The sequence below is a fragment of the Gymnogyps californianus genome, chromosome Z, assembly GCF_018139145.2.
Source record: "Gymnogyps californianus isolate 813 chromosome Z, ASM1813914v2, whole genome shotgun sequence".
Taxonomy (NCBI): domain Eukaryota; kingdom Metazoa; phylum Chordata; class Aves; order Accipitriformes; family Cathartidae; genus Gymnogyps; species Gymnogyps californianus.
In genome coordinates, this window is record NC_059500.1 from 29,555,126 (window position 1) to 29,699,304 (window position 144,179).

Genomic DNA, 144,179 nt, shown 5'->3' on the forward strand with positions numbered 1-144,179 from the left:
TGGGGACTTTCAAGGCCCTAGGACAAGTTTGGGGTTGGTTGGTGGCTCCGGGGAAGGACCCATGAATGTTTTGTGGCTCAGAAGAAAGGTTTGTGGTGTCTTTCTGGGAAATTAGGGTCTATGGGTCTTTGGAGGAGGAATTTCAGGGGCTCAAAAACAGGATTTGGGATTTTGGGGGGCTGTGAAGCAGGTTTGGGGACTTTGGGGGTACTTGGGTAGGGTTTGCAGGTATTCATGATGCCTGCATGACATTCTCTGAGGACTGTTTGGAGGTATTTGAGGGCCTTGAAACAGGTTTTGGGAGTGTACTGTGACAAGATTGGCGAATACTGGAGATGCTTAGGTAGGATGTGGGGGTAAATGGGGGCACCCTGGAGCAGGGTTTAGGGTCTTTTGGGCTGCTGGCATAGGCATGGGGGTGTTTGGGGGCATTTAGGCAGGGTGTAGGGCAGCGAGGGGGAAGCCAAGAGCTGTTCAGGAAGGGTTGGGGGATTGGGGGGGCTGCTGAAGCAGGGTTGGGGTGTTTTGGGGCCCTGGGGCAACTTTGGGGTCTTTGGGGTTACTCAGGCAGGGATTCGGGACCCTGAAGCTGAGTCTTTTGGGGCCTCAAGCAGAGCTTTGGGTGTTTGGGTCCCTCGGGCTGGTTTGGGTTTTTCCGGGGGCGATCGGGCCGGTATGGGTGCATTCAGAGACCGCTAAGTACTCTGAGGCAGGTGTGGGAGTCTTTTTAAACTGAGAGTAAGGGTAGGGAAGGGCCGCCTCAGTGCTGCTGGGACATGTTCTGGGGGTGGCTCTGCCGCTCCCCCGGCTCCCGGTGGCGACGGTGGCCGCAGGCAGAAGACACCCCGACGCCCGCGACGCCTCACCCAGCGCCTCGCCCTCACCGCCCGGCTTCCCGCGCCTCAACCCAGCCCCGCCCGCTGACCCCGCGGCCGAGCCGCTCCCGCCGCCGCCGCCGCGCCTGCGCCGGCCGTAGGGGCACGCGGGAGCGACAGGTCGCAGCTCGCGAGGCTGCGCAGGCACCGCCTTCAGGCATGCGTACTTCCGCCGGCCGCGAGGGCGTCTGCGCCCCGGCGGTGAGACGCCGGAGCTGCGGTGCGGGGTAGCCGTGTCCGTGCCCGGCAGGCTGGTGGCCGCAGAGGGGCACTCGTGGTGCGCGGGCACCGCGGAGCAGCCCCGGGCTGCACTCGCTCCCCAGCAACGCCGATCCTCAGAAATGCTGTGCTGCCTGCCAGCGAGCAGCGGCGGCGGCGAGGGCGGCGGCCGCGGCCGCTCGCTGTTCGTGTTACCAAGGCGCGGGGAAGCAGTAAACACGCCCAGTCGCAGCGCGCACGCGTGAGGGGCTGGCGGCTGTGCTGCGGGATAGCCGCGGGGGAGGGCGGCGAGTGGCCAGGCTGCCCGCCCGGGTGCACATTCGCGCGCTGCACATTCGCAGCGCTGTGCCTGCAGCAGCGAGGGCTGAGGGCAGGAGGGGCAGTGCGCATGCGCAGGGAGCTGCTCGCAATACTGCGGACTGCAGTGGGGGCAGTGCGCATGCGCCTGGATTTGCCCGCCGTGCTGAGGGCAAGATGGAGGCAGGCGAATGGCTCTGCCCGCAGTCCCGCGGACTGAGGGCGAGCGGGGTACAGCGCATGCGTATAACTCCGCGTGCATGCTGAGGGCAGGGGAGCGGTGCGCGTGCGTGAGGCGGCAGCAGCGACCGCGGGGCGGGAGCAGCGGGGCGGACGGTGGCACCAGCCCGGGGGAGGGGAAGGCCGGAGGGGCCGGGGAGGGGCACGGAGAGAGGGAGGAACACTGTGCTGGGCAGGACTGGCCGACGGGGAGCAGGCCTGAGTGAGAGGGCGAGAGCAGCGGAGAGGGGGGAGAGGGATCAGGGGAGGGACAGAGGAGTGGGACATACGGGAAATGAGGACACTGGGACCGAGGGTGAAAGGGAGGGACCAGGAGAGGAAGAGGGATGGTGAGACAAAAAGTGGGATAGAGAGAATGAAATAGGGAGAAGGAATGGAGGAGGGGTGGGGAGAGCGACAGGGAGATGAGGATACAGATAGATGGGTGGGGATGGAAAAATAGGGATGAGGAGCTGAACAAAAGCATAAAGAAAGTCTGAGGGCGTGGCAGAGGGATAGAGAGAAAAATTGGATGCGACCAGAACAGAGGGGCAGAGTGAGAAAACCAGGGAGTGGGACAGAGACACAGAAGAAGAGGGATGGAGAGCAGGAAAGAGGGACGGAGGGAAACAGGGAGATGGATACTGAGATGGGGAAAGAAGTGTAGAGATGAGGAATGGGACAGATAAGAGGAGATCCCCAGTCCTAGAGTCACTCTGGAGCTACATGCTCCAGGGCCATGTCCTGGATTTCACCACCTGTTTCCCCTCCAAACCAGGGAAAGGAATCCCTTCCCTCCTCACCACCCCACACAGGCATGAGGGGAAGCTGCATCTCCAGCTGCCCTTGGCAGGTGAGGCCAGGAGGGAGGGATGGAGCTTGAGGCCAGCACAGCCGCGGGAGAAAGTGATGCTGCATCTCAGACAGCATGTCCCTCTCCCGCAGGTCAACGGAGAGCAGGCATGCTTTTTGGGCCCTGCTACATGGCTGGGACAGCCAGGGCTGACTCCAGGACAGCGCCCCCGCTTCTGCACTGCACAAGAGCACAGACCTCTGTCCCCAGTGAGCCCCTGCCAGCTGGGGCAGGGGCTGGCAGTGTCCCCTCACCAGCTGCGCTTCCGCCATCCCCGGCAGTGCAGACCGCAGCACCTCAGCCTCCTGCTCTGTCTGCTGCTTGCCGCAGTCCACAGGGCTTGGTTGGATGAGTACCTCTGTCACGAGGGGGGCTCCCCACTGCCACATGCACTCCCCGGGCCCAGGCAGCACAGCTGCCCTGGCTACCCATGTTGGGCAAGGGGTCCCCAGTCAGCACTCACTGGGCGTTTTCCAGCTCCTCCAACCTCCTCTCACAGTTGGGCTAGTCATGATGGAGTGCCTGGGAGAGAGAAGGGTCCGAGTCCACGTGGCTGCTGCAGCCTTCCTCCGAAGCCTCCATGCCAGTGTGCACCTCCCCATGCCCTTGGCACAGCCCTTCTCTGTTCCTGTTGCCCCCACAGCTGCTTGTCCAGCTGGGGTGAGCACTATTTCTCCTGCAACGCAATGGGTACACAGTGTAGGGTGGCTAGGCACCTGGGGACACCCGACCCTCTCCGGCCCTGACACTGCGCCCACTCACTACCTACCCCCCTGCTCCAGGGCTCAGGGACACCTGGTGGTGACTCACAAGGCACAGGGAAGTGACAGACCCTGGGACTGATGCCTTCCCTGGCCACGGTGCTGGCTGAGGGTGCTGGGGTGCATGGCCCCAGCACTGACATCCCATCCCTGGCACTGCCAGGATGCATCCGCTTCACCCCTGTACTTTGTCCAGCTGTTTCAGCCTAGTGGCTCTCTCCCCCTTCACTGCCTGCAAGCGCTCCTGCAGGAGAGGGAGGCAACTGGAGCACCAAGCAGGGCATGGGGGAAGAGGGGCAGAGGGATTGGCACTCCCATGAGACCTCTGCCTGAGAGGAGGTCCGGGCATTTGCCCTCATGCATCCCTTCGGGCATTGCCCTCACACTTGGGTCCCCTTTCCCAGCCAGCTCTGCAGGCACTGGGGGACAGGGAGAAGGACACCTGGGCACAAGGGGGGTCCTTACCTCCAGCTGTAGCTATGGCAGTAGCTCCTCCAGCCTCCAGAGCTCATGGTCCCTGCTCTGGTACCACTGGGCCAGGTTGTGGTTCTGGGAAGAGGAGCCGGAGACAGGGGTGAGCTCCGGTTGCTGCCCTGGCCGTTGCACAGGTGCTGAGGAGGGGACCTCAACCTCCCAGCTGAACTCTAGTGTGGTGTCCTGCACCTCTTGCTTCTCTTCCTCCTCTGTGGGGAAAGGACAGAGCAGCAGCTGAAGTGTCAGAGCCTCAGCCCCTGGGGACGAGGGGCCACTGCACACCTGTCTCACATTGCCGGAGCTCCTTGCTCTTTGCTTTTATCATGCAGCTCTGCTCCATGTGCCGCTGGAGCATGCAGAAGTCGGGCAGCAGCTCAACCGCCACCTCAGCCACCCACTGGGACCTCTGCTGCCTGCGGGAATAGGGAGCCATGAGATCCCCAGTTCATGCACACCCTCCTGCCACCATCTGCCTCCCTTCACACCAGCACTGGGGTCCCCCATTGCACACTTCCCCAGCCTCCCCTGTCCCAGCACCCAGCAGCATTGGGATCACCCCAGCTGGCTCCCTGCTCCACCAGCCAGGCATTCACATCCTGCAGTGCTGCCTTGTCCTCCTCCAGCATCCCCAGCCTCGCCAGCAAGGCCCCTTGGCCTGCGTGTGTGTGCCCTGCTGTGTCAGAGGGATCTCAGCACAGCCCTGCCATCCACCTTCCTTGGAGAGGAGCTGAACCCAATGAGTAGTCTGTGCAGCTTGACATGCATGGGGAAACACTGGCAGCGTTACTGATGACCAATGCACTGTAGAGCACATCCACGCCAGCACTTTACACCTTTGCCAGACTTCCCAAACCCACTCATAACACACCCAAGCCACCCTGGGGAAAAACAGCTTTATGAAAATCAAAGGCCCTCGTGAAGATTCAAGACAGTCCCATGTCTTTTCCAGGGAATCAAAGCAGAGGGTCTTGTGCCTTTGCTCTTCCCTGGAGCCTGCAGTAGCTGACAAAAGTCAGCAGCTGCACTTTGCAGTGCTGCCTTCAGTACAAGTGCTTTCTTCATCCTCCTTTCTCCTTGCTCAGCTGTTAAGTGTGACTGTGGCCAACCATCCTTTATCTGTGTTGACTCCCAGCCTCAGGTGCTGGGGTCCAGCCTGGCAGTCAAGCCAATGCTGGAAGGGCTGACTGGGGAAACTCAGTAGCAAGCTTTGGGAGAGGTGGTGGAAGAAGCAGAGCTGGCTCACCTGCAGGCACACCCGTCTGTAGAGTAGGGATGCCCAGTGTCAAGTTTGCTGAGGTGTAGTGCTGTGACAAGCAGGATAAGTGACCCCAAGAGGAGGAGGAACAAGTCACATATAACTTCACGAGGTCAGAGCACAGCCGGAACCTGTAGGTAGAGCTTTGATATGGACCTTCTCTACAAGCCCCAGTCTGCAGTGGTCTGTCCCAGTTTTTCAGAGGGAAATGGCGGCGAAAGAAAACGTTTGCCTCACAGCTCTTTGGCGGAAACTCTTGGTTTCTATGTTCATTTCATCTGCTTCTATAGGAGAGGGAGGCTGAGCAATGAACCTAGCCAGAGCTGAGGGGCAGGTATGCATCCTTCCTGTAGGATCTCGGCCAGAAAAGCCTGGTTTTATCATCTCTTGGAAAGCCTTTTGCAGTGGCAGCACAGTTCAGATGAACAGGAGAGAGGAGGAGCAACACAGACTTGCACGATGAGCTCGCTCTTGCTGTTTCCTTCCTTGTCAGCAGCCTGTGAGCAGGGAACCACACCTCCAGGCCCCTGCACTAGTGACCAAGCCCATGTGAGCGATGAGCCCAACAAGGAGCCAGGCTCCAGCTCAGGAGTGCAGTAAGTTAGCACCAGTGCCTTCTCATGATTTTCAAAGCAGAAAACTTGTTTGTGGTTTAATCTCAGTCCCCACCTGCCTGGCCTGCCAGGATCCCTGTGCTGAAGCTGGCCATCACTGCTTACAGCCCGACTCCGTGGCACCAGGACTGGCCCCCAGCTTCCCTCTCCCCAAGCGTGTGATACAAAAAGCATGCATAGGTACCTGTCCACCATTGCCTCCCAGGACCAGAGTCAGAAAGGATGATTTTTCAGTATCATTTTCTAGGCTCCAGGGTGTATATTTGGTAGTAAGACATGCTCATTTCTGCCACCTGGCATGGTTAAATGGCTGTGGGACAAAGCAACCCAGACATTTCGAAGGATTCACTTGTAGCCTAATTTTGGAGCATGATTAAGGGCTGAGGAGCGCAGAAGGCAGCTGGACTGCAAAGCCCCAGGATCCCGTCTGACTGCATTTGCAGGCTTAAAGTGGGAAAATGTAGCACCAGGTCTCCCGCCTGCAGGGAGCTGTAACATAGGTGGATTTGCCATCCTCGTGGGACTAACCACCCCTTCAGCCCACCCCCTTGTGAGTCAGTTTCAAAATGGGGCTTCCTGGCTCTGGGAGAGGAAAAGTGGTTTCCAGCCCTGTCGTGAGGGGTGCACAACCCCATGCTGGAGGCATGGTGCAAAGACATATGGGACGAAAGGCTCAAAGCATGGGAACAGAGGTTTAGCAATGGCTCCTGTTCACAAGATAAGGAAAGCTATTAAAAGTAAGGGGGACCCTTCATGCAGCTAAGACTGTGCGTAGATGGGGCAGTATGAAGGACTCTTCCAGGTGAAGTGTAGAGACCGTTGGCCACAACAACAGGAGGAACACCTTGCAATAGCAGAGTGCAGGGGGTAGGAAGGACAGTTGCTGCATAGCTACAGCCATAGCAAATACCTATTTGGGGGTAGGGGGTGGCAAACAGGAGGGGAAGGTGATTTAATTTCAGATAAAAACCCTCATGCTTGCAAGCACCAAATGCCTGGCTGTGGTGCACAAGAAGTCTGTCCTGCCACCGGGCATGTATCAGGGCTCTGGCTCCAGCTACAAAATGCCCCCGTGCCCCAGCCCAGGCTCGGCAGCAGAGTCCCAGGCCCAAGGCTGGTTGGTGCTCTCAGAGCTGCTGTGAGGATTGCCGCCTCCTGGTAAGCCCATCCAACAGGTCTGAAACGAAAACTCCTGCAGAGTCCCAGGCTCTCAGGGGCCAGGAGGCCCCTGTGTGTCTCACCAAAGCCAGAGGAGCCCTGGCCTTACAGAGCCAAAGGCAAGGCAAGGCATGGTGCTGTTGGGGCTGTCCTGAGCTGCCTCCCTGTTGGCTGAGGGGGCACCTGCAGCTCAGCATCCTGGTTCTGGGGATTTCCTCCAGGGCCACCATCTGCCTCGCAGCCTTCTGCTACCAGGGACCTGTCGTGGTTTAGGCCCAGCTGGCAGCAAAGCACCATGCAGCTGCTTGCTCACTCCTCCCCCGCGGTGGGATGGGGAGGAGAAAATATAATGAAAGGCTCATGAGTTGAGAGAAGGACAGGGAGGGATCACTCACCGGTTATGGTCACGGGCAAAAAACAGACTCAACTCGGGGAAGAAGTGATCAATTTAATTGATTACCAATCAAATCAGAGTACGATAATGAGAAATAGAACCATATCTGAAAAACACACCTTCCCCCCACCCCTCCCTTCTTCCCGGGCTCAACTTTGCTCCTGATTCCTCTACCTCCTCCCCGCTGCAGCGGGGCAGCGGGGCAGGAATGGGGGTTGTGGTCAGTTCATCACATGCTGTTTCTGCCACTCGTTCCTCCTCAGGGGGAGGACTCCTCACACTCTTCCCCTGCTCCAGCATGGGGGTCCCTCCCACAGGGGTCAACCCTCCATGAATGAATTTCTCCAACGCGAGTCCTTTCCACACACTGCAGTCCTCCGCAAACTGCTCCAGCGTGGGCTTTCCCACAGAGTCACAGCCTTCTCTGGGCTCAGCCACCTGCTCCAGCATGGAGTCCTCCACGGGCTGCAGGGGAATCTCTGCTCCACCGTTAACCTCCCTGGGCTGCAGGGGCACAGCCTGCCATCTCACCACGGGCTGCAGGGGAATCTCTGCTCCGGCGCACCTCCTCCCTCTCCTTCTTCACTGACCTCGGTGTCTGCATGGTTGCTTCTCTCACACCCACTCCTCTCTTCACCGCAGCTCCAATTTAGCAGTCTTTTCCCCTTCTTAAATATGCTATCACAGAGGAGTTACCACCGTCGCTGATGGGCTCGACTTTGGCCAGAGGTGGGTCCAACTTGGATCCGGGGAAGCTTCTAGCACCTTCTGACAGGAGCCACCCCGGTAGCCGTTCACCTGCTACACAAACCCCCGCCACACAAACCCAACACAGACCTCACTGGGGCTCTGCAGCACCTGCATGCCCCAGCCCTGCCTGCAGAGAAAAGCCCAATTGCTGTGGGGCAGGGGACAGGAAGAAATGCCCCCTCTGTGGGCAGAGGCTCAGGGCTGGCTCTGTCTGTCCCCAACAGCCCTTTGCACCCTCCCTGCCCTCGCTGAGCTGCCTGTCTCTGCTGCCCACCTCTCCTGGCAGTCCCCAGGGCTCATCACCTGTGTGCCTGCCCCGAGCCCAAGAGCCTGTATTTGCAGCTCCTCTTAACACAGGGCACCTTTCCCATCCCCCATGAGCAAGCAATACCTCAAGACTCTCATCTTCAGGACCAGAGGCAGATGTGCCGGGAGCACAGAGTGAAGTTGTCATGTGTTGTGGCCCTAAACCTGGAAGGGAAATAATATTCCAGGGCTGTATTTTTCTCTCTCACTGTGGCTTGGGGGTACCTAACCCTGGGTCAGGATGGTGATGAGGCTGTTCTCTTCCTGCTGCAGGGAGCAATTGCAGCTGCCTTTTCCTTTTCTGCTCTGCCTTGAGCGCTGATCCCCTCTGGGAGTGCTCTGGGACCTGAATTAAGGTAGGGCTGCCCAACTGCCCTCCCCGGTTGCAGCCCAAGACCTCTTAGGAGGCTAGAAGTACAAGACGATTGACAGCTAATTGCATGTAATTGAGAAACCAGTAGGCCACTTTGATTCTGGCTGGTTTTAAGCCATATGAGTTAAGCACTGTTCCCCTGCAACAGCGGAGGAATCAGAATTAACGAGCAGCTCTGGGGAGGGACAGCAGTTCAAGTAGCATCGTTTCATGGTGCAGTGTTAGAGGCTGTGGTTAACCCAGGGAGAATGTGTGCTCTGGCCTTTAACCGTGTTTGCAGCCACTTTGGCTTGTCTTAGGGGACACCTTACCCTGTCACTACATAGTGCTACTCTAGGTAAAGGAAGCCCTTGAAGATTTGGGTTTGTGGCCAGGTATGGGCCTGTTTTTGACATCCCCAAGCTGTAAACACTCAAGGACCAGGTCTGACATCTTCATGCACAAGTAAGCCTTCACTTTTCACACTGGTTGTCCTTGAAAGGTGCATTGCCCTAGGCTGCTTGTTAAACTCTTGGCTTTCTGTGCAGGGCTGTGGAGTTACTGAAAAAGGAACAGATGAGGAAGGCCAGATCAAAACGGGTGAAATCAGTTAGCTGGGACTAGCTGAAAGCATAGCTTTTTGACAACTCATTGCTCTGGCAAAATAATTTAACTGTTCAAATAAGTCGTGGATGCATGCCACCAACAGGAAACATCCCCCAGCCTCCATGGGAGGGAATGTACTGCAGATTTACACCATCCACAGCATTCAGCAACTTAAAGGTCAATGATAAGATTGGGAGGAAAGAGATTTGGCCTTGTCTAAAGCTGTAGTAGAAGTCAAATACACTTTGGGAGTCTTGGCTGGATGAATGGAGCAGGGAGTAGCAAAAATCCTTTTTCTTCCACCTCCATTAGCAGTGTTGGGATTGCTCAGCATGTCACATTGCAAAGGAATCCCTTCCCTCCAGATATTGATGTGGGTAAAAATGCGCTGTGATCCATTCAACCATTGGTCTGAATATGTAATTTTGGTGTTGCTTTCTTCATGTAAAGGTTCAAAAAACGTCTTGCTAATCTGCAGTCCTATGGTAATGAATTTGGTCTTCATCTCTCTCTGCATCTGACCCCCCCAAACATGGTGTTTTCTTCCGCTTCTGAGGGGTGGCTGCAAGCAGCAGCACAAGGGCTTTGTCCAGAGTGCATGGTTACTCTTGCTGTGGTACTGTTGCGAAACAGCCAACATGGCTTCACCATGGGCAAATTGTGCCTGACTAATCTAGTGACCTTCTACAACGCAGTGACTGCATCAGTGGACAAGGGAAGAGCTGCAGATGTCATCTACCTGGACTTCTGTAGAACACTTGACATGGTCCCCCACAACATTCTTGCTTCTAAATTGGAGAGAGATGGATTTGATGGATGGACTGTTCAATGGATAAGGAATTGGCTGGATGGCCGCATCCAAAGGGTTGCAGTCAATGGCTCAATGACCAAATGGAGATCAGTAGCAAGTGGGGTCCCTCAGGGGTCTGCACTGGGACTGGTACTGTTCAATATCTTTATTAATGGCATAGAGAGTGGGATTGAGTGCACTCTTAGCAAGCTTGTGGATGACACTAAGCTGAGTGGTGCAGTTGATATGTTTGAGGGAAGGGATGCCATCCAGAGGCACCATGACAGGCTTGAGGAGTGGGCCAATGTGAACCCTGTGAAGTTCATCAAGGCCAAGTGCAAGGTTCTGCACCTAGGAGCAATCTCCACTGTCAATACAGACTGGGGAATGAATGGATTGAGAGCAGCCCTGTGGAGAAGGCCTTGGGGATATTGGTAGATGAAAAATTAGACATGAGCCGGCAATGTGTGCTTGCAGCCCAGAAAGCCAATTGTAATCTGGGCTGCCTAAAAAGAAGCATAGCCAGCAGATCAAGGGAGGTGATTCTCCCTATCTACGCTGCTCTCGTGAGACCCCACCCAGAGTACTGTGTCCAGCTCTGTGTTCCCCAGTACAAGAAAGACATGGACCTGTTAGAGCAGGTCCAGAGGAGGGCCACAAAAATTATCAGAGGGCTGGAACACCTCACCTATGAAGAAAGGCTGAGAGAATTGGGGTTGTTCAGCCTGGAGAAGAAAAGGCTCTGGGGAGACCTTATTGTGGCCTTTCAATGTATAAAGGGGGCTTAGAAGAAAGATGGAGAGAGACTTGTTACTAGGGCCGGTAGCGACAGGACAAGGGGCAATGGTTTTAAACTAAAAGGGGTAGATTTAGACTAGCTATATGGAAGAAATTTTTTATGATGAGGGTGGAGAGACGCTGGAACAGGTTGCCCAGAGCAGTTGTGGATACCCCATCATTGGGAGTGTCCAAGGTCAGGTTGGATGGGGCTTTGAGCAATCTGATCTAGTGAAAGATATCCCTGCCTACAGGAAGCAGGTAGGACTGGATGATCTTTGAAGGTCCCTTCCAACCCAACCATTCTATGATTCTATGGTGGGGAAAAGTGCTCAGGGACCAGCTGCCAGTGAGATGAGTGACCGTGAGTCAAGGGCTTCCTCTTCTGCCTCCTGTCGTAGGAATCAAGCCCTTTACCCTCACCACTGAGTTCAGCTAGCAGCATCCCCTTCACCCAAATGCCACTTTGTCTTTCAAAAACTGCATACGGTGTCCCTCTGCAGGACTTGCTCAGGACTTCAGAGGACAAGCAGTGTGCTCCACCATGCTTTCTACTTGAAAGCCAGTTCTGCCATTTCAAAGGCATCATCAGGCATGGCTGGTTGATGTGAAAGAAGAGCCTGTGCACATTGTTGGGCCTGATCCATATCAAAGTAGGTCTGTGTGCTGAGAAGAGACTACTCAGGGCTCGGGGTTTCAGTACTGTCATCTCCTGTAGGAAAACCTTTCTCTCATTCTGCAACATCCCCAGCACAGGGGCTTGGAGGGAACAGATGTAGGGGAAGAAAAATGTGCTGTTTCCACTGCCACATAAACACACAGCAGCACTCTCACCACAGGAAGATCTGTAAGCAATACTGTAGCATCAGTCAAAAGACAAAAACAGACCACAGTCCATCATGATGGCAGATACTTTCCTAACCCTCTGACTGAAAACTGCCTCATCTTCACCTGAAACTTAAAGCCAAAGATATGCTTAGTAGCCTGTTCACTCACAGAGAGACCAAAGAAATCATGTAGAAAGACTTCAGGCTTGTATAAATCAAATACACATGGAGTTTTCTGTCTTACAGTTGTGTTTGTCCTGGGCCTTAGAACCAAGACCGCTCAGTGTGAGTAATGACCTTTTCGGGAGGTAAGAACTTGAAGATAAAATAATTGCAACTGCCCCGACTGTCCTCCCAAGTTGTTCAAATAATCCCTTCAAATCAGCATGGCAACATCACTAACGCATGCTGAGATTGTCTGCGGTTATGGATAAATGCACCTTGATTTGTCTTCTGCTTGTGAACCCTCTGAAAGTAACTGTATCAGAGCTCAGCCTTGAGGGAAGACAAAAGTCTTAGGTGAGTGAGTAAGCAACCTAACAGCGTTGCATTCCCAGCAAGGCTTGTAGATTGTCATCTAATTTGATTTGCAGTAGATCTTTCCTGACCCAAGATCTAACCCTAGGGTTAGTAGATCTAACCCTAACCCTAACCCTAACCCTAACCCTAAAACCTAACCCTAACCCCTAACCCTAACCCTACAGTAGATCTTCTTTTTTCATGGGATCTTTCTTCCCATGGAAACCTTTGGTCTGGTGCAAATAAAGTGTCTGCTTGTGGTATTGTCAGTTGGGGAAACTGAAACGGAAAGTTTACTTTCAGGTCACCATTTATCCCCGCTGAGCTGAACTTCACAGCTTTAGGAAGTCTCCCCTATGTGCCCCCAGTTTTAGGAAAGCACCTCAAGGTCTCCTCTGAGCACAGAAGCAAGTCAGACGCACATACGGTCAGAGCAAAACAGACCTATTTTCCTGTATTGCTGTGCCAATCTGGCTCAGGGCTGCTCAGCAGCTTCTGTGATTAGCCTCACCCACATGATTTGCTTCTCCTTATATCACCTTTTTCCCCTCCTTGCCATATTCTTCGTTTTAACATCCTCATCCCCTTCCAAATATAGTCCACCATGGTGACTCATTCCCTGGTGGTTCCAGGTTTGCTGACTTCATACCTTTACTTGATACTTGTGATGTGGTTGTCTTCATAACGCCCATCATTGGTCAGCAGCTTCTTTAAACTAGTACTCTCTTCTTTGATGTTTCTCATTTCTACCATTTTTCATGTTTCTGTCCTGTTTGTGTTGGTCAGGGCTGGCTATCTGCCTGCACAGATACATTGGTAAGTCACATACACAGACCTTCCAGCACCTTATACTTCCACTTTTCCCCCCGGACCTTGCTCTTGAGCAGAACAATGTCCCTCATGTTGCACCATGGCTGAGTCATCTTGCGCAGAGGTCTGTGGATGTGGCTATGGCTCCTGCAGGGCTGTACACAGCCTATTTATAGTGTGTTACACTCGGGGAAGGACAAGAAAGAGGAGTTAAAAGACACAAAACTCTGTAGTGTTCAGGCTATAGTAGTTCAGTGCCAATCCTACCTAAGAAGAAAGGTGGAAACATTTCAGAGAACTGTCAGTCCAGAAATGTAAGGGGCAATGGTTTTAAACTAAAAAAAGGTAGGTTTAGATTAGATATAAGGAAGAATTTTTTTAGGATAAGGGTGGAGAGACACTGGAACAGGTTGCCCAGAGAAGTTGTGGGTGCCCCATCCCTGGAAGTGTTCAAGATCAGGTTGGATGGGGCCTTGAGCAACCTGATCTAGTGAAAGGTGTCCCTGCCCATGGCAGAGGGGTTGGAACTAGGTGATTTTTAAGGGTCCCTTCCAACCCAAACCATTCTATGATTCTGTGATTCTATGAACTGGAGAGCCTACTTGGTTTTAATTAGCCTTATGACCAAGCAAGGCTGCCCATCTGGTGCAGTTGCCTGCAGGCAGAGTGGATGTCCTCCTCTGTCCTGACTCTTGCACTTCATCAGCATTTTGAGTTTGGCTGGTGCTGGATATACGTAGACATGGTGACTAAAACTAAACAGGGGCTGTCAAAGCAAGTGTCTCAGCTTCAAATGAGGCAATTAAACGATAGGAATCAGTCAAGGTACAATTTCCTAGTTCTGACTTTTGGAAATGTTTGTATGGAGAACAAACAGCCTTTCAGCTGCTACATCAGCCCTTCATTTGGCCTATTTATTTGTCTTCCACCTTGCATCTTACAGATTATCCAGACTGTTACAACTGCTTATAACTGAGAGGTAGGCCACATTACAGTGTCTTGCAGAGTAAAAGCCCAAGGGCAAGGGAAATGACAGGATGTCTCTGAGCTAGACTGAGTGGAGAAAGCAAGTTTCTGATCATAAGGTGGTTTACAACCAACGATAATCCTCATTGTGTTTACATCAAAAATATGCAAAGGAAGTAGAACCCAAACCTACGGTGGGTAAAAAACGTGGGGCTGAGCCACAAGGAAGCGATTAATGCCTCCCAGTTTTACTGGTGCGACTTTTTGGATTTGCTTTATGATGGAACTTGAGAGGATCAACAGTGGTCTTAGAGTCAATGGGTATTGCCTTCAACTTTTTGTTTGTGTTTTTTATGGCAACTTTCTGCGTGGTTTACCAAACTGGTGATATTGTAATTGACTTCCTGGATAAAACTAAATAAAACTGTTGATTAATATATTGCATTTGTTTTTAGAAATACACATTACACATGTCCTTGTGCCCAGGTCTTCCTTTTCTAGGGAAGTTTAGGAGTAAGGAAGCATGTGGTTCCCTGGAAACACATCTCTCTTGTCACTCCTTCACCAGGAGTGGGGAAGGCTCTGCACAGGGTCGGCACTGACAGCTGCTCCTGAGGTGTAGCTGTGGAGGGTCTCAGCACAGCCAGTTTCTAAGCTTGTGCCAGTGCCGCTGTTTATTGCTGTACAAAGCTGTGCCCAGAGCAAATACAACTTACAGTATACTGATAGCTACACTTCTTCGGTGCCGAATGCCAAGTGTGATCCCTTTACAGAACTGGTCCTAAATCACTATCCCTGCACCCTGCTCAGCACTGAATGTCAAGAGAGTGTTGGAGAGCACAGCCGCAGGCAGCAGAGAGCTCTGCCTGCCAGAAGAGACTATGTATCAAACACATATATAAATGCTACATGTTTCTTTTCCGGGTTAAGTAAAGGTGGCCCATCCACCTGTGTCAAGACCATTTACTGTCTCCTCACTACTGGCTCAACCTGCTCTAGAGAGCAGAGAACAGCCCCTGTACATGCAGAGTTGTTGGTACACCCTTGCAGTCCTGGCTCTGAGCATCAGCATATAGTGAAAAGCTGTGGTTTCCTCTTTCTCTAAAAGGGTTTTGCTACACAGTCTTATTCAAAACAGTAGGTATGTGGGGAAGGAGGAGGTGGTTTTCCCAGGCTGGAGGCATTCTGAGGCCTGGGGTCTCACATGGAGCAATAGCAATGAACAGAACAGAACAGAACAGAACAGAACAGAATAGTAGTTCAGTTGGAAGGGACCTACAACGACCATCTAGTCCAACTGCTTCACCACTTCAGGGCTGACCAAAAGTGAAAGCATGTTATTAAGGGTGTTGTCCAAATGCCTCTTAAACACTGACAGGATTGGGATATCGACCACCTCTCTAGGAAGCCTGTTCTGGCGTTTGACCACCCACTCGGTGAAGAAGTGTTTCTTAATGTCAAGTCTGAACCTCCCCTGGCGCAGCTTTGAGCCATTCCCAGGCATCCTGTCACTGGATATCAGGGAGAAGAGATCAGCACCTCCCTCTCCACTTCCCCGCCTCGGGAAGCTGTAGAGAGCAATGAGGTCGCCCCTCAGCCTCCTTTGCTCCAAACTAGACAAACCTCATGTCCTTAGCCGCTCCTCACAGGACATGTCTTCCAGCTCTTTCACCAGCTCTGTTGCTTTCCTCTGGACATATTCAAGTGCCTTTAACATCCTTCTTAAACTGTGGGGCCCAGAACCACACATTGTATTCAAGGTGAGGCCACAGCAACGCTAAATACAGTGGGATAATCACCTTTTTGGACCGGCTGGTTATGCTGTGTTTGATGCACCCCAGGATGCGTTTTGCCCTCTTGGCTGCCAGGGCACGCTGCTGACTCATATTGAGCCTGCTGTCAACCAGCACCCCCAGATGCCTTTCTGCAGGGCTGCTTTCTAGCCACTCCTCTCCCAATTTATACTTGTGTCTGGTGTTCCTCTGTCCCAGGTGCAGAATGCGGCATTTGGACTTGTTCCATTTCATCCCTTTAATCATTGTTCAATGGTCCAGTCTATCTAGATCCCTCTGCAAGTCCTGTTATCCCTCGAGAGAGTCAACAGCACCTCCCAGTTTAGTATTGTCAGCAAACTTGCTAATAGTGCATTCAACTCCTGCCTCCAGATCATTAACAAAAATATTGAACAGGACTGGCCCTAGAACTGAGCCCTGAGGAACACCGCTGGTGACTGGTCGCCAGCCAGATGCAGCCCCATTCACTACAGCCCTTTGAGCCCTGTCGTTCAGCCAGTTCTTCACCCAGCACACCACATATCTGCTCATCTCACAGCTGGACAACTTGTCCAGAAGGATGCTGTGACAGGCAGTATCAAAAGCCTTACTAAAGTCCAGAGAAGCTACATCCACTGCCTTCCCTTCATCTCCTATGCGGGTGATGTTGTAGAAGGAGATCAAGTTAATTAAACAGGACTTTCCCTTTGTGAACCCATGTTGGCTGTGACTGATGATTGCATTGTCCTTTAAATGCCTTTCAACAGCACCCAGTATGATCTGCTCCATAATTTTTCCAGGTACTGAGGTTAGACTCAGAGATTTGTAGTTTCCTGGGTCTTCCCTCATGCCCTTCTTGCAAATTGGAATAACACTGACTCGCTTCCAGTCAGCAGGGACCTTGCCAGACTCCCAAGACCTTTGGTAGATGATTGAGAGGGGTCCTGCTGTAACATCTGCTAGCTCCTTCAGTACTCTGGGATGAATCCCATCTGGCCGCATGGACTTACGAACATTCAGCTGATACAACTGGTCCCTTACAATTTCAGTGGCCACAAATTGAAAGTCCCTGTTCCCACAGTCACGGTCCTCCAACTCAGAGGACTGTGCAGCCAAAGGTCTATCAGTATTATTACTCTCAGCGTTCACCCCATCACCCTGCAGACTCCAACCGGGGGATGATGGGCCCCATCCAGGCCCGCACCGGAGCTGGAGCCCAAGCACTACGTCCACCCTGGCCCAAGAGGCGGCAGGAACTGAACAGAAAAACCCGTCTGGAGAAGTGACTGCATCCTGTGGTGTCTCCACGGGGGGTGAGGGGTGCAACCACCTTCAGCAAATGGACACCCAGAGCTTGAGGCTGGAGGCATTGGTTTGATGGTTCAACAAGTAGGAGAGAATCCCCGAAAGCAAGCCAAGTGCTGCCTTTGATCTCCCATGGGAGGAAGCAGGGGAGCCCAGAGGGCTGGCCAGCAATGCTGGGGTGTGGGGAGAGTCTGTGGGACTTTGTCCTGCAGCCTCCCAGGGAGGCAACAGGTGTTATCGAATGAACCCTCGTGCTGCATGTGCCTGGAGACGTCAGCCATGGCCAGAGCTATCTGACGGGGGCCTGGGAAGACATGGCCGAGGCCTCGGTGACTGGCGTAAAACACCAATGCCAAGCACAAGACAAGCGATGGGGGGATGGAAGGGGCAGTGGCTTTGCAGTAGCGCCGGACACATGTGCGAGTGGCGCGGGTGAGGACGGCCTGTTGTGACTTCCCCAAGCGATGGACGGTGACGTCACCGAGCGATGGGTTCTGATGTTCTGTTTCTGTAACCAGCGGATAGACTGTGACATCTCCAAGTGATGGACTGTGATGTCCCTGAGCAATGGATTGTGACCACGTGTCCCGCCCTGCTTGTATCCGGGCGCCGAGTCTCACGCAGCTGGCTCGTGCCCGCGCTCCAGCTGAGCAAGCACGTGAGGTTTGGAGTGTCATGCAAGGCTGTTGTTGGTGCTGGTGTTGTGCCCAAGGAGTTGTTGAGTGCAGCTCTCAGTGCCCAACCCTAGAGCCATCAGAAGATTTTCCCCGGCACTGCCTCGTTCAGGCAGCCAGGGCACCCAGGAGGCATACTCGCAGCAGCAGAGGTGAGCTGGGAGGGGAAACGTCACCCTGGGGAGCTGGGAGAATTTCCTTCTTGAGGGACCTGAGTATTTCTTCCACCCCTCCCTGGACCAGCGAATAACTGTGGCCTCTCTTCCTTTTCTAGCGTGACACCGGCTGCTGCAGTGCCAGTGAGAGGGAGCAGCTCTACATCCCCAGCTCCCTCCAGCCCACCGCAGCACGTGGAGAACATGGCCACGGAGCTGGAGAACCGCTGTCCAATATGCTTGGACAGCTGGGAGGAGGCCAGCTACGTGATGCCATGTCTCCACAAATTCTGTTACCCCTGCATCCTGCGGTGGGCTGAGAGCAAGCCCGAGTGCCCCCTCTGCAAAAGGAGGGTGAGCTCCATCGTGCACTCGGTGCGAGAGGATGACAACTTTGAGGAGCAGGTCATCCCACCACCTGCGGCACCGTCAGTCATCCACCGGACAGGAGGAGCTCCTGAACACCCAGCTGCCCACAGCCTCCGCCACCCTGCAACACCCCGGCCTGCAGCTGTGGGGCCACTGCCCATGGCTCCAGTGGGCGGCTTCCATGCCTGCTTCTGGGCATCCCTCTTCCGCATCTACCCCGCTGTCCTCCATCCTCTGCTGCCCTGGCTGCATCAGGAGCTGGGGCAGCTCTTCGAGGATGCTCGGGAAGCAGCAGCAGCGGAGAGCCTCATCACATCCAGCCTGCGATACTTTGGCCTAGATGCGGAAGCTCTGATCCAGCTGCTGCGGGCCTCCCTGGGCAGGCGCACACGGAGGTTTGTCCGCCAGCTTATTGACACCGTCGTGCGCCAGTGCAGCGGGGAGGCCCGACGTCGGATGGGCCTGGGGGACGGTCATGCTGCTGGGGGGCGGGAGGACAGCCCCGCAGCTGCCCCCGGACCCGCTGCTTCCCAAGGGGGGTCTCCTGCCCCCAGCCCAGCCCTTTGTGGAGACCCCAGCAGCCCCCCCTCCACCCCCGTTCCCACCCGTGGGGAGCAAGAAGAGGCCCAGGAGGACCCGGCGGAGGCTGTGCCTGGGCCCTCCACTGGCAGCCGGGGCAGCGAACGCTCACCTGGGGGGCCCCAGCGAGCCCTGAAGAGGAGGGCCAGTGGCTCCGAGGACCCTTCCCAGCCCCCCAGAAAGCCAGCCCGTCATCATTGACACTGGGAGGGTGCCTCAGGGGCCAGCTAAACCAGGGCCGGGCCGCCAACTGGGCCACACACCAGCCCCTTGTGGTCCTGGCCCCCCAGATCTGTTTAGCATTTAATAAAAGAAAATGAAAGCATGAAACCGGCAGAAAAAGTCTCAGTATTACTAACAATGCTGGTGGCATTGGTATCCCCACCTATGCTGCTTTTCCCCCTTTTCCTGCTGCTACGGCCACCATTCCCTCACATGCCCTATGGCCGCTGGGTCAGCCTGGTGGGAGAGGGGGTGCAGCATTGCAGCCCCTGGCCAGGAGGGGTGGGATGTTGATGCTGATGGGTCCTTCTACATGTGCCAGGTACTATTTTGTTTTTCCCCCCAAAAGCAAGTGCTGCCCAGCTCCAGGTCTGCATCTCTGCAACGGGTCCCAGGGCAGATATTTCGCACTGGGGGGTCTCCACGGCCAGCCCATGCCCCACCACTCATCACCTCAGGCCTAGCCTCCTCCTCACCGCACCCTCTGCCCCCACGTCCCAGGGCTCTGCTCTCCCACCAGCCTGCACTGCCCAGTGCAGGCCTCGCTGCGGTGGCACCCAAATCCACCCTGCACAGAGTCACAACTTGGTACTGCTCTCTGCATCAAGCTAGGGTTGGAGCCCCAAGAAGTTCGGCAAGGGGAAGAGCAAAGTCCTGCACTTGTTTTCAGTGAAAGAGAAGTGGATGTGTGTGCAGAACAGGCAAAAGAGTGAAAAAAGGCCCAAATGATGAATGTCATGAAATGTATTCAAGCCTTTGCCTTGCCTTGCCTTTGCCTGGCTGGTGAATAAAATGGAGTGGGGAGGTAGAGGAGCTGTCCCAGGGGAGCCAGGGTTTGTGCAAAATGCCGCGGTGGGGAGCCAGCAGCAGTGGGCAGCTGGGGAAGAGGGCACTCAGGGCAGTTCTCTGCCTCTGGTGGAAGTGATTGCAGGAAGGAATGCATCAAAAAGAACAGGAAACTGGCTAGTTTCACCTTCCCCAGCCTCTGCACTATTGAATCTTCCCAGCCACCTCTACTGGGAGAAGGGGAAGGTGCATGACAGAGGGACCATGCCACAGGTGTTTGCTGCAAGTTGCATTGGCAGCTGACAGAGAGCAGAGAGGGACACAAACTCATTTTGCTGGGAAACAGCTCTAGAGGCACTCGAGTGCAAGCACTGGAAGTGCTGCAGACGTGCTGTCTCGAGTTAGGTACAATCTGTGGGGATGTGGAAAGCATCTCCCAGGCAGCACGCTCCCCCTCCTTGCAGTACACACACAGCTGTGTGCGGGGATCGCTAGCATTTGCTTCTGACCAAGAAAAGGCTCAGAGTGCCTGGGAATGACAGTCCCAAGCAAAGTAACCAGCTCCTTTGTTTTTGGATTTACTGACCCAGCACTGAGCTGATTTGGCTCCTGGGGACTGGTGAAGCACACGAGCAAATGCACTTCTCCCTCCTGGTCGGAAGCTGGTTTGATGCCTTATTACTGTAATTGACAAATCCATCAGTCATTGCAGGCTGTCTCCAAGACTTCATCCTCTTTCACCCTCTGCTCAGGAAGAATAGCCAGCCTATTTTGACAATGCTTACAGAAAAGTGCTTGGGATTTGTTTATTCTGGACTATGTCTCTGGGCATCCTTGTTCCTGTCTGTCTTTAAAGGTAAGCTCATCTGTGGTTGTCCAGTTTTTTCGGGTTTTTTTGTTTTTCTTTTATTTTTTCTAAACACTAGTCACATCGTATCCCAACTCTGTTTTCAGAAGGACTTGTATCTGCTTGTAGTTTAAACTTTGTTAGAGTCCAGTGCTGGTCCCACTGAGTTTTGTAGTCAGTTTGAATAAGTTTGTGGATCTTACAGTGCTGGGCACCTTCTTTTAAGAAAGAAAAAGGTGTGGGGGTTTTTTGTAATGAAAAGTGAGTAATTTTCACTTTCAGAAATGAATTGAAATGATTATGTTTCAAAAGGAATATGTTCTTTCTCTCCTTTAAAAATTTAACCTCTGCGTGGTTTTTTGGCAATGGCAAATTATAACTCCAGGCTGGACAGGATGGCTGTGAGAACCCTGTAGATGTGAGGGTGAAATGGTGTTGTTCTGCAAAGAAAAATGTCCAGAAGAAGATTCTTAAATATTTACTTTCTATGCATCATTTGGGAAGATTTATAACTGCATAAATACATAAATTTACTATTTCTGGTTTGTTTTTCTCTTCTAACTTTTAGTATGTTTAGTAAGAATCCTTCCAGGCAGTGATGGGTATAAGCTGGAAACATCTAATAAAAATAATGGGCTTCTGTAGTCCAAGTTGTCACCTGTGACCAAGCTATCTTCTGAAGTTTCAGCATGTTACAAACAAAAGTAGGAACTGTGTGATTCTTCCAAAACATGGAGGATTGCAAGGCTAACAATAATTTTTAAATGAGGAGGGAGGCTGAAATAGCCACAGTCCTGAAAGTTGTTCAGGATTCTGCATAAAATGTGCTTTTATTGCTCCCTAACAGCTGAAACATACGTGCCTGCAGCAACTATAAATTCTAAAACTGAGTATTCCAGGTGTGAGGGACCATGTCATGTTACTCATGGTTTATGCATAGAGAAAGGAGGATTGTCTTTTTAAAACAGAGAAAGTGGTCCACATATTTCAGAAGCGCAGGAGCACAGGAAACTTACGTATATGTGATGTTGCACTGGACTATTCATGCCACGCAGATAATTCCTCATTAGTTTATCTGAATCATGCATTTCATTATTACAGCTCCACATTTCAGCTGCCTAATGTAGCAATGGTATTGCAGAAAAATGTTTCCCCACCTTGCTAAATTAAGAACCTTGCTATCTTTGTAAGACATTCCTGTGCTACTTCAGGAGCTAAACTAACAGGCAGGTGATGGCAGCTAGTTATGATATAACTCACTTTGTGTGCAGTCCCATTCTGACCAGTTGTGTATCATGTAAATACTGCCTTTTAAATACTGAGTGATCACTAATTCTTCAGGAGGGATGCTTAGTTTCTCTGAGCAGCACATGAAGACACAAACTGCTTTTATAAATAATTCAGGGAATTTTTTGTTAGGTGCTTTAACCAGCAGTTTACAAGTATACACTTTTACAGACAACTGCTAAAGCAGAATAAAATGAACCTCTGATTAAGGTGGTCTGTATTTGACCTCTGCTTTGTGGATGGGTTTTTTTTTCTTTTTAAAGAAAAGGAAAAAAAAAAGAAAGAAAAGCTCTGGGAATTCTGCAGTTGCGGTAGAAGAGAAAAAAGTCAAGATGATCTTAGCATGTTATCAGTAGCAGAGTCTTTTAACAGTAAGCTCCAAATGAACTCCCCCAGAATTCCTCAGTGCACCCGCATGGAAGTCACAGCAAGTCCATCATAACTAACATCACTCGCACATAGTGCTGAGTTGTTTCAACAGAATTCATAACAATTTCTCAACTACTGAAAACTCCTGCAGGGCTGTTTGACAGGAATGTAGTGACAAGGACTAGGTAAAAAACAAAACAAAACAAAACATGAAGAACTCAGTCATTTTTTCCACACCTTTCCACAAGTTTTTGCTTCAACTTAACTCTGCTTGCACTACTGCTGGGAGCCCTGATACATATGTCATTCATGTTAGGTCATTGCAGCCCTCCTTCCTGAAGAGCCTGGAGCTAGTGATACTTTCTTGGGACATGGGCCCTAGGGAAAATCAGGAAACTGGTTCTCAGCCTCCCTGGATCCCAGATGAAATCTCTCAGAGCCAGATGTCTCTTCCAGGCCAGGTGCAATCCTTGAAGGAGCACCCAGAGGATGGAAGGACCCTGTGAGTCCCAGCAGCTACATAACAATCTCAGGTGAAGGGACTTGAAAACTCTGCTCTGGGGAGACATTGGAAGGGAGGGATCAGACCCACTCCTGCTCCTTTCTCTGAGCATGGCGCAGTCTGGGAGCCAGGGTGCAGATGACCCTGCAAGGGAGTTCTCCTGAGAAACATGTCGCAGTGACCACATGGGCACCTAGCCTCTCCTCTGAGGAGTATTACCTTCAGCTCAGTGCACTGGCACCTGCTGGGTTTGAACATCCAGGGAAGTTAAACATGCACTTTGCTAGTCTCCAGTCAACCCATGTGTTCTAATTACTGTACTTTTATGTCCCTTTTTTTAAGCGAGGCCACTAAAGTGCCACACATGCCACACAGAGCAGAGTCAGACCTCTTAGTTTCTTTGCTCTGTGCAACCTGACATCAGGGTCATACTCTGGCCATGTGGCTTTGAAAAGCCCAAGAAAGGCAAAGGCAAGCTGAGGACAGAGCCCCTCCTCTGCAGTCAAGTGGGAATGTAAGCGGTCAGCATTATGGGACAAATCCTATGGCAGGGGATGCTGCAAGTGAGCTAACCAGCTAAAGGATGTAAATTATGAAGTAACTCAGCCTGACTTGGTGTACCCAGCTGGTGCAAAGCAGCTTTTCTTTGGCTCACTCACAATCCCGCGCTACACTCATTTCATGCTTTCTCACAGCTTTGCTGATTTAGATGAGCTCTAATGATCACATCAGAATATAACTGGTGATCTCGAGGAGCAAACCCTCACAAAGATACTGTTCTTGATTCACTTTCACGCAAGCAGGTGCTGTTTCTGCAGCAGCAGTAGCATTGGCAAGACAGTCTCAAAAGGCCAGATTCTGCTGCCAAGCTACAACTTCTCTAACGTGAGCTAGTTAGACTGAGGTGACATGAGTTTAGAGATCCGTGTAGCAGGAAAAATCAAGGCTGGTACTTAAATACCTATATATGGAGTCTAAATTTCAGGCCTCAGCTGGGTAGGACTGATGGAACTTCAATGAGCTGTATTAATCAAACCGGTTTACTCCAAAGAGACACTATTGAATAGATGTGAGAAATCCCGTGCCTTAATAGTGTACAGTGTGATGTCGTTGGTAATTTAGGTGGTTGGTGAAGGAGCTCCACCTTTAGATCTCATATATGTTACCAGACTAGAACCAGGTGTTAAAGTCAGATCATTTAGAATCTTTCATACTCTTAATCTGAGGTCTGAAAGTCTTGTTCAGCTCAGTTTCCCACATTCTCTATGTTGATGCTCTGAGTTGTATCACCCCACTGAGTGATACAGTTTCAAAGATAACAATGCAGCTGATGTGAGTTTAAAATAGAAAAGATATGAGGAAGACCTTTGCTTGTACAAGTAGTTCTTTTCTTCCATATTGGCTAAAAAGATGCCACACATGCATCTTGCAGAGATGGGAGATTACTGCCAGATCCTTGCCATTACTATTGTATCTGGGAGCACAGACACCAGAGTCTGGTCACTCTGGATGCTGAGAGCGTGCTAAGGCATCACATATGCATGGAGTCAGACAGGATTGAATGTACTTGTCATAGCACATGTCTGTTTATAAGTATTACTCTGCTCTGTTTTCAAGAACACTGGTGCAGAAACATATGTCAACACATTTAAGATAGGCAGGCAGAGTCCTATGCAAATCTCTGAGATTATTTCCTATGAGTTACTGTCTGCTGCAGTAACTTGCTGTACATGCTTGCCTCTTGAGATTGACTTCCAGTTCAATGAACTTCATGTTCAGTCACTAATCTTCTATGTGCATTCACTGGCACAGCTCTAAGGCTGCTCTGTATTATTGTAGGCACAGCTGCAAATATGGAGCTGGCCCAAGCTTGTGAGAAGTTGCCAGGCTCCAGGAAAGTTGGAGGTATTTCCATGCACATTTGCTGATAGTGATCTGGGCTAAATCTTCTTGTGTTAACTCTCCTCAAATCTCACTAGAAAAAGTGGGAAGATCCAGAAAAAGCACCTGGGGCCTGACATCACCAGCATCTATTGTTATATGCACCTATTGGTATAGGACTCTGCATGTAGGGAGGGATCCAGAAGCAGATACAGTGCACGAGAAAGTAGCATCCATCTGGTCTTTGGGATGATGCCAGATGGTGCCTTGGGAGCCTTCAGCCTTGCTCCAGTGCAGGGGGCCTTCTGATAGTCTCAGAGCAGAAGTTCCCATTCCAGGCACAGGATTCAAGTCCTGAACACAGCTCCAGACCTTTTTTCTCCCTCTGGTTTACTCTCCTACAACATGTGGAGGAGAACATGAGTTAGTGATGGCGGTAACATATTGGATGATTTTGTCAGCAACTGTAAACTGTTCCAAGTAGTGAAAGAGGTATTTTATGTCTCTGTGAGAACAGTGAACTGCAGCATCCCTTCTCACACCTGCATGATGAAGTAACTCTTTCCAGAGTCTAAGAATGGGTTACATCAGTAGCAAAATGGGAAATATTTCTATCTGAACATGATGGCTATGATTTTCAAGGGAACACAGGTACCCAAATACCATTCAATTTCACTGTACATCCTGAACAAAGGGTTAGTGCAGAATTTCATTTGTATGTCACAAACAAAGAGGGAGATGTAAAGTCTCTCCAGCTCTAGGGTGTGATTAAAGTAGATCAAAACCCTTTGCGTCACTCCTGACATGGTTGTTTGAGGATGCCTACTGCCTAGAAATCCTGCATAATCTAGTTAAGGAAGAGAGCAAATCTGCCTGAGACAGGTAGGGCTAGCACTGACAATCAGTAGCATCCATGGCAATGAAAAAGGTAGACAGGAGTTTATTGCTGTTTTGGGACACACTCCTGAGCAAATATGGCTTGAAGAAAGAGTTTTGCTTATCAAGTACTTTCTGCATTGAGCAAAGCAGCTGATAACAAGGCTCTTACCCAATGATGTGTTTGGAAATAACAGTCTTTCCACCTGGGGCTTGCAATTAAGTCAGTAAATTGCAATAGAAAGAGAACTTGTAGTCAGCATGAGTACTTATGCATGTCAACAGAGAGGTGCTGGTGACTCTGTCCTGCCTTGCTGTCAATTGGCTTTGCTCAGTTAGAGAAGCTGTGGACATCTGCAATCCTTATCACTTTCCAGAAATGGATGTCTTCAGTACTTATTGCATTCCAGAATGTTGCAGAGAAAGCCACAGTCCTCATTTCTGTCCTTAATGCAACATAGATTTGGACAGAAAAAGGACTTAGAGGGAAGGGGCGGGCTTGAGGAGATCTCATTTTGCATTGAGGACTCAAACAGTCTAAAGCCAGTTTGCAGATTGGCCTGACAAGACTGTACGCTGTGTTCCCTGAAGCTCAGCTGTGGCTATATGGAAAAGAATCTCTGGTCACTTAGATCTCTGCCATGCCAAGAGAGAAAATTAAGTTGTAAAATGGAAAAGATATGTCTGTGGCAGCTGAAGTGAGAGAGGATCTGATCTATACAGATTCATAGACTGGTAGAATAATTTGGCTGGAAGGGACCTCCAGAGGTTGCCCAGTCCCACCCTTCTTCTCAGAGCAGGGAGAGCTCTATTAGGTTGCTTCTTGGGCAGTCAAGCTGGGAAGATCTCCAAGGACAGTGGTCTCCCCTATGGTGAGTACCCTTCAGAGAAAAAAATGCTCCCCTCATACCCTGGCGATGCCCCATGATGCAACTTGTATCTGATTAGTGCTGCCCCTGTGCACCTCCCAGAAGAGCCTGGCTCCTTCAACATAGAGCCCTTCCCCATGACAGCTGAAGGCAGCCAAAAGAGCTCCCCCTTGCTTTCCCATCCCCAAGCTGATCAAAGGTGTGTCTGTCCACCTCTCATCGGACATGCTGTGCTCCAGCAGCCCGTTGTCTCAGTGGCCTCCACTCAACTTACTCCACAGGGTCAGTGTATGTCTTATCCTGCCCTGGGGAGGCTTTGTTAGGCACAGACCTAACTGTGTGTCATGCAGTGGGTCTCACTGATGTTGAATATAGGCTAGCTGTAGAGGAGGATGCTACTTAATGTTTTCACACCTCTGAGTCAGTAGGTTTGGGAAAAAAACAAAAGTAGGAAGTCATATAATGATGCAGAAAATACATTCTGTAATTCTTAGCCATCTTGTGCTCTTTGTGAAGAACTTCCTCATCTTGAGCCTGCAAAGTGGCAGAGCAGGTCATGAGAAATAATGGAGTACATTCCCTTGAATATTGTGTCATTTTATAAAAGTCATCAGCAAACTGAAATCTAGCATAAGCAGCTGTAACAATAAGAAGAGGGGATAAAAAATGAAATAAATAGTTGTTAGATGGTTTGCAGTTTTTCAAGTGGAAAATGGGCAGCAACTTTGAATTGGACCCATTCTTGTTCAGCCTTCACACACAATTCATAAAAGGCAACTGGACAGCTTCAACAGCTCTAAGCAAAAGACGTGCCTTTCTAATATAGTCAAACAGCTATCCTGCAGCATACTCTCTGCAGCAGTGTTTCATTCAAGATCTAAGCCTTCTAATGTAGTCTCCAAAGATATTAGGATCCCCAGTTTCCATTTACTTCATAATTCAAATTTGTTGGAGTGGTATCTCAGCCTAAGCACTTCAGCACTCCCGCCATTGTCAGATCTACTTCTGCATTGCCTGACAATGACAACAAGAGGGCAGGACGATAGAGAAAGGATAGATCAAATGGGCACAGGTCTGTGGGTAAGGAGAGAAGACATCCTTCTCCAGAGGAGGCCTCTTCCCAAGTGGGCAAATCATTTCCCCTTTGGGTCAAAATGCTCTAACAGACTCAGGAAGTCTGAATGCTGGGGAATACAAGAGGGCAGGCAGACAGCACAGTGTCACTTTCTGCTTTTCAGGCTAGTTCTCGTCTCTCTCAGAGACCAAGCATCTTGCATCTGCAGGCATTGCTACTATACCACAAGATGACAGTCATACTCCACCTGGACATGTGGGGCACTAATTTTGTTTTAATTTTATTTTGTTTGCACTGACATAATTCAGGAGCATTAGACTGAAGTTACCAAGGCTTTAAATCAACAGAGTAAAGTTAAGACAAAATCAGGCTCCCCAGATCATCATTGTCTGGAAGTACCTCATTTTCATTGTAGTTCATTTCTGGTCTTAGTCAGGATCAGTGCCTCAGCCAATGCAGGTTTGGCTGGGAGGCTGCAGCAAGAAAGGCCACATATTTCATATCCCTGCTGATCCCAACAAAACCAGGACTCGAGGCCTGGAACTGAGAAAAAGACAAGAGCATCTAGCATTCTGAAAACAGACAGATGGTCCTGGTTTTGGATGGGATGTTCCATTCTTAGAACTTGGAGCTTGCTCCAGTAAAAGGAAAGCTGTCAGCAACTGTCCTGGTTTCAGCTGGGACAGAGTTAACTCTCTTCTTAGTAGCTGGTACAGTGCTGTGTTTTGGATTTAGTGTGAGAATAATGTTGATAACACACTGATGTTTTAGTTGTTGCTAAGTAGTGCTTACCCTGAGTTGAGGATTTTCAGTTTCCCGTGCTCTGCCAGCAAGAAGGTGTGCAAGAAGCTGGAAGGGAGCATAGCCAGGACAGCTGACCCAAACTACCCAAATGGCTATTCCATACCATAGAACATCATGCCCAGTATATAACTGGGGGGGTGTCGGCTGGGAGGGGCAGATAGCAGCTCTGGCATCACTCAGTGGGTGGTGAGCAATTGCATTGTGCATCACTGGTTTTTTTTTCCTTTTTTTTCCTCTTCTTTTTTTTTTATATTCCTTTTCATTACAATTATTATTATTATTATATTTCATTATTATTATTATTGTTAGTATTACATTTTACTGTAGTTATTAAACCGTTCTTATCTCAACCCATGAGTTTTACCTTCTTTCCCGATTCTCCTCCCCATCCCACTGGGAGTGGGGGAGGGGAGCGAGGGAGCAGCTACATGGTGCTTAGCTGCTGGCTGGGGTTAAACAATGACACAGATCAAGGCTAACCAATGCTCAACTGTTACTAAGACTTTGTGACATTCGAAGTCTGGGAAAAAAAAAACAGCTGTAAACTTCATGATACAGACCATGCTCAGCTACTTTATATGCACATAAGCAAATCTGGGCTGAATCAGCCAAAACAAAGCACTTTTTACAATTTCCAGTGTCCTAGGTCAGATCTCCACAGACGTTTGACTGGTCACAAGTCTAATTTGCTCAGAGCCAGTTATTTGCCTCATCAAGACAGTATTATAAGCAGCTTTTGTCTTCAGTGTGAAATAAATTCAGAGTCCCTGCTGAGAATTTTCATGCCTCTATTTACAGCTCCCTTTGTCTTTGAAGACCTGGACCACCAAAGCCTCAGACTTCTTTCCCTTGGAAAAAATCTCTTGGTAGCAGCCACTTCTGCTGCCAAAATGTCCAAACTATCACCAGCCAGCTAGCAGCACAGCATGTTTCACATAGACAGGCAGTAAGTTTAGCCTGGCCTAGCGAAAGGTCAGCAGTGCTTCTTAAAACAGGACTGAGTCTCATCTATAGATGTTTTATGTAAATTTTGCTTCCCAAGTGGGAAACTATTTCAGATTTGGGAAAATATATCTTCACATTTCCCAGTTTAGGTACTAAGCACTGAAAAAAAGGACAAATAAGCAGCCATTCGAGATGCAGTCAAAATTTCCATCAGATTAGCTGATATCCCTTTCACAGGGCTCTAACACCATGTTTCACTTCATCCAGCATTTCAGTTTCTGATATTGGGAAGACAAGCTTGCAACTTTCTCTGCATTCCCAGATCCATGTTCACTGTGGACATCTGTGCCTTGCCTGTGCCTTGCAGCCAGTGCAGCTCTCATTTTGCTCACAGGCAACAGTGGAGGCTCGAGTGATGCCGGAAGAAGGCAGGAGGAGCCATCACCAGCCTTGCCTATTGCATCCTCGGTACCTTTGCTGCTTAGCATTGCTATGCAAGTACAGCTGGCAGGGTGGCAAGGCAAAAGTTCATTGTTCAGGAAACTAGCCATCTCTGGGATCATAACCATTGCCACTGACCAGCACTGCAGAAGGAGAAGGGGAAAGAATCACTGCAACATCTTTGGGCACACAGAGTGGTTAATTTCCACAATATTACTGTCTGTAACATTTCCGCTTCAACCTCTCCTCTGCGTTGCCCAGAGAAGATAAATAATATCACCACTGCTTCGGTAACAACACACTGAGGCAATGGTTTTGAGGCAAGATCACTCCCTCACCTCTGAACTATGAAAAAAGGAACAAGCTTTCTCTGCCTAGTAAAGGCATGTCTGTGACTAAGGAATAGCGCTTGTGAGAACTAAGTTGTTTTTTTTTTTTAATCTTTGCTATCTTCAAGTCCTGGGGACAAAATCACTTATCTTTCTCTTTCTGGGAGGTTAACTTACCTTCCTCCTCTTCCAGGGTCCGGCTGACCCTGGTGTGGGCTTCTTTCTACTTATATTGTGACATTTTCAGGGTGTAAAGTGGAGCCCGAAGAACTGTGTTGCACAGTAAACTGAAGATTTCATTGCAGCCTCTATCACTGCTATTATCTGCACTGTGTTTAGGAAAAACACCCTCTTCCTACCTATCGTCTTCTCAGTCCTCACCAGACTTACCTGTCTGTTTCCACTGAAACCGTTATTACACCTGTCTGTTCACGTGTGGCTTTCCCAGGTCTGAGCTCTCCACATGTGCCTGGCATTGTGTTGAGTGGGCTTTTGATGGGGAGGTGCAGATTCCCTGTGACCCTTTTCAGGGCCGTCTGTGAAGGCTGTGCAGATTGCTATGGCTACCTCATTGACAGCACTTGGTTAGTGAAGTTCATAGTGCTTTCCCAAGAAGGGCTTTCCCTTGGTTTACTGGTTTGGGTGCCAAAACATGTAGAGGTGAAGGGATGTGACAAGCTGCTCTGCAAGCCAGTGGGAGTGGGGAGTCCAGAAGCCCACACCACTACACTGATGACCGCATCACTAGTATCACTTTTGTCATATGATTTAGTTTCTTTCCGTTGGCTTCCATTACTGCTCCTCTGCACAAATCCCAGGATGACTGTCAAAAGTCACCTTCAGACAGCCACAGCTCTCTGTAACATGCCTAGCAAGGGGAGTCCCCCTCTTCACCACTGCTCCAACTCCCTCCTCCTGTGCTCCCTCCACATCTAGTATTATAGTAATTACGGTTATATCGCATGGAGCTGATGTAAACTAGCATTACACTAAAAATACAGTTTTTTCCCTTTCTGCCTGTAGCCAGTTATGTTTCTGACCTGAAGCAATGAGGCAGTTTAGATAACTATCATACATTTGAGAGGTGTCCCACTGTTAATATCTTAATGTGTGTCTCTTCACCTTACACATATATCTCAGCCTTTAAAACATCTGCACCAAGCCAGCGGGACCAAAAATATAATCCCATCCTTTCATTATGTAATGGCCTATATTCTCTTTTTAGCATGTTGTCATGTGCCTAAAGTCTTTGAGATGAAACCTTTCCAAGCACACCCTTTAATACCCATCTCTGCTGGGAGCTCTTTATCTGCTATGGAAGAACAGAAATGACCAATATCAGGAAGATTAGGTCCTTTTTGCCTAGGAAAACATGGCATTTCTTACATTCCTCTGGGTATCTAATGAGTTTTGTGTGTAAGATGCAGAAACAATCTGCATAGCGAGAGCCAAAGATTAGTCTCAAAGATTACCCAGAAGAGAAGTAGATTAAAAAGAGATTTTAAATGAGAGAGGTATTCAAATAAACAACACGCAAACACACACACACAGACACAGACACACACAGGGTTGAGGCAGCTGATGTGATTCCATTGTTTCTTATGTGAGTACTCTTCCCTGAAGGTGTGATGGCAAACATTTAAATCAAAGCACATTGAAAGAAATAACGCATTTGCAGCAACAGATAAAAGCAACAATGCTGCACATAAGAACAAAAGCAGATGGGACACACCTGTGTCTCTGGCAATGAAGTGACATATAGCAATGACATGCTTTACATTCTCAGAAATCTTCAAAATATACAAAATAAGGTGGGTATAGCTACCAAAGTATTAGAATATGCCACATTTTAGTAAGTGTTGTTGTCATTCCAATTCTTTATGCTGATGAAGTTGCCTGTGAAACAACCTGCTTTTTTTCTAATACTACTCCTGTTACTTCCCCCATAATTAATAATTGCATATAGTGTGTGTGTGTATGTGTGTGTGTCTTCCTGTGATCATTCTATTTGCATTCCCAAAGAAATATCTAAAAATCCCTGTAAGAGCACAGTGATAAACTAAAAAGAAAATAAATAATAGAAGAGGAGGTATGGCAGAAGAATCTGCAGGTTGTTAGGAAAATACTTGGAAGTTCTAGGAATTAGCTCTGATACCCATAGCTTTTCCTAATGGCTTTTTGCTCTGTAAATGTTCCAATTATAACAGGATTGTATACAATCATTACACAACAAAATATAGCAATACCTCTCAGTATAATGACACTGTTTTTCAAAAAAGGCCAGAACTCCACTCAATTTCTTTTAGGAAACAGTAATACCAACCAACCAACCAACCAACCAACCAACCAACCAACCAAACGAAACAGAGGGAATGTGGCAAAGTAACAATACAGAGAGAAAAAAATTACATACATGTGGTGAAGTACCTGCAGAAGGTACAAGGGGAGTCAATAAATAGCACAACCACAATATCGCCGCAGTTTAGGACTTTTTATGAAGTAGCAGGGGACAAAACATTTAAAAGCAACAATGTGATGGACCAGGAATATGCTGCTGATTTTAACTTACTGTGCTCTGCAAAGAGGTTGTATATGCAAATGATTCTAGGAACTGTTTTTGAGAAGGGAAGAAAAAAAAGGCATGTTTTGTAATTCAGAGACATGTTAGCATGCATATGTGTGAATATAAAGTGATATAAGAAGAATACAATATTTGGTCTGAAAACCATTGGTCCTTTAGGTACCAGTAACTCCCATGATCTTGTATGAATAAAGTAATAACTTGTGTGTAAGGCTTAGGCCTCTGCCAAAAGAAATGAGCAACAGCTAGAAAACATTCAGCTAGCAGCTGGCCCAAAATAAAGTTCAAAGTTTATGAAAATAAAACCAAGGAACACTATGAACCAGAGGTGGAATTGTCAATAAATACAGGTACCGTGGCTGAAAACCTTGTGGAAATCCATGTCCTTCCACCTACCCTCTTGTTAATATTTCATTATTTATTCTTTACTGTGCACAGCAAGCCAGAATGTGGCCCACACCAGGGATGGTCAGTCAAGGAGCTGACCACTTTTGAAGCAAACCTGGAGAACTGACAAGGGCAGGACTCTTGCCTTGTAGTTCAGGGAGCTCTGTGTGCAAAGCAGAGCAGGAGGATCAACCAATCAAGACCAGCACAGCTCCTAGGAAAGGAGGGAGCATCTGGCCATCCTGGCATATGGATAGTCTGGCCAGAGCTAGCTGCAATTTTGACAGCCATTTCTACCAGACAACGCTGCACAGCCTCCAGCCCCAACAAACACTTCCCTGGATCTGAACCCAAACCTACAGAAGAAACAAGGAGTATTATGGTGGCACAGTGGGAGGACAGGATGACACTCAAGCATGGAAGTGGTGGAAGAGATTTGTTGTCAGCCCGCAGCTGTATGCCTATAGCTGTATGTCTCCTCAACAGGCCAAGTAAAATTGTAAAGGAAGAAACCAGTGCAACCAGTGAAACCATATGCAGCACACAAGGAAGGAGGAAGGGCCTTGCTAGTTTTAGTCAGATCTCTTTCTCTTCTTCTTCCTCTTCCTTGTTATTTTTACTTTTATTTTTATTTTTATCTTTATATTATTTATTTATTTATTTATTTTTCTCTTTCTTTTTCTCTTTCATTTTTTTTACTACCCAGAGGTTTGGTGTATTTATTTTATTTTTAGCTTTGCAGCCAGAGCAGATATCTGAGTTACACCAAGATCAGCATGTCTTAGGTCACCCTAAAACACGCAGGCCAATTGAGGCAGCTCTCCTTGCCATCACTGGCAATAGGACATGAGGAGTTCAGTCTGAACTTGAGCTTGGGCATGCACAGCTGCTGACTTGGAGCTGACATCAGCCAGTACCAGCTTGATCTAATTTAACTGCGGTGTCTCAGAGAATTCAAACCCCTTTATAGATACCATGAAGGCTCACAGTCAGATGAGACACCATCTGTGCAAGCCTCATTAGAGGTGCCTCTCTCCCTCTAGCTATGAATCCACAGTTTGTCCAAATACATGGATGCTTTAGGCTTGCTCTGAGGAGGTCTCTGCAAATTTTTTTTTGATATACGATTATCCCATGTTTCACTCCTAGTCTCTTGGCCTAACCTGTCTGGGACCTTGCAACATGGCATTTAATAACGAGGATGAAATCTCACAAGCAGACCATGCATGTGGAAGAAAAGACAGAGCTCAGGCTGTAAGGTAACAGCAAGATGTCTTGCTTTATTTCCTGCTGAAATAATTCAAGGCAAGCATGTTGTAGGGGAACAAAGGAGGCGAAGGTACATTTCAGATACATTGCAGAAATAAGCCCATAGGGAAGCTGCCATCTTCTGTTTTCTTGCTACAGGTTCTTCCTTCACATCATAGGACCCCCTGATCCAGCACAGAAGATACCACACAGTACCACCTTACCTAGGGAGTTCCCTGGTCTCACAGCAGTGCATTTGGAGGACCCCACATTTTCTTGTATCTCCTGTTAGAGGAGGTGGTAGCATTCTGCAATAGAGAAATAGCTCCTAGGCTGGTTACCTTGCTGTGCAATTCTCAGCAATTCCAACCTAGAAAGAAAGATGAAATTCAACTATAGCATGTATTCCCAAGAGATTGGTAGCAGTTTATAGGTCATGGTGATCAATCAGTGGGCTTCTTGCAGACTTCTTTGCGCATGCAGAAGCATGGGAGGAGATTCAGAGAGGTATTTAAGAGCTGAATGTAGTACATGAATACCTCTGTTGTCCATAGAGCTCTTCACAAAACCACCAGGGGATTGGTTGCCTTGTGCCTCCCAATTGCCTGCAAACTCCAGGAGCAGTTTAGGGAACCATTTCAGATTATTCAGAGGGTAAAGCTTGAGGGACAATCTAGTCCTTGGTCTAGTAACTACATGTCTCCTTTGTACTGAGGAGCCCAGAACTGGACCCAGCACTCCAGGTGTGTCTCACCAGTGCTGAGTAGAGAGGAAGGATCATTTCTCTTGATCTACTGGTGAGGCTCTGCCTGGTGCAGCTCAGGATGCTCGTAGCCTTTGCTGCAAGGGTGCATTGCCAGTTTATGGTCAACTTGGTATCTATAAGGACCCTCAGGGCTTTTCTGCCAGCCTGCTCTCCAACCAGTGGGCCCCCAGCCTATCCTGGTGCCTGGGGTTACTCCTCCTCAGGTGCAGGACTTTGCACTTCCTTTGATTGAACTTCATGAGGTTCCTGTCAGCCATTTCTCCCATTTTTCGAAGTCCCTCTGAATGGCAGCAAAACTATGTGCTGTATCAGCCACTCCTCCCAGTTTTGTACCATCTGAAAACTTGCTGATGGTGCACTCTGTCCCATCATTCATAATGATGTTAAACAGTATTGGTCCCAGTATCCACCCCTGGCGTACTCCACCACTGGCTGGCCTTCAGTTGAACTTTGTGCTGCTGACTACAATCCTCAGCCTGACAGTTCAGCCACTTTTCAATCCACATCACTGTTCACTTATCTAGCCTGTAAAGTGTAGACAAATGTCTATGAGGATATTCTCAGAGACGGTGTCAAAAGTCTTGCTAAACTTGAGATAAACATCATACACTGCTCTTCCCTCAAATTTTAATGAGATTGTATGTTTTCCTACTGCTTCAAAGATAATTCAGAAACAAAGGGAACACTGTCTGAGGCAGTGGGACATAAGAGGCTCAAAGAGCCTTTATCTAGAAAGCATCATGCCCTTTGCCAGTACTTTCCTGTAACATACATAGGCAAGTAAGTCTGGTATTGCTTTTGGGAGTCTGACCTGGCAACCTTAAATATTGACGTCCAGCTTTCAGCCTAGTTTAAAAGATGAAACAGTGCCACTGCTTTTGGTTAGATTTCTGTGACTGAGGGGTAGGCAGTGGTAAAGCTTGTTCTACCACTACTCCTGAGAGATCCAGACTTCCCCATCACCAGCAAACACTCCATTTAGCACACAGAGATGTAGTGTCTCAACCCATTAGCACAAGCATTAGAGGGGAAAAAAGCAGAAATCTCTCTGGAGTATGAAACATTAAGTATTTGAAGATTACAATTTAAAGAAAAAATCTACGAAGATACAAGTCTGGCTTGTCACCCACCTCAGTTCTTTCTCCAAAGCAGCTGTAGCAGAGAGATGGCAGTATGATTAGACTAGCCAGGTCTTTGTGGTACCAACAGCTGCCATGGCTATTTGCCAGGACACCCCAAAGGCTCCACTGCTTCTGAATCTGTGTAATTTTGTAAGCAAAACCATGCAGCACACAAACATGTGGTCACCAAAGCCAACTCAGCAGGCTAAGAATAGTTCAGCTAAGGCTATGTTAACAATTTCATATACAAGAGGTTGCATAGTAATAGGATCACATTACAGAGGGGAGAGTTGAAGAAAGGATGGAAAACCGGGTGCAAAATTGCAGTACTGGGCTACTTCACCTCATGAAGTTTAACAGAGAAAAGGGCCTGGCTTCGGCATGGTTGGAGCACACAGTACAAAGACAGCTTTCTGAAGCACACAACAAAGGGTTACGCTCAGATCTGTCCAAGTCAGACCTCCCTTGGGGGGCTGCTTTAATACATCACGACAGCGATCGTACCAGGGCACTCTAGCAGCCCAGCTGACTTCCAGAGACTGGTGAAGGGCACTTTTCCTTTGTAAAAGCTGAGGCAGCCAGATTAAAAGGAAGGTTAAAGGCAAATATTACATAAGTACTCAAGATGAGAGCAATAGTACAGGCAGTCATTTCTTCCCTAAAGCACAGGAACATGGAGGGGGAGGTGGTGGTGGGGCGGGCAGGTGAGTGAAAAGACGGCAAATTTCCTCAAAACAAAAAGCCTCTTTCCATAGAACAAAGTGTAGTGATTTTCACTGGTTTCCTTTCCACACAAGGATCTTACAAGGGAGTTGGGGTCTGCTGAGGCACTGAAAATCAAGTACTAAGGCCATAACAGAGGACCTAAATCACTGCCTTGCAGGGAAGCTTACTTAAGCTGGTGAAGGAGAGACACTGCTGCGAGAGCTTGTCTTTGCCACTGGTGAAAACGCAGCATCCAATACCGACGTGTCAGCAAGGGCTATTGAAGCAATGCTTACAGCATCTGCTCCTCTGGATCCCCATGATCGTGTAATGTATTACGTAAGAGCAGAGAAGGCCCATGAAGATGATGTGTTGGTGTAACTTACCAAAATAAACAAACATACTCTTCCTACTTGTTCACCAGGCACTGCCATACTGGTAAGCCACAAAGATCCCTTTAGTATCAGGAAAACTGAAGAGAACACAGGTTAAACAGACTTATAAACTGTTTATAAACTAAATTTATTGTTAGCTTTAAAAGGCATGGTTGCTGTGTTGGAGAGCAGCTTATTCCAGACTTGCAAGGTTTGCTGAGCACAGTAAGAGTCTGGGGAAGGCAGAACTGGTTGTTATGGTTTGTTTGCATTGTCAAAAAGATATTCATCATAACCACTGTGAGAGGAGTCCTGGTGTCAATGTGCAGAGTTCTGCTCAAGAGTTAAAAAAAGTCACACACAGTGACCAGGAGCTGCAGTGGATAAAAAATGCTTCAGTCCAAAGTAATAATAATTTAGAGTGCAGATTGCCTGCCAGGGATTGGATTTCTACAGTTCAGGGAACACGCACTCATGCTGACAGGACTGGTTTGGCCTCAGGGAACCTGCAGCCCATGACCCTACCTCTGTTAGATGCAGCTCTTGGGTAGAGCTCAGGCTGCCACTGGCCAGAGCACCAACATCTACACTGTTTTGGGGGACTCAAGCTCCTGGGCAGTGTGTCCCAGCAAAGTACTCACCTTCCTGTGGGAAGAGACCCAAGCCATCACTGCTACCTTGCCCCATACATGGTTGTTGTGGCAAGGAAACCTGGTCATGCCGGTTAGATGCATGGTCTCCCCACCCACCCCAAAGCTGGGGAACAGTGTCATCTTGCAATGTAAGCATAGACTGAAATTCCACTGGTCTTTAACATGCTCATGTGTTTGCGTGACAGATTCTGTGTTGAGGCTGTTCCCAGTGGAAGCCGAGTTAAGCATGTAACACCAGAAATTCAATATCATGATACATACCTGTCAAATACTCTAGCCTTCATACTGCCACCTCATTAGGTGTTACCGAAGTGTGCTGCCATCAGAAGGGAAAAAGGCAAGGGAAGTAACCCTAAGCCTGGAAAGACTGCCACACAAAACTGAAGAGGGTATGAAGAAGGCTTGTTACTGTTTCCTGAGCACAGAAAAAGGCCTGATACATCAGCTCCAGGAAAAAAGAATACCTGTTACTCATGCTGGTAAACACACAATGTGTCCAAGTAATATCAGCGCTGGCTTACAGCAGCCAGTCTCTAGGAAATAAGAACAAGCAAATAAAAGCGCTCTGACTGCCTTCTAGGAAGCTGTCTGGTGGTTTTGGAGCCACATCTCCACTGACCATCAGCAGAAGGGGCACCAAGGGAGGGGACATTTACTCAGAGCCTGAAAGGCTGTTCAGTAGTTTCTGAGTGTTAGTAATGAGTTAGAGTGTTAGTAGTTAATTTTTTTTAGGAGCTCATCAGTCATATATGCAGAAAAGCTGTGTCTGTCACACCCAAGTGTAGAATTTGGGGGATTTTTTGGGGAACTGCTTTCAAATTACAAACCTATTAAGAGGGGTTTTTCAACAAAACAGACAAACAATGGGGAAAGTGTGACCAGCCTGCATGACAGATGCTTTCTTTCTTTTCCCCTAGTCTCTCAGCAGGGTGAAAGCCAGAGACGCTTGTACAGAGAACTGCTGAGAAATTACAATCGTCTTGAACGACCAGTAGTGAATGACTCCCAACCCCTTGTAGTCGAGCTCCAGCTTTCTTTGCTGCAGATAATTGACGTGGTAAGTTATGTGCTCTTCTGTTCTCTATGGCACCCATTCAGCATAACAAATCTGATCTCTCTTGTAGGGATCATACTTTTCCTTTTAATCAGGCTATCAGAGATGAAAGCAGACTGTCTTTGGCTAAGCATCTGCCCTAAATGCTGGAGTACATGCTTTGACACTTTGGAGGAGTGAATATCCTCCTAAAAGCACAGCCATCTCTGATACAACATGAGCTGCAAGGAGATTAATTATGTAGTTTTTTCCATTTGTGTTAAACAGAAAAAAGAATTCAATAAATTAGAAGCCATGTGTAACTACAAATTATTAATGATACGTTCTTCTCAGAGCTATGTGGGATGCAATAACTGAAGACCATGTGCAGCATTCAAAGCTAGCATCACTGCACTTACACTTTTTCATTAAACATTATAACGGCATTGGCCTCTTCTCCCATCATGTCTTTACCATGCACTGCGGTTGAAGGAGTCTGCCCTGAGATGAGGTTAGAAATATATAAAAGCAAAACCTGGAGGCACAGCCCTTTAATGGTCTTGACTGCAACTTGCTTTTTCAGAATTGGAGATTTGACCCATGGACAATTTTAACATAATAATCCAAATCCCTTTTTTCATCATGAAGAGGATTCTGTATGATAAACCATGATATATAGAGAGAATTTCTTTCATCTACATGGAAAAAACAAACTAGGAGAACAATTTTGACCACCTTCACCCTGTCAACACAGCAAACAGCTGAACACATTAGTGCTCCTTTCCTCATCCTACCGCTTCCGTAGTCAGTATTATGGGCTGGTTTCCAATACACCGTCACTGTCATGGAGGGAACAAGGAATAGAGAGAGAGATGCGCAAACCTTTGTGCAGTTGCAAACCAATTTGACAGAGGCCTCAAGTATTTAAACTTTTTAAAGCTGTCACAATCTTTCTGAAAATGCGTAGTGCACCAGGTGCTCTCCCTGGAGGGGTAAGCAGGACCCTGAAAGTCTAGCTCCCCAGCGTCATGCCATACCAGTAGCAGGTCCAGCCAGTTGTGGTGCTCCTGGAGGTAGGCAGCAGCCACTCAGGCAGGGTAAGCAGCTTTCTGTTTTGAAATGTTAGCAACTGCATTGAACTGGAAGAGAGAGGAGATCAATACTCTCAACTACAGTCACTCATTCACAGCAGGATCTCACAGTCCTCTTTAGAAAGAGCAGAGAAATCCTCCAGCTAATGTCAAGTAAATTTCAGCAACCAATTCCAGGTTTAGCAGAGGCGTCTTACGTCCAAAGATCTTGCTCCAGCCCTTCTTTTTCAGATGGTATTTTCTTGCAGTAATTTGAAGGTTGGGGGTGGTAAAGGGGACTTTTTAGCCTTAGGGCTGTGACTGTACATTTTCACAGTCGGTCAGTCAGCAGGAGTTACATAAAACCTTTTTTCATTTGGATTTCACATTCATGTGTGAAACCCATCCTTTCAGGAAATCAGCATTTCTTTAAGCACTTTATCTACGTTATGTCAATGTCCATTACAACAAATTTAATTCCCGTCTTCCCTTTTGATTGTCCACAATAGGAAAAATATAATCTAAATGGTCATACATACCAGAAACAAAGCTTTGTTTCCCTCTATCTCTGCACACAGTACAGATGCTGGAAGTTAATCAGCTCAGAGTATTAATGACTTGTCCCAGGCTCAGGGTCTTGCAAACTGCACTCATGGTGTTTTTAAAAAACATCCAGAGTCACCTGAAATGTTTATCTTGCATGATGTAAAAAGGTGCCTGTCTCCTCTGGGGAGGGAAGGAAAATCCCTTGGCAGTTGAGTCCCTGCAGTAGAAGGGTCACTGTGGCATCAACAAGTGGCTAAACCAACCAGCTGGAAAATCCACAAAACACTGCTCCCACGGGTCCCTAAATCAGAAAGCAACACAGGAATATGCCAGCAGCAAGCAGGTTGTGAACATGGACACAGCCCCTCAGCCTCCATGGCTGGTTGCACAGACTGCAGTGTCTGGATGCTCCAGCTGCTGAAGAAAATGTCTGTTTAAAAGGAGGGTCATGATAGTCACAGTGGTGTAAAAAGTAGCAGGCAAGGTACAAAGGAGAGGTAACCTCTATTAGCTGACACACCACGAGGCAAACCAAAAGGGCATCTCTCTGTTCACTCAGATGGGAGGCCGGGGGTGAGTAGACTGCCTCCTCAGCTGCCCTGCCTGGCACAAGACAAAGCAACTGGTGCACAGTTGCTTCTTGCTTGGGGAAGGGGATAGACAGCATCAGAGACTTGGCAATGGTTTATACACTAACAAAGTGCAAAGCTGCTCTTTCTGAAGACTTATGTGTCCAGCATGCTCCGTTAGCATAACAGAGCAGGGTGCTAGGCAAGGTCCCAGCCTGAGGGGACTTCATGCACCACGCTCCCTGGGGAGGAAAGAAGGACGCTGCGCTCAGGGGAGTATGGTGTGCCAAGGCATACAACAGTACTGCTGAACTCACTGGGATGCTTTGCAAGTGGTCACTGCAACAGACATGAGACAGTGGACCCTGGACTGGTTTCCCTGTGGGAGGAAACAATGTAAAGAAGATGAAAACAAGTCTCCTGTTTTATTGTTGCATGGAAGGAAGAAGGGGTCTGCCACTGATACAGAAACTCACTCCTTACCCTTGCCAAGACCTGGCATCACATCTAATGCACTTCTACCTGGGACAGGTTCCATGACATGCCTCCATAAGTCTGTTTCCTACACGTACTGCATTACAACATAATGAAATCTAAATTCATCTTCAGCAGCCAGCCTGCTGAGAACAGCACTGATGACAATCTAAATTCACTTTGCTACACAGAGAGGAAAGACAGGTCTGAGGTCCCTATGGTTTGCCAAATAGTAGTGACAAGTAACTTTACTTAAAATCTCACCTCCTCTTCTCACATCCATTCAAAGAAAATTTCAAAGCATGACTATCTTGGATTAGGTTTTCTGCTCCTACCAGCATGTATTTGCCTGCACAGGATCTGTGTGGGTTTTAGCGCTCAAAGCCAGCCATCATACTCAAAGCCGTGCTTGTCACAGTTGTGGTAGACAAATGCAAGTGAAGGACTTCTTGTCATTAGGGTTAGGACTTTTTCCAAAATTATATTAATTCACAACTACAGCCAAGACAAGCCTCTTACATCCAGGAAACAAATGAGCAGAAAGAGGGACAGTTACATCCCCTCTTTAGCAGCCGGGCTCAGTTCAGTTTGCCTTGTCCTCTATGTGTAAGGACAACTTCATGCTGAGCTGTCTCATGTGTATGCAGTTTCTGATGGTCATTTTTCCTTGGAGCCTGCCCTCCACCCTTCCCTGGCAGAAGCCAGGCATTCCCTCTGCATCAGCAGTGCATTTGGCTGGTGATCTCTCCCACAGAGCACTGTCAGGCCCTGCCAAGCCCTGCCAGCCCAAGCAAGTGTAGATCACATCCAAGAGTACCTGGAACAAGAATTCTCTTCTTATTTTTTCTAAAAGCCCAGCTAGTTGGTCAGGCAAGAACAATTAAGAAATGAGGCGTGACATTTTTCACAGCAGAGGGAATGCAAGCATTTTTCTCTTGGCTCAATGTGATAGGAGCCTGCTAGGTAGAAATAATTTGTCATCATGAATGACAGTTTTCATTGCTCTTGTTGGCATTTGCAGGGCACCTTATCTGAAGGGGTCTACATCCTTTTTGTGGAAGCACTGGTGAGGTATTTAAAAAAAAAATACAGTCTTTATTTTCCAGCTTTCTTTCTGCTAGTGCTACTATACCATTATCTTTGGGTCAGTGCATCAGTACCACTGCAACAATAGCCTCACTGCACTTGGTGGTCCACAGGAAAATCTTGTTTTAGTAGCTTTCTAGGCCACATGTTTCCTCAAACTGCAAGTTTAAATGTACAAAGAGAAAAAGAAACCAAGCAGTCAACCAGCAGAAGAATATGAAGAAGAAAAGCATGGCCAGACCAGAAAAGTATCACACATTTTTAGAAAACCCTCTAAATAAAAAGCCTAATTTTAGAGTGCTACAAGGTAGCTGCACAATGCTGCAGACATAGTAAATGCCTCAAAATCCCCTTCCAAAAGCAAACACACCTCTAGGGTTTCCAGTAACTACTGCATTGTTGACTTTCAGAGGCTGTACACAGCTAAGCACACTCATTAACCTCATGCAAGAAGGAAGGCCTAGCTGCCACGCTGTCCCTGACAATGTTGTCTTGTGCAGAGCCATCCCAAGAGTCTGGCTGTTGGGCTCCCTGCATGTGGTGAAGTCCTGTAGTACTTTTCTCCTCCATGTTCACCATTCCAGCTGCCACTAACTGAGAAAACCACCCCAGTAGCTGACAGGTTGCTGAGTATGTAATGCCACATGGTTGTTCAGGTGCTCTTGTGGAAATTTCCTCCTATTTCAGAGGGCATAATGATTAGAAAAAGGGACTGTGAGTGCCCAGTAGGAAGCCACAAAAATGCTGAAAAAACCCCCAACCACCCATGAGTCATTTTGCACTTCCAGAAGCCAAAAAATACATCCTTTTACTGTATTTTGGGCTGCAAACCCAAAACAACTGCTACATCTGGAAAATTTAGTATGTACTGTTTTGATTTGATTCAATAGTGTGTAAAATGATTGTATATACTAGGGACTGCAGGATCATCCCAAATCAGATCACATGCTTGCAGACAATCTCACTTAAACTGCAGATTTTGTTGCTACAGTGTGTCAAAGCTCTTGACACGTTTGGAAAGCAGCAACACAAAGTAACAGAAGAATTCAGTGGGGCAAGAAAGAACAAAGATTCAGATTTTCACCTGAAAACTGGGCCTGTGCCTTGCTGTGCAGGGAAACCAAGGGAAAAGATCTGCACATACTTTCCCTGAGCTCTCAGATGGAGTCATTGCCACTATAAGCAGCATACTAGCTTAGCAGCACAGCAGTTTTTATCTTCTCTACCAGGAACTCTACCGTAAACTGTTGGGTGAAGCTTTAGCTTGCACTGGTTTTCCCCTAAATCAGAGACTGCAGCCCTGAAGGGGTTGGGTTTTTTTTTGTTTTGGGTTGGTTTGGGGTTTTTTTGAGGAAGTGTTTGGTGAGGGAACAACTTTTAAATGCAGGCATCTTTTCACCTCAGAGATGCCCTCATTGGCCTGCTCAGTTCCCAGGTGATCTGCTCCTCAGTTAGCAGGACGCTTGAACTCAGTCCCCGAGACCTGGTGTGCAACAAGATTTTTGCTGGAGAGTTCTCCATTTGAGTGAGAATTGCCAGAGCTAGAGGCTGCCTGTCAGTAGACTCTGTGCCATAAGGTGAAGGTGAGAAGGCAGGAGGAAGGCGGCACCCAGCCCTGTGGTACCTTCTGTCTGACACAGCCCTCGTAGTGTCAGTTTCTTCACATAATCTCTGTCAGATACGAATGCCTTTAGCAGTTTATTTCCTTGCTTTTAAGTGCTTTTGTTTCATAAGCTGCAAGGTAGAGAAGGGCCTTGTTAAACTCCGCCAACTTGTGAAAACAACTCTGCTTTCTCATCTGAAAAGGCGCTTATTCATTCCAGCAAGTGTTAATGTAGTGCGGGCACTGTTTCCCCCTTTGCGAAGTGTTACTGGAGGCAAAAGGTGCCGCAGGGCTGCGAGGTGGCCAGTTCTGGCAGTGGTCCTGTCAGGGGGCAGAGGAGAGTGGCAGCCAGCTGCGCTGGCCCTGGGTGCTGCCCCAGAGGCAAGCCAGGCCATCAGCCTCCTAACCATCCCGTCCTCTAGGGCAGAGGCTTTCTAGGGCTGGTTCTGGAGGTGAGTTGAATGGCCAGAAAATTCAAGGGTTAAATTTCTAGTTCTAATTCACCTATCCTTTCCTAAACTGACTTTACAGCAGCTACGCCATCCCCTCCCACCCTTCATCCCAGCACCATCACATATCCAAATCTCTACACTGGGTGTTATGTAGCAAACCCAGATGAACAGACAAGTGATTCAAGGAAACAAATATAAATGTGCCAGTACACATAAGCACCTGTACACATATTATTCCCAAAATAGTATCAGTATTCACTAGATTAAACCATAATCCTGATAGTACATCCTGTACAAATCTTTTATGGATAGATAACTTCAACAATGTAAGCTTGATCACTCAAGACTAAAACACAGAGTATATGAGAGAGAGAGAAGTAATAAGGAAAGGATTATGAAGTGGGTATTCTGAATTTTATTTAATTAGAAAGCATTGATAAGTGCTAGAGAGGGAAACTGACTCTTTCAACCCTTCTAGATTAAAGTATCATTCTTTTTCCTCTCCTAGTAATGCCTTTGCATTTATTTGTAGGCTTCCTGCGTAGCCTTTGCGAGCTATGTTTACTCTGTTTCTCCTTGTATAGACCTACTCTACCAAACCATGTATCTTTCCAGAAAGTTTTTTCTCCACCAGAAATTTCAGTCTCATCTTGCAAGAGCAAATTCAGTGAGACCAGAGCAGTGAGACTGATGTAAAATGGTGTAACTGAGAAGGAAAACAGACTGGACATCAGTGTAAAAGCTGAAAATCAGTAATTAGGGATCATGAACAGTAGTCATTAAAATTCCAGGCAGAAAAATTACAGAAAGGTTGCTAGACCAACAGATTCATTAAAGTCAAATCTCAAACCCTCTCTCCTGGCCATAAAACTCACTTAGTGTGACCGATTTTGAACACTGCACAGAAAAAGTAAATAAATAGGCCTCTGCATTAGCATGGAAGGAGATTGAAAAGTGGGAAAGCCAGGGCTAATTGAGCCATGAATTATTATTTTGGCTGCCTTCTAAGTGCCAGACATTATTAAAATGTCAATCTCACTAAACCAATTAAACACGCCACACATGAGTTTGCTAGCACAATGAAGTTAGGCACCATGGGTATTATGGCTTCCCGTCAAATACTACTTTGTGCACACACTTGCATGAAACATTATGATGAAGACTTAATTACCTGAATTTTACCTGCAGCTTTTTTTCGTTGGCTTCTGGCTGGCTTTGGGCGCTCACTTAGTGAGCAGCAATTCAATAGTTTGTTTTCTCTCAGTATGGTTTCCCAAGCTGTACTTGGTGGGTGTGGCTCTAACAAAAGAATGGCCAGTTTCCTTCTGAGGTTTTCAGTGGTGGTCATCCAGCTTGGGCATTTCACAATCACTAAACAATTTTCTACCTGCCTGGTGAAAAGGCTGTACTGTGCTATTTGAAGATGTGGGAATTTAGATCTTGGGCCCATGGATATTCCTTAATCTTGAGTAACTAATTTGAGCCATCAAGGATTTTTAAGAGACTTTAGTACTTTTACATCAGCTCCCCAAGGTACACAGGAGCCAAATTTATTTAAAGTGAGATTTTCCTGATTATCACTCAGGAACTTAATAGCAGTGGCAGAGAAAGAAAGGCATCCTTTGGAGAAGCACTCAGCTGCTTGAAATGGAAAATATTTTCCACATCTCTTTCCAGGAAAGGTAGCAGGGTCCCCAGAAATCAGAGACTTCTCCTGGCCATGCCTCACTGTTGCCAGGGTACTGCGGAAGCTGGCATGGAGCAGGGGCACTGCAAATGGTCACGTTTCTAAAGCCACCAGTTGCAATAAAGCAGTTGAACCAAAGCTGTTGGTGTGGCCTTGAACCTTAGTGTCTCAGTGTTTGGAAGGTTAGTATTTTAACGCTGTGTTCTCTGAGTGTAACTCCTGAGGGACAGTGAATTCAGCTTCCTACTAAAAACCTTTCCCCCCATTTTCCATCCCTGATCACAGGCTTTAAGAGCTCGCTTGAGTTTTGCAACAGGCCTATGTCCCCTTACTTTGCTATGCTGTCACAGCAGCGTGCAAATACAGGAAGAAAAAGCAAAGGCAGTCTTGCAGATAGCCTGTGTGTGAGTCCCTGATAAGTACTCAAGGTTGGCCTATTTGGGACCTTTCTCAAGCCTCCTCCCACTGCTTTCTCTGTGATTCCAAATGCTGAAAAAGGCAATGAATAATGAATACTTGGAATAATGATTTGTGTCTAGTCCTGTTTATTGAAATACCTGTCGACTGTGTACAAAACACATGGAGGGCTCTTTCAGGATGAAGTATCCACTGTGGAGAATATACAAACCACCTACATGCTATGTGTAGATGACAGGATTTTTATGGAGGACTGACTGCTTTTGGATGGTGACATAACATCCTTTCCCCCAGGAACCAAGCATGTACATCAGTTCATCTAAGCAGTCAGAGAGCAGCGCTGTGCTGGAAAGCCATGTGAGGCCCTCTGACTCAGCTCCTGGGGTTTCCATGAGAAACATCTGTGAAACAGTGGGACAAAGCTGGTGGCTTCACTCTCCCCAGGACCCCATACTAGTGTGGGGATAGGGAGTCCCTGGAATTTGCAGATCTTTGTTGAAGGGCTTGAGGTCAAACAGTCTCAAAACCAGCGCTGGAGTCTATAACATGACACACTTCACAGCAGTACTGGTCTTCAGGCACTGCTGAGCAGCTGCATCTTGGAAAAATTATTGTATTTTTGTATCTCTCCCCAACCTTTCAGCTTGACTCTGAGCCATCCCCTCTGATTCCCATCTTCCTCCTGAGGGTGCTTTGTTAAAGGTATTGAGACGAAGTACTTAAACTTCAGGTATATCTTCAAAGTTGATGTTACCATGGCAACATTTATTCCAACTTTTTAATGAGACCTCTGAAATACAAAGGCTGTCCAGCGATGCTTACTGAATGTTGCCAAGGCAACCTGGGTTTTCCTCAAACTGTCTGGTTTTGTGGGACTTCAACCATACAATGCATTTAAGCTGAGTTTTAGTTAATCATCTGAAGGTTGTGGGCAGATGAGTGTTTCAGCAATGGAAAGGACTGCCTGCTGCAGTTGTAGACTGAGCGTACAAGCATTTGAAAGCCTTATCAATTTGTTTTGATACTCTTGATCAAAATCCTGTGTGGAGACCAATGCCTCTGCTAACAAAACTTTACAAGTCTCCATGTTAATGTCTCCATGTCTCTTGACCATATGCCTCCTTGTATTCAGGCACAAAAACAGTGTAAAAAAAAAAAAAAAAAAAAGGGAAGAAATTAACCAAAGTAGCCACATAAGGCCTTTGGTGACCTCTGAGAGTTACCTGTTCAATTTTGGGCTTTTCTGATCAGTGTCTTGAATCAATGGCTGATTCAACTCCCAGTTCTGTGGCTCTGTGAGAGGTCAAGGATTAATGATACCTGTCAGTCACCTGTTAACAAGTACCTTGCTACAGAGATGACACGTTACCATATGATGTGACTACTGAATTAGGAAGGGCTTTGGGTTTTTTATCCATATGCTATGACCCAGGAAATTATGTGGCTGAGGGCAGTTACATTTTATCTAGATGTTGGCCTAGCAAGGGAGAATCTACGGACAGGCAGTAGTGCAAAAGACAGGCAGACCTACATACATTGTAAGCTTTGGATTGAGAGCAGGGAAAAGAAAACCAAACTAAAACATTCACATGTCACAGCATGTGCACCGGAACAAACCAAACTAACTCTGTCACTCTCCATGGGTCAAAGGTGGCTGTAGGAATAAGCAGATATCCAGGGCAGAGGATTAACTGGGGTCAGGCTGGAGATAGAAAGGGGAGAAAGTGACCCAGATAAAGATAGGGAGGATTTAGAGGACAATTGTTGCACTAGCTAGTGACCACAGCATTAGCTTTTCCAGCATTTTTGAATACCAGAAGCAAAAACTGATTTGTCTGAGGTGAACATTTGCGGCCCAGGGGAGCTGCGAGGGGAGTACTGGAAAAACATCTCTGGGGGCTAGTCATCTCCAGCCTCAGCTGGGATCTTAGCAGGGCTGCTTTGGTTACTTTGCTGCAAGGAGAGCCGGGAGCTGAGAGCCTACCAAACACGGAGGGAAGGTCATCCCCAAGGCTGACAGTGCCAAGTGAGACAGAAACCTTGCACAGGAAAAGCAGTGTGATGGATTATTCAGGTTTTCTCCTGGAAGGAAAGGCATCCTCACAACTAACCTTCAATCCCTCTGCACAAACCAATGACACACAGTGAGGGAACCACCTCCAGCACTTCCCAAGCTCAAGAATTAGCTTTTACTCAGGCAAAGCAGTACCGGCCAGTGACCTGTTGGGACAGAGTAAGGCACACACACTCTCATGGTTGTCTGTAAGTATCTTTGTAACAGACAAATACGGTCCCTCCTGTGCCCAGGTATCTCAGAGATGCACACAGTCCACAGGTCATGACAAAGACAGCAGGAGCTGTGATTCCTCTGTAGCTCTGGAAAGGCAAGGCAACTAACCAACTCCAAAGGCCAAACTGTTTCCTTACAGGATGCAAAGCTACATGGCTCAGTAAACCACCACACCTGCAAAGAAGGAAAGGTCCATAAAAATCTCTGCCCTTAAAAGCCCCTTGCTCTAACAGGGGATGGATTCAGACTCCAGACTCCCACAGCCCTCACTTCCTGGACAGCCCCAGCAGGCACTTTTCCCCTGGCCAGGCTCCTTGGGGTCCTTCTCTAGAAGGGGCTTAGCAAGAGTGCTACACCTGGACAAATGCCTGCCCAGTGTAAAGTGAGCTTTGCTGCTCCTGCAAATCAGGCATTTCTGGCAAACTCAGATCATTGTTTGGAAAACTTGCTGTTCCATCCTGTGATATGAAGGACCCATCAGGCTGCATCTGTTGATCAGTGCTGAATGTGGAAATAACATTTTCTGTGTTTTGCTGTCCATAAAGCCAAACACCCTTTGAAAGCTCAGCAGCCTGAAGGCAAGGATGAGAATAAACTCTGAATGGCCATGAAAACATCCTGAAGAGACTTCTTTTTTTTCCCCCAACCTAAGAGAGATGTAAGCAGCCCAAAGCCCTGGTTAGGCTTTGTGCTCTTGCTGACTGCTGTTATCAAAAGGCCAAGACAAGGAAGACCATGCAGGCCATGGTCATGCTGTAGATAAACCTGTGGGAACTCTAAGAGACAAGCTTTTCTTTGACTGCAAAACAAATCTGAGAAGCAGGACAAACATGGTGAGCACAATAGCCCTGTGAAAAGGAGGCAAAGCGTACCCAAGATAATAAATTTAACGCTACCTGAAATACATGGCTGATGAATTGCTTGGAGTCAAAGCTGATTACCAAGGTTATTAACATCCGACTTTGAACAAGGAGCTCACAGAGGTGTGACAGGGGAACAGGTAAGGGCAACAGACTGTTTTGTGAAATACAGAAGCCAGCCCTAGATGTCTTCCTTTGCAGTCTGTCAAGTATAAACTTCCTATGCCAGGTAAAAGGGAGTTTCCTTGTAAATCCAGAGCCACACATGAAAGGCTCCTGACAGGCAACATCTCCACATGCAGGAAACCCATAGGCCTCCCAGATCTACATTGCACTTCAATGCATCCCCCTGTGGCTCTCAGGTAGCCAACAAAAAGAGGAAGGTCCTCCCCTTCCCTACAGGGTACAATGTAAATGGGAAAAATCCTTCATTTTACACAGGAAAGGAATTGCCTAACTGTTGCAGCCCATCTTTTTGGTCATGGTGTTCAGGCTGCTTTAGCAGTATGCAGAAAGACTTTGCAAGGAGGACATGTGCAGCTTACAAGTATAAAGCAATTATTGATGGGCTAGCAACAGTAAATATTGCTAGGATTCAATGAGGAACTCAGACGAGCATCATGCTCACCATCCCTACAAGACACCTGAGGAATCATTGGTGGCCAGGAAGGCATCAGTCAGATTGGGAAGGGCTGTCCTCTGAGGATCCCTGGGACACAGCCTCTGTGTTGGTGGGTTGCTTTTATTTCCCAGGTCAGTTGACTCAGATATCTCTGATGATTCCATCAATTACCAGCTCTATTTTTTTTCACTTTAGTTGTTGGTGTTTCCAAGTTGGTGTTTATCCCTTTGAATCCTTCAGCATCTAAAAAACGTGTCTCAACAAGCTTAGTCCTGTCTGTGATTTTTCTTCTCTTATTTTTCTGTGGATTTTCTTAAAATTGCTTCAGCAATTGCAACCAAGGGGACAAGGGGAGTTGCAGATGGACAGGGCCTCTGGAGGTGGGTTGTGGTTTGCACAAAGAGAGGCACATATTTGCTGCCACAATTTGGGGAGCAGCAGAGAGGTGAAAGGGAAATGTGTGAACAGTATAACATGATATAAAATCCCAGCCGATTTTTGTGTGGCGTCTCCCAGCAGCAGAAGCAGTTTAGGCAAGTCTCAAGGGGACTTAAGAGGAGCAGAAGAGGAGGTAGTGTGATAGACAGTTTTGCGTGGGGGACTATGGCAAAGGCCTGTTTCATGCCTGAAGTTTGCTTTTCCTGGGGACAGGAGCCTGGCTGCAAAGGATAACTCTGCCCACAGTGCCAAAACAATCAGGAATCATCCAGATCAGTGATGTCTCCCTTTCTAGGCTGTGGTGTTTCTGCAGCTCCAACAACCCAAGTGAGACAAGAGATCATGACACAGACAAGGTTCACGCTAAGGGTTCAGCAGTACCAGTGGTCCAGTGTCCTGTGTGCTGGGGAATCAGTAATTAGGAGGCTTCTCCAGGCAATTCTGCTTCATGCATTAGCCTGGGAGTCTGCAGTTCCTGCATGGGACACACAAGAAGTAAACCCAGAGGCCTCACAGAACAAAGCACACACCTAGTGATGCAGCTCAGTGTGAGATGATGCAGTCTGCTTTTGAGCAGCTCACATCTTTCCTGGCACTTCTAGGGTAGTTTCTTTTCATATGTACTGTGAGGGTAGCTTTGGAGGGGAGGAGGGGAGGAAAGAGAGCATGAGCGTAGCTTGAGGTGAGCATACTGGTATTCTTCCAAAGTGAGTAAGGCAGTTTTGTCTTTGCTACCTTGTTAGCCAATAAATACTGCAAAAAAGTAGTATAATTTAGGATCAGAGTGAACCCAAAAGCCCAGGCTACTTCAGGACCGTGGTTTACCTTGTGGTTTTGGAGACCAGGCTTTTTGGACATTGAGTGCCAATGAAGAGTAGAAGTGGCATGGACTCAAGTGGGGCAGGAGAGGTGGTGGTGAGATGGACATTTGGCATGGAGGACAATGGTGAGCACATGCTAACTCATCTTCTACATTAAGGACATGGCCAGAGAGGGCCTGCATACCCAGGGTACTCTATACGGTTTAAATGGCTGCCAGAGCAGCCTGCAATTGCAACATCTCCCACCCCAAACACTGCAGACAACCATATGTGCTTCTTAGGACATGAACACACACAGAGACACATGAATAGGTAGCTCAGCCATCCAGAGGAGCTGGGCACTGGCACCATGTGGTTATCATCATGAGCCTGGGAAGTAACTTAATCATGAGAGAGCCTGAGCCTGGATCCCTGGATAGACAGTGGAGATTCTCCTTAGAAATTTGCTAGGCCAACACATCATCTTGGATCTTGGTGAAGTTCCCTGTCTGGCTGTTCTTACAGCATATTTGCCATGAGTGTTTGCATCCTGTTGGTGCCTCCACGTTCCCATACTTCTGTGTTGTACCCTGAGGTTTGATCCCTGCAGTCCAGCAATGATGGACTGCAGCTCACAAGGTTTGCCGCAGAGTTTCACAGCAGCTTTGTCTGATGCTAAAATGTATCTCTGTCCTTCAGAGATCTCCTCATCTTCCTTGTAATGTAGCTGGTCTCTGCATGAGTTCTATGTTTCTCCTTGGCTATGGAAGAATGGGAAGAAAACAATCAAACAAAAATTTTGCCTTTAATTAAAGAAGAGTAGTGTTTCAGGGTCCCAAATCATAGTTTATTTCAATTTGTCTATGGGAAGGGGAGTCAAGTCAATGCACCATAGGGTGGCAATCTGGGAGAAGACAAGTTGAAGGTATTTCCACTTTGCTGTGGACAAGTGAGTCACCTGGGCCAGGCCATAGCTATGCCTTCCAACATGTGCCCAAGAGAGCTGAGATGAATCAGAGGGGGAAACTGTTGCTTTCTGGTATGCCTTTTGGCCAAGAGGTGGTTTTCTTGGATAGTGGCTGTATTGGTCAGGCCTGCCCCCAGCTACAGCATCAAAACCAAGCTTCAGGATGCACCTCAGTCAAAGCTAGAGTGCAGCCTGGAGAGGTAAAGGTTGAACATAGATGATGCTCTGAGGGGGAAGAAACATCTCCCCATCGCATGGAGACAGCTGTGCAGCCAGTGAGCCAGCCCCACTCAGTACCCCAGCCTCAGCTCCTGGGAAGTGCAGGGCATGCCTGTGGTGGTATTTGGAGCTGTGCCAGGCAGGGGTGTGGATCTGGGTATCTGCACCACAGTAACTCTGCAGCCCTGCTTCTCCATCCCTGCTGTGGCAGTAGCACTGCAGGGTCCTGCATCTGCAGGCTAACTGCAGCAAGCTGGGCACCCTGTGACTCCCCAAAGCACTTGGAGCCCAGCTGGGTGAGGACTTCTTTGTTTCTGTTGTGAGTCAGAGCTGTTCCCTGTGGTCTCTGCATGCAGGTGTCTGAACCTACAGACTCCTGCTCTGTGCAGGCACCGCATGAGCTCCCTCTCGGGCAGCATTTGTGTCCTTTTGCCGTGTGCTAGCTTTTGCCCAAGGCCAGCCCTTGCTTTCCTTTCAGCCTGAGCTAGCTACGTAAAACTGACACTCCGAAGGAACAGCACTTCCAGCACGATTTCACTATTGTTTTGCAGTGGCAGCAAATACAACATAAAATCTCTCCAACTACTACATGCTGTGTGGTACTGGAAATCATCTTGTTTTGACCAACTAGCTAGGAGGAAAAACTTGTGCTTTTGGTAAGGAGTCTGATTGTCCCCAGCAAAATAAGAACAATTATCTATTATTTTCACTTCTGTTGTTGATCAGTTATGATAAATGTAGGAGGTCTGTAGGTTTAAAAGATAGAAAAGAGCCATTATTGTCTGGGCCATATAATGCAGTTCAGTGGTTTTGCACTGAGCTCACAATCTACTCCATAAAGTTTGTGTTTATTTATCCCAGGAGTCTGGGTTTTCTAAAAGAAACAGAAACTCTTCCACCTGTAATCAAACTGTACTTTGAGTCTCATCCCTTTTTCTCTTCTTTTCCCTTTCCTTCCTCTTTTGTTCAAAGGATGAGAAGAATCAGGTGTTGATCACAAATGCTTGGCTGCAGATGGTGAGTAACCTGTGTCAATAAAGAAAAGAACCTCTTTCTAATAGCAAACTATTGAATGTGATTTCTTAGCTGAAAAGCAAGATTGCTGTCTTTTAACTTGTCTATAATATGAAATAAGCAGGCATTTTGAGTCCTTTGAAATTTCTTTAGTGGTTCTTTTAGCATTGAAAATGAAACGCAGGTGACTACATTAATCCTTCGGGCAGACCTGTTGACTTTTGGAGGATGAAACTGACTGCGCTGTTAGGCCAGTGGATGTAGGGATATAGTAACAAAGAGCCCTAAGTTAGGGTCCCACCATAGCTGAAGAAGAGATTCTTCAAGGGGCTCAAGGCCCTCTCCGAGGCCAGTGACAGGGACTTGTTGTGAAGGAGCCAGACACCCAGTAAAACCTGGGCACCCTGCACTCACGGCTTCTGGGAAAATCCCCACCTCTGTCTGAAACGGGGAGCTGGGGTGCCCCCGTGAAGGACAGGGCACAAAGATCCCCAGCACTTGCCCCTAAGCACAGAAGTGATGCAGCCACGCTGGACCACGTGGAGACTGCTCGGGCTGGGTGGTGGGGTGGACAGGGACTTCAAGAAGCCCCATGCTGTATTGCTGCTGGCAGTGCCCAGGCACGTCAGGGGGAACATTGCCTTCCCTTGTGCTTTACAAACCTCACCCATAAACGTTCATCCTCCCTCTTCTGCAACCTGCTCCAGCGGAGAAGCGACCTGCACTGGTCATACAGGATAAGCAAAACTGATCTTCACTGAGGGCTTTGGGGGAGGTCTGCTGCTGGCTGCATACGGCAAGAGATATGGTCTTTTCTTATGGTGCGTAAACCAATCTCCTTAATGGCTTGCGCTCAGTAAAGATGCAGCTCTGGAAGGAAAAACCTGTGGGAGACTTGAATGATTGAACTAATTCCGCTTTGACTTTAGCAGCCAAACACTCTCTCATATTATTGGGTGCAAATGAACAAGCTGTTTCTCCCCCAGCTACCTGCTGGGATTTGCAGCAGAAATGAGTTGTTTTATATTGCAAAAACTAACCCAGACTAACGTATAGGACTACAGGATTGTTAAGACAGAGCCTGTGGGTGTCCTGTCCCTTTCAGAGATGTTCTTCAGTTATAGCACCAAAAACTGTTTCCCTTGCAGCCCTCCCATAGAGCTTTGCTGTAAGTCAGAAGGTTCAGCACAAAAGCTGTGCCTGCACCTTTCTTGAATGAACTGTTTGTGTTGAGGTGGAAGAGAGGAGATCAGAAACCACCCCTTGGGATATGAAGTTCACTTGCCTACCTCTCATAGCAAGGTGATCATTAAAAGAATCATCCAACCTTTATAACAGATTAAATTATTTCCACCAAAGAGGGACTCCCAGACTATGGTCCACATACAACTGACGATACCCAAGTCATTCAAACCACCTCAGCTCAGAACCAGCGTGCCTCATGGAGGTGCCTACTGCCCGTGTTTCTGCCAGCCCACCAGAAAAGGTTTGGGATGCCTGGCTTCAGGCCATAAGGTTGAGAGGTTAGACACTAAATTAAAATACAGCTCACAGCATCCAGTCGTCACACTGTGGATTCCTCAGTATATATGCCAGCCTTTCTTAATAATTAAAGCCAAGCATTAAACTATTATCATACTACTGCTATTGCTACTGGCAAAATCCATTCTGCTCCCATAATATTCCAGACAACTTAGAAGAATTTTACCAGTTTATATAATCTGATGTATGTATTTGCCAACAGTACTGGGTTGATGTTTACCTGTCTTGGGATCAGTATGAATACCCAGGGGTGCAGAACTTGCGATTTCCAGCCGACCAGATTTGGGTACCAGACATTCTTCTGTATAACAGGTAAGCAAGATGCGCAATGGCCAGTGGGAGCCTAGAGCTAGAGCATTAGATGCTGGAAATCAGCCACGCTTCACTGATATTCTGGGGCTTTTGCCATCTGGGAGTTTGGCTCTTACTCTTGAAACAGTAACAATAAATGCAAACAAGCACCAGCTAATAGATTTTTCTAATAGCCAATCTAAGTCTTCCTTGCTGTAGTTCTGTAGATGTCTTCTTTACCTTTTCCCAGTGAATGCAGAGAGAAAACAATCCATATTCTCCTTACAATTACCATGGCTCTCCTGGAAAATTACTATCATGTCTCTGCCATAGTGTTCCTGCCTGAACTAAACAAACGTATTTTCTTCTCACTTTCCTCATCGCTCATATTTTATAAATCTCTCCATCATTCTTCTTGCCCTCTGAACACTCTCTAATCTGTTTTTCCTCCTCCAGAGATGAATCCAGCTCTCTAGCCAACACTTCTGCAGTGTTGAATGGCGTGGAAGCTCTGTAGACAGATGTTTCCTCAATGCTTTCCGGGAGAAGAGGATTTTGGTTTTGCTCTGACTAACATCTTAGTTTTGGACTTATTTTTTGATCTATCACAAACCCCAGATGTTGTACTTCAGCCTTGCTGTCTTACTAGATTTTCACTGATCTGTCTTTCTCTGGCAGTTTTAAGGGTAATACTTTCTAATCATCCAGATTGAATTCCATTCTGTTGGTTTTCCCAGTTCACCAAGATCCATTCTCCATTCCAAGCCCTCACTACAAGATATCCAAAGAAGGCTTGGAGTGACTTGGATTGTTTCAGTGTTCTTCTTTACTTCAGCTTTACTCCTCACAGTCTCTTTATTCCTTTTCAGTCTCTAAAAAGGAGGCATATAGCCTGTTCCATATTACTGTATTTTGTTTATAAGAACATGATATGGCAAAGGCTTTCTGAAGTTGAGAGATATCACCTGCCTCCTCTCAGTCAGTAAGAAAATTAGATTGATTTGATGCACTTGGACCTTGACAAATCTGTGCCAGCTGTTTTCACCTTATTATCTTTGAAGTTAGGCTGATGTGTCTATAATTTCACCTTTAAAAAAAAAAAAATCAGAATTCTCTTTGATCTTCCCTAATTCACTGAGCCCTTCCCTGTTCTCCACGAGCTCCCACAGATAATTTTTAATGCTTCAGAGGGTATTTCAGCCAGTCTTTTCAGTTCTCAAGAGTAAATTTCATTGGCCCTGCCAACTGGAATCTGTCTTATTCACACTTCTTTAACCTATTCCTCCCTTATTCTGCCCTGGACTGCTGCCACTGTGCGAGAATTAGTTGTGGTGAGCCACAGTTTGTGAAGAGTGAAGCACAGAGGGTGGAGGATACTGCATCTCTCTGCACCCTGTTGTTTCCTTTCCTTCCACAGCAAATAATGGATCTCTCTGGTCCTTTGTCTTTTCCTTGTTTCCTTGCATTTATAAAAACCTTTCTTGCTGCTTTTTATGTCTTTTGATAGTTATCACCCATTCTGCACTTAACCTTTTGAATTTTATCCCCTTTGTTTTGTGCTGGGGACAATACTGAGGACTGAGGACTCAGATATAAATAAAGAGCAGGTCACAGGAGGAAGAGAGGGTCTGAATTTTCCATATCTGGTTGTGAGACAGTGTGTGTAAGATGGTGCAGTCATGCAACATAGACCTGCACATAGCCATGATAGGCAAGGCTCTACAGCATCAGCCAGGGGAACCCTCTGTAGTTAATTTCTTCCCAAAAGACCCTATGGAGCAAGACCCCAGGCCTGCTCCCTTGAAGAATTCTTGTCCTTGGCTGGCTCCCTTATTTTTCTCAGAATTGCTGGAATCCTAAAGAAATTCTCTTTCTTGCTCCCTTTCACATAGTTTCTGATCTTAGAGTCTCAGTGAATCTCCTTCTACAAGCCCCAAATCTAAAGCAACTTCTCCCCAGTGCCTTCCTCCATTGCTTGAAGCAAACCCTTGGCCTCTCTGCATCCTAAGAGACTGCATAATTGTTGCCTCAGGCCACCATTACTCTTACAACAGATATCTGGGTAACAGATAACGTGATTTACAGTGTGAGCTGCCTGATTCTGACAGCAGCCCCAGAAAAGCCTCATTGTCCCAACTGTCCAGTCTTTGGATAGAGCTACTGTGACACTTTTGCTCCTTTCACTTCTGCTTTTACTCTGAGACATCCAACAGCTCTGCCTCTCACTTCTTTGAGGACGTTGCAGCATGCAACCAGCATGCCTGGGTGCAGGCCAACAGTGTCTATGAGAAGCCAAGATACTGATCGAGGGTGGACTCTTCATCCAAGCATAGGACCTTAATTCAGACATTCTGTGCATTAAATTCAGACATTCTGTGCATTATATTCAGACAAAAGATTATTGTTATGGTGACAGTTACTACATCTTACCTCAAACATCAACTTGCTTTTTCTTTGTTTTGTTTTGTTTTGTTTATACTGTGTTATAGTGCGGATGAAAGATTTGATGCCACATTTCACACAAATGTGCTGGTGAATTACTCTGGATCCTGCCAATATATTCCTCCAGGTAGGGCACAGAGAGCATTTGTTTGCTTTAAGTCAAGTAAGTACAAGCAGTTTTCCTTCATGAATGAAACCAAGGTATTCAGAAGCAGTCTGTGGAAATTTTGCAAGCTATGTAATTATGGGACAGACCCACTGAAATAATTTAGGTCCATTATTAGTGGTGTATTTCCACTTCACAAATCAATAAATCACTCCCCTGAGCAGTGTGCTTAGAACATTCAGAGGCCCAACTGAGGTGTCGTCTAAAGCAAGGTGGTGTGCACCCTCACATCACGTTTCATGTGCAATCCAATTAGCTCTTTCTTGAGAGTGGAAAGGCGTGTGACCACAGGAGACCCCGAGAGCAGCACTCCCTCTGTGGTGAAGTCCTCCCTGCCAGGCTGAGGCTACAACTCCAGGTGAAAAGACAAACTGAGACTGGTCCCAGCCAGCCAGACCTGAGTCTCAGCCTGCTTCCCATCTGTATTGACGATTCAGTGCCTGTAGGGCCCAGCAGCCAGGACCTACCAGCAAATACACAGGCTATCCCCACAGTGGCTCACTGTGGTGGACAAGAAATGCCCAAATTTTGTGTCATAGCTGCTGGCACACTGACCCCAACCATGTCCACAGGGCCCACCAGGGAACAAGTGGATTTTCCCTGATGGTTGGTCCTCTGTTGATCCCTACCTCTGAGACCCCTTAAAGCATCCCTGTGGTTTCACTGCGACAGACCCATAGGTAAGGTTGCTCTCCAGGGAGCAGATCTGGTGTTCTGCTCATCTCTTGGTGAGCTACGAACTCCATGATGAAGAATTGCTTACTTAAGAACCCAAGGAAAAAGTAAAGAGAGAAAAAGTAATAACAGAAATCTGTTGTGTAAAGCAGAGGCAATCCTTTGTTACAGGGATTTAACTACTGCCAAACTACTTTGCAAAATTTTAGAAGGAAAAAATTGATAATCAGCCTACTGACTGGCAACAGGGGCTCACAGAAGCAGCTAGACTAATCAAGACACTGGAAAACATGGAAGAGTGGAAAAGATGGTGTTTCCAAAGCCTCATGAAAGTTTTATTTCCCATGACTCTGAGAGCAGGCTGTACTGACTGCTGCTCTCCATTAGAGAAAAAAGATAGGTGGAGGAGGAGAGAGAAAGGACAAGAAAGGCACAGCTCTCTGCTGTTAAGGAAAGGAGCAGAGCCAAAATTCAGGAGAAACTGGGAGAAAAGCCATCCAAAAATGGCCATGACAGTGGGAGTCAGACATTCCAGAATGTAGTGGGACAAATGACAGCAACCCAGCCACCCCAGAGCAGCAGTGTTTGTGTAGGGACATGGTCTTGCACACATGGTTATGCCACAATGCCCTCAGCCTTTGTAGCAGCAGGCGAAGACAGTAATCAAGGATCTCTGTTTTGGGGATTTTATCTTCAAAAGGCACGGCTCCAGAACTTACTGCAAAACACCAAGCTCTGCTCAGTTAGGTGACTCAGAGCTGGGATTGACATTAGCTGGTGTTTTAGGGAGCACACAGAAACAATTACTGCAAACAGGTAGGCTAAGTGCAGCATTGGAGATAATTGTCCAATGAAGCAGAAGCTGCCTCTCCTTCACACAGTGCCTCTGAACTGGCCAGCACGCAGTGAGCTGGTGAGGTAAGGTGAAGGCCCACAGGGGTGAGGGTTTGTAGGGATGACCTCTGTGCTTTGCCACCAGCTGCCAGTGACGCAGACTGTGCAGATCATCTTCCCATTCTGCAAGCCCTCCATGCTGCTGGACAGCTGGGGAAGTCCTACAGCCACAGCTGCGGCCCCAAGAAGAAAGCTTGGAGCATCTATTACTTTTTTTTTTTCCTTCTCTCAGCTGAATAACAAAAAAAAAGAGATAATTAGTTTGCAACAATATACAAGTATTAATCTTCTAAACTGCTTAAAATGTCACATGAAATAACGATAGTGGACTAGACACATCCAGAGTAAAATTCAAGGCCCAGGTTAACATACAGAAGATAAAGGCCAGCACCGAGCAAGGTTTAGCTTAACAATGTATTTTCAAGGGACTATGGGTCTAACGCAGGGCCTGACAAGGAACTCCTTTCAAACAGCTTGTCACAGTACTTCCAGCCACAGTGTGTGGACATCTATGTACTCTATGCTCCTGTCAGGCCCTGCAGCACTGCCTGTGATCTGCTGGGACCAGTCAGCACTAGGAGACAGGCTGGGCTGCTCCTGGGTGGCCAGAGTGTCCTGGGCAACCTACCTCAAGGATGCAGTGAAAGAGAGAGGGATCTTCACTGGTGCCCTAGGAATGGAGGTTATTGCACTCATGGCATCATCTTCCACCTGCGCTACTTGTTTGCTTACCCCATGACTACATCACGTAGACTTTTGGAGAAGAAAGTTGCTCACAATTGATCGGACAGATAAGGGTAGAGATGAATTGCGCCCTGCGTATGCTTAATTCTGACTGATTTCTATCCACAGGCATTTTGAAGAGCACATGTTACATTGATGTCCGCTGGTTCCCCTTTGATGTGCAGAAGTGTGATTTGAAGTTTGGCTCCTGGACTCACAGTGGCTGGTTGATTGACCTGCAGATGCTTGAGGCTGATATTTCCAACTACATCTCAAATGGGGAATGGGATTTAGTGGGTAAATGGGCTTGCCTAAAAATTTTCAGTAGTCTAATTTTCAAAGGCAAACCCCAAATATATAGAAATAATCAATCCCACTGGGAGATGAAATACAGATATTAAAAGTTTCTATGTAAGAGGCAGCAAAAAAAAGAAAAAAATCACAGATCAGAGACAACCTTTCAGCTTCATTCATTGAACTGTGTCTGAAAACACTGTGTTCTGAAGCAATTGTCTGCAATGGAATACATAAATGAAAGCTACTTGTCCTGATGCATGTGAGAAGTTTGTCAGTACTAAACTTGGATGCGTCTCATGTAGGTGCATGGAACACTACTATCACATCTACTCTAACATGTCAGCCAACAATTGTTTGGTGTAAAAAACACTATTTCAGCAAAACTGGAATGAGCTTGTACAAAGATGAATCTCTCTCAACCAGAAAACCATCAAAGTGTCTACCAGTTCATAATAACTGCAAATAACTGCAGTTCAGTATGTCTCTCTTCGCTTCTGTGCTTTGGAAGATACCTGTATTTTTAAAAGAGGAATCTATGCCCAGAACTAGTCATTCAGAGTGAGCTCCTAGTGAGTTACTCTGAACTCATTTACGTAGCTGTAAGTCAGCAGCAATGCTATGGAAACTGATAGAGCTTAGACCACCCTAAGGAGAGCTTGTGGAAGAGACATTTCATCTTCTAGTCTGGACAGGCAGACAATGAAATAACTGTCATTGACCAACTGTATGCAGTAGTTTTACCATTCAGGGCATCTGAGAAATAATACAGTAAGAAACATAACCGGTATTCAGTTTCATGAGAAGCTGAAGGACTCTGTAGGGAAGTCCTCCTAAACTCCATCCATTTCAGAGCACTCCTGACTTTCCAGTGCTCCTTTATGGTGGTTATTTCTGTCCAGTAACTTTGCATATCTGATTAAGAGACTGGCCTGTGGTTCATCTGCCTTCAACCCTGACCAGGGGTGGACAAAACAGGCCCTTATCTAGCTCATACAGGAAAAGCATTAAGTAACACCTCAGGCAAGCCATAGCCATATCCTTTATGGAGACTTTGCCACGCTCCTGCCAAAACGTACACATTGTCACATCTTCTGTCATGTGCATAGAAACAAAAAAGATGTGAGCAATGGTGGCATGTAAGATACAAGATGCTGAGTTCTTCCAGCTCCCCTGACATTTCCTGTGCTACTGCAGTCCCTGCCATGCAGCATCCCAGTCTACTGCAGCCGGGTCACCATGGCCAACCCTGCAGTACAGCTATATTGGACAACTATGTCTCTTAATCATCAGATATGACAGACTTCAAGCTTAACTTGACACCCCTTTTGAAAATTAAGCCATATCCTGTTTGTTTTTCCTGAGAAAAGAAAGCACTTGTGTATAAGAGAATGACAGAAAAATAAGAACTGGTGGCACTTGTCACACAGAAAATCTGCTGCATGGGCTAGTGAACATGACATCAGCTGTTTGTCACCATTCCCTGGATGCAGGAAGGCAGAATGCAGGTTTTACTGAGTTAATCTTTGGCCACTGCTTGCAAATCTTTCTTTGTTGAGGTTCGGATGCTCAGAACTGTTTTGATCTGGCATAGATGAGCTTTCTTGGCTAAGCCAGGTTCTAATGTCTCAGAAGGCATGAAAATAAACCCTAGAAAACACAAAAGGTGGACTAGGAACAGGAGACATCTTGCACTGTTGCCTCAGATGTTGCTGAAGACACTGACACACTAAGAGTTACCTTGGATCATTTAATCTTGTAGTGATGTGTTTCAGCTTTCAAACAAAGTTGAACTGAGGCACGTTGTCCTTTGTCCTCTTTAATCTATTCATCCATGTGTGCATCATCGGCCACAAGTGTTAGAAAATGACTTTTGCCTGGTAAGGGATTTGAGGGTGTCCTTTCTCCCTTATCGATTGCCAAAGGACACTTTGAAGCACTCTTCAACACACAATGTGTGGCAGAGATGCCACACATCAGCTCATAAACCATCAGTTCCTGGCCATTCCAAGGGGATACCTAGGAGTCCTGCACCTCTCCCCACTGCTCTGATCTCCCTCTCTATAGGTGTCCCAGGAAAGAGGAATGAGATGTACTATGAATGCTGTAAAGAACCATACCCAGACGTGACGTACACCATCACCATGCGCCGACGCACCCTCTACTACGGGTTGAACCTGCTCATTCCCTGCGTTCTCATATCTGGGTTGGCACTGCTTGTTTTCCTTTTGCCAGCTGATTCAGGGGAGAAGATTTCTTTAGGTAAGTGCTAAAGAATTCATTTCTTTCGTAAGCACTTCCTATAAAATGGAAAATAAATACCTCATGGTGCTTGATGAATAATGATTTCCCTGGAGGAGCAATAGAAGCACTTGTTTGGTTGCAGAAACCAGGGTAACAGCTCTTGGTATGGCATTCACGCATCCTGTGCTCAACACTTCTAAAATGTTTTGGATTTTACCCTGGGATGAGGTAGGACTTGTTGCTCGCACAGGCAGCAGTGATAGTACTCTGTCATCCCTGTTGTTCTGTTCTTTAGTACGTGTCAATGCATTTCACAGCTGATTAACTCTGTTTTTCAGATAGGACATTCTAAGACACAGAGAGTGAAGGGTTGTGAGCAGCAGCAGCTGAGCATTGGGTTTTCACTTTCCAAGTTCAGCTCCAAAACCACCAAGCCATGAGTCCCAAATGAACACAAAGCAGTGACAGACAAGGAAGGGCTAAATGAGATTCACTGTTGTGTGTGGCGATAAAGACAGGAGAGGTGCTTTCAAGGGAAGACAGGGGAGAGCTGGAAATACACAAGACTGGCCCAGGAGAGACCTTGAGTTAATTGTGCACAATTCCAATCACAACAGAGACCTTTAAATCATATGAAGTGCCCTCAGCGTTAGTAGAACAGTCAGGGATCTGAGCAGACTGTCTTACAAGAAGTAAAACACAGGCTATGGGGGATGCAACTGCTGTCTATGAAAGATGGGATGGAGACAAAGAAAAGAGTTATTTGAGCTGAAGTACAATGTGGACACAAAAATAGGAGATAATGTTCATGCACTGACCTTGTGATTTCTCAGTACCAGAGCAGTTAGGTTTAGCAACAGTCTTTCCAGATAGAACAGAGAGCTGCTTTTAAAATGGACTGCAGCTCTTTGGAGGGTGTTATAGAATACGCAATAGCCAAAAACTAGACTAATGTCTGTGCAAATCTCTCCTAGCCCTTAATAACCATCTGGGCTTTGTTTGCACTATATTTTGGAAAAGCAATGCAGTCTACCGGTTCTGCAAGCTTCATTTCACTTGGCAGGAAAGATTTCTCCATCACTTTAAGAGGGTCAAGAGTTTGGCTATAATTGAGAAGAGTGAAAAGACAGCAGATAAAGTCGCATGCAAAAATACTCTCATTTTGTGAAAGTTCTCTGCACTGACAGACATGAAGTCATGGGTTTGGCTTAGCCATAGGTCAGGACAAGGTTATATTTAACAGCAAAGACATCAGAGGAGCAGCTGCAGAGTTCATGTTCCTCATCCCTCCTCTCCATGTTCACTCCCTGCAGGTATTACTGTCCTGCTTTCCCTGACTGTATTCATGCTGCTTGTGGCTGAGATCATGCCTGCAACTTCTGACTCAGTCCCACTAATAGGTAAGTCGATTTTCTATGCTCTGTGCACAATGTATGATGCTTCTCAAGAACTGTTCAAAGCCTATTTGAGGACTGACATTTTTTGTTACGATAGTTTTGCATTTCAGCAGTGTTGGGAGTAAACCTCTGTCTAGGCTTTACTGTTTGCATGTATGAAAAGAGCCTACATGAGGGATGCAAAAAGGCTCTGGAAATATCAGATAAGCTGGTAACTGCAAGGATTGAGGAGACACAGAATCAACACACAACATGGAGGTTTGGGTAGGCAAAGCACAAAGCCAACACCACCAGTGCACAGGCACGAGTAGGATACTGGAATAGTACTCAGCCCTGGCTCTGGATTCATTGAGTCTGTCCGTAAAGTCCCTTCAATAGCACTTTGGATGAAGCTGCGTGCACAGAGAGCTTCTGAAGATCTCAGTGCTGTTGGCTGGAGAAAATTCATCTTTATTCTTCTGCACCACCTGCTCTCGCTGCTGTTATGCATCTTTTGCCTGCCTGCCCCTTTCTCCTCATCTTCTCTCTATCCCAAGAGCAACTCAGGATACTACAGTCAAAATTCAAATATATCACTGGAGCATTTTTAACATGTGCTGAAAACTATGGGACAGATTATCATTTTGGGAACATGGGCCAGACAGGCATTGTTACATCCTCTGTTTTCATAGGACCATCCCTTTACACTGATCTCATGGGGCCTCAGTTTCTCAGCTGTGAACTGGAGAAAATTTTATTCCCTGACCTCATAGCAGGGTAGAGAAAATAAACCTGTTCTGGCTTACAAAATAAAGAAGTATGAACACCACAGGAAAACTCAGAACCTGTTTAATTATCATCTCCTGAGCTAAGATCTATCTTTGCATACAAATCATGACTAAAGTGCACATTCCAGACAGTAGAAATAAACAAAATATTCAACAACATATCTAGGTGCTGATGGAAGGTGCACGTCACCATTGAATAATTAAAGGCTCGCACAAGTTATATCATGAATAGGACAAAAGAGTGTTTACTCAGACAATCTCATTATCTCACTTCAAGGATTAAAACCTCAGACCAAACTCTGGGGAAGGAGGGTGACTATGCAACAGTAAGGGCAACAACACCCATAGACAAGAGTTTCTGAAAGCCTCCAAATAACTTGGACATCTTATTGAAAGTCGGTAGGACTCTTGCCTCTGAGTCACACAGGAGCTTCCAAAAAACTAACAAAACCTCTCTCTGAACATATACCTAGGACTCCACAGAGGCAGATGCAATTTTAAGAGAAACTTTGCATATAGGTAGGAGACACAAGGCGTCTTGGACCAGTCTTCACATAATTTTGCTTTGTGTAATACATAACAAAATCCATTTGGAATTAGTAAAGGAATCCACTTGCCTATGCCCAGTCCACTAGCTTTAACCAGACCAGTTTCTGCTGATCCAGTCCCCTGTCACAGAAGGTAAGATTTTGTCGCGGTTTAGGCCCAGCCAGCAACAAAGCACCATACAGCCGCTCGCTCACTCCTCCCCCTAGGCAGGATGGGGAGGAGAAAATACAACAAAAGGCTCATGAGTCGAGACAAGGACGGGGAGGGATCACTCACCAGTTATGGTCACGGGCAAAAAACAGACTCGACTTGGGGTGGAGGGAATCAATTTAATTTGTTACCAATCAAATCAGAGTAGGATAATGAGAAATAGAACCATATCTGAAAAACGCACCTTCCCCCCACCCCACCCTCCTTCCTCGGCTCAGCTTTGCTCCTGATTCCTCTACCTCCTCTCCCCCTCAGGCAGCACAGGGGGGTGGGAATGGGGGTTGTGGTCAGTTCATCACACGCTGTTTCTGCCGCTCCTTCGTCCTCGAGGGGAGGACCCCTCACACTCTTCCCCTGCTCCAGCGTGGGGTCCCTCCCACGGGGGTCAGCCCTCCATGAGCTTCTCCAATGCGAGTCCTTTCTACGCACTGCAGTCCTCCATGAACTGCTCCAGCGTGGGCTTTCCCACAGAGTCACGGCCTTCTCCGGGCCCAGCCACCTGCTCCGGCGTGGGGTCCTCCACGGGCTGCAGGGGAATCTCTGCTCCGGCGTTAACCTGCCTGGGCTGCAGGGGCACAGCCTACCGTCTCACCACGGGCTGCAGGGGAATCTCTGCTCCGGCGCACCTCCTCCCTCTCCTTCTTCACTGACCTCGGTGTCTGCATGGTTGCTTCTCTCACACCCACTCCTCTCTTCACCGCAGCTCCAATTTAGCAGTCTTTTCCCCTTCTTAAATATGCTATCACAGAGGTGTTACCACTCTTGCTGCTTGGCTCGGCCTTGGCCAGAGGCGGGTCCGACTTGGATCCGGGGAAGCTTCTAGCAGCTTCTGACACGAGCCACCCCTGTAGCCCCTCCCCCGCTACCAAAACCCCCGCTGCACAAACCCAACACAGATTTGTACCAAAAAAAGCTATGAATAGTTATATATTACTACAGATTTTGATGCTGTAATAACAGATTAATTTCTACTTATCACAGCATAGCTATGTGAACATCACATATCAGGAGAGGGTGAGGGGCAGTGGTGTTGGGGAACTCTTTTGCATCATGTCCCCCTTTCCACGTGAATATTGGCTGAACTATTAGGACCTCTCATATCTTTTCACTCTTTTTGGATCAGAAAACCAAGGAGATGATAAGAGAGTCTCTTCTCACGAGTATGCCTCATTGAGAGCATGTATTGTTGCAAGTTTTTTCCTAATGCCCAAATAATTAGAGCATATCAAATGTATTAGAAATGCACCTCTCGAAGTTGTCATGTAGGTCAAACACAGTCTGTTTCTTTCATCTGTTCATTAGACAAATTTTATGTTGTGAAACACTGTAAAACAATAATCCTTGCACATGGATGCTTTGTAACACCCTGGAGACTGACTTCAGGTATTCAGATGAGGGATGTCTAAAACAATCCTGTGGCTACTGTCATCTGATGCTTCCCTGTTACAGCCCAAAAGCAAACTGAACCTTGACACACTGAGGTGCACTCAGGCTGCATGCTCTGAAACTCGACCATCCCCGTGCAATGGAGTCTCTTGTTTCACAGGATTGCAAGATAGTTCAGGTTGGAAAGAACCTGAGGAAGTGGAAGGCTGTGTCAAAAGCCTTGCTAAAGTTGATGTAAATGACATCTACTGCTCTCCCTTTGTCTGCAAATATTGTCATTTTATTATAGAAGGCAATCATGTTGGTCAGATATGATTTATCCTTGATAAATGCAGGCTGGCTGTTCCCAGTCCCCACCTTTTCCCTCAAGTGTCCAGAAATGTTCTCCAAGGACTTGCTCCCTGATTTACCTAGGGACCAAAGTCAGAATGATAGGGCTGTAGTTCTGTGGATTGTCCTTTTGGACTTTTTTGAAGATGGGTGCAACATCTGTCTTTCTCCAGTTGTCAGGGATCTTACCCTATCTCTGTGGCCTTGCAACGATACCCTTAGGACTCTTGGTGACACCTATCTGGTCCCATGGACTTGGGCAGGTTCAGATATCACAATCAATCCCTGACTCCATCCTCATCCATTGCTGGTTGTTTTCCTCGTCCTTGAAGCATGTCTCTAAGCACAGAGACATAGGAGACCTTGATGGTGAAAACTGAGGCAAAGTACACACTGTCTTGGCCTTATCTCTGTCCGCTGTCACTAAATCATCCTCCCCATTCAGCAGCAAGCCCATGTTTTCCTTGTTCAGCTTTTTACTATTTGTGTAGTGGTAGAAACTCTTCCTGTTGCCCTTGACTCCCTTGGCAGACTCAGCTCCTGAACTTAAACATTCCTAACACCAACCCTAATGCCCAGGCAATGCTTCCAAATTTTCCTTTTACATCCTGTCCCTGCTTCCCACGTCCCCCCCTCTTCTGCACTAGAGCTCCACCATGAGTTCCTGGCTTAGCCATGCTTATCTCCTGATGTGTTTGCTTATTTCTGAGTAATAGAAGTGACTTTTCTTGCACTTGGAGGCTGCTGTACTTTAAGCCCTCACGGTTTTCTTGTGCTGCTTTATCTTTCAGAGCTTCCTCCACTGGAATCCCAGCTACTAATTCACTGAAAAATGAGGATTCTTTTCACCTGAACCCAGGGTCTATACTCTGCTGTTCTCATTCCTCACTCCCTTCATGGTCTTGAACTTCACTATTTCATATTAGCTACAGCCTAGGCTGCCATTGATTATCATGTTCCCAACCAGTTCTTCCTTGCTAGTGAAGAGCAGAGCCAGCTATGCACCACTCTGGCTGGCGTGTTCTGCACTTGTATCAAGAAGTTATCGCTGACATCCTTCAGAAATCCTCTTGACTGCTTGCATTACACTGTGTTGCCTTTTCAGCAGACATCAGGGAGGTCCAAGTCCCCTATGACAACCAGGATCTGTGATACAGAGGCTTCCCTGAGTTGCTTTAAGAAGGCCCCCATCCCCATATACACTGTGTTTGGGCAGTCTATAATGCACTCCCACCACAGTGTCACTCTGCCCTCTTCACTGAATCTGACCCGCAAGCTCTCAGCACCTCTCATCCATCCCATAGAGGAACCCCTCACATCCAAGTGGCTCCTTCACATAGAGGGCAACCCATATTGTCTTCGCTGTCTATTCCCCCTGAAGAGCTTGTGCCTATGCATCAGAGCATTCTGGTAGTGAGAGGTGTCCCTCCACATCTCAGTTGTCCCAGCAACTTTATTGTTTCATGACCACATGCAGAGTTCCAGTTGCTCCTGCGTACTTCCCAGACTTCATGCATTTGCTCACTCTGGAGGTGAGCCCCTCCACCTTGTTTCACCATTCTTGAGGTCTTTCTTGCTCTGGCCACCCAGCACCATTTTCTTTCCACCCTTGTCCACCGTTTCTCCATTTAAATTTGGGTTGTAGTCTCCCTTCCACAGTATTCCTAGTTTAAAGCCCTGCTCCTAACTGCTTGCTCCACTCCAAATAGGCAGGGAAAGACTGCTTACCCGTTTGGCTTCTGCACCCAAACAGTCCTTGTTCAGCAAGTGCTCACAGCTAGGCTGTGTGGTTTTACATGATCATGAGCTCTGAAAACCTTATCCTTACTCTAACAGGGTAGCACAACATAATCGCTCCACAGTGATCTTCTGGGTGATCTCAAATGGGATATTTTAGCTGCTGAACTGGACATACCAGGTCATGATCATAGTTCTTCAGTGTGATCTCTGGTCCAGTTGAAAATCCTCAGGAATGAGTGTGAGGAAAAGGAGGGCACTTGGACAGCTTGTTCAATTTTTGGAGGATCAGCATAGTTAGCACCAGGTTACAGGAATAAACAAATCTTCTAAAGCATGTGATTTGAGAAGGGTGCAAGTAATTTGCTCTTGAAGTAGAAAGATCCATTGCTGGTCTGCAGAAAATCCACTGTTGCTGGTCTTCATGCATGTGGGAGCAGAGGTGCTCTGAAAACATGACCTCACGCACTTTAAAAATCTGCATTATATTCTTAGGGTTGGGGTTTTTAAAAAGAAACATACATCCACACCTACCTGGACCTGGATGAACACTCCAGGCCTTTGCTGGTACAAAACCACTAGTGCCTAACATGCTATACCTCTTACATTTCTCCGCCTTCTGACCGCAGCTTTAACTACTGAGCTGTAATAACATGGGAAATTCTCACTGCTGTTTGGAGTGTCCTTGTTGAGGGAGAAAAGGCAAGCTGGTCTAATATGGCATCAAGAAAAGAACTAGCTTCTGAGGTCCGGTACATTTGCAAAGAAATGTGGAAATCCCAGTTCTTCTTAGTTGAGGCCACTCTCCCTTGACCTCAACTTACATTTACAATAAATGAAGCACCTCTCAGCCTAAATAATCACAAGGAGGCAGGTGGGGCAAGATACTTGCTTTTTTCTACCTCTCTGCAAAGTGGGTCCCTGCTTCCTTGGTATGTCCTCTGCATTCTGTGTCTGTTCGTGAAGCTGCCCAGAGCAGAGACTCTCTTACTCCACACATGCAACTTCCCCACACAATGGACTCCCATTTCTATGTAGCCTACTGACTGCTGTGTTAATATACATTAAAAACAAACCAACTTCTTTTCTGTAAAAACCAAATGACAAAGCTTGGCCTAGAAATCAACAGCAGGCTGCTCAACACCTTTGAACACCAGGACCCTGCTGCTCCTCTACACTGTAGGGTGATGGGTAGAGCTTTCCTTTCCACAGTGAGCCAGCCTTTTTCCATGCTAAGAAATGTTCCAGTTGGACAGGCTGTGTCTCTACATTTGCCCCCTGCTCTCACTCAGCTTTCTTGGGGCTTGCATTCACATCACTAACTAGCTACTCCTTGCCCAGCAGCATGCCTGCTCCTGTCCTTCTCCAGGAGATCCTCTGGTTTTGGGGGAACAAGATATTTCCAAAGCCCAGTTTTCAGCAGCATGTATACGTGCGAAGCAAGGCACTGCAATCTTTCAAAAGTGGAATCCTGCCCTTCTGCAAGCTCATCTGTGATGCCAAAGAAAGGAGAAGTCTGGGAACCAGAGCAAAGATGCCTCTGTTTTTGTTTAAAACATTAACCACCCATAGCAACAGAAACCAGCTCAGCCATTTGGATCAAAAGCGTTAAAGACCCATAACATCTACAAACACAACAGTTTGGCCAGAATCCAACACAAGTCGACTATATGAACAAGGCTTGTTTCACTACAGGGTCCTGGAGGTCCCTCCTGGCACTTAAAATCTCTAGAGTGTAGCTCCTAAAACACTTTCAGACCATGACTCTATACAGCAGCAGCTGTGTCCTAAACTTACCCTTCCTAGTATAGCTTAATTATGCCTCATGGGAAGTGTGTCTGGCTGCACTTGTGATTTGACTTACTTTTAATTTCTCTCTTTAAAAATACTTTTATCAAGAGTCTACGTAAGTAGACAGCTGGAGTTCATTACTTGAGGAAAGGTTATACACAAATGCAGAGAACTCCAGATGTGTTATACACCTGAAATTACTGGTCTGAGTGCACTAATCACTGGGTAAAATCATAAAGCCTGTGTGATACAGCTCAGGTATATGACAAAAATTGTTCTTTCTGCTTCTAAAAACTTACTCAATTATGCATAGATTTGTCTCGCACTATAAATGTCAGTAATTTCATGGGGATTTCATGCAACTTCCTGCCCTTACCACATAACACCGTTGCACTCAGTCTGGTGCATTGTGTAAGAAGGCATATCCATGTCCCACTGTGTTGATTTCCTGATTCAATGACCAAATCAAAATTAAACAAATACTGTTATTTCAATTAGAGCTTTTGTACAAGCTCAGATCCTGCCCATTGAAATTAATGGCTTAGGTAATTCACCTGGCAACTACATTTGAGACATTTAGATCTAAACTGGAAGGGCTTTTTTTATTTCTATAAAGACAATGTGATCCATGTAAATAGCACTGGATAATCAGATCAGCTTATGGTAAAAGTTTTATGACCATCTCTGAAGAAAGGATGAGTTCCTTCCTTAGGCAATAGACATACACCTGAATTCCTTTTTTTTAAAGTCCACTGTGCCTCCCTGTTTACAGTCTCCATATCCCTGACTTGTTTCATTAAACTGTGTTTTCCATCTGAAAGCAACCTTGTAATTAAGGCTACGAAATCATGCATTAAGAAGTCACTAAGGAACAAGTTCCCCTAAGTCAAGACAGTCCTAACTGTAACTTTTCCCCTTCATGACTACCCTTTGACTACAGCCTCCTTAAGATTACACAGTTGGTGGTCATGCTTACCGACATCCAGCAGTACCTGATAAAACAGTGACCAGAGTCTCATTCATCTTGCACTGTTGTAGGAATGTCTTCAAAAATAAATGTCTCAGTATAAGCTGCTAGTTTGGACTCATAGACTTAAAAAAATTCAGCTCCTAATGTAATGTTTAGTTACTACCAAAACCAGCCAGTTTTTCAGAAAGACAGATCAATCCACAGCCCATGTTAAAGTCAGACACAGCCAAAAGCCATTGCTCTGGAGAATTGAGAGCAACACAGTTATGAGCACAACCAGCACAGCTTCCTGACTCTTCTTCCTCCCCACCTGCAATATCACCTCCAGAATGGGAAACATTCGGGCCACATGGCACTGAAAAGTTTGTAGCTGTCCCCACTTTTCCCTCTCCCTCCGTGATCCCAACTCCTTCCAGCACCAGATGTTTTGTTTTTAAGAAAACACCATTAAGCCCCCAGCTGTAGTAAGCAGCAGGTTCACCTCTTGTTCCACTCTGCAGTGAGACACAGGCTGTGGAGTCCCTCCTCCACCCACCCACATCCACCTTGCACTCACCTCTGGCTTACTGTGCTGCAGTCCCACTGCTGTGAGAACAGGGTGCCACCGTGGAGAGACAGACCCTAAAATGCTTACTTTGAAAACCCCACCCAGCTCTTTACTGTCGTATTGGTCCAAAGCTACTGCAGTCTTTGAGTTGAGGCCCCAGGTGGCACAGAAAGTACAGTCACACAGAGAGACAGCTAGGAGCACCCACAGCAGGATGCTTTCAGCTTGAGACCAAAGCTGCAATAAGTTCTGAGTTGGCTGCTCTCCCTCCACCCCAGCCAGTGCTCTCAGAAAGTATCACTTTCAAAGTACTTTGTCAAAGCTGAGAAGGCATGTGTCTGCCCAAAAGCCAGATCTTGAAATGAAATGTTCGGACCTCTCAGGCCAGTCAGATGATTTGTTTCTTCCATAAACACTTTTTACACCTGGAAATTCAAGGCATCCCCTTGCACAGGAGAAGTGCTTAATAATTTCTGATTTTTTTCCATGCCCAAATAACTCCAAAGTGCTGCAAATCATTATTTCCTTCCAGCTCTCTCCAAAATAACACCATTGGTTTTGGATCAAGAATCTGTATTTTGCTCTAAAAGGAGTTTTATAGCAGAAACTGTGGAACACCTGAAAGCTGGCATGTGCAGAGAGTAGTTGAAAGGGGAACACGGGGCTCATCAGTATGAGGAACTGTCACTTCCTGTGATTAACATCCACGTGATGCTTGACACCTTGGCTGGATGTATTAAATGGTGCACAATAAAAATGAAGTTATCTTCACCTCTAGATAACAAAACTGCATTTCTCTCTGTCTTCTTTTGCTGAGTTCCTCTGCTTGCTTCTTTAAAAAACACACTTGCTGCTTAGAGCTCTACTATCATGACTTATTTTCGGCTGTGTCCCCTCCTTGCCATTCTTTATCACGCCTACATTATTTCAGTAAGAATGAAGGTTTTACGCTGTGAATAAGTACATTTGCATCAGGTGCTTGGGGTGATTTCTTGCAGTTAGTCATACAGCAAACGAGGCTACAAATTACTAAGACAAGGAAGCAATGTGGTGCTTTGCCACCTCCAGGAGTTACAGATTGTTTCAAGTTATGAACATAAGGCATTAGTGGTTCTGACTAGAGAAAGAAAATGAGATTAATCTCCTGTTACATTTTCTGTCATTTGCCTGTATGTTCTCAGCTGCTGCCACTTCACTTTACTCTGTCTCTTTTTGATTTTGTGGAGTGCTTTTCCTCCCTCCCTTTCATGGTCCTGCCTGGCACCTTGCTGGCGGCGGGACCCTGCTCAGCCTCTTCCGTGAAACAGAGATTCTCATTCACAGCAGCTCTTACAGTTTCTTGCCCCATGACCAATGGTGCTTTTCCCAAAGCCATGAGTCTTGGATGCTTTTTCTTTTCCAAAAGAAAGAGAACAGTTTTACTTTTCAAACACCCAGTTCTAGTCTTCAAAAGTATGTGGGAGGAGAAGAGTTTGAAAACACTGCGAAAACATTGCCCCTGTGCACTCTACAAGTATCATAACCAAAAGGTAGACACAGCATCCAATCCTGAAGGTTCTCACTGTTTTAAGACATTTCAGGTTTATGAGGGACCAGCTGGACTGAGATGATGCTCTTCGCTTTCTACTGTCAATGAGAGCTAATGCACGGCACAAGGTGTCCCAGCTTACAGCAAATCTCAGCAATGGTGGGAATTGTTTTCCTGCCCACCTCCTCTTCTGTGTTTCTTTGCTGTCTGCGTACAGCAGTAAATCAGCCAGCAAGGGAATCTCTCCTCTACCTTTTGGTTTCCCTGGTCTCTGAGAAACTCTGCCATCACCCTTTGTAGGCCGCAACAGCATCTGCCCAGCACCAGCCTTGGTTCCTGCCATAGGAGAAAAGAAGGGTGGTTGGAAACCCCTCTGCTGGTCTCTGAGGTTTCCTGCATCCTCCACAGGCTTCAGTTCCTTAACCTGGACCATTTCCAGAAAGAGGAGCCATGACTGTCTCTTTCTGTGCATGCTCTGGGACATTTCTCCCGTTTTCTGAGAGTTCACCAGAAGCACAAAGCACGAAGCACTGAATGTCTGAAATAACCTGACTTAGAGCAGCTCTAAACCAGTCCATCATTTCACATGCCTAACATGACGTTTCCTGCAAAGAAGGAATACAAACAGGAACACCAGAGGGAGGTATCCAACTTGATCACTGTGAATACCTAAGCACGACACTCTCCTCCTTCCCCCGCTATTTCATAGGAACAGCAAGACTGTAACTGGTCACACTGGAGAAGCTCTGCCTTTCTTGTGATTAACTGTGTTAACAAATCTGGATAATATACTGCTTTCTCAGCCAGTGTTCAGTGACAAAATCAACAAGGCAAAGCATCCATCTGGAATCATCTTGCTCCTCTTAGGGTTTCTGTTTTATTTCCCCTGCTCCTAATCAGTCCTTAAAGTTAATCCAGTTCCCCTCAAGCAGCAGATCTTCCAAAACATCTCTAAAATAATCCTAAGGTGCTCGTCTAACATCAGATAATGGCACAGAAGGTCCAAAAATGGTACTAGAAGACCCTCAAGTTACGAATTGCAAGTCATTGCCATCCTTTTGATATAGGTGATGTCAGAGGATGCCTGCAAGAACAAATAGCTGTTGTCACTGATTTTTTAAAAAGACTTTCTGGCTATCTGTGGTTGTATTAGATCCATATTTGCTATGACAACAGCACCTGATCATCTTCTGACAGTGCTGAGACAGAGGCTGACAACTCCCAGATGCTACAACAGCTGTCCAGGTAGTGTGTTACATCACGCCTCCTTTGGCAAAAAAAGGGAAGAAAATCAATTGTAGAAGCACAAATACTTCATACTACTTGAAAGAGATCAACTGAGCATCCAAAACAGCTTTTCCATTCGCACAAAACAGCTGAAGAAAGAGCATGCAGGTTTGAAAACACATGAAGAGCATCTAGCAGTGACCAGTGCAGACCTTGGTATCCTTGAGGAATGTCGCTGTGTAAGTCATGGATATTGAGGGGCTCCAAACACAGGTCTTCTGGTCCCTTTTCCTAGCGTGTGGCGGCTGTCCAGGGCAGAGAGTGCAAATGAACCAGTTCCTCTCCGGAAGCGGTCAGTCACTTCCCAGCTGTGCCTCAGAGCAGCTGACATACAGCAACCAGGCCCCTGCTCTTTCAAATGTACTCTGATCTGGGATTGCTGTTCCTGACACTGCCCATGGTGAAGTAATTTGTTAAAGCCTCCAAGCTGACCCATCCATACCAGAGACAATCTAGTAACCAGGAGCTCTTAAGTAGAATACAGAGAGAAGCTTAGTGAGAGTTGCTGAGCATTTCCCTTCTGCAGTTTAAATGAAAGGGACTGAGCTTCTTTGTAAAATCAGATTTGCATTTACCCCCGCCAACAGACACATGTAGGGGTAGGACTTTGTGGGAGTGGCAGCTTCAAAGCCTTACCTGCCTAAGTGCTGTAAGCTTTAAGAAGGACCCTAAAATACTGTTGAAAAAAGTCTGGTGGATGGGCTGCGGCTGCTGCTTGGGAGACCAAAGTTAAGTTCTTACTCCACTGCTTGTCTCCCATACCATATCTCACAGGAGAGCATCCTATTTCTGTGCTCAGCAACATCAGTGGAGGCCCAGGAATAGAGTTCACTAATTCAGGACTGTGTGGGGCTAGGGTACGGTGAGTGAAGACTGCGTCCCGTGGCTCCAAGGAAAGTGTTATCTATGCACATTGTAGCTTGATACTTTCAGCAGTTAGGCTCCTCTGCTCACAGGATTACTGGAGAAGGTCGAGTCACAGTCATATCAGAGGGGGTGCTAGAGGTGAAAAGGGACAGCAGCCCTTGTAGCTTTCACCAAGTGATGGGTTTGATCTGGCTGGTGTGAGGGCTAAAGACTGCCAGGAACAGAGATGCCAAACCAGCAGACTGGAGGAGGACTAAGCCATGCTTTTAGGGAGGTGCATGGGAGACAGCACAGGAGTCTTCCCCACCAGTTCTCCTGACTGCTGCAGGAGGACCATGGTTTTCTGCTGCCGGGAAAGAGAGGATGTAGGATTAAACCCTGGAAGGAAAGATCAGAAAATGCTGAGTGTGTATGGATACCGTTTCAGTGCCAGCACCATTTTGCCTCATGGACATACCCACTCAGTTCTGGGGCTTTTCCTTCCCTTACAGGTGAACCGTCATTGTCTTGGCCTTCCCTACCTGTGGCTCTACCCCAATGCAGGGTCTGGATTGTAAGCACAGAGTCATGTTTTCAATCAAAGAGCTCCACGGGCAGAAGATCTAGCAATTCCTTTGTGAACAACAGCTGTTAGGTCTACCTTGTCTTGCCACAGGGAAGGAGGCAACAGCCTTCATCATATCTGCAATTAGAGATATGTGTGTCATATGTCACCTAACATGACAGGTGTGCCAGCCATTGCTGCTTCCTTCCTCCCCTTTCACTGCTGGTTCTTCAGGGCTGGCAAAATCCAGCCCTAGAGTAGGTCTGGGCTGCACCAGGATTTTGGGGCTTTCTCCACCTGAAATGAATATAGTACCTGCACCTACCTGGGCTGCATAAGTGTACCTGCCAGTTCTCATTTCACAGATACCTTGTGACACTTGATTGCCTGGCACTGATAATAGGGCTGAAATACCATACCCTGTTTTCTCCATCCTTACTTTCCAAGTGAAAACTTCACTGTACCTTGAACAGAAGGGCTCCCCCAAAATGCAGGTGATGCACACCCAGCCATCTTTCTCGCCTACCACCAGGCAAAAACATAAAACATCTTTCTTTATGGGTCCACAGGTCCCCTACAATTCCCAGTCTGTTCCTTCAGGGAACTGTTTTCCCTGTTTACTAGCAGGTCTTCATAGCAGTTTCCTGACCTCTGTTCCTGGGTTTACAGCACAAAAAAATGAGTGTGAATTCCTTTACTAATCGTTGGCTGGGATCTTGAGTCAGATAATACTAAATTGTTTCCTAGTTCAACCAGGTGACTAATTTTCCAAAGATCTGTGAAAAAGCTATTTTAAATGGACCACTTCAGGCCTTTGAATTCTGGTGGCATCGAAATGCGTAGAATTTATGGAAGTTATTTAGTGACTTATGGCAGTAATTAAACCAGCGATATCAACACTGCTGTGTTTCTGTTACACTGGGCGTACTGGAATCAGATCAGCCAGCTTCCCTGAAACCTGAGTTCCTGGTTTGCTCTGCTTCTGCCTGGCTCTGTTCTCTCATGAGTAAGTACAGCAGAGACCTTTCAATTCACCGCACCCTTGGGACTATTCTTCTAATTCAGCTGCACAATTCATTTTGCCATGGAAAGCCATGCCTGCCTCTTGAAGCAATTGCAGCATTGGTTATTATGAACAAGCTTTTTGCTGCTGAGGCAGTGGGAATTGGTATTGAGAAACAGAGCTGGAACAAAACTTGCCTTGGAGCTTGTATTTAATTTTTTACTTTTCCTGCAAGCTGCAGGAGGGAGGGCTGCGGGTAGGAGGAGGCTGCAGTCTGGGACAGTGTCACATGCTCTCCCACATCACCCCTTCGTATCAGCCAACACTAATGCTCCCTGGTATTTTGCCACAGCAGCCTTCAAATGTCATTAGCCCTGTGAGTAATTCCACTTTACACTCCAGTGCATCAGCCTCACTCCTGGCATGAGGAAGCTCTGCTGCCACTTAGGAGATACAGTTTCAAGTCTCAGTTCTGGCTTTCAAGATCTTTAGTTCTTTCCTGCATGGCAGGCTTAAATTTAGCACTCAGCAAGGGTGTAGCATGCTTTCACAGGAACCAAAAGAAGTGGTCCTGAGGGCTGAGGAGGGTGCTGAAAAATATGCCTAACCCTTTGTGAGCAGTGGTGGGGTGAGGGAGGGGGTCTGGTGACACCTTCTGAGGGGGTCCAGTGACACCATGAGGACACCATTTCCCTCCAGCACCTCTGCTGGTACCGCAGGGTGGCCCAGGACTGGGGATGCTGATGTTTAGTAGGTCTGGTCAGCTCAGCTTCTCACTGTCCTGGCTCAGGCAGGGAGCTGGTCCATAGCAGGGGGCCCTACATTCCTCTCTGGGAACAAAACCCAAGCAGTTTACACCTTTCACTGGCTCTAGACCTTCTCTCGCTGGAGAGGAGGGAGCTGAGCAGATACACTGAAAACCTCAAAGGCCTCAAATGCTCCAGTGTGGAAGACCAGAGAAAAGGATGTTTGGATGTGATGCAGCACTTCTCAAATGTAGATCTCAAGGCATGGCCAACAAATATTATTTGCCTTTTGTTTGTTTTTTCCCTTCCTAACTAAGTCCTTCTTTTACTTGCAGCTCAGTATTTTGCTAGCATCATGGTTATCGTTGGTCTGTCTGTGGTGGTAACAGTGCTGGTTCTGCAGTTTCACCATCATGACCCACAAGCAGGAAAGATGCCCAAATGGGTAAGCAGCTTTGGTGGTAAATATTCAATAGCCTACTGAAAGAAAAAATTAATCTAAAAGCTATAGTAAACTAGTTATAGATGAGGGGCAGAAGTTGTTCTCCATTAATCTGAAGAGTCAGCTACAGACAGTATGTTTGACACTTACTTTTGCTATTGGAGGGAAAGAACAAACATACTAAATTTGGTTTTCCATAAAAACAGTATCTGTAATTTGGGGTTTCTGTTTAAACTTACAATGGGGTGGTTGAGTCATGGCAGAGTAATCTTGCTCAGCACCCACTTTGCAAGTGCTAACCCTGTGCAATCAAAGTGCAACACCTTTGATTTCTTATCCAGAAGACACCAGTACTGATAAAATGTGACATTTCAAAGCACTAAACAAACACTTCCTGGTCTCTGCTGGGCAGTTTGTCTGCTTTGTTACCTTACAGAGGTTCTCACTGCAGTTTGTGACAGAGCTGTAATCTCCCAAAACAAAGACAGGAGGTGAAGCCAATTTACTTCTGTCTTGCATCTGTTCCAGTTATGAGCTGGCTCCCTGAGTTGCTGGAAGATCAGGAACCCCAATATCTCAATGTAGTGAGGGTGTTGAATACTGAACCCAGCTATGCTTCTCACAGCTTGGAGCTCACTGCCACTGCACCACCAGCAGAAACAGAAAAGCAATGCTGTTGGGCTCAGTCTGACTGTACTGAGGAGACCCCTGGACTTCCCTGGCTTGGAAACCTACGTTCTGCTAAAGTCACATCCCCTTGTCTGTGTGGAAAAACAATTTTGTTTGCCAAAATCTGCTGCCATCTGATCAATTCTCAGTGCATTAACATGTGGTCTCTCTCCCTCTTTTCTCTACAGCAGTAGACTCTGTTAGCCCAGTGAGGTCTGACATCAATGCCAGCTGGCTTTCAGGAGGAATGTGTTTCCATTAGATTTTCAAGTTAAAAGAAAAGATGCTTTTTTTCTGTCTCCTTTTCCCAATGACAGATTTTAGAATAAGCAAGGTATGCTTTGTATTTACAAAAAGAAAAGGAATGAAAGCAGAAGCAGATACAAATAGTCACAGTCAACTATCTACCCAGCCTGGTTTCACAGAAGTCTAGTTGTACAGCATCCTCTGGTATCTCATTCACCACATTTGTCATGCTAGACAATTATCCTGACATGACGTTGAATGTCACATGGTTACCAATGTCAGGCTGAGTACAGAACAGCTTTCTAATTTAGCCTCTCTAAAAATAAACCGCAGCATCAATGCAAATTAAAAGAAAAATGTCCAGTAGCAATTAAGCATACTAACAATTGTTTCTTAAAGTGCTGTACCATTTAAAATCATCTTTACTTTCAAGACAGCAGAGTATCTGAATTCTGGATAAACCTGCATGTAAGCAAGACCTGCGGCACAAATCTGGGTAAACGTGCTTCAGATGTCTACATGGACAGGGTCTGCAGGAGCATAACAGCCCCCATGGACAATTTTATTGTTTCGTCTGCTTTTCGAGGAGCCTAGACACAATGGCTCATGTTAAATCTGCTCACAGGCCCTGCAAGTCAGCTTTTGCTCTCTACCAGTGTCTTGCTCTCTTGGCTGGAAACACAGTGTGCAACAAATTCTCACTCTTGAGGAACCTTGTTCAATGGCCTGACAGCTGAACTGGCATACATTAAAAAAATGCCATCAGGAAGCAAAGACTGTGGAAAGCATTACTGGGAAGCACAGATGATAGACTGTGAAAGTTGTAGACCAGGCAAGCTGACAGGGCTGAGAGATCTCAAAAGAAAAAGAGTGAATGCCAATTGTGCAGGGAAGAGGCTCACCTCACAAAAGTGGGCATTAGTCCTCTGCAAGGCATGGGCAAGGCTCAGTCATTAGGATTCATGGCAAAGTCTCCTTTTTTTTTTTTTCCTGTCCACCTATGTCAGGTGTTTCTTACAGAGACACCCTGAAAGATTTTTGCTCAATAAAAACCAGGAATCTAAGAGCCATCTGCAGAACGAAGGAAATGTTGCTTACCCGAAATTTGCTCTCTGCAATTCCAGTCCCAGCAGATACACCTACCATCTACTTACTCCCTGCACCCTTCTCATCCTGACAGAGCCAGACATCAGTTTATTGCAAAGCTCTAACCCTGATTGATTGGATGTTGTTACAGGATTGTTCTTACCTCCTGCTTAAATAGAATTAGCTGCTGGAGTGAGTTGCAGGGGAAGGCATTGGGCTTGTGTGGAAGCAGCACCAGACCTAGAAGATTTAACTGACTGCATTGCCTAAAAACCCGCTTTCTAAACTATTTACACTTGAGCAGCTTCTTTTCCCTGCCTATCTCTCAAGGGCTCTGTGCTTGGCCTTTGAAGCAGAAGAGGGAGGAGATGTGCATGTTAGTATTTAGCTTCTCTGTAGGTGCTCACTTCTTCCCTTACTCCACTGCTGAGAATTGTGCCTTCCTTTGTATTAATCTTTGGTGACTTACTAAAGCCAACTTTTTCCAAGAGAGGAGTTTAAATCTGAGGTGTTCAGTCAGGGCGTTTGTTGGCTACTCAGATGGGGAGAGCTGCTAGCTACTTGAGACTTTTGATAATGTCTGCTGAGCTAGCATGGAAAAGAGCACTAAAGAAGGTCCAGCTAAAGAGCAGTTTGGGAGCAGATAACATCAGGCATGGGTTACAGCTCCATTGACCTACCTCTGCTGACAACCAAGACTGTTGCATAGGTGAGAGACATGGAGAGACCAAGCACAGAGAGAAGAAAGGGTTTTGTGGGAAAAGGCAAGAGCACTCTGGCTCTTTGCTGTGCCTAAATCAGGTTTGTTAGGTTTCAGGCTTTTCTTTCGATATGCTTTAAACCTGGACATGCACAGATTTGCTCAGGTGCTGATGCCCCTTACCAGGAGAGCTTTAATTGGAGACTCTCCCCTCTGGACTGGGCCAAGCAGGTGGCTGTGATGGGAGCTAGCAGTACAGCTGTGTTATGCTTAGGGGAGGACCTTGGTGGAGAGGGTCACAGCAGGGTTAGGCTCTTGACCTCTGAGGGCAGCTGTACCTGTGTCCTTCCTTCAGAGAAACCCAGATATGATAATGCAGGTGAGAACATAAATTCATACCATCATGCCCAGGCTGTTTTCCAACAACCCCTATGCTGCAGCTGTCTGCTGAATTAATTGGTATGACAAGAACAGATTGATGCCTGAGTGTCTGTGTTTTCAAGGAAATAGGGCATTTGGAATTTCAAGCAAATTAGAAGCTGTGTTGATGTCTTCTGTGTATTTATTTTTCTAAGGGAAATGGGTTTGTTGTATTTATAAATCTAATTTCCCTAAGGAGTAAACACTTCGTCTTGAAAGAAAAAGTAGCATTTCTGTAGAATAGAGCTTTTTCACCTCACATCTCCTTCCAGAGCTAAGGAAGACATATTAACATTTTCCAATAGCAAAGTTTGTCTGGCTTAGCATTTTGGAATTTCACAGTACTGGAGAATTAATTTCTCTCTCCCCTTTGCCACTGACACTGTTGAAATATTGCTAGCAATTAAGATCTTTATTTTGTTCCATGAAGTTCCATTTTGTGTCCATAACCAGTCAGAGGACATTGTAATTAAGTAAGTTCAATTAAATGCAGGATCCATTTTTTAGGCTGGTACATTATAGTTTTCTATTTGTCTGTGGTGACCACGGAGGAAATAATGAAATATTTAAAGACCCCAATGAAAGCAGAATAATATGAATCACAGGAAAATAGTCTTTCAGGATGAAGAATAAAAGATTCATCAGTGGGAGAGAAGCAGAAAGGCTTGCAGAAAGTGGCATGGGGCTGTGACCCAGAAAAGCTCACACTGCAGAATTTAAAAATTGTGTAACCATCTTCTACTGGTCATTGTTTTTGGCCTTTACTATTATTATTCCCACCTATGGTAATTAATGCCTCCTCCTTTCTGAAATTAGGCTTGTCATTACAGAAGCAACTCAAAGTGCTAGCTGTAATTTCCCCATCCCCACATCTGTACTGTGCAAACACAGGAGACAACTCATCCTGTATCTAAAACAACCTTGGAAGCAAAGTGTGGTCCTGAGTCAAACATGGCCAAAGTGACTGGAGCAGGATCACACAGGGAGTCGTAGGCCAAGGCTTAGAAGTGAAACCAGAGGTCACGTCTGTTCCCTCCTGCACATCAGATTATTTGACTTGCAACCAGAATGATGAAGTCATTAAAAAGGCCACCTAGCCTCCTGGAGGGACTCTCACAAGCGCATTGCAAATATCCATTTTGTATACATAATACCTGAAGGACTTTATAATTACAAGATTTTACTGATTTAGTTTGCTGCCCTTCACACAAGATGTTACAGATTTCACAGCCTTTTTACTGCCTCTCACAGCAAACAATGTTAACAATAGGAATCATAGCAGGCTCAGATTTCAGACAAGACATCTGAAGATCAATTAACTGGGAAAAAATGCTGGATGTACTCTCTGGAGTTAGCTCATTTGATGACCTTGACAAGAAACATATGGGGTACAATCTGCCATGTGCAGGTTAGAGCGCTCTCATGATACACCAGAGCAGTTGTACACCAGAGCACAGGGAAATGACAGCAGTTAATAGTAGCATTCAGATTTTGAACTGCCCAATTTAATTGATTTACTATTATTCTTTTGAAAAAAGGCCTGCTGTATTATGTGGCTGAACTCTTCAAAGGAGTTTAAAAATGGCTTTCAAATTAAAAAAAACCCACAACAACCAAGGCTGTTTATTTAGACTTAAAGAATAGAGATGGGGGTGGGGAATGTGCTAAAAACAGCTGTTAGTCTGTTGTATAGGGGTTTTTTCAGTAGAATCTAAACATTGGCCCCCAAAATGTTTAGGTGTATGTCTTTCCATACTATCTGAGAAATGGTTGAAAACCATGCAGCCATATTTGTGCCCTCTGCGCAATTACAGAGATCTGGGATAGTTTGCTAAAGATAGGACTTCAAGAATTATTTTGTAAAGTAAGATTTTATATTCCTTTTGCTTTATAAGCTGAGTGGGCGTTGAACACCTCTACATTCAAGATATATCCAAAAAAAGGTCATCCTTGGGAAGAAGCCAGACCCCCAAAAATCCAGAAAGCAGATAGCTGGAGACCACAGAAAGCAGTCAGTCTTTCTAAAGGACCATACAGGCTAACTATAATAGTAACAAAATGTTTCAAAAACTTTTAAAATGCAGAAAAGCTCCCTTTATTTCTATTATGATCACTCTCTTTCAGGTCCGTGTCATCCTGCTGAATTGGTGCGCTTGGTTTTTACGAATGAAAAAACCCGGGGAAAATATAAAGCCACTTTCTTGCAAATATAGCTATCCCAAGCACCATCTGAGCGTAAACAGCATGGAGATGAATGTCCTACCTGGGCACCAGTCCAGCAATGGCAACACGATCTATAGCTACCATGCGATGGATAATCCATGCTGCTCCCAGAAGAATGATCTGGGTAGCAAGAGCGGAAAGATTACTTGCCCCTTACCAGAAGATACTGAGCTCGTTCAGAAGAAAGCTTTAATGGATACTATTCCGGTGATTGTGAAGATCCTGGAAGAAGTTCAGTTCATAGCAATGCGCTTCAGGAAACAAGATGAGGGTGAAGAGATCTGCAGTGAGTGGAAGTTTGCAGCTGCTGTGATAGACAGATTATGCCTGGTTGCATTTACCCTTTTTGCCATCATTTGCACATTTACAATACTCATGTCTGCTCCAAACTTTATAGAAGCTGTTTCAAAGGATTTTGCATAAGGTTTTCAAAGATAAGCATGATAATTTAAAAGTGAATATTGCCAGTAATTTTGCTAGATAATTTAACTCCAATAGAGAAGTGTACTTATATGTGCTAACACACACAGAAGGGGATGAAAATAATTTCAGGAGGTAATTATTCCTGATGTTAGTGATTGTAGTTACGGAATAGTAAACATATTGAGCTCTGTTACTTATTTCATAGACTAGTGCCACGTGTAATTATGTCATGATCTGTGACAAATGATAGGAATTCAAATCTGCAATATATTTATGACAAGTTAACACTAGTATCAAAGTGTTACTATGAATTTGTGAACTTTTAGGTATTGTTAATGATTTAAATGATCATTGATGTCTATAAGCTTTACAGCATTTTGTTTTTTTCAGTATATTTGTGTTTTATGATTTTTGTTTAGTGTGGCTGTGACATTCACTTCTCAGATTTGACAGACATATCTCCGCAGTCTTATGATGCTGTGTATTGTATTTATGAAAATAAACTATCATCATGTTAGCTCTTACTAGTGCAGTGACTAAAATGTTTTCTCAGTAAATATGTTAAGAGAATGTATTTTTCCCAGAATACTACTTCTTTTTTTTTTTTTTTTTAATTAGGAAATGTTGATTGTGAGGTTGGAAAAAAATCCATTCTCTATGCTGACAATCATATATATCATTAATGGTGCTTTCTTATCTCTCCTGCTGCTTAACTATTGCTGTCATCTTGAAACTCAACTTAATTTAAAATATCTCTGATCTCTTGGGACATGGTTGCCAACCTAATACTGACTAACTTGGTGTAATCAGGGCAAAAATCTTGGCTTTGCATAATCTGTAGGAAATTTGCCACTGATTTCATTGGGCTCAGATTTCATATTTAGTCTACACCACTGAAGTAGTGTTTTTTGAAAATTCTGTTAATATGGTCCCCTTTCCAACTTGGTCAGTATAGCTTTGTTAAAAGGAGCATGTAAAAGACTAATTTTATTTTGCTAAATTTTAATGTAGCGATGTTTATTAACAATTTGCTGTCCATAAGTACTCTAGTATAATGTCTATATATTAATGAAAAATAATCCAATTATGCCACTTCCCTGGAAGATAAGGGCAAAAAAGCACTATTCTCAATAGCAGCTTCTTTCCACTCACTACTGTGAGTGGGAATGACACCTCTGTTGGTTGGTGTGATTTATTTTGCCTACTGATCACAGCAGAGCTACAAAAGGACGTGGTCTGATGTAGACGCCTTTCCTCTCTGGGCTATCACAGCACTTCTCTGAATGTTCACTAAAAGAAAACAACAACCTATTATCTTCTCTGGCTGACTTTCAACTTCCTGTTCTTCCAGTTTTAGTGTACCAAAATTAACATTTCCCACATCTGCATGATGGGATCCTTCCCACCATCACAGTTGGAGAGAAAGAAGTAGATCATGGCACTATTACTCAACAGAAAGTATTTCCATCTAAAAGGTGATGGTGAAGCTGGTAGTTCTACAAACTGAAGGAATATGCAACTGTTTCTTTTAGGATAAGGTGCTTGAGCTTTTCCACTATTGCTCTTCATTATGTGGTGATGGCTTCCTTTAAGTAAAGATTTCACTGTAATGAACGTTACCTCTGTAGCTGTAAGATTAGATCATCACACGAATGGATTTATCACACTGCTTGGAGTTATGTTCGAAAAAGCACCTAAAAGCTATTGGAGGTCCTGACTTCTGTCACCTGTTTTGTATTTCACTTACTTAGCTTTTCCTCTCCTTGAGGTTACTTCAGTTCTGGGCGCAGCTCAGAGGGGTAACAATGGCTTATAGTAAAAGCCTCTACTGAAAATTCAATCCATATTTCAGAGAGATCTTGTTTTCCTTCATAGGAGCATTAGTGCTCTAAGTAGCTCTTTCTGAGCCTGTAGGAGAAAACTCCTGTGATCTCTGCTTCTTTCTCCTGCCCATTTTGCCACTTCTACTTAGAAAATTGGCCTTGCTGAGGTACAGAAAGCAATTCAAGAGGGGTTTGCCTAATAGAAACGTCTAACTGAACAGCAGAACTGGTCTAGGGGTTTGGTTTAGTGATATCAGGCTCTGCTCTTGGACAGCAGCTGAAATGTTCATTGTAATTTGTTGCTTTAGTTACAGGGACAACCAATAGATAAGAAGTCTAAATATCCAATTACTTCTACAGCTTGTGATGCAGGATGCTAAATGAACTTTAGAACACTTGTTCAAGGACCACTAATTTTTTTGCTTGAAAAGCTCAATTTTTGAAAGTAATCTCCAATGACAGGATAAAAAGAGAAAAACTAATGTTAAAGTACACAGTCACAATAACTTAGCATCCTAATGCAAAGCATGCTTACATGAAACACAGAGTTGTTGTATAAGAGTATTTTTAACGAGATGCATACAGGACCAGAAGGAGGATGGAAACTATCTGAAAAGAACAGTGGAAAATTAATTTCAATCACTTTTTTATTTTATAAAAGCCAGTGCAAATAAAAAATTCCATTTATAGATTACTACCTTATACTGTTAGATTGCCAGGGCTGGGTTGTCTCTTATAGAAATGTCCTAAAACTCAAATTGTGTTAGTGGTATGCAGTTTACAAATCCTTACACTGGACTGAAACTGCTAGCTGCTTACTTTTTCAGATGACAAAGTAAGGCAGATTCTTTTGATATCCAGTTGTCACTTGACCTTTTGGAAGGTAACAACATTGTTACCACAGAATTTGTAGAATGACCTAGTGTAAAATGGCACAGAAAAATGGTTACTGTACGTACAGAGCATTGCAGAATAAATTGTGAATGCATTTAAGATTTTCCTGAGAACTACAGTACACTTGGAAAGATTGAGGTATCATCTGTATATACTGGTTCACAGCTCTTCATGGCATCACTAGTTAGTGTCACAGAGTATCTGTCAAGGTATTACATAATTGTAAAAGAAGGAAAAATTCCCAAATCAATTACAAAGGATAAATGCCAACCAGAAGCTAACCCATAATATCCTTTACAAAATCCAGGTACTCAAATGTTACATAAAGACTGATAGTCTTACACTTCCTCCGTCTTACACTCCCTCGGGAACACGATAGTAAAGGTCCTTGTGCACTTTCACTTGCTGAGGCATACCTTATTTCCCAGAAGGCATGGTAGATATCTGGTATGGAGGTATTCAGCATAAGAAGATGAGAATCTGCCCTGTTTTATTCATCGAACATAAAGAACTACAGATACCATCAAACATAATTTTACCTTTGACTCATGGCTTACCAGTTTTTTTGAAGCGTCTTAACTATCTTGACTCATATACCTAGATATACCTGAAACAATGTGTTTTCCATTCTTGTTAGAACATTTTAGTCACCCTTGAAAGTTTGCTATTTTATCTGCCACGATGAGAAGTACAGCTATGTAACTTCCAACAGTGAATATCAAGTATTGATTTACTACAGTAAAGCTACATAGTTCTTTCATTCAATGTTAGCTTTTTAGTAGTGACTATAATCCAGAAATAGAGGATCATGAGCTAAAATCATTTTCTTATTCTAAATTACCATGTGCCCAGGATAAGAGGATGGTATAAATCAGAAGAATGTTAATGAAGAACAGGACTAATCTGGGATTTTAGACAACAAGTGTCCAATGCTGTGAAATCCCCACAGAAATAAACAGAGGTGAAATCAGTTGAAATCCCTTTCCTTTTGTGAGGCAGAATTTGGAAGAAAAATTTGAAACTCTGTAAAACACTCGGTGAGAGTACATCTGGGTTAAGAGGTTGGGCTGAGCGGTGATCATCTGGCTGGAAGACTTCCTCTTCCCAGAACTATATATCCAGTTTGGAATTATAAGCAAAACAAGGGTTTCTTAGTCTTTTTTTCTCTTGATGACCTGCAGACTAAGAGAGAAAGGACACAAAACATATGAAACTCCAAATTTCAATTTAGTGACAAAGCACATGCTCAGAAAGCTGGCTCCCTTTCTTTCTTGTTGAATGAACTGGAGGCTATGAAGGGTCTACTTATACAGGTTTTGCACAGACAAGAGTAGAAGTGTCTCTTGGGTTTATATTTGATACCACAGCTGTTAAAGCTAGATTCCATCACAACTGCTTTCTGTCACCATTTAAGATGGCCTTCAGATATCTAACTCCAACTCTTTATCAAGTCTGTTGAATCATACAAGTCATTCACACAATCTTTCTCCTGTCCCACTATGGGAGCAAGAGCAGCTGTGTCTCAAGTGCTTTCAACAGATACTTAATCTTAAACCTCCAATAACAGAGAATTCAGTTTGCCTAATGTATCATTGACATATTTTATCACTGCTTGTTAATCTCTAGCATATAAATGAATCTACTAGACTCTATCACTTAAAAAAACACCTTTTGTATGAGAAGGCAAAGTGTCAGGATCATTAGTTGACTCAGTATCAGTAAAAAAAATTCTTTATGGTAATAATCATGATCATTATTAGCAATGAAAGTCCTAATGATCATCCAACATGACACAGTTATTTTACTATTGGGAAGATCTTGGTCATGTCACAGTTATGATTTTGGAAGAAAAAGTTTCCTAGTGCTTCAAAACATAGCCAATTTCTTTTGTGAACAGAAACCTCTGAGTTGTTATGCAGCCTATCAACACCTTGGCCCTGTAGATTTTTATTTAATGTAAGAAATTGGTGAAGACCTTCCCAAGTAAAACATAATTTTGACACAGACCGGATAGACTTGTCTGACTAAAGGGAAAAAATTGGCAAGACAAGTGTTTGAACAAAAGTAAATGCAAATACAATTAGAATGTAGAAAAAGGACAGAATACTAGGAAAAAAAACATGCCATCATTCTGATGGTAAACTCTAAAAAGAGCTATTATTGCAGAAAAGAGAACTTTAAAAGATTAACATTTTCAGGATGCATGCTTATCTCATACAAGCATTATACATTCCTGTTTTTTTAAATCCATTTATCAGAGAAAGTGAGATCTAAATTTCAGACCAAGGACAGGAATACAGCAGTGTGGCTTTAGGAGTATCTATTTCCTTATATAGAAAAATTTTGTTGAAATAATTTGGATGGTTATACAACATCCAAAAAGTGAACGTTTACACAACACAGTATAGTAAGATGCCCACTGAGTTCTAATAAAAATAAATTTTAAGATCATATTTGTGACATTCTTGGCTTTTAGACACATGACATTGCATTGCAAAATTTTCAAGGCACAACCATTATTTACATTCAATGATAGAACATGTTTAATAAGGGGAAGGTATACTTGGGAATCCAAATATCCTTTAACTGTCTGCATCCCTCAAGGTTACAGCTGTATATTCAGCTATTTTTGCAAGAGTTGTGTCTTTTAAAAAGCCAACAAGTAACACTGATTTTTTTTCTTAGAAACTTCATGTCAAAAAAAGGCATGACAAGGCCTTTTTTCATTAAAAAACCATGAAAAGCAGAAGCAAAAAAAGCCAAAAAAAAGGTTATCTTGTAATGTTTTGTGAAACTTCTGGAAAAAAGTAGAATTGAGGGTATTTCAGGTACAGATTTCTGAAATCTATGAAGTACAAAGTTATAGTGCACACTGATGTAACCTTAACTCTGCCGCCATGCAGCAAGTCCTGAAAGCAACTTTAACACCACTCCCATCCTTTTGTGTTCTACCCATCCTAATGTCCAAAACTGAATACTGTACTAAAAGTATACCATATTTCTACACGTTCATACTTACAAATGCACTTCATCTAACATGCTGCAGTAAATTCTGAATTTCACTTATGTCTCACCTTGTTGCTGGCAAGACCCACATGTAGCTCCCACTACAGCTCACACAGAGGATGGGAGTCTCACATATACTTTTGCCTTTTATCACATGCTTGGTAGCTGAAAAGATTCATGCCCTCACAGATCACTTTGTATCCCACTAGTTCTGTTAAGCTATTAGGATTAATTTCTTCACTATTTAATGTAGCTACACTACTGGTGAATGCAGTTAGTATACTTACAAATCGTTCTTGTTAACTATCACCAACTCTAAAGCAGCACGGATAACGTTTAATATATCTTAATTGTGTGCTTCCTTGATTTTACACATTTGAGTTTCATTAAAACCAGTATTACAGGAAAAGCATACAGCCCCAGTCCATTCACCAAGGTTTGTCCCTGGATTATTTGCTTAGACTAAATCATTTCAGGGAAAATAGATCTTGAAACAAAACCATCTGCAACCTTCCTGGTGCTTCTGAAAAGCCTAATGAGTAATCAGCTGATCCAAACTGGACACTCCCAGCATCCTGGGCTCCTTAGAATAATGTGCAGCAGCAGCTTCTGTCACAATGCCCAGAGATGTAACACCAGGGAAACAGCTAAGTTGTTTTGAGAGAGAGTTCGAGTACATGTATTTCTCACAAATAAAGACATTTCCTTTGGAAACACTTAAAGCATGGTTTTCATTCAACATCCTAGCAAAGATTTAGATTTGATCTTTCGTGCATTCAAAATGTTCATTTTACAGCTCAAACAACTGAAGGTTTTGAACAGAAGAATGGAATTTCAAAGAAATGCTTACCTGTCATTGACAGTGTACCTGCGCTGGCCTCAGTTATAGAGTGCTGAATGGTACAGTTGTGGACTGGCTTCATAGTTCCTCTGCAGTTCAAAATAGATCACTGGTAACAAGGGATTCATTTACCTAGGCGAGGCGTCTCCTGTAGCCATTTCTTCGTCATCCCAAGGACTTGCAGTCAAAACAATCCCACGAACCAACACACCATCTTCAGGACATGGCCACTGATGAGAACACCAAAAAGTGAAAACAATGAGTAAAATGTCACAGACAAAACAAATATAAAGAAAAAAATCCACTCAGCATAAAATACTGAAGTTCATGAAGGAAGGGAAAAGGACAAAGCCACAGAAACCCTAAAAATAGTTTTACCAAAATTATTCTAAATTTCATTTTAGATAGAAATAATTCTCTTGAAAAACTTTCCCTAGCTTTTATGAGCTCTAAAGAAGACATATGATCTGGAGTTAAAAATTTATTTTTAATTGATTAGCACTGTCAGTTTTATTTTATTAAGAAAAATTATTGCTTGATAACTCTGGTACCAAATGTCAAAAGTACCTCCAAAACCTGTAGATGCCTATTTTTCCTGACAAAAGGCGCTTCTTAGTTTCTATGCAAAAAGCCAAGAATTTTCGTTTTAGAATCAATAGAAGAGTGGTGCAGAACAGCCTTTACATCTCTGGAGAGTCTGTCAGGCCATGAGGACTATCCAAAATGGCAGCTGCTGGCTCCCTTTTTCCTCTTAGCTAGGGGCAATGAAAAGGAGACATCCTGTCAGAAGAATAATACAGACAGCTAGCACCCATGACCCAGAACTCTGTGGCAAACAAGTGTATAGGGTGTTGGGTTTTTTTTTCTTTTTTACCCGTCAGAAATCCTTGTGGAAAAGAAAAAACAGACTACCAGCAAGACTTTGGGTGACCTTTTTTTGATCCAATACTATAAAACCTGAGTATTTTATTAAATGTCAGTTGTGAAGTTTAACACTGTGTACTTAAATGTACTTGCTAGACTTAGAAGTTCATGGCTAAGTTCAGCCCATCTGAAGCACTTTTAAAATAGCCGTAGTGAGGTGGATGACAGACCCTTCCAGCTTCTAAGAGGACCAATAATGTCTATGATCTGACTATGCCTTCCTAAATTGGAATTTGTTTCTACAGCTTTGCAACTAATAGTCCTTAATGAACTAACAGGCCACATGGTCTGTGTTGAGAAGTATTGAGAATACAAAACATGTTTATGGCTAATGTGAAAGTTCTGCATATGGCCAGAGTATTTTTATAATGCATTTTCTCAGCACTCTGAATCCTAATATACTTTGACTTCACAAGGAAGTCAGAGATGAGGCACAACGTTTTTTGCCAGTTCTGAAAGCTTCCAATTTTATAATTGCGTGCAACCAAATGTCAAACTCTCATTGTGAAAGTGTGCTGAATCTTACATAGCACAGGCACACAATAATAATCAGAAGGAAGTGGAAGTGACAAAAGGGAAGTTTCTACATTAGTTATAGGGTGGACAAGGTCCTGAACAGGAGAAGCTGAGGTTTTAGGACTATGTAGCATACATAATCTCGAGCACTTGCCCAGCTCCAAACCCAACATTTGAAATGTCCTGTTGTCAAAGTCCCTTGGGTCTTCTTTGAAGATGTGTCCACTGCATACTACCACTCTAGCAAATCTCTCTGCTAAATTCCTGCTGCTGCTGAATTTAAAATGAGTGTGCTCTGGGATTAAGTGACCCAGCATACTCCAGCAAACAGATGTAACATCAGCAGAAAAGGCTGCCAGAGTTTCAGGTTCTCAGCAGGGGATGTTTGAAAAGAAAGTAGTGTTTGTGGTAATGAGGAGGACAGCTAGAAACTTAGGTCTCTCTAATTATCTTAAAGTGACATCAGGGTAAAATAGAATGCTGCTGCCATAAACCTGCTAGACCACACGCCTGGGAAAGCACCATTAAGCACATGCTATTCAAAGAGGAAAGGGAAACAGTAGCCCCAGACAGATCAGACAGATGAAGGGAATGACCTGATCTCAGAGATCGGTGCAGTGCAATGACCTGGAAGGCTCAAGCTGTGGAGGTGCTGACTACCACATGTGCCACAAGGGCCGTGCTTCAGCACATTCTTCCCACTGCCTGGAACTCTTTGCCTTGAAGAACAGCAGCAGATTGGAACCAAGTGTCCAGAAACAGACTTGACCAACATAAGGGTGATAACAAATAGCAGACTTTTCAGTGGGTGCGCTGTGTGAATTTTAGATTTTAATTCCAAATCAGCTTTGGAGAAAGGACTACACAGCAAATTTGGGCCAACCTCTTCTTTCATATCTCTGAGTAGCTCACATTGTTAAAGCTGAGAGAGATCAAGTTCAGCATGAAATTCCCGTACCATCTAGAAAGGCTACCCTGAGGACAAGATCTTGTACCCAGCTTCCTAAAGGCTTCAGTGGATATGCTGCATTGGCTCACAGAGCTGGAACCTGACTGTTTAGAAAACTACTGTAGATGTTCTCTGTCTCTTCTGACATAACCACAAAACCAGCAATAGCTTTTTTGAGGGTTTCCAAAGATTTGTAAAAACAAGGTTTAAAAGTGTTGTCACAGAATCAGAAGTGGACCGCTTATCCCTTATTCGTAGCTATGTTTTTCTAACAGTTGCCTCTCTAGGATAAGAATAACATGCTTTTTATGCAAAAACCAGTCTCAACTTTTGATATTTGGGTATTTGTGGGAGGATGTCATTAGCAAGAAGCAACCAGATTTACACCATGGGCAACTAAGATTGCCAAGTGAAAAGCTGGGCTTTTGGAAAACTAAGGGTCAATGATAAGCATCTGCAAAGTACTGAAGATTCCTGTGAACTTGGCAGAGTTCAGTAGTGAGAGAGAGGGAGACCTATCTGTAAGGAGAAATGTCTTTTCCACAGTCCCTGGGGATGCATGTCAGGGCCTGCAGCTTGCCGCACATAAAGACAGACTAACTGATCTTCCAAAACTGGATGAGACAAAAAATCAACCATGCATCTGTCCATGCTTTTCTTCCATGGTTTTTATAAGATGGAAGCAGTAGGCACTGTGGATAATTAGACAGCAACAACTTTTTTTGTCATTTTAGACAGATTTTGATGTAAAAATACTATAAAAATACTATGTCATTACTTTTCTTATTGATTTTGGACATGAGCTTCCTTCCCACAGACACATCAAAAGAGCATGGCTTTTATGTCATTGACCAGCCATCAGTGACCGTATGTTTTCTACCACATATTAGTATAGTCTTCTTGGCAAGATGACAAAGGGTTTTGCTCTCAGACAGACTGTGTAGTTCCTCTCAGTTGAGATATGTTTTTCCAGATGGCACAGCTGAAGTCTGTCTGAATGGCAGAACCAGCTGTTCAGGGTTCGGTGTTCATCATGGGCAGCATCTTGCCATACTATTCACCGCTTTTAAAGGGCAGAGGGCAAATAAGTTATTACACCTTCCCGGAAGTGCAACATATTAACTCCCTTACAGTAAGAACTCCCTGATGTGCTCCTAACCTTCTCCTCTGCATCAGGACGAAATCTCACTCAGACCTCTGTATTATCTTGAGCTCACAGCTAAGATTATGGCAGGTACCTGACATGGGAGTACTAATCTGTTGCACAGTGAACATCTTAAGAACAGGGCACATCTACTGAATATTTAGCAGTGGTTCACTGTGCTCACAAAACACTGCAACCATCAAGGCAGTGACAAGCTCCCTGGGCTGACATTGGAGTTTATTCATAACCAAGCTCAACACCAATACCACCAAGTATCTGCAAACCTTCTAAGGAGTAAAGGTGAAAGTTTCCTGACAGGAAAAGCCATTAAGAAATTACATATCTCTAAAAATGATGAGCTGTGGTTAAATCTGTTTTCCCATTCAGCCATCCTTTCTAGACCTTCTCTGAGTTTATGAAATAGTCTCAGAAGTAAGGCTAATGAATACTAGTGATGGCTGTAAGCTTGTTTTTTTTTTTTTTATCTGGGCAGGGAATTCTTCTCCCCACAATATACACAGAGGTAGAATATGTTTCTTCTTCTCTGACTGCAGTGTAGGATTTGGTGCTGGCTTGTGCGCTGCTCTGTTTATACTTAACATGGAGAAGGTAACTGAGAAAGACTCTACCATGGCAACCCGTGGTGAAGTTCTAATGGGGATGGACCCCTCCTGATGGATGGACCCAGAGCTGCCTGGTAAGACTGACTGACAAAAAAAAAAGAAAAAGAAAAAGAAAAAAACCTTTCTATACTGTGGTAGAAATTACTAGAGAACTGCAGCTGAGAAACTTGTACAGAGACACAGGTACTGTGCTTTCAGCTGATCCTGTACTTGTGCTGAGTGTAATTTCCAGGTAAAGAAAGACAGAAGTGAGAGATTGTGCTGTCTATACTCAAGGCAGAATTAGACCTTACTTCAATAAAAACACTACAAGTGTCAAGTTACTTTTGTTTACTGACTGAAGGAAAGAGAAAGAGTGAGTGAACTGCACAGTGAGAAACACTTAAGCTCACAATACTGGCCAGTTTATTCCTGTACTTTTCTATTCTAAGAAACATTAATGACACATCTTCTCCATGATTCTTACCAATTGCATGGATGTAATGAAATCCGGCTGGTTTTCTTGCTTACAAGCAGCATTGCTAAAATAGCTTTGAGATCAAGGAGGACTAGCTACCAAAGCACAAACATATCTCTAGTGAAATGTGCATCCTTGCTTTCCCTTCTCAAGGGCATCAGAAGGGTGATTTCAAATAGGGAGCTTCCAGTCAGGTGTGTACATTCACACCTCAGTATCTAAATGCAGATTGTCTTTGTTTTGAATGATCTTCAGAACCTTTGCTTTCCACAGATCTAAACTAATGTTTCAATACTTGGACCTCCAAAAAATGTGTAGAACTATTTACACTTTCGTGCAGAAACACTCATCTTGCATTTGCAACAACAAGGTATGGACCCCATGCAAGCTCACATTAGCAAAATTAACTTGGAACATTCAGTGAGTCATTGCAAAGCACAAGTGAAAAGATTTGTGTAATATACAAGCTGTAGACTGAAATCTTGCTGTACTTGCAATGAGACTGGATGAGAGAGCTCTTGGTGTCTGTTGGAGAATGAAGTTGCTAAGACAATGAGTTCAAATGACTACCAGCAGCAGAAAGCTTTGTATAATAGCAGAGTAATACAAAAGCATATTCCACTTTCCATTTTGCTTTTCTTCTATTTCAGAGCCATAGTAAAAGTAAGAGATATCCTAAATATTCAGAGACTTCTCTTAAAGAAAAAAAACATAAACTTGAGGGCAATTCAGATTTTCATTACAATGTAGTAAAAATTTCTAACATAAGGATTTAATGAAAATTATTAACTCTGTAATGAAGGGCAGCTGGGAATAATAAAATCTAACAATCATTATTTGCAGTTCAAAACCGGAATTTACAGACTTCTCTCCAGAGTATGACACCTTACCAGCTGTCACCCAGTGCAAAATGAGTTACTTGAGTTCCATACTTTTAACAGTTCATGCAGATTGTTGAATCTGTCCACCTCCTGCCCAAGCACAGTGGCTAGTAGCTTGCAGGACCCTCCTTTCCCTCACACAAGGAGAATGGCTGATGGAATACCAAGCTATTTACCTCAGCTTCACTCTGCCTCTGAATGTCTGCTCAGTACCTGTGTGCAGAACCCCTGCATGCAGCAGGGACTTGTTTCCCATGCAGTTGTCAAACGCTATGTTGCTGTAGGGAGGAACAATCTCTGCTGAGAGATATCGATCTCTCTCATCACGTACAATAAGACAAAAAACCTCTCATGCTGTTTCAGCCAACTAAACAGCAGCTCATGGAATCATATAAATTTATTTCAGTGGTGGATCTGGCCACTCTTGAATTGCATTTAACACTTTACAAGTTACAGAGTGATCAGAGAACTGGCTTTAAAAAATTATTCTCTGAATAAAAGATAAACCTGAGGGAAGTTTCCTAAAGGTGTTATAAATTCAATGCTTTTCATCATGTTCTAAGCAGAAAACATAGAACTGTTAAGATTACACTCTTTCAAATGTATTACAAAACAGAAACAAATTAAATGCCTTCAAAATTACGGCAAAGCCAATAGTAGTATTCCTATAGGCAAACATGGGCTAGTGTTCATGAGAAAAACATGGCATGAGAGTGACTGTACCTATCTGACTTGCTTGTGTATTGACTGCACAATATTGACTGCAGTGCCTGCCTGGGAAAAGAAAGCAGTATTTCTAAATGGATTTGGAAGTATTAAGTGATTAGAAAAATCATCTGTACTGCTCAAATAAATTTTCATGATGAGGTATCATAGCAACAATATACAGCTTTTGTTCCACTAGGGAAAATACCATTTTTTTCTGGTGAATATCATTTCTGTTTTGGTGAACAGCTTTTATTACACATTCCCTTAGCTCTTAATTTATTTTCTAAAAGAAAATTTTAAGACTTACATCACCTAAAATGCATAAATCTCACAGCTGTTTATATGCTCACCCAGAAGCCAGAACTATGCTGGTAAAATACTTTGTCTGTTTCTTTTTACACTGATGTATTGAAGAGACCGGGTGTTTGCTAGCATCCAGTCTCACTGAATTTGGTGGGAATTGTTTCACTGGCTTGCCTGAATACAGCACTGAGACTTTTACTATTGTACCATAAAATGCCCAGTGCTTGCTCTGGCCCCAGGAATACTTTTTCCCTTCTCTCTTCCCATACAGTTGGTGGGCTCATCAAAGAGTAGCTTCTGGAAAACAGAAGAGATGGGAAGAACTCAGCTAGAGAAGGGGCTGAACCTAAGTTAATCACATTTTTCATGCACTTCCCTTCTCTAAGAAACATTTTCTTGAATGCAAGGAGGCTTTTCTGATTAAGGAAACTGAGGAAATCCCGAAAGTAGGTGCTTAACAAACTGAATTTACCATGCATTGAAATTCTCTCCTGATGCTTTTCTAAGTTGTGATCTGTTGCTGACTACGTATTCCCCGTTTTGCCTGCAAAAGCAGCAGGTCAGCAGGAACCAACGGGCTGGTTTACCCTACCCATCTATTTTGACAGTTCTTTCTAGCCAGATACACTGTTTACAGCACTGGCCAGCGTGGGGCATTTTGCAAGAGGCTGTCAACACCGTAATTTGTCCCAGTAGCATGCTTTTAATCATCATTCTTAACACCTATTACTGCTTAGAGGTCTTAGTTCTTGAAGCATTTGAATTGTTACTCCCAAATGTTTATGCTGTGTAGCAGTTGTTTATACTTAGCAGAACACTTTTCTTAAAAAAAAGATCTGTTTTGATTAATCTTACGTGGTTTATATTCACTAGTCAAAAAACCTTTGTGAAGGTGTTCAAAAGCACAAATGAGAATTTGTTGCTCAATGATGCTTTATGCAACAACTTCCATGGGTTAACCATGAATTATGATCAGGGTTTTTTCCCCTTTTTAGCATTCAAAGTACAGAAAATTTTCATGAGTATTAGAAGCTTTGGCTTTTTGTATGTTATATGCATATTTACTATTTCGTTAGGTAAGACTGACATCACCACAAGGACACTTTTGTTAGAAGTGAGTTTATTAAAGAGTGAATCAATTTTCGCTCTTTTTAACCAACAGTCTTTACGATATAGAACGGCAGCACTAAGAAGGATAGAAGTGACACTGTCATACCAGGAAGTTTGGAGAAGATGGTGCTAGCAAGTGCTTGAACAATATCGTCACTGCTTTTTCCTGATCCTTGTGCTGTTGTTCATGGCTGCAACTCAATGTTTATTATAATTAAAATATTTATCTCTTTACACTGGATAGAGAGGGGAAAATAGAAAATAGGAATCCTTCAGAGCACTTTTCACCAGAAACCTCATCTTGTCTTTTCTTCTTTTTTTTTTTTTGTTCATAGGAAATAGTTCCATGGAATATTTGGGATTGTGATTTTATTTACATGGCTCGCTCCAAAATTTAGTTCCACTATTCTGCACCAACTTTCTACTTGCTCTCAGCTATTTAGTAAAAGAATAACTACACAGGAAAATTATATTTCCTAAATTTAATTCCCAGGAATTAATGTACAATATACTTTTTAATTCTGCACAGCATCAATTCCATTGAATTGTAGACTATGAATACTGTTTAAATTCAAGATAGATGCTTAAAATTAGATTAAAGTGTTTATTAATACTTTATGCTGATCATTCTAAAGACAATTTTCACTGTTTCCTGCATAAAGGAGCTTATTCTTCTCAGTATGTTTCTAATTTTGCCATTAAACTCCTTATGTATATTCCTGAATGAGACTTTAAACATGAGGAAATCAGTTAGAATTTTAGTGCTTTTACTTAATTATATTAGTACTAGATGTTATTAAATACTTGTTTCAAGCCCAGAGGAACAAAGTTTATTAAATATTGTGTTCTTTATCTTCCCTACTTTCTAGGAGAAGGGATCTCCATTATTTTGCTAGTACTTCAGTTTATTGCTATAGAAGTCTAGTTTTTATAATTAATATTATACTACAGACACAAACTGGAGCTTTTTTCCCGAACAGAGAACTATGATGCAAGTAAATTGATTTGGTTCAAAAAATGCTACTAAAAGTTGGAGTTGATACCATCTTCACAAAGAAGGGACTGATATGTGTTTTGTTGCCTGAAGGATTTAGAATAGAAATGTAAAGAATTAGAAATTTGTAGAAACTGGCAGATAAATGGTAAAAGTTACAGATCAGGTTATTCAGAATGATTCAGGGAGTATTCACATACATGTATTCCTAAACTCATGTGTTGTCATTATTGAAGACACAGAAGCACTCAGAGAAAACAATCAAAATTAGTTTCTTATGTGCTTGACTGTGTACAATCAATCTGAAGAGCTTTCAACTTAAATAGAACAGGTATAGGAAGAAGGTGTATCTCATCATCTATTCTGATGAGCAGAAGCAAAGATAAAAAGAGATCAAATGACTTACCCAGGGGACCTGTGGCACAATCAAGAATTGTGCAAAATCACTGCAGCTCTACCCCAAAACCTTAAAAATAATCTAACATTTTTTTCCCTTCTTGTTTATGCATCCATTAGTTTGTATTGAAAGTCTCAAACTTCCTTATCCCGAGTGTTTCTAAGCACATAATATTATTTTGGTTCAGCTGCTATAAATGTCCTGCTTAAGCAGATTTTAGAGGATTACTGGGGTCCCCCTAGGAAAAATGAATAAGTTTTAACAAATATAATATTGAGAACTTGGATCTGAACAGCTTCTTAGTATTCCTTTAAAGTGTTCCTTTGTGAAATCGGAAAGTATAAAACCACTAGCCCATGAAAAGTGATTGATTTGTGCAAAACCATGAATAACATACGTCAGTATATAACATACAATGTATAACTAATGAGAAGTAATTAATTAAAACATGAGTTGATGATACAAAATGTATTGAAGAGAACATCCAAGAATCCTGTGTTACGTACCTATGCGAGAGAAGCCAGATCTAATGAGTAGTACAGCCTTGTTATTTCTGCTTAACAAACTGTGATTGTTAAATCAAATTTGCCCATTAAGCTACAAAGTATAATTCATTTCACTTAATTAGTTTAGAAATGTATTTAAGACAAACCTACAAACCTGAAACACTAAATTGACATTCCCATGCATTCTGAGGATATCTGGATCAACAGTCAATGCAAGATTTAAATGTATTCTTTAAAATCTTGCAAAGGGCCATCCACATGAGCAAAATACATACCTGTTGCAGAAATATATGTATATATATATGACATACATATTAAAATATTTTCTTGTCACTTAAATAGGTAAAAATGAAGTAACAGGCTATACATATAACATATTATCAATATAAACCAAGGATTGTCTTTAAATGTACCTGAAGATACACAAAATTCACCATAAGAAAACATCTGTAGGAAGACACTTGCAACTGCACATGGATGGCAAGCTTTTTCATAGGCAGTAACAGATCCATATCAGCTTTTGATATCCTCAAATTAACATAAACAGTATTTTAAAAAAATATTTTAAAAAGTTTCACATTCATGTGTAATATATTAACATGCATTAGCATTTCAGGAAAAAGATTTTGAGACAGAATATTTCCTCCCTCTTTTTACACTTTGAACAGAAAACCAAATTGCTGCTTGAGGGAACAAAGTAAAAATAATAGCTGGATGCAAGATGTGACTTGTGATACCATTTACACAAAACAAATCATACCCAAAATAAAAAGAAAAATACAGCTTTCCAAAGCCTGACTGCTGACCTAAAAGTCTGATAAGAATCAGCTTATATATCTTGATCATTTGTCTGCCTTGCCTTCCAGATCAGCTGAATTATTCTGAAGCATGGGTAGGGAAGTTTAGGGCACCTGTCCAAGTATTGGGAGACCTGGATCTGAAACTGCTTCATCGCAGACATCCTGAATAACTTCATCAACTCAAAAGACGTGATTTTCAGCAGCCACATCAGATAATGGAGTTCCCTCCTCGGCCATTTTTCATTGCTCATTTTCTCCCTTTTGCTCTATCCTCCTGTAACACAGGCTGCTGTGTTGTGTCGGAGCAACTGGATGTGTTATAATTACAGCCTGTCATATCAAAGAAAAAAACCCCCCATACTAGCTCATCAGACAGTAACCTGCAGTGGATCAGCAACTGCCACACTAGTACCTGAGCCACCCCTATAGCAGGCACTCCTCTTAGCAGGCATTGTCATGGGATGGGTAGACAGCTGCTGGTAGGAAGCAGTACAGCTGCTTCAAAACAAGCCATCGCCTTCATGATCCACAAATCCTGGTCTTGTGTTCTAGGCATGCATTTCATATAGAGAAAGTCAACGATGTGCAGTACTGCAGCTCCACTCTAGGTGGTGGGGTCCACCTCAGCCAGCTGCTGAATGTGGTGTTATATACCATGTCAGTGTTTTGTGAGGCTCTGATGCTCTCCCTCTGAAGTTGGCCAAGTCAAAGAATGGATGCATCGAATGAATGCACTAGTAGTAGCATTCAGGGAAGTCCTGAACCTTGTAGGAATACGTAATCTTTATAGTTGTGCTAAATCCAACAGGATCTCTAAGGATTGAAAAGGATGTGTAATATACAATAATTTCTTTAGTATCCATACAGCCTGAAGAACTGTTAACTTTTTTCCAGATTTTCACATCAGGTTCACTCTGATCTGGAATGCTGCTCTGTAAAACCATCAGTGAAGTATCATACCTGCTGTATACCCTTTTGAGTTTTCTAGAACAGGTAGTCTCAGAATGCAGCCTGAAATGGAGGGGTTTTGTCCCCATTTCCCACCCCAGCTGTCATTCTGGAATACTCTGCCTTGACTATGGAGGACAACATGAAGTTTGCCACTCTGTCACACATACCGACTGTTCTGCAGATAACATGCAGGTATCATAAAAGATTTAGAAATCCCAGGATCTGTGTCAGGTTTTAACACTAAAAATTAAATCCCACAGTGCAACTGAGCCAAATGAACCACCTGCTGTCACTGAAAGGGAGGGGACTTATTTATTTCTCTTCTACTCTCTGACATGAAGAAAAAATTAAGCAGAAAAATTAGGTCAGTTTAGCTATTTGCAGATAATAATTTATAAAGTAATGCTCAAAGAATCTACAAGCAAGATTCATGATAGAAGATTACTAAATATTGCCAAGCTTGAGTCAAGAGTGCCTTCTTGCAGATCTGCCTACTGATCAGAAAGCTTTGCATATGGGAATGGACACCACCAATATCATTCACCATAGAAGATAACAGTTTTCTCCATAAATATTTATAAAGACTCAAATTGAATTTTAGCATATTGCTTAGATGCATGGAGTGAGCTTGATCCTAATTGAAGACTATCATTTCTGTGTATCACATAAAACAGAAATGAAAATACACAATCATTCACATTCATGAAGCACAAATATAATACCTGAGACCGAATGAATTCTTCTACTCAGATTCTCAGTCAACTGAAAAATTTTCATCCTTTCTTTGAAATATATTTACCTGATTCTGTATATTTGTTGTCATCTTTCAACATGTCAGCAAAAAAATCTCTTTAAGACTGTATGAAGACATCTCTGCTCCTAGCTATCAGTACCTTGCCCTCCCAAGGTAATTTCAGCTACAGTATTGACAGATTGATACTGAACGTTAAAATGCACAAAGAAATAATATTTTATATTTCTAAATCTCCTGTTTTCTAGAATCTAGGAGAGATTGATTTTTTTTGTCATGTACATAGAAGTGGATGTGCTTTCATATCATAATCAGTTCCTTTCAGTTGTTAAAGTATAAACCAGTACTAGTAGTACTAGAAAATATCTATGATGTCAAGCAGTGAAAATCATGTAAATATTGAATTTTCAACATCAATAAGCAATTGCTTTGCTGATGTTGATTGCTGATTTGACTACGGTCCTTGCTGCAGCTGCATATGTATACTCTATATACTTCCTGTGCCTCATTACCCATGTGGATGAAGCACTAATTTTGCCAATCTACTTGCACAAGTGCCCAATTTCCTATGTAAACAGAATCAACGCATGTGCAAAACAAACACTTGTTCTCACTTTTTTCACTTGCAACCTGAAACTCTGGTCCTCAGTGTGATCATGAACATTCTTGAACTATTTTTGTCTTAATTTCAGATAACGACTGTATGAAAAAAGGGTTTCAAATTCTAGGCAGAAATACTAATTTCTTAGTAAGAGATAAATAAAACTTAGTAGACATAAAAACCTTCTAAAACTAATGTTACATCATCACTGTTTAATTACATATAGGTACATGAACAGACTCTATCAAAGACATCAAAAAACATTTTCATTTAGTTTGCCAAATTAAAAGCAGAAACGTTTTCAAGGGAACGAGAAAAATGAAGACAGGTATTATTATGTCCTCTGACTTTTATCTCAAAGGGCAAATATCTGTGACACAGTAAACAGGAACTAACAGTTAATAAAGAAGTGAATATAAGAAGGCTAGAAGAACGTTATATCTCCTAAATTTGATAGAATTAATCTGTTTTCAAGACCAGTGCTAGAAGCAGAATGAAAACAAAGCCAAGAAATATTTATATGGTTTGTACTGAATGAATATGCAGATGATTTGCAGAGTTTGTCTTCAAGGGCTGATACATCTGATTCTTGGAAGTTAATTCTGTGTTACCTTGTGGTTTTGCTTTTCCACACATTTTTTTCTGGCATTAGTAGCTTTTCCATTTTTCAGGATCTGGCAATTAACAAAGAAACAGATTAACAGAGTTGATATTCTCATGGATGTAGCATCTCTTTGAAATCCTTGGGTAATGCCTAGGAACAAAAGCTATCCTTTTTCTCCAGACTAGTTTAGGAGGCGGACTACAAAACCCCAAAGTAACGTGGTTGGCTAGTCGTATTTCAAAAGGGAAAGGGACAGAATAAAAGGGGAAGGGGGGAAGCTAAATTTTAAGATTTGAACCGAGGAGATAATTCATTCTGCACAAAAAATATCATTGAAGAATCAAATATTCATGCATATACCTTCTCTAATGTAGTAAAAAGATTGTCAAATGCATTGTAATGTTGATGTCAAAATAAAATCAGTCATCTGTAAACAAGCATTTAATATCTGATGGTGAATGAAGAAATCTTTTGCAACTCATATTGGGCTACAGTTTGCAAATCAAAAAGGATTTTTCTTAGGAGGGATACTTGAAAACACTTGTTTTCATTGCAGCAAATATATGAGTCTTAACCTTCAGCTTTGCAAAAGAGTTCAGAACAATATCCCAAGTTTTTGTTTGTATTTCTTAGTGTATAGGGAAGGTAACTAATACAAAATATGTAAGACTGGACAGAAATAGAACTTTAAGTGTCATACTCAGGTATCTATCTTTTAAAGTATTTGCTTTATGAATAAAAGCAATGTCCTGGTTTCAGCTGGGATAGAGTTAATTCTCTTCTTAGTAGCTGGTACAGTGCTGTGTTTTGGATTCAGTGTGAGAATAATGTTGATAACATGCTGATGTTTTAGTTGTTGCTAAGTAGCACTTATCTTAAGGATTTTTCAGTTTCCCATGCTCTGCCGGCAAGCAGGTGTGCAAGAAGCTGGGAGGGAGCATGGCCAGGACAGCTGACCCAAACTACCCAAAGGGATATTCCATACCTTAGAACGTCATGCCCGGTATATAAACAGGGGGGAGTTGGCCAGGAGGGGCAGATCGCTTCTCTGGCATTGCTCAGCGGGTGATGAGCAACTCTATTGTGCATCACTGGGTTTTTTTCCCTTTTTTCCTCTTCTTTTTTTTGTTATACTCCTTTTCATTACTATTATTATTATTGTTATATTTCATTATTATTATTTTTTTTAGTATTATATTTTACTGTAGTTATTAAACCGTTCGTATCTCAACCCTCAAGTTTTACCTTTTTCCCAGTTCTCCTCCCCGTCCCACTGGGAGCCAGGGGGAGTGAGGGAGTGGTTGTGTGGTGCTGAGTTGCTGGCTGGGATTAAACCACAACAAGCCATTTCAGTGTAAAGGAAATACAGACAAATTACAGGGCTTTTGATAAATACACGATTATATAAAAGGTATAAAACACAACCAAGTAGGTTTGGAGTAAGTCCTTTCATATTTCAACAGAAATCCAGGAGACATATTTGAATAGAAGATCTGTCTCATCAGATAAATGTGCATTGCTCTACATCTTTGCGGCTATTTTTATCTGTTAAAGTCCTTTGTATCACATCCCACCCTCCTCTTATTACCACAAGTTGCCATATTTGTTTGCTGTGTTTATACAATGCAAAGTAAAATCTATTAATCACAGCTAGTCAGGATCATAAAAAGATTTTTTCACAACTAAAAATCAATTAATTAAAATTATTGTTAATTAAAAATATAATTAAGCTAGAATCTACAAAAATTGAGGGGAGTATCCACAACAGTGATACTTCACATTTGTGCCATAATGACTATGAGATCGATATAGTGATTCATGGGAGATTCAGGACTCTATGAATTACAGAAAACTGCAATAACTAGAAACTTCATAACTAGAAAGAATGCCACTGCAGAGAGGATTTAGTGCTATATTTGGTATTTTATAAGTTAATAAATACTTGTTAAGTTGTCAATTTGAAAGGATTGACTATTTCCTTCTTAAAGAAGAGCTTGAAAACATTTATTGCAATATACAAACCTTTATCCCAGTATACAACAATGTATAAAATTATGTCAAAGGAAATACAGCAGTAGCTAAAAATGTAGTCTGCAGTGAATTTTATACCTGACAAAGGAGAAAAAATCCTTTTACATACTCATCAAAGCAACATTACTGAATAAAAAAGAAAGCGCAAAACATTATTTGTATTAGGAAAATGCCACATTCTGCAAACTAATGATGAATTGATTAATAACATCTGGAGGGATAATTTTGAAAGTATGTTAAATAATGAGAGGTGATAGAGAAATTAGGAACAAGAATATGCTGAAAAGAGGTATGCAGAAAGAAGAGTTTGCAGGAACACTTATGAACACAAAAAGGCAGAACAGCCTTTGGCCATGTAAGATGTCGGGAGATACATGGAAGATTAGGGAAAGAAAGGTTGTCAAGTATCTTAAGAAATCTACAACAGTTTTCAGATGGGAGAAATGGGGAATGAATGGGGTGAAGGCTTTGCAATGTCTGTTTTTAAACATATAGCAAATGTCAGTGAGGGAAGGAACCATCTCAGACTCTCCAGAAATTATTAAAAATGTCCTCAGCGGAATTGCTGAAATCTTAAATGGATAAAGAATTTCATCCTGGGCAATCATCACCTTATATGTACTATGCATTCCTGTTGACAAAACTCACAGACAGGCTGCAGTTGGTTAATGCTTTGAGAGAATCTGTTAAAGGCATACAGGTATGAACTTAGAAAGCTAGAGAAATGTAATGGAAGAATAAGTCTGCCTTAGCCAGCCATATATAAGAAAAAAAACCAATGTTCATAGTAACAGGAAATGGGCTAGAGTAGAAAATATAGACTAAATGATGATACATATTTGAAGTCAACACTGAGTCCTTTTAATTTTTTCATGATGGTGCTAAGAGAGAAAACACAGTTACCTTGGACTACGAGATTCGCTTACCGTTAGTACCGTAGGCGGAAGCTATGACTACAGTGGAATTTGGGGCAGTAACAATGCAGTCTTGAGCAGCCCGAATTTAGCATCAGTGTTGGCAGGTATGAAGACTATGATAATTGAGGGGAGTAATACACCACCAATTCTAGAGCAGAATATAGGAGAGGGGTTCGTAAGAGTGAAAAGCTGTAATAACCTTGCACAGGTGACTGCAGTACTGTGAGTGCCTTCTTCAGTAACTTGTGGTACCAGAAATAAATTGTACAAATCTGTTCATTGACTCCCTCAATACACGGAACAGATGCCTAGTCACCCATGGGAGGACAAACTTTAGGCATACAAATAAGCAGACAGCATTTCATTGCAAATGCAATGAAGGTATGAAGTCAAGCAATTGCAGGATGCTCCTGTTGCAGAGGGTGAGGGTGCACTGCTACTATTTATCTGCCCTGCAAAGGTATGAAGATTCTGCTATATGGTGACTCTTTCAGTGAAAGCAATAAGGAGCTAATCAGCTGGGTGATGGCTAACACACTCAGTGAACAAGATAATAGTAGAGTTCAAAAAGGACAGAAGTATGGACTGTGACTGAAAACTGTGAGCTATGAAAGCTCTTTACTGTAAGAAAGAAAAGACGTTGTATTCAGTGTTAGAAGATAAAAATTGGAAATTTGCTTTTAATCTTGGAAAAGGGATGGACGGGGTATAATCTGAAGAAATGCTATCTGTTAATGTGAGAAATTTAACTTTTTTTGTATACTTATTTTTGGATAGGAGACTTCAAGAAGAGTACCTATGAGTTGATAGGCAGCATGTAAGGGTCTTGAACTGTTCTGCGTATGAGGACTATATGTTTACATTGACTGGAGTCTTTAGGTTAGAAAGCTTTTCATCTTCCTGAGGACAAAGAAGTTTAAAAAATCAAAACTTTGAGTGATATTAAGAATATTTCAAAGCCACACAATCTTTGCTCATTAATCTATGACTCTGAGCTCAGTAGTGATCACAGCCCCTAAATTTCACTTATTACATCTTTCATTTCACTGGGTGCTTCAGTTTTAGAGAGTAGGTGGAATTCAGCTCATCTAATTTTAGCCTTCAGAATGTAAGAGGCCTTCTGTTAGCCTGCTATCTTGAATCCTCCCTAGTCAATGGAGTGAGAAGGGCACCTCACTAATGTCATCATCTGATAATAAAACAGGAAGAACATCTAAAGCAGATGGAATAAACATGTAAAACAGATGGAATAATGGTGTGCCTACAGAGTACCTGTCTTTCCCCCTTCCCCTCCCTCTCCCTCCTCTTACAATGGCTCCTAGAGGCACAGCTCAGAGACTAGACCTCTAACTTTATGCCACAGTTAAGAGAAATAATCCTGCCTGTCAGTAAGTAACATTCACACTACCCTTAGTTTACCATGACAAGCCACGTTTAGAAGACAAAAAAGTCTTTGGCTTCTGCAAATGCTTTACAGCTTCAGCTGGCAGCCAGTTGGCTGTGTAGATTCTGGGTCACGTTGTGTAACACGCAGCCTGCAGAACCCTTCTTTTCCGAGAAATGCCAGAAGCAGGCAGCCATGGACACCACAATGTAAGTGCTGTACCTGTTATGTAAGTGAGGGCATCCCATGGCATTTCCCCATCTTGACAATAAAGGTTTCAGTACAGTATCACTGTCATTAAATTCACACCAGATGTTCCAAAAAAAGAGATGCAAACTTCTTCTACATTTAATGTAAAAAGTAGTAAGTTGTTCTGTTGATTTGTTTTCATGCAATCCTAAAAACATGTAATAACTGAAGCATAGATCATACCTTGTCCCCTAAGGCAGAAAGAGGTATATCTGATGATCTCTTTATGTGCTTTGACTGAAAACACTAACGCTCAGAAAAATGCCCCTGAATTGCAACTACATTTAATCTTGAAAAAGCTGAAGCTAACAGTTCAACACTAGCAAAATTGCTTAAATGGGCCATTGAACTCTGGAACCCCTCAATCTCTACCTGAATGCTGGTCACTTGGATTGGATTCTGAGATAATTTTTCATTATTCTTAATAATGTTTTTTCCTCACAATTTCTAATCATCCTCGTTGGAAATTTTCTGTACATCTATATAATACTTTTTTTCCAAATAGACTCTTTAAGATTTTTTCCCTAGGTGGAGTGAATGCAAATGATCATGCAAGCATTCATTAAATCTGACAGCAGCAACTTTCTCAAGAAAACATTAAAAAAATTTAGAAAGAGAACAGATTTTTGCTTCCAGCTTCTAAAGCTTTTAGTGCACAGTGAGATAAGCAATGGGAAATGTTTTGAAAAAAGGATTTAAGCTGAAACCAAGGGCTTTTTAGTGTCCATTTTCTGTCTTAAAACACATATTTTAGTCTGGCAAGCTTTTATTGTATCACTGAAGAAATATAATTTTGTAACTATGAGAATTAATAAGAGAGAAATTCCTGCCGGTTTGGGATGAAGCTTAGTAAAATTACATTGGTCCTCTTACAAGTAAACTCCTGCTGGCTTTAGTGGAGATTGGTATAAATAGTGACTTACTGCAAAATCAGTAAAGGAACATTAATGGTATTCTTATTTAAACACATTTTCAACAATCAGGATGAAAATAGGCTAATTATGGAAGCATATATATCCATGTGTCCACTCACAATCTGTGAGGTTAAACTTCAAATATGTAGTTATTCATTGAACTGCTTGGAAACACAGAGATGACTTTTTCCTTACATGTTTTCTTCCTTTGTACTGTATATTTAAAAGTTAGCTTTAAGTTGTAATAAGTTTTGCATGGACCTTTCTGCTGAATAATAATTAATCCAATTGATGAGAGGCTTCGCAGTAACAAGATAAATACAGTACTGATTCCTTTAAACTAGTCACTATATAAACTTTGCAGAAAATGCTATTATGATTGTGAAACACTCCTTAAAGAAATATCCTAAATATGTAAGACAGGCAGAACAACTGGTTTTTATAACTGCCTCTTCCTATGTGCTCCTGTACCATCAGACATACTTGGATAACAGCATGAAAAAAACAAACACCAAAAATTATTTTTCTCTATGTTTTGCCAAGGGTATTTTCTTCAAAAACTGTAGCTGTCATTTCTGTGAATGCTCACCTGATGTCTACATGAAGTCCTTTTGCAGGTTCATTGGTTATCTGAATTAAAAGAAAAAACACTGACTATAAATTGCTTTTTGTTTTTTACTGCAGTGCTGTGAAGTTAACAGATGGGCTCTAGCAATATGTAAACTGTATTTTCTGAATGAAGTAGATTTATCTGCAATAGGTTTTAGTGTTTAGTCAGATGAACATGCTGATTATATAACAACTGAAATTAAAAATTTGTGAAATTTGAACATGGAAAAGAAGAGATTTGGAGCAGGAAAAGACGTAAAAGAAATGGTCTTGCAGAAATGGGTATAACCATGCAATAAATTAGCTCAAAGTTGACTGAGTACATCCTATTGTAATTTAACTTTTTTATTTAGCTATTATAGTATTCAATTTTCAAGTGCTGGTTCAGCAGATGTCTCTGCTACCTGGCAGAAAGAATGGCCAGCCAGAAGATGCCAGCATCTTGAAAAATAAGGCTTACAAAGGTAAGCAAATGCAGTAAGTATGAAGAAAGACTACAAAATCAGAGAGATTATATAATATTTGTTCCTCATAATATTCTTCTAGGCACCCATGATTTGTGGCTTATGTTTTCCTAAGCCAGAGGTGGTTTCTTTGCTTTTTAAATTTCATATAGTAGTTGTAAATGGACATTTTTCCCTGGAAATATGCCCAATTGCCCTTTGAAATCAAGTAAACTTTCAGCCTTCACAATGTTTTCAGCTAGAGCACCACTGAACTTTTTTTTTTTTTTTAAATTTGCTAACTGCTGGCTTAATTTGCTGCCCGTACTCCATTTTCTGGGGAAAAGTATTCCTCATTTCAACCACTCTGCTATTTCTTTTCTAATTCCCTTGATTTTCTCATCTTAGAGCTCTGTTATTTCTTTCTCATCCATCTCTTTTCCAGGATGGAGGTTTCTAGTCTATATAATTGTTCCTCATAAAAAAACCCTGTTTCATAGCTGTGATGATGCCTGTTGCTCCTTTCCAAACCTTTTCTAATGATGCAGCTTTTGACAGAGGAGGAGCAGAATAGCACACAGGACTCAGAATGTGGGACCACCACTGATTTGTACGATGGTACAGTGTAGATCTATACTCTTCTCAATGATTTTCCATTGGCTTTTTTGCCCTTTCCTGGCTGTTGCTCTTACGTCTTTACAGAACTGTGAGTCACAACACCCTGATCAGATTGCTTTATAGGCAGAGTTAGGATTTTTTCCCACATGCATTATTTTAAGTTTACCTATACTGATTTTCATCTGCCACTTTATTACCCATTTTACTGCATGAGATTCTTCAGCAGTTCTTGTTTGCTTTTGTTTTTACTTCTCTGAATATCTTCAATAATGTTGCCTCATTGATCATCACCTTTTACAGAGCAGTTACAAATGTAATGAACAGCACTGACCTCAGCAAAGAGATTAATGGGATTTTACTAATTACTTGCATTGCTATGAATACTGACTATTTATTTCTGTCCTTGGTTTCTGGTTTTAACCAAGTACAGACATTCCTTCTTATTCAATGGTAGATTACTTGCTTTACCCCTCTTTGGCTGGAGACTCTGCTGAATATTTTGAATGCCAAAAGTATTACCATCCAACTGCTCTGCACCTGTTGACTCTTTCAAAGACCTCCAATAGATTTGTGAGGCCTGACTTCCCTTTACAAAAGTGAATTCCCTTACACTATGACCCTTCCCCAGCAGACTGCACTTAGCCATTTTTCCCACTAATTCTATTCCTTAGAATAGTTTCTTCAAATTCTCTGTCTCATTTGTAGCTCACCAGAATGCCCCTTGAATCCTTTTTAAAAATTGCAGTCACACTTGCCACACAGCAAACTGCTGATACCAAGGCAATTTGAACTGGTCCATTAACATGTGAGTGAGCAGTACACTTTTTTCATCCTTGCATTCATCTAAAATTTTGGGGTCGATACTGCTGTGTCCTTGTTACTTGCAACTCTCAAACATATCAATGTGTTCTATCCACATCACTTCTGCCAATACTAAAATTTGAGGCAGATCAGAGAGGTTTCAGGTGGGAATTACTCACAGTTCATCCCCCATAAGTACAAACGCAAAGTGCAATTTATGTTTTCTGTCATAACCATTTTGTTCTTTGATCATTTACTTGACTGGAGATTTTCACTTCTGGCTTCTGATGTATTTGGAAAAGGATCTATTAATAATTTTTTATACCTTTACAAATTCCTCTGTGGTACTCTGAGTTGCACCCAAAACACACTTTTGAAAAGCAAAGGAGGATAGGAGTTTATTCTGCATTTCCTCAGAACCTACATTTCTATTCCTAAGACTTGATACAGGTATGTGCTTAATAGTCCAATTTACAGGCACCACAATAAAACACTGAATTTGGAAAGTATTGTGATTTGTTGGAACTTTGGATTCTTCAGGTCTGCACTACCAGCAATGCTGCCGGTCAGTTCATCCCATTTCATGTATTTATGAATAGGGTGTGTCTTTCAACACAAAGGAAAAGAACAAAAGACACAAATATACCAGTGTGCAAAATCAACATCCACAAAGATATTAATTAGAAAATAACATAAATATTTTATTTGAGAGATTCTATAAGGAAATTGTTGTATATTCTGTTGTGTATTTTCTGAACATATTACTTTGGCAGGATTTCGCAGCACAGGGGCAGGAAAGGTTTTACAGAGCATAGAGCTTAAATGGAGCTGGAAGTTCCCATGAACTGGAATATCTGAAAAACAAATACCGTGAATAGATTGCTCTTTTGGTAACTTCGATTTAGTGTACTAACCAAATTTTAAACAACATGGTATTAAAAGATTAATTAAATTATTAGAGTACTTTAGTAATACATGGTAATTTCTCTACCTGTGATCTGGGAGACAGAATAAGCAATATTGTAATTGCACTTTGAAAGCCCAATTGGAATTGGGCAGTTTGGAATTGATTGAAGGTTCAGGAGAAATGACAAAGAGTACAAAACCATAGAAAACTTACGAGAGACAACAGTTAAGAATTAAACTGAAAATCAGAAGATAATTATTGAGAATTGCAAAGACAGTAATTATGGGTTGTTTGTGCAATTGCATCACAGCATAAACAATCTTTCTTTGGTGTATAACTATATCACCACAGCCTGAATACCGACATCCCTTTCAGATGTCACTGAGATCTATTAAAAAAAAGTACAAAAATATAAAATCAATAACAAAGGAATCAGACATTATGGATGTGTAAGCAAGGTGAGGTGGTGAGGGCAGGTAAAATTAGCACCTGCTACATTAGTGAAAGTGAATATTGGCAGAAGAGTGGATTTTGCAAAAATGACAGTTTGCTATATGTCATGTAGGCCTTCCTGTATTTCAGTTCCCAGGCTTTAAAATGGGATAACAGTTCCCAGTTTTCCAGCAGATTGTCATTCATTCTTTGATAAAAGAACTACAAGTAAGTAACATGGTATATCTTTAAAAACCATAAAAATGGCAATGACCTGAAGGCCACTACAGTGTAGGTTACATTTTGTATAACAACACAGCAAATAGCAACTTTTTAATCCTAAATCATCTTTCTATTTACCCCATACTGTAAGTGAGAACTACAAAAGCACAATTCTAATCTGGCACCAGCTTTGTGAAAACATATTGTAATGCAGCATGAAAATTACATACATGACTCTGTTAAACTTTTTACAAGCTCTTATAGAACTAATATCCATGAAACGGCGAGTGGACAGTTTTGCAGAAATACTCAATTTGCCAGTTTTATTACATCCTATATCATCTTTTCTGCAATAGATCCTTGGCCTTACGCCAGTGAAACTGACTCCAGTCTGCAATAGATAGCATATTTTATGAGAGTTCATACTAAGTACAATTTCATATTCAGTCACTTTTAAAACAGTAGAAGGTTTGGGATTTGCCATTTTGAAAAACACTGACCACATTTTTGGGCTTGAGTGTTGAAATCAGGTCTCTCAGTCTCATATTTAGACCTAAAATGAATTTTCTGAAGAGCTAAGCAGCACCAAATCTGTAAGCCCATCATTTTGGCTGTAGTGGCTTAACAACCAGAAACCAAGGTATCATTAGCCTTGGCATACAACATCAATTGTTGTATATGAATTTAGGCATATTGTTCGAAAACTGTTACTGTTCTTACAAATATGAAGTAGTACACAGCATACATAAATTGGGTAGAAGGATATATCTACACTTACACTATGCAGATGAAATCTCAGCTTCTTCTAAGTGAATGGTAAAATCTCATCGATTGTTACATGACTAAGATTCTGTGCACAGGCAATGTAGAAATAAGTATTTCAACAGAATAAAGATATGTTTAGAAGAAACTGGTATTTCAAAGGGGCCTACAGGAATTCTTTTTCAAATAAGCCTAAGGAATTAATTTCCTAAGTATCACTAAAATATTTTGATATTTGATATTGATATTTGAAAATACCTGGCCAACAGCATGTGCAAGGAAAAAGTGTGATTGATACCATTCTGAATATCCTTGCTCTTCCTCAAACTGCTGAAAAGCTCCTGTTGGGTCAGAGTCTGTGCTCAAGACAAGCACTAGTGCAGCTGAGGCAGACTTGTCTTCATATAGAGGTCCAAGTCCAGTCTGGGGATTCTCTATGAATTGTTTTTCAAGATTCTCTATTACAAACTCAGCAAGTGCAGAGGCCACCAGAGGAAATAATGATGGAGCAGTATATAAATGTAGAAAAGCTGAGAGAAAAGAACTGTACCGTAGTAGCAAATCCACTGTTTCTTGTACAATACCTGACAAAATCAGATGCATCCTATTTTTTCATCATGATACAAATAATAAAAATTCAAGAATGAAATGAAAAATCAGTCATCTAGGGTACTAATCTGAAAATTTATCATATCTAGAAACAACTGCCTCAGTGTACCTACAAGGAGAAGCAAGAGCTCTCTGCAAGCTACTAATTCTAATAATATTATCTTTACACTATAAATGCTTGAAGAAATTGAGGTTAGCTTCTAGAATCTGGAACTGTTCCTTAACACAGGGTTGAACTACAAAAGAGCAGTCATTCCAAGCAGTTTCACTGAAGCCACAATTCCCACTACATTCACAAGAAAAGACTGTAAACGGCACCGGTGGTATTTTGATCTGCAAAAAGACCAATTATTCCTTTGTGTAGGAAGTACAGACAGGAACCATCCTGCAGATCCACGTTCCTCCTTAACAGCTATGAAGCTACAAGCTAGTCTGGCTCTACCTTACACCCAGCTTGAAATGGCTCATAGAGAGCCCATGTCCTCACTGTTTCAGAACTCCTATTTCATGATTCCTCTCACAGACAATTATTGGAGTTTTGGAGCAGGTAGAATTCAAGAGGAACCATAACTTTTCTGCAATAAAGAACTTTGCCACAATTAATTTCTGAAACATGGTCAGTCTCAAGTCTCAGGAAGATTTTGTCACATTTTCAGTTTTTTCTTCCTCATGTTGCTCCATACGAAATGGTTCCAAATCATAGTGTCCCCAAGTTTCTGGATGAACACGAATTTCAAGGTACTCTACATATGAAACTACCATTACCTGTGCCATGAATTTGTAATCCATGTCATATCAATAATCCAGCATGTCTAGGTCATGTTTATGACACAAATATAAAAAACATATTTTCTGTGCTTTTAAGCTAAAAATCCCTTTGAACTTTCTTAAAGTGAACGCATAGATTTTATTACATTCACTTGGGAACATGCTAAGATAGATTAAGGAATAAAACAACAATCAGAAGCCACTTATTGCATAAAAATCAGTATATAAGTGTTTGACCCTGCTCTGAGCAGGGCCATTGGACTAGATAATCTCTAGAGGTCTCTTCCAACCTTGGTGATTCTGTGATAACAAATAGATCCTTCTCCCTGGAATTACGAAGGAGTGCTTGAAAGACTGAGCTGAGTGTAAATACTTCAAATAATATTACTGGAAGGCATAACCTGCCCCACTGATTTAAGGAAGGCATGAATTATACTGTCATCTGATTGACAGCCCTACCCAGCTTACTGCTGGAGAAAGTTTTGTGTGTGGAGAGAATACTATAGCATGCCTCATCAAACCAGGGCACAAACGCTGATATGGACTGAGTTTGGGAGAAGGAACAGGAAAGTGTGGGAAGAAGGGAGGAGGGGTGAAGTGCTCCCCATACTCTTCTGTATTGCTTGTGTGGAGGCAGAAGAGGAGTCTCAGACAGTCCTAACAGTGTGTGGCAAGAGCCTTTCACTCAGGTAGAGGAAACACAGAGAAATGGCCTTTAGGAAACCACCTACAGACAGAGTTGAGCCACTGTCTTTGAAACTGTTCAAAAATAGATTCAATGAAATCTGGCAGTGTCAGTATAAAAAAAATCTACTTTAAAACAATGGATTGGCAGTCACAAAAAGATCTTTCCAATCTAACTTCTATTTTCTTTTGTTACCTAATTTAATGAAGATAGGTCTACAAATCCTGTCCTTTTGAATTCCATTGGGAGTGCTTCATCTCAGTCATAGCACATAAATCGCATGGTGTCTTCAAGCTGTGGCACGTCCAGTTTAACAAGGCGTTGCTGTTGAGTAGAGAGAATAATCAGTGAAAATAAAATTAAGAGAAGACAAAGAAAAATTTAGGAAGTGTATGACTTCCAATAGGCAAAATACAAGTGCTATAAAACAAACAGCATTATAAATAAAATCCTATTTCAAAAAGGCATTTAAATATATTCTTAAATTAACTGCTAAACTGAAGATACCATTTAGGCATATCTATAAACACATTCTTAAGTTCCACTCACATGTTGAAGTGCTAATCTGACTATACTTTCCTGGACTCAGAACAGCAAATGGCAAATAGCTTAAAATCATGCATGCCTTAGAGGATACCGTATCTTGGAAAAATATTGATTGTGGTCCTGCACATCAAAATTTTTAAGTCTAAACTCTGGAAAACTATCTTTCTCCCCTATCCACAAATACCACTGTGAACCTCAAATATCTAATCTCTATTGATTGTCTTTGACCCGAGCCTATTGCAGGGTACCTTAAACCAAGCCAGCAGGCCCCTGGAGGCAGAACTCCATTTCGCATCTCTAACTTCTCTCTGCTGCAGGGTTTCAAGGCACAGCATAAAGCTAGACTGGAGTTTGCGTTACTCAGAAAGGCCTCAAGAAACATCAGTGTATATCGCATAGAGAGTCTGACTAAGCGCTATTACCAAATGCTGCTCCAGATTATAATTCTTTTCAAAAGTCTTAGTAGTTTTACTAAATAGTTGAAAGAAGAAAGGATTACTTTTAGGTGAGCTCATTAACTTAATATTACTTATAGCAGAATCCTGGAGTCATTCACTAGACTGTCTGGAAACATTATTCTTACTTGATTTCATATGCTAGATTACAGTTTAAAATAAAGATCTCACAAGTCCTCACTTCTTACTAGTGACTCCCTTACTTTTTCTCTAGAAGTAGTAGTGTATTAGATGCCAAACTCATGTAACAAGATCACTAGGGAGGCAAGATGACAAGAAAGTTAACTTGTTTTAATATGGGGACAGCTGCAAAGTTACGTATTCTTATTTTTGTTTTAATAGGAATAAATCACTACCCCACCAGAGAGAAACAAAGTGAAATATTGGGGAAAACAGGAGCAGAAAAACCTGGTCCCTTCTAGAGAGTTCTTGTGTGACCTTGGAGAAAGTTGATTTAGTCAAATGTTGTTTAATACTTGGCTTAAATTCATCCACCTCACAGTAAAAATGACCTGATTTTAAAAGGTGATGAATATTAATCAGGCATGGCAATAGATGGTGTGAGGAACTTGCAGAATTTCTGTCAGTGAAGATTGCTAATAACAGCTTAAGCAAATGCCTGTAGGGAGAGATCTAGGCATCTCCAGCCCTGCTTTGGAACAGGGGACGTGCACTCAAGGTCCAAGAGCATTTTCTAAGATTTATTTGAGTATCTTGACCTTTTTATATATATATACATATATATATATGCGCACTTTGGAAATGAGGGAATTTTTATCTGTCACCTAAAGTAAGGCTTAATACAGAATCTGCACTTGGAGTAAAACATGAACATTTTTATAACTTTAATGATTTTTATTAATTTCTTATGATATATTTACAAATAGAATGAATGCTTTTATGACATTTGGAATAAAGAAGTTTGGTCTACATTTCAGGGTAAATTCAAAAGATCCATACAAATCCTGCCTTTTGAGAAACACATTTAACTTTTTTTCTACAAATATTCAAGTTTGTGAGTGTGGAATTTTTAGTGCAATTTAATAAGATACTATTTTAGGGCATTTTAAGTATGAGTAATGCAAAATGCTATTTTCTTAAAAGATACATTAAACTAACCTGCTTAAAATACTTCAAAGAAAACTGATACATGGGATCTGTCTCTGGCAGACTTGCAATTACAAAGTACATGACAGATCCTTGAGTGGTGACAGCCCAGTATTTCTCATGAGCAGCACTTATTTTCTGTTACATTGCTTCTGCCTCTTGCAGCCTTACAGTAATGGCACCTGATGTAACCTAAAAGAAATACATTTTTCACAGAATTTTCACAGTGTTTCTGCAACTAGGAAATGAACACTGGGGACAAAGGAGAAAACTTTCTCCTCTCAAGGCTCCAGTGGTTACAGGGACAGCTTCTCTGGGCATAACTCTGGTGGTATGTAAATGTTATATCATGCTGAAGGAGACCCGACTCCACTTCAAATGCTGTCTAGCTCTTCTATTTGCCACAGGCGGAAGCTCAAGACCAAGGGATATTTCTGTCTTGGATACTGTGCACTTTTATTACAGAACAATATAAACCTAAAACCAGGAGGACTCTGTAGCATTTTGTGGCTTCAGAGCTGCACAAGTTAATCCCAAGAAAAGGGAGCAGTTAGTATTTATTCTATGGGCACTATCCCAGCATATCATGAAAACTGAGTCTGGCTTTCTCATTAAAAATTCTGACTAGAAGACAGGATAACATATAATATGTTCAAAATGTTTTAAAGATAATCAGTTGATAACTGCTACTCAAGCAAAGCAACTTCTCAGCTCTGTTTTCTGAGTGATGTGGAGATCTTAAAGTTATTTTTAACTGCCGAGGGGCAGCATAAATTCTCAAAATGTCAGTTAAATTATACCAGATTATACCAGTTGAGGAATTACTTCTATGGAGAAATCTACTTAAAACTATCTGCAAATATGAGTGATTTTCTGAGAAAGGGAAAGGCACTGAAGTCCTTAGGGCTCCCTTATTTATGTGGACGCTACATACAAGCTGTCTACCTTTCTTGGTCGGGATGACTTTATAGTGCAGAATTCAGTCTATTAGGAGGTCAGCATAGGAGTTCTATAGCAAACAGCCAGCTATACATCATAAATATCACAAAAATGTCATGTTTGCTCTTATTTTGCCAAAAACCCCATTTGACCAATAAAATAAAGCTAACAATGAACAAGCATAGCAAAAATAAAACTTACTGAGCCTAATAAAGCCACAAAATCAACATTACCATTAATATAAATAAACAAATAATGTGAAACTACAATTCAGATATACTCAAACTGGCTATATAAAAAGTTTTCATTTTTGAACAGGCTTTAGAAAATTAACAGCTTTTCTCTGTTCTGAGGAGGAGCTGTCTTACTGCATATCATAAGCTACTATAGCCACTGACAAATACTGGTTTTAATAACAACCATATCAGCCTAATATTTAGAATCTTAAATGTGAAGATTTCAAAACATTAATAAAACACACTGTAAGGAAGCCCTGTGTGCAATTCATGTCAATTTTCAAAGAGAGTTTTATTCCAATTAGTGGTATTAACAGGTCACATTTTCAAAAGCTGGATGATACTTCCTCTGTAGAAATAATTCTATCCAGGAGAAAATGAAACCAAAAATCAGCACATCAATCATTTATTCTGATTTCTGACCAGGAAATCCAAGCATGTCTCCTGCATTTGATTCCTGCAGTAGGTTGATGAGTTCTTAATTGTTCAGGGCATTTCCCTGAGCAAAAGAAAACTTTCTGAGAATTTTGTCTTCAATGGCCTTGATTTTTATAATTTTTTTGTCAGCTTTGGTGCACACAATGATTTGAATTCTTTGATCTTCAAGCGCTGGTTCCTACAGATGCACAACATCACCAGGGAAGATTTGAATTTCTGTTGGTTGCTCTGTCACTTGTGATCATTGCTTTCCTTTTCTTCAGTTCAGGGCTCCAGCAATTCCCACAAAAACTAAATCAGATTTTTTTCTGTTTATGCACCTCTTAAGTGGATCACAGCAGGGAGTCTTTCACCATCACTTGCTGCTTCATCCTGGTGCTGTTGCACGGCTTAAGCTCAGCCCAATTGGAGGCTTCATTTGACAGAGTTGTCAGCCCTTGACAACTGCAAAACCATTGCACCTACTCTGTATTAGCAAATCTGCAGATGGAGGAGAAGCCATCCTCCTGATGCCAAAACTCATAAATTTCCACCCCTTGCCATAATGAGAGTGTCTATTTCCCAAACCAGTAAGTATAGATTCTACCTGTGCTGCATTCAGCACACTTTTAAGTTCAGGCTCTTGAAGCTGCAGAGTCTTGGAGAAGACCTGCTCAATCTCTTTCTCATCATCTCTGATGCTGCACAGACCTCCTCCTGCAACTTCTTTATTTTGCAACACTGTCTCTCAACAAGGGCACACCTCGTGCAGCGTAGGAAGCCTTCTCCCACTGCCCCAGTCTCAGCAAGAGGCCTCAGGTTCTTGTGGAAGGCAGCGTCCACCCTCCAGAGCTCTGAATGGGTCAACTGCTCAGATGCTACAGGGACAGTTACTCTAACAGCTGTTGGGGACCATGCTCTGTGGTTCAGCAACACCATTGCTGAGGAGCCCTGTGCTTTTCTAAGCCAACTTGCTGACCCCCGTTTTGTGCAGTCTGCTGTGCAAACTGCTGTGTGTGTTGGCTGCCTCTCAACTGTTCCTCTGTTAGCTGGCCTCTCTTATGCATCATTTGCAAAAAGTACATCAACTAAACAATAGCCTGGCAAGCAGCAACTCTGTGAACTACATCCTTCATATACATATAAAACATGTCAATCGTACTACAAATGACACAGCATTAACAATAAAATTAAAACCAATCAAAATTCCATTAAAAAAATTAGAAATACACAGCATTAAGAATCATCCATAGCAATGGCATAGGAACAACCCATATGCAACATTTCTCAGAGTTAGAAATTAAGAAGTGATTTATGGAGAACGGTTAGGCATAAATGCGCTGTAAAATCTTCATGTGGAACAGACTTCGAAGAGTAAACCTCATGACAGAAACTGCTTTACAGTAGACTTTCATTTTCTGAGCAAAATAAATTTAATGTAATAAATAGGGAATGAGCTCTTGTACTCACGTATTAAAACTACCTAATCAAACATTAATAGCCTGGATGACTTAGAACTTTTTGCATGTTTCCAAAAGAGCAGGAATTATTATTTTGAAATTTTATTATATTTCAGCAAACGTATTTTCATTTATTTTGCTGAACAGAGTTTCTCCCCTGGCATTAGATATATAGATAAAGTAGTTGGCTAATTCCAGGCTGGGACATAATTCCATTCTAGTTTCTGAATTTGCGAACACGGCCTTTGTTACAAATTGCATGTCTTCATTAAAAAGTTAGCAATTACCAAAGAGAAATTCCTCTAAGTACACAAATTATTTCTTTCCGATTTAAAGTTGTCAGTTCGTGAGGCTGTATCTACTTATGGCAACTCACAGAAAAGGACAAAAACTGTGTGGCCATTTGTTATGAGTGAAAAGCAGGTGCAGATCCCTCAGGGGCTAGGCACAACACTCAACAAGTAAAAGCTTTGGCTTTAATGAAAGCCTAGCGTTACCACAGTGGGAGCCCCAGGATGCCAAAGTTAATCGAATGGGGACCCGACGCAGTGGAGCCCTGCTTGAAAGTGAAGCTCAAGGGAAAGCACCACAGGGGTGGATGATAAAACTTGTGCTGATTAACACACCGTACATATGCAACGTCCTGTTTTGCTCATCAGCAAACTCACTGATGTAGTGCAGGTGCTTTTGTCCGAATTCCGAGATCTGCAGCTGGCCGCCATTGCTGGTGCCTGTGCAAAAGTAGGTGCAGATGGGGGGGCAAACTATCCTGGGTTACCGTGACAAAGAGATAAAACTTGCTTGGGACTCTACATACTCGACTGGAATGGGAAGAAGTGAACTGTCCCAGGTTACTGTAACAAGATAAGATATGCTTGGGACTCTACATACTCAGATGGGGGAGGTGAACTATCCTGGGTTACTGTAACAGTCTTCTTGTGCCCTACACCAAGGGCACAAGCATTTATGATGCTTTTGGAATCTCTGGAGAATACTTTATATTTTGATCCCAACAGTGTTTTGGGAGGAAGTGCTTTTCTACTATACGACTGCCACTACACCAGTTGCAAGGTGAGCATTAGGATGCTCATTTATACAACGTCAATCTCAGTCCAGAGAGGATTTTATTTATTTATTTATTTATTTATTTATTTAAAATTTTTTTTTTTGCTAACTGCTGTGGCACAGGGTGAGGTCACACTGTAGACAGTCAAAAGTTCAGTCACGAAACTGGTTTCGTCTCTCCTCAAGGAAGCAGGTGAAGACAAGGAGTTGAAGAAGCAGTTTCTTAGTTGTGGTTTGGAAAAAGAAACTAGAAATTGGATGTGATTCGTGTCCTCCTGATGCCACCTGCTGGGTAGGCAGTGAAAGAGTAAGTTCCCTGCAGCCTGTCCAACAGATAACGCCAGGGTAGGGACCGTCTTGTGCTCGTTCTCTCCAGATAAGTCAGTTCACTCACTGCTTCTTCCAAAAGTTTGTCTTTCTTTGGCTTTCATAACTCTAGCGTCTGTAATTTCTTTTCCTCTGCCTCTTTGTCCTCCTCAGAAGTTTTCAAGAGGCTTTGTCACCTTTTTCTCTCTCTGTAGTTCTGTCTCTCAGGATTGCCATCAGCAACATAAAACCTAACAGCACTGATGTGCTGTCTTAAAATTAATCTCCTTCTTCCAAGCCAGTTTCCAGAATCACAGTCTTAAGCTCTGGTGTTTTCTCACGGTTGCCTCATTGTCTGTTTTGTAAAGTAGCAGTCTTCGGGTTTTCTTTCCCAGTAGCTCCTCCCAGCTACCTACTTTGCCGCTTCATGTGGAGACTACTTCCTGTTGATCAGGCCCTTAATCTGTATTTTCTCTTCAATATTGGACCTTTCTGTAGATGTATATCTTATAAGGTATGTTTAAGTCTTGCAGATTCTTTATCCTTAACATCTCTAAAATAAAGCATTTTCTTTCTACCCACACATTGAGTTTCTCATCCTCTGGTACCTCAGCATTCTTTTCATAAGCTTGATGAATATTATCTCTGAGGCCACCAAAGGAAATTAATGTGGCATTCCTGTGCAAACCCAGGAAGAATTATGAAGAAAAAGTAGTAATAGAATTTTTGAAAAGAAATAACGTGTTTTCTGAATTTTTCAAAACCACCTTGTCTTACTAACAAAATTTCCTGTGCTTATTTCCCACCCATATCAAATTTCAAATGGAATATAATTTCCTAAAGGGAAAACAGAACAAAACAAAAAGATATTATTGAGTCGTGGTTGTGTCTAATTTTTTCTCACAAAATAATTGCTGTGCTTTTTAAATTTCAAAGGTTTTTGCCTGCTTTTTTGAAACAGCTTCATTTAATTGTGCTTTTTGTTTCAGTCTGGTACATCTGAAAATAATAATACAGTTAAGATGAAGAAAATTTTATGTGGTGATTGTGGAATTATATAGAAGAGAAACTATCAACTGCAACATCTTATTAAAAATTAAAATACAAGAACAATAATATAAATTTATGAACAAAAAGCTCTTCTAGGAGAACAGGTAAACCCAAACGAATCAAATTCTCAAGACTGCACAGAAAGCTAGAATTACTAAGATTAATTATCTTTAAGCCTTTTTTAGATTCTTTGGGTTTTATCCAACAGTTTGACTTCATAGAAAATAGAAGAATCATCACTAAAGTCAGGGAAATTAGCATATTGCCACAATATTCAAAATTACAATTATTAAAATGAGGGGGTTTTATCAGAAGAGTACATTAATTGCATCACTTCTCTGTTAAGCCTCCTCAGATGATAATGCCTCTTCCTGCCTCCATAAAATCTACAGTTTTTATCCTACGCTTTGGGATCTTCAACTTTCTTTATATTGCCTACACTTTCCTATTTGCAGACTCAGGTCATCCAAATCATGTAACAGATCTAATCTGAAAAGAGAATTGGTTTCAGGGGAGTTCCACCAGACCATGGTTTCCAAAGCTAACATGCTATGATAGCAGACATGCTAAATGATGCAGTTCATTCTTCAAATGGACATAAAGAAATGGGAATTTGAACACTCCTTTTGGAAGGATTTGTGTTTATGAACGTATTAGCCTAAGGCAAATCTTGTGCTCTTCTGCAGCTCTGCAGAACTCCTAGCTTAATGTATTTTTCCATTAATTTTAGAGGCCCTCTAGATGGAACCTGGCAGAGAGGGGGAAGATAGTGTTTCAGAGCTCTTTGGTTGAAAGCACATACCATTCCTCTTCTAAGGCAAGCAATTTGATCCTAAGACAATTTATATTAGCTGGGTTTCGGAATAAATAAAATGGAAAAGGTATATCATATAATTTTGTTAGGTGTGTTTGTTGAGCCACTTTTGTCACTCCTCTGGTATTTTAAAAGTATGGACCTGAAAATTCAGCTGATATTAATACCCACAGCTGAATTCACTTCACTGGACCTCTCTGTCAGGTTACAACGTCTAAAGATCTGGGCTCATGTGACTTTTAGAAACTCTCAATACCCAGTGACAGGAGTCCAGCTTTTGACTAAATAAATCAATTGGGCTTGTTTATACATACTAGTCATCTGATCTGGGGATTAATCATCAAGGGGCAGCATCGTCCCTGAGTGACAAGGATCCCATTTTCTGTAGATACATTTTCATACGGCAGTATCTCTGCTAAAGATCTCCCAATAAGTTTATCACCCTGAAATCTAAACTTACTGGAATCTCTACATCTTGGCATTTCTTGATACAGCAGTCTATCAGCTGAAAAAGATTAGCTGTTAGACAAGATGTCCAGGTACTCCTTAGAGAGATTTGTAACAACAAACTTTTGAATATGAGCACATAGTGACTGAAAACTATTGCCATTGGAAGGCCATGAACTGGATTAGAAAATTACAAGCTTCACCTCATTTCAGAGAAGACATCTGTCTGAGACTGTATTACTAAAAACTAATAGCAGGCTGAGGAACATTAGGTAGAAGGGTAGGACTGCTTAGTGGTATACTGGGTCTGGCTGGGATGGAGTTAATTTTCTTTATGGCAGCCCATATGGTGCTGTTTTGGATTTATAACTAAACCAGTGTTGATAATACACCAGTGTTTTGCCTATTGCTGAGAAGTGATTGCAAAGTGTCAAGATTTTATTTTTAGGGTTTTTTTTCCCTACTCTGCCCCCACAGTGAGCAGGCTGGGAGAATTGGGAATGAACGCAGCCAGGACAGCTGACCCCATCTGACCAAAGGGATACCCTGTACCATATGACCTCATGCTCAGCAATAAAAGCTGGGGGAAAAAAGACGAAAGAGGAGAACGTTTATGGTTATGGTGTTTTTCTTCCCAAGTAACCATTACATATGCTGAGGCCCTGCTTTCCAGGGAAGTGTCTAAACATCTGCCTGCTGATGGGAAGCAGTGAATAAATTCCTTGTTTTGCTTTGCTTGTGCATGCAGCTTTGCTTCACCTATTAGACTGTTTTTATCTCGATCCATGAGTTTTCAGCTTTTACTGTTTCAATTCTCTCCCCCATCCCACTGAAAGGTGGAAATTGAGTGAGCGGCTGGGAAGTGAGTGAGCGGCTGTGTGGGGCTTAGCTGCTGGCTGGGGTCAGCCCACCACATGTGGATATAATAATTCATTTTAAATGGATACAAACTGATCTTGGATACCTTTCACAAGAACATTCTAGAAAGAAAGAAAAGTAAGATTATTTTTATTCACAGACTTCCTCTATAGCACTGTAAAAGCTCCGTAATAGACCACATAACTGGCTGGTCTGAACGCATTCCCTGTGACATTTGAAATCTCAGCTTCAAAATTCTAGATGCTCTCCTCCCATCAAACCCGTCCACCTCCAGCACAGCTATAAGCTCTCCAGCTCAGGTCAGGTGAGCTTGAGTGAGAGCCATGGTTCTTGGCAATCAATCGAAAAATACAAGGTTTGGATTATTTTCTAAGAGATTTTTTTTCCCTGCTTACCTCCTGTTGTATTCTTTGCTTGCTCTAATATTTATTCCCGATCTTTTTAGTAGCTTAGTGAAGGGCACTGTTAACTGGCAGTTTTTCCTTACTTGTTATGGACAAGGAGAGACAGACTTGAGCCGATACGTGCATTTCCTCTCCTCTTCACATTCCTACCAGTTTCCTTCAGTCCCTAATACACAACATTCGCTGAGAGGATCCAGAAGAAGCTGCAAAACTGTTGGCTGTTGGATTTCTCAAGTACAGTAGTGTATATTAAAAAAAAAGGTAAGGACCAGTAAAGTACCACACCAGTGAAGTCCTGGTGTCATGCATGCAGATATTTTACTGTAGACTGGATATTCCATGTATCATAAGGCTGCCTGACGCAAAGCTCTTACAGCCTTATGTGAGCATGGGCAGCTAGCTCTATGCTGGCAGTATGAAAATGAAAGTTTCAGTTCTCTGTCTTAACGAAAAAAAAATCACCAAGGCTTTCTTTCTCTCCAAGACTTTTCTCATATTGGCCTTGGAATGCTTTTTTCTGATCCTCTGCCTGTCTCAGCTTCATCTGTTCATCTTAAAGGGTAGGCGCTGTAGTTCAGCCTAAGATGGCAGAGCAAACATTTGGGATGAGATATCCAGGTCTGTTGGCTTGATATTTAGAAGCTGTTAGCGGGAGTGAGAGATCACATACACAAACAGTAGATGAAATTAGAAGCCTACTGCTAAGTAAAATAAATCTGCCCTCAGTCAAATGGCTGTAATATAGAAAGTTTCCGTCCTGTCTGTAAAACAGTATTCTCATAATGACATATCTTTTCTCATGCTTGCATTTGTCAAGCTTCTGTTTTCAATAGGTTATTGAAATTTGGCATAGAGGTAAGGGAGAAAGTCTCTTCTGGACCACAGATCTTCAGAAATTCATCTTGAGATCATTTCTGTCCACCCAACCTGGAAAAAATAGCTCACAATATCACTGCAAATACCCGGGTGGATCGCTGTGGTGATTCTATCCCAATAATAAAACTCCTCTATGGCTCTTCATGCAGGTTCATACTCTGTACAAATGGGATACACGAGGCTTAGAACCAGGATTAGCTTCTCTAGCTGGAGAAGCCAGCAGTCCAGGGACTGGGCCCAGGGGATGGAGGAAAAGCAGAGGTGAGAATGGCTGTATTTGACTGTGAACTACTTCAGTAAAGAATGACAGATCTGTATTTGCTTATGCAGGCTTGAGTAAATGCTTTCAAAACCGTTTCTACTTTTTCAGGTGCAAAATCTGAGTTATTGATATATCTCTGCAGCTTTTGACAATATTTGAGGCTTTACTTTTCTTTATCCTATTCCAAAAGCTTTCCAAGAATATCGCCATATCCGAGAAGTTGGATAAGAGGCTTAAGAGATGAAATTAAAGAAACAGTGATATTAAATCAGAAAACATTGTTTTAACTAACACAAACATGCATATTTTGAGTGATTTCATGTATAGTGCTTTGAAGTGATTTACCACAACAAATGCTTAACAAAGACAATGGGACTTTTTTTTTTTTCCCAAATTATTTTACTCTAGATATAATCTAAATTTGTTAAAATTGGCTCTCAGCTTTAGGACACCTGAAAGCTGAGGAACAGCCTTCCTCCTGAGGAAAATGAAGGATACTATATGCAGCAAGACAGCAGATGTGCAAGCAGAGAAAGAGTTCAGAGGTTACTGCTTCATAAAACCATGAACCGAAGTACAGTCATCGATTCTCTAGTTTTAATTAATCAATGCAGACATTTCAAAGACAAACTTCCAAAACTGCTTCTTCACTAGCAGAATGGGCTTTATGGCTTTCTGACACTGAAATTTCAGGCAAGTCACAACAGGTTTGATCTCTCAAGACAGTCTACTAACCAAAGAACTGGGCTTTTGTTTTAATTCCCAAAAATTGCATGAATGTCTAATTATGCTTGCCACAAAGTAGAAAATAAACAAGCCCTTTTTCATACTGAAAATTATGGAGTTTGCCTTTCTTACAAGTTCTTAAAGACATTTTAAAAATGGAATAGTTTTATGTGAAAACGAAAGACCATCCTAGTAACACTGGCCAAATAGTGAGAAATCACTAATGCAATAAATATTGGGAACAAGTAGCTCAGTGTTAAATTAAATACCACAGTTGTTGTATTTAAAAATACTTGGAGTATGTAGTTTATGAACAGGTAAACTAAAAAAATATAGGAAGCTTTCAGAAACAAAAAACCCACTGCTACATATATTTTAAAAAGAGTCTTTTTATTGTCTCTGGTTTCTGTTGTTCTCAGTTTTGTAAAATGTGTATTGTTTACCATATCATCAACTAAATGTTATGCCTGCCTTTTGTTTTTTAGTGACACTTTCCTGACAGAAAAGGTTTGCTTACCTCTCAGGTGCTGGTTGTGATTTTTTCTTAAGACATTATGTGAGTACAGTCCCAAATGACCACTGATTTAGAGCAAGACAGTGGAGCTGAGTGCGGATAGATCAAAGTGTAAGACCAGTTGAAAATGTTATGTATGAAAATTAATCAAAATGTGACAAAGTGATATGCAACAAACATCAGTGCATGTCATACGCATTTAATTTTTTTAGGTCACTCTATCTTCTTGTTCCTGTTTAGTCCTAGAAATTAGAGAGAAGTAAGCCACGAAGTTGGCAGCTTTTTCTGAATGTCTGTGAAGTTCAGAAAGCCTGCATATCTGAGTGAGGCCAGTTAGATGGGCTGAATGTCAATACTGAATTTTTTTAAGTTCAAAGGTATTCTTCATGGGGATTTTGGTCCAGGAACATCCATTCATAAATGAACATGGTGAAAAAAACATCTTTCATTTAAAATGGCTAGTGGGTATTTTGCTTGAGGGAAGATAAATACAGGATGAGTAATATTTTTGTTATGAAAGGTGTTGATAGACACAAGCAGCACACTAAATGTAAATGTGATTGGCCAATAGGAAAGACAGGAAAGCAATAAGAAATGTTGAACAGCTTACTTGGCATTTAAAAGAATACAAATAACTTACATTACCATCATGACAAGAACTGGTAGTTTCATAAAAACTCCAATTTCAGAAATTCATGCTTTCTCTAAGGAGTCAAAAGACCCTGCTTAGAGCCTCTAAAGCTGCGATAACTTAATACAGGTTTCTCTGAGCATCTTTAGCTATTGCTTGAGTCTCTTCTGCTTTCACTTTAGCAATAGCTTCCTCTTCCTGATAAACACAACAAACCTGAAATTAAATGTGCAGTCAAGAATTTTCAAAATGCAGTGTTTTTTAAGAGTTTATTCTTCACTGTTAATGTTCACTACTCCGCTTAGAGTGTACAGAGAGAGGCGGGAAGCAATTATTTACTTTCTTCCACATGCACAGCAGCAGCCACTGGAGAATTAGAACCATAGAACAGCCCAGGTTGGAAGGGACCTTGAAAGATCATCTGGTCCATCCTTTCATGGGAAAGGGAGTGTAGATGAGATATTATCTAGCACCCCATCCAGTCGCATCTTGAAAACCCCCAGTGATGGGGACTCTACCACATCCCTGGGGAGCTTGTTTCAGTGATTAATTGTTCTCACTGTAAAAAATTTCTTTCTTATATCAAGATGAAACCTCTCCCCGTGCAACTTGCACCTGTTGCTCCTTCTCTGCTCCATGTGGCACCTCATGAAGAGAGACCCTCCATCCTCTTTGTAGCCACCCATTAAGTGCTGAAAAACTGAGATGAGGATTAGGATAGAATGCTGTTATTTCGCAGCATTAGCAGCTCTCATGCTTGTTAGCTGGTGGGCAGTATCGAAAGAAAACTCTGTTGTACACCTTATGTGAGCATGTGTCCATGCATATAAGACCATGGAAATAGAAGAAAACAATATTACACAAAACAAAAAAGGAGCAAGTTATGAATTTCAGGATAATATTAGCAAGATGAGAATATTTAGTTGTTACATGCTGGACAATGCAGAAGAATGATCTTTTGCTGCTCCTATGTGTCCTTTTTCATATTCAGCCTGGCTTGACACAGGTGAACTTCTGTGAGCTTGGGGACAGTTAGTCAAGTCCTCACTACACAGACACACAGACTCACTACACAGAGTTGTAGGTAAGGGCTAGTTGAAGAAAAACAAAAAACTATGGATTTTTTAAAAACAAATCTACATATTGTAAATAGCTTTTTCTTGATGTGTATTATTTCTTGTTAAGGATTTTTCTGGTTATTCCCAAACTCATAGAGGTTAGCAGGTAGCAACTTGGGCTGAATGCAAAAAGAGGCACATATGAGAAAGCTACAGGATCCTTTACAGAAGAAAATTCTTGTACTTTGTTTTTCAATATGTAACAATTATATATGCTCATCTTGACAGTTTTATCTTGCTAATGAATAATCTATACAATATCACTTCAAATGATATTGTTCTTTTAATTATCTGTGGGGTCCTGTCACCACTGCACGTTGCAGCTGATATTTTAACGAGCTTGAGTGTCCTAGTTAGGATTGACCCCACTGTCCCCAAAATAAAACTGCAGAGGATATGAAGCCCAAGCCAGCTCCTGTGTACCTCACTACCTGTTCTGCTCCAACAGCATTTCTTTACTGGCAGCCCCAATAAAGAACACATGTTGAAGATAATGTGAAATTTTTTTGAAAGCAGGATTCTAAAGTCTGTCATCCTTTCACAGGAACAGTCATGCTGATGAAAAAAACAGCACAGAAAGAGCTGGTATGATATCTAGCTGCCTTTCCCTCCCAGACTCCCATGCCAATGCTTACTTTTGTATTATTGACTTTCTTTTCTACTATGTTACAAAAAGAAAAACATATTGCCTAGAATTACTGATCCTTAAACATAACATTTCAGCTGTTAGTTATTGAGCAGTAATATGTTATCTCATAAATAATACAAGACAGTTCTTTGTACCTGATCAGCATTTTCTTGATCCACCATTAGTTTTTCCATCAAGGCTTCAACATTTACTGATTTCTCTTTGAGGACTGCCTTTAAAGCTTAGATTTAATTTCATTTTATCTACAAGCTGTTTGTTTCCAATAATTTGGATAAACAGCTGTTCACAGCCCTGTTCCTGAAATATAAGAAACTTGTGAGTGAAAATACTTCAAAAACTTCAGATTTTTCCAGTTGCTGGTCCCAAATATGTTAAAATTTATTTTTGTAACTTTACCAGCTACATCAGTTACATGGTACGTAATAATTTCTGATTTCTGTAATAGCCCACTATTGTAAAGCTCAAATTGATTTAACAGAGTTTTAATTGGCAAATGCACATCATAATATATTTATTTTAGTATTCATTCTGCTAAGAGTTTTATCATGACTGATACTAGATATATCTTCACGTGAGGTTCAAGTAGTCAAAATTGGATTCATTTGGAATTAGAACTTCTGCTCTAGCATTGTAGTTTTGAGTTTTAAACCATAACACAAACATAACAGGAAACAAAAAGGATAGTATTTTTCTACTTTTATTTGCCAATGAAGATAAAAGATATGTCACATAACTACTTTACAGAAGTCTTGTTGTCATAATTGTTGATGTATTGTTTATGGGTACATCTTTTCAAACTGCAGCAAAGCAATTGAAGAACAGTACAAAAACTGGAGAGAAAGCAAACAGAGAATTATAGTTAGAAAAATTACACTTACCAAAAAAAAATTGCTTCTTTTTCTCCCCCAATATTCTCAAGTAGAGCTTGATTAATTCTAAATATGAAGTGGATGTTGTATAATATTGTAGTCAGAGTTCTGTCTAAAATCAAGCTGACATTTCAGTCACACTCATACGGATATCCACCTATTACGAATAGTTTCTCTTTTATATAATCACTTCCAAGATCAACATTCAACAAAAATGTCCTTGATACAGAAAGAAGTTCTTCTCTTGGCGACTGCAGGGAGGAAAAATTATCTCAAGAGCAGCTCTTCTCATGTGCATAAGCTCAAAGAATATTTAGGTTTCGTGAAAGTCCTAAAGAAGGCAAAATTCAGAATGCAAAATACTACTGTCAGAGAAAAACGGGGGGGGGGGGGGGGGGGGGGTTGAGACTTTCTTACTAATCAGCTTGCAAGAAATTAGTAAGTCAAAAATATGATGTGCTACGTAATCCTGGCTGACATTTTGGGACCAAATATTTATCTATTCTGTTTTTAACACAAGCATGTACATATAATTGATGTTGTCTGCTATTTGGATGCCAGAAACATTGCTGGAACACAGTAACCAGAAATCCACATGAACCAATCTATTGCACAGTGGACCTCAAAGGGTGAAAACATTTGACATCATTGTGCATGAAAAGTCTCTCCTAAAGGATTCATACATAGAACAAACAAACTGGATTAAGAAAGAGTTGGAATATCTGTTCAATAGCAAGCGGAAATGTCCACAGTCAAAATAGGGTAGTAATAATTAGATTATCTAGTCAGATGAAATCTTGTACAGCCATATACTGCAAGGAGCAGTAGAATGTTGGCTTATTGTCTAACAAGCTGTTTTTCATTGTCAGCATTTACAGTTTGCCTTAGAAGACACAAGTGAATGAATAGCTAAATATATATATATATATTATTTATTGCTTAATTCACAAAAATTGTGCAGAGTAAACTCTCAGCTGACAATATTTGATCATGATTTTTCATGTCCAGAAGATAATTGTCACCACTTGTTGACAGATGAAGACAGGAATGACAGGTAAAGTAGTTCCATAGTTCTATCATATTAAAAAATAATAGATGAAAAGAAAACAGCAGCTGCACACTTCCCATCATGACTGAGGGATAGCCATGGCAAACTTCTTCTAATACTGCATGCTTGATAGAATGTCATAACCATGAAAAATACAGTTGACCACCTCTGAGAGAATACTCAACTCCTTCCAAACTTCAGTGACCACAGATTTTTTAATATCTAATTTCCTCTTCTCTAAGTGATTATTTAGACATGGCAAAACAATTTATATGATTTCTATGCAGGACAAGCAAAATCTTTTATCTCCACCATAAATGTGCTCTGTCAAAAATGACCTGGGTTCCCAATCTGTATCAATAACTCATTCAATAAAAATAAATTCAATGAAGAATCCTGTCTGTCCCTTCAAGTATTTTTAAAAAAAGGTGTGAAAAGTAATTCTGGAGTGAACTGTTCTTGTGGTATGTTGTGCCTTATAATAATAATGTGCATTCACATGAAATAATCACACTTGGAGAAATATCATGGAGGACCAGACATCAGAATTAGAAACTCATCTTTTTGCTTGAACTCAGGAACTGGTCTAACCATTCTTTTAATATGAAAGACGCTCACAGAGACATTCCTATACGCTTTAATGATCTAACCGAGTTTTTATTAACAGTGACAATAATTCTTATATTTCTATATGTGTTTATTGGTATATTTATAATATACATTAAGAGCAGCATCTAGTTGACAGTTTAAGCTCTAGCCCTACTTGCTAAAAACGCAGTTTAAACCCTAGTTTAAATCCCCAGTTCTCTGGATCCTGGATTTAAATACCTTTGATTTCATAGTGTGCCACAACAAAAAAAAGAAAGGCCTTCTAGAACATCCCATCTGGCTTATAGCAGATATTTCTCACAGGACAGGATGAATCTTCCTCTGGAATGTATTTTTTCTCTTGACTGATTATAGATGGTAATATAGAGCAGAGGCAGATATTTCTTATCTGGACACCTAAATTTAGATGTGGTGAATCTCACCAAAATGTCTGGCATGTAGCCTGGCTCACATCCACAGTCTGCCCACACTCAAAAATTGTTACCAAAAGGAAATAATTAATAATTGGCTCCGATATGGAAAAAAAGATTACAGGTTATATTTCCAAAACCATTACAATCAAAAACCTCAACTGAAGAAAAAGAACAAGCCTATGGTTCCATTTCCATTACTACTTGAACTGTACTGTATTAAATCAAGTAGCAATATGCATTTCATCTTGATCAATCCTGTGCCACTGGTTGCATGACACAGAGTTTATATGCAGAGGTTCTCTGCCTCAGTGCATAAAGTGAACTCATTTAAACATTTTGAAATGTTTAAATGTTTGAATTAGCAGAGAGAATTTATATCAGTCTACTACATTTCAGTGCATCACTGGTATTTTTTATTTTGTAGAATAAGCTATAAAGTTCCCTCTGTGAACGAAAGCTTCACAAAATAGGAAACAGAAAGTTTACACTGAGGATTTCAACCAGCCTAGTCTCTTGAATATTAAATGAGAGAACAGATCATGGCATACTTATGTGATGCTTCTGCTCTTAGTCTGATGATTTGACTAGGTTTTTCGTTTCAGCATGGGAAAAAAGGTTTTAAACATGAAGACCCACAAACTTGGTAACGAGGTCCTCATTCTTCCTCCAAACATTTTCCTGACATTTAAACCCCCAGAAGAGGAAACAAACAAATATGTTCATGGGGAGGATGCGTACTTAATCTGGTTTATGAAAGTAAAAGATATATCTTTGCTAAATAATGATTTGGGAGCTTAATTGCACACAAAAGTGTGACAGGAATTGAGCTTGTCTAATCATTTAGTCTCCTTCAGTGAGATATTTCTTAATAAATCTGCTTGTACAGGTTAGTTTCTTCTAAAGAAAAATACTTTGATTCAGAACTTTTTCCTTTTGGATTTAAGGACAAATTACATTGAACTTTGTTTAATCCAAATGTTGTTTTCTATCTTCTCTGCTATTCAAAATACATCATTGTTGTGGAGTTCCCAGGAGAAAATTCTTGAGAAAGCTGAAGAAAAAGGAGAAACAGGTGGAGAAGCAGATTGTAGTATATCAGCTTTGCTTTAGTATCCTTGAGATGTGGCCATTTTTAGCTACTTCCCTACGTTACTTAACAATCTTTCTATTGTAAAGCCTGCCTTGACAAAATTAGCAATGCTTCATGCCTTAGTAGGTCCAGATTTCTACACCATTTTTCCACACAAAGATTCCCCCTCACCATCGCTCCATGCCTTTTCCTGGGGATGCTGCATGTCCTTGAATGCACTGGTCAGGGTTTAAGATGTCTCGATCTTACTGACTCCATCCAGATTAACTCAAGTGTCTCTGCAACATGCGCTTTTGTGTCCAGAGAATCAAGAAATATGTCTTGGATTCATAGAGTGACTCTTCACTTAACATTTATCAGGCAGAGATAATTATCTTGAGTTCCATGTTTCATGTTACCTCACCAGCTGAGAGCTCTTCTATATGAAAAACAGCTACTAGTTTTTGGGTTTGTTCCCTCCAACTTTTTAAAATAGCATCTCTGGTCATTCAGTGTCAATCTATGCACGTTTAAGTTGTCTGTTGTGCAATGTGTGATTACTGTAGTTTGTTCCCAGAGGGCCACTGAGGAAAGCTGGAAAGTCCCTGAACTTTACATTTGGTTAAGCTGGTAACAGTAACCAACATTTTTGGAGAATTCACAGCATTTTAGGGGCGAGACCTATGCTGAACTCTTGAAAGATTAGGCTCTGGAGGATGATCATTGGAAAACTTTAAAAAAAACATTGCCTGTAGTAGAACGTTAGGGACCAAGATCATGACTTTCCAAACTTCTTTCCTGAGTCCTCTGCTTTGAATTAATCACTGCTCACATAAACGGTAGCTTGTTTGATCTGCACATTCTTACAAAGCATTTACCTACATTTACATACATACATACATAGACATGCAGATATATAAAGATGTATCTGATTTTAAGGGCAGTCCTTTGACTTTTTACCTTTTTACCCCTTTTTTTTTATTTTTCATTTTTTGAATTGCTGTGTGAAGAGATAGATATTTGGACCTTCCAGTTCCTTTTTCTTCCTCAATTAATAACACTAGTTCTCACAAGGTAAAAAGTGAGTTAATTTGGCTCTGCCATTAAGTTTCAGAAGTTCAGCCTTTCCAAATGATTAGCAATCATTCCGCTGATGATGCCAGCAAATAATTGAATTTTGACAGTAAACTTAGATGACCTTTCTGAAATACTTATTTACCTACTGAACTCCTCTCACTAAAAGCAGGATATCAATATTCTGTCCAGACACTGTATTCATCAAAAGACAGTCTTTTCAGTTATAAAGCAAACGTAATATCCTCCTCTTTTCAAAAGAGATAAATAAAAGATGTATATAAGACACTTATTAAAATTTTGCTTTTACTTCTTTCAAAATAAGTATCTTGATTTCCATGGGAAATGTTATCTGCTATAATCCAATCCTGGTATTTCTATTTCTCTTGCTTTAAGTCTGATAGCTGCCTATCTAATTCATCTTTTTCAAATATATTAGGAAAATCCACAGAACAAAGAATATTTATATCTTTCAAGAACTCCTCTATAACAATCTTCAGGCAAGACTATACATACATTTGATTATTACTTGCAACAATGGAAACAGACAAAACAGTCACAAAAATTGGTATTAACAGCATAAATACTACACATTATATAACATATGGAAGACAGATTAAAAAAAAAAAAGGCTGTTAAATATTAGAAAAGCATTTCAAACTGATAAAAGAGAGAAAAAAAACCAGAAAAAACCATAAACCCACAAAACCCTCCAAACACGTTCTTCACAGTTTCCTTTTTATGTCCACAAGTCGTGAAGTCAGAAAGACTCATAACATAGCTTTCATATCAAGAGAGTATTGCTCATGTAGTGCCTTCAGCGTGCAAGAGGACTAACAGGAATCAAAGACACAAAGGCATGGGAGTTTTAAAATATGCATAAAAGGAAATTTAGACTGGAAATTAAAAGACATTCTGGAAGACTTGAATAGAAGAATGGTCACTAAAACCTTATTGATTGTACAAAGGATTAGAGAAGCTGAAAGGACCTATTGTCTTTGATACGAATAAACACCATAGATAACTGCTCCCCATAAAAATAATTTTATGGGTAGATAGCATCCTAGGTTTATTTTTTAAACAAGGCAGAGCTCCTGGGAAGGATGTGTACTCTGTATTGCAAGCCATGGGTATACAGCTATGCAGCTTCCACATTTAGACTGCAATTGCATCCAAGTCAAGCTATCCAGGTGGTTGGCTGTACAGTTCCTTGAGCTCTTGATCCCAGCGCTCAGTATGGTATGCTACTGTTTTCAGTAAACTACAGCTGTCTCCTTCAATTTTACGTTACCACAGATTATGTTTGATGACAGAACTAACATCATTTGTTTGTTTCCATGTCAGCCAGATCTCCATGTAGTCTATCAGCTTTTTCTGTTCCAAACTGAGTGGAAATTTTCTGAATAAAATAAAACTGTGGGAAAAATATATGAAGCGGCACAGTCCTAAGACATCCTACAATCTGCTTGTTCACATTTCCAAAACTGGAAATTTAGCAACAGGCTTATAAATATATTTATTTTTATGTGCCAAAATTTCGTTCTTAAAATACATGCCTAGTTTTTCCAGTGTGTTTACACCCTTATCTCCATTTTCAGTTTAGTTTTTCAGCTCATTAAAAGCTCCACCTCCACATCTTTTAATATAGGGCCAAAATAAGTAATTGACTTACGCTAACTATAATTAAGCTGTGTTTCATGCCTCATTTTGTGCCAAATCTCTCTCACAATGCAGCTGAAGTATTTCAGCTGTTGTACCTCTCAGCCTGCACCTATACCTCCTTTCTTATTCAGTTTTAACTTGCATGTCAAATTAATTCTTCCTACCTAACTACCTCTATAATGAGGTATCTTCTGGGACTAGGTAGAAAGGAATTCCTAAAAAGTCTTAAGTTTCCACTCACAGAAGCCGGTCAAAGCAAAATAAAACCTTTGCCTGTGCAGAGAAGAGGAGAATGTAGAAACACTTGTGTGAAAGGTGGTTGTCTCTGAAAACTGACGATGGATAGTTAAGTGATCTGATCTAGTTAAGTGACAATGGTATAGCTTAAGTTCCTTTTCAGCATAATCGTTTTGCTGAAATCTTTGGTTTTAAAAAAAATTCTTTCAGGCTGGAGTTTGTCTCTAGTGTGAAACAAGTGGTGTCAGTCACTGATTCATTTCCTGTTAGTTCCCTTGGAGTAGAATGATCAAAATGTTTTGTGTAATCTACCCTCCCACGGGACCTGTGAAGGGACAGAGAGGATAACTAGCTCTCCCTGTTATTGGTATCATCCATGTATATCTGTTAAGTAACTTACTCTTGAACTACCACAGGACCTCACTTGCCTGTCCAAGAAATCTTATTGAAGGGGAAATAAACCCATTTCAGCCATCTGTTCTACAATTAAGATGTAAACTGTGCCTTCTTCAGCATCTCAGTACTTCTCTAGTCACCGGTAAAGCACCATGAGGAAAGGCAATGTCTTTTACTAAATACGCTGACATCACTGAAAAATGAGTAAGTTTTCAGGGGCAGGAACCCGACTTTGGGCTCTCCCTGCATGCCTGGAAGCATACCTGTGGGTTTTAACTAAAACACTAAATGGTGTAATAAAAGTTACCACCTTTTCCTATAAACTCTGCCTCATTTATATCCTTAGGCTGTGGGTAGGCAGGCAGTATTATCTAGGAAACATGTTATTTCAGTTTATGGTGTTCCCCACACTTGCCCTGCTTCCTTCCTACTCTCAAGATTGTTTGTGTACCACGCTACAAACCAAATCAGGAAAAAAGCAGACTTCAGGGAGAAAAAAGTGGGAAAATTGTGGATTTTTATGTTGTTTTGTCACTCGTTTTGTGGGAAAGGGGAGTTGCTGAATGAGCTTACTGTGCGGCTCCACAAACAGCTACCAAGGAAGAACTGGTGTACGCTGGAATTGGTGAGAGCTGACAGGAAGTTGGGACATTTTAAGACAGCATTACTGCTACAAACACATTACTGTTAATAGCCCAAAAGTGTTAGCAGCTTCCTCTGCTGAAAGATAGATCAGCTACTTCTCTGACAAACAGACTTTCAAACAGAAGATAAATTTCTGCTTACCTCTTAATTTCCAGAATTTTTAAGAGGTCCTCTTAAGTCTTTAGATGTCTAGAGCTACAGTGATTACAGTGTTATATGTAGTTCAATCTATTTACAAGGGGAAACTTGCTTTTTGACAGGCTGAGACCACAGCTGGGCAAAACTCTGATTTTATTAATACAAACATTTTGTAACATGTGCTAAAGAATAATTTCCTTGCTAAATGTAAAGGCCTGTGTCCCATTGGCTTGTGAACACATGTAGCTTCATTCACTTTCATTTTCCATTGTTTCAGTTATATCAGACATTTTAAAATAATTATTTTTATGATATGCTCACCTTAAGAAAGTCACAAAACATAATTGGCTTACACACAATATATTCTGGGATTCCAAACCATTTGGCTACAAATCAACATTCAAAGCTAGACAGGTATGTGTAGGACATATTTGCATACCCAGTGCAATACAAGTAAAGTGAGAGGATTTCCTTACTGGCTATTTCAGACAGGATAGGATGCAAATACTGCTGGACTCCATTGTTGATGAAGTGGTCATGGAAAAATCCTTGGCTTTCATGCTAACATAACCTGCATCTGGTCTCTTCCTACTACAGGATCACAGTGGAGAACGTCTATGTAAAAAAGAGACGGAGTACTTTGTTGGTTAAAATCAGGAAGTTTCATTCTATGTTAACATAATCTTTAAAAATCTTTAAAAGTGGGAAAAGAATTTATTAGGTCCATTCAGAAAGACTTATTGGCAGTGAAGAGTGTTCAGTAATCCAACAGCATCAGAATATGAATAAAAAACAAGCAGAATAAAGTGAGACATTATACGAAATCATACAGTGCCTGCAAATGTCTATGGCAGAAAACACAGGAAGAATAACGCTAAAGGAAGAAGAAAAGAGAGAGATTGTGAAAAGCTAAAACATTAAGTCTATGAAAAATTCAAATTCAGAAATGAAATACCTAATTCTCCTTGACTACTTCTCCGTCACTTGGAACATAGTTAAGAACTGAGATGGAATGGCACAGAAATCATAACTGGACAGAGTGGCCTGTGAAAAGTGAAAACAAGAAAAAAGGAAAGGGAATGTTGATGTGTGCGTGTATTAACATTATTAATATCAATATTACAGTGTGCATATGTTATTGACCATTGTTTTCATCCTACCTCATAAGAAAAGCTATTTAAAATGTTTGCGATGTTTATAAAAATATATTCCGTACACAAACTTAAGCAAGGAGGAAAAAAATGAAGTCTTATATTTAGTTATGTACAGTGGACATCTATGAATATTTTTCTTTTTTTAGTCCTGGCCAGGGACAGACAATTCAATGGAGCAGTAAGCTCACTTAAGATATATATGAAGCCCATTTGTATGTTACTTTAAGAAAAACGTCATGCTTAATTTCAGAAACCCCTCTTTTAGTGCCATGAAGCACAACTGGATCATTTTGATTAGTTTATCTTGGAGAACTATCCATGTTACTTAAGTAATAAAACTGGTCTGTCATAACAGGGTCTGATGACTGGCTGCACTATGAATCCGACTGGTAGATTATAATCTGAATGAAATATTATTAGTTACAAATTATTAACCATTTTGTTCTTTATGTCCTCTCTTCCTTTAGCTATGGGAAAAGTAAAAAATGAAGAACTGATCATTTTTCAGTGTCACTTTCAGAATTATGGGCATCTCAGGTGATTTACACTGACTCTTCTCCTTTATGAACTAAACAATCATTGTCCCTGAAAGCTAATGCACTATATGTAAATCTAATGGTATCACTTGCAGTATGCATTGCCTTTCTCTGGCTTTTACCAATCTGGACCATATTTCTTTGGAAATAATATTTTAAATCTGGTAGGAACAAACTGCAGAGGCAGAATTAACTGAGAAGGTAAACAGAAGGCAGAATCAGAAAAGGAAGCTAGAAGCTTATGCCTTCTCTTTAAAGTATTCACTGTGTGTACTCACATATCTGTTTTAAAGAAAATGAGGGAAAGATGAATCAAAAGGGGTTGGTTAATTTGGTTTTCAGGCAACACAAACCTGAGCAGCTGAAGAAGTAAATGAGCTAGAGGGACAGAACATGAATATATATGCCTTGTTATCTCTGCAAAGCAAATGTATTTACACTAATTTATACACAATCCTTTCAGGTTAAGTGTTTCCACTGCATTTGCACTTTTGAGGGAAAAAATATTGCGGGAAACCATAAGCTTCTTTCATCTAGTCTGCAAGCAGAGAAAGAAAGACTAAAGCATGAGGGTGATTAACTCATGGAAGGAGTTTAAATCCAAGGAAAATCATTTACCTTGCCTTAGAAAACCCAATTATGTCAGAGGGGGAAAGAGGAAAAAAAAAGGGTTCTGAAGATGCCACCACGATGTTGTGGTTTAACCTGCCAGGCAGCTAAACACCACACAGCTGTTTGCTCACTCCACCCCAATGGAATGGGGCAGAGAATAGGAAAAAAGGTAAAACTTGTGGGTTGAGATAAAGACAGTTTAATAGGACAGAAAAGGAAGGGAAAAATAATAATAATGATAAAAGAATATACAAAACAAGTGATGCACAATGCAATTGCTCACCACCTGCTGACCGATGCCCAGCCAGTCCCCAAGCAGCAGGCTGCCACCCCCCCAGCCAACTCCCCCCAGTTTTATTGTTCAGCATGACACCCTTTGGTATGGAATATCCCTTTGGCCAGTTTGGGTCAGCTGTCCTGGCTGTGTCCCCTCCCAGCTTTTTGTGCACCCCTAGCCTCCTCGCTGTCAGGTAAGTACGAGCAGCTGAAAAGTTCTTGACTTAGTGTATGCACTGCTCAGCAACAACTAAAACATCAGTGTGTTATCAACATTATTCTCATCTGAAATCCAAAACACAGCACTATACCACCTACCAGGAAGAAAACTAACTCTATCCCAGCTAAAACCAGGACACATGAGAAAGTAGAGCACTGCAAAGGTCAATGCAAGATAGCATAGTGTCCTTAATTCTCCTGACCCACTTAACAAGGTGCTAGAAGGCACCAGGTTAAAAACAGCTGTATCTTACCTTGGACACACTGACAAATCACATCATAAATTAAAAAAATAATGGGATTTGTCTGGTGCTGGGAGAAGACCAATACTCACACTTTGATAAATTTCCACAGAAACATCCACAAAGTTTGTTGCAGTCTGCTTTACTGCTTGAGCAAATTCTGCCAAGAAGACCTTCAGGATAGCCTATGTCCAAAGCAGAAGCAGAAGAATAAAACACACTCAGAATGCAACATGCAGGCAATTTACTTTTACTTTGATCATCAACTACCTGCAGCCCCGTTCTGTTATCATTTAAAGGAATGCCAGCTGAAAAGTTTAACATAACAGAAGACACACACATTAACCACAAAACTGTAGTAAATAAACTTAAGCATTAATTTAAGAATTATATTAGTTGAATTCAGGAATTTAACTGGAAGGTGCCTGCACTTAGTCTTCTAATTCATAGCCAGACATCTACATATGAAAGGGACTGGCTTGCAGGGAACAAATTAATGTCTGTGTCAAGAGGGAAAGGGCCTTGGTAAAGGGCACTTGAGTACTTTGCACTCCACTTTCTCTGAGTTGAAAAGCTGTCTATCTCCAGACAATCTAGGCAAAGCTGGTAGATGTAAGAGCAGCCCCAGGACAAGGCAAATACATGATGAGGTCTGCACTGACCCAATGGAGAGATACAGGCCAATTCCTTAGCCTTCTTCCTTATGCTCAAAACTCTCACACTCTGTTTCCTAGCACAGAATCTGCTTGGCTGAAAGATGAAAAAAATTAGGAAGAAAAGAAGAAATGTGGAAAGAAGGGTTGAAACAAAAATAAATGTGAAGGATGAAGGGAAATGGAGACAATTTAATTATATTGCAATATGACATAGTACTTTCAAGATTATTTTCTCCCCCTTATGGTAAAATGTAAGTTG

General features: G+C 42.7%; 1 protein-coding gene across 1 annotated transcript; it reads left to right on the forward strand.

The window, feature by feature from the left end:
• Positions 1–20,461: 20,461 nt before the first annotated feature.
• LOC127027589 (neuronal acetylcholine receptor subunit alpha-7-like) lies at positions 20,462–85,030 on the forward strand. Its single transcript, XM_050913376.1, has 10 exons — positions 20,462–20,540; positions 38,662–38,801; positions 53,850–53,894; positions 55,636–55,745; positions 58,214–58,293; positions 60,754–60,921; positions 62,986–63,180; positions 64,476–64,562; positions 79,157–79,266; positions 84,509–85,030. Exons 1-10 carry the CDS (start codon positions 20,462–20,464, stop codon positions 85,028–85,030), a joined length of 1,536 nt encoding a protein of 511 aa, XP_050769333.1.
• The last annotated feature ends 59,149 nt before the right edge of the window (positions 85,031–144,179 follow it).

Bases quoted from the DNA above. Each gene is read 5' to 3' on its own strand.
- LOC127027589 (XM_050913376.1), top strand. From the start codon at position 20,462: ATGCTTACAGAAAAGTGCTTGGGATTTGTTTATTCTGGACTATGTCTC. The intron at 20,541-38,661 runs GTAAGCTCATCT...CTTTTCCCCTAG, and splicing joins GTTCCTGTCTGTCTTTAAAG to TCTCTCAGCAGGGTGAAAGC. The intron at 63,181-64,475 runs GTAAGTGCTAAA...CACTCCCTGCAG, and splicing joins AGGGGAGAAGATTTCTTTAG to GTATTACTGTCCTGCTTTCC.